At 41.9% G+C, this 122532-nt stretch overlaps 3 protein-coding genes across 4 annotated transcripts in view; all 3 read right to left on the bottom strand.

Moving 5' to 3' along the window:
* Nucleotides 1–4564, bottom strand: part of LOC134577849 (high affinity cGMP-specific 3',5'-cyclic phosphodiesterase 9A-like) — a 24641-nt gene extending 20077 nt beyond the window's left edge. The window contains exons 1-3 of the mRNA XM_063436754.1: nt 4498–4564; nt 2762–2846; nt 1635–1716 (exon numbers count right to left, since the gene is read on the bottom strand). Of these exons, the coding sequence (XP_063292824.1) occupies nt 1635–1716; nt 2762–2846; nt 4498–4534 (204 nt within the window). The 5' untranslated portion in view covers nt 4535–4564. The remainder of the gene's footprint in view (nt 1–1634; nt 1717–2761; nt 2847–4497) is intronic.
* Nucleotides 4565–26407: 21843 nt separating this feature from the next.
* Nucleotides 26408–63540, bottom strand: LOC134577904 (glucose-6-phosphate exchanger SLC37A2-like). 2 transcript variants are annotated; one of them, XM_063436834.1, is made up of 19 exons: nt 63404–63540; nt 58437–58518; nt 57651–57741; nt 56211–56289; nt 51306–51441; nt 50415–50491; nt 48643–48809; nt 48214–48251; nt 47950–48111; nt 47760–47850; nt 40502–40564; nt 39688–39773; nt 38391–38439; nt 38206–38279; nt 37490–37568; nt 37000–37097; nt 31724–31788; nt 30825–30889; nt 26408–26557 (listed from the first exon to the last, which is right to left on the bottom strand). In XM_063436834.1, exons 1-18 carry the CDS (start codon nt 63460–63462, stop codon nt 30853–30855), a joined length of 1533 nt encoding a protein of 510 aa, XP_063292904.1. In that variant the 5' UTR covers nt 63463–63540; the 3' UTR covers nt 26408–26557; nt 30825–30852. The 2 variants fall into 2 exon arrangements, with proteins under 2 accessions (XP_063292904.1, XP_063292905.1); XM_063436835.1 differs by lacking the exon at nt 30825–30889.
* Nucleotides 63541–72905: 9365 nt separating this feature from the next.
* Nucleotides 72906–102539, bottom strand: LOC134577031 (coiled-coil domain-containing protein 15-like). The gene is made up of 8 exons (XM_063435675.1): nt 102391–102539; nt 98963–99112; nt 94939–95148; nt 91637–91747; nt 91089–91235; nt 90309–90428; nt 74936–75039; nt 72906–73080 (listed from the first exon to the last, which is right to left on the bottom strand). The coding sequence occupies exons 1-8, from the start codon at nt 102511–102513 to the stop codon at nt 72906–72908; spliced, it is 1140 nt and encodes a 379-aa protein (XP_063291745.1). The 5' UTR covers nt 102514–102539.
* Nucleotides 102540–122532: the final 19993 nt, after the last annotated feature.

Consider the following 122532-nt stretch of genomic DNA (forward strand, 5'->3'; position numbering starts at 1 on the left):
GTAGCAGAACTGGAAGTGAGAGTAGAGTGTGGCTCTTTAGGAGAGAGCAGGAGACAGATTTGTAAAATAGAAGTTACTCGGGGAGGCCATGAGCTTTCCTGAACAGATGAGAGACTTAAACAAATGCAGACGAGGGTAGAGTCTGATGGGGGTAGGCAGGCTGTTCCAAAGGGAAAGGAGTCGCCCAGATGAAGTCCTGCAAGCACGTGATAGCAGTAAAGATGCGAGTAGCGGACAGGAGAAAGTCATCGGCAGAGAAGAGAGACCGAGAAGGGGGATATCTACGAATCAGTGAAGAAATGTACAGGGGTTAGAGTTGTTTACAGCTTTATAGGTAAGTTTAAGTATTCTTCATTGACTCCTATAGGATACAGGAAGTCAATGTAAGGACTGACAGAGGGGTGAGGTGTGAGAGGACCGACTAGAGAGGAAAATAAGCCTGGCGGCAGCATTCATTACAGACTGTAGCGGGGCAATACGGCTTTTGCGGAGACCAATTAGGAGAGAATTACCAGAGCATGAACAAACTCATTGGCAGCATCTTGCGTAAGAAATGAGTGGATGAGGGCAATGTTTTCAAGTTAAAATCTACAAATTTTAGTAACAGGCTGGATATGAGGTGCAAATGTGAGGCCAGGATCAAAGATAACACCAAGGCAGCGAGCTTGGACAGACTGATGCAGGTATCGTCAACTTGCAGGGGAGGTGAAAGAGGAGGATCAGAATTATGAGGAGGAAAAACAAGAAGCTCCGTTTTAGAGAGATTGAGTTTCAGAAAGGGCTTCTAGTCAGAGGTTGGAGAAAGGCAACCGGAGACACGTTGTAGGACAGCGGGGAGAGATTGGGGAGGAGAGATATATCTACGTATACAGTTTTTTATAACAGGTATTTCGTTTATTATGAGGGTGAATTGGTAGGTAGGTTTTTTTTTTATATTAAGGAGTGGGTGGACATTTATTATGGTATTTTATATTGATATATCTTCTATAGTTAATTAATTAATTAGAGCCTGTGAGTTGGGGCAGAAGGGGACACCATGTCGCCCTGGTTTAATAAGTTGAGCCCCAACCAGCTGCTCGTGGCTGGGGGGGAACAATAGCCCCCCCTGCTTATTAAATAGAGATTCCACCCATGGCCAGTTATCTGTCCTCCCCCCCATTCTTTCATTTGAATCCCCCATTTGATGCCAACTGGTGGGGACTGGGAGAATCTGTACCAAGTCCTCCCTGTATGTTACTAGCCACTGGGCAACAATAGTGGGTGATTTATTACAGCGAGCAGACATTGCCCACTTGCCGTCACTCACAACACTGCGAGTTGAGCATGCGGGAGGTATTTAACCTCCCTTGTAATAATATGGGGGTCATTTTGAAGCACACTGGGCTTTTATTAACTTGCCTTTTTATTGACTAACAGGGATAGTAATTAAACAAGACTGATAACAATGCTTCCAATGTACGTTTACGTTTATCGAATTTATTGGCTACAATTCCAGCTAGTATTAAGTCCAGCCACAATTCAATAGCACGATCTGCCAAGCACAGTGCATATTTTAGGTCGAGGATTCTCGATTTACGTTAAATTGAGGCCATGTCAGTGCTTAGAACAGATAGCTGTAAACATGGCAGATTTACCTTGGGATACGTTGGGATCTGTCTCTCCGGGGTCAGTTTGATTATTTCCTCCGAGTAGTAATAATTACATGCACAGTTCAACCTGTAGACAAGCAGCGATTTAAACGAATGTTGCTTTATTTACTAATTATTAGTAAAAATAAAAAAGATCCACCATCACTTGAGAGTTCATTTAGTACCGTAAATAAGATACAGCTATGGGCGGCTGGGCTAATGCAGTCTATATTATTTTTAGTTTACACTCATTTATAAAGATAACGTGTAGTTTATTCAGTGTATAACGTGCCCCACAACCCAGCAGAGGGGGTATAACGTGTCCCACCACCCAGCAGAGGGGGTATAACGTGTCCCACCACCCAGCAGAGGGGGTATAACGTGTCCTACCACCCAGCAGAGGGGGTATAACGTGTCCCACCACCAAGCAGAGGGGGTATAACGTGTCCCACCACCCAGCAGAGGGGGTATAACGTGCCCCACCACCCAGCAGAGGGGGTAAACGTGTCCCACCACCCAGCAGAGGGGGTAAATGTGTCCCAACACCCAGCAGAGGGGGTATAACGTTTCTCACCACCCAGCAGAGAGGGTATAACGTGTCCCACCAACCAGCAGAGGGGGTATAACGTGTCCCACCACACAGCAGAGAGGGCATAACGTGTCCCACCACCCAGTAGAGGAGGTATAACGTGTCCCACCACCCAGCAGACGGGGTATAAAGTGTCCCACCACCCAGCAGAGGGGGTATAACGTGTCCCACCACCCAGCAGACGGGGTATAAAGTGTCCCACCACCATACAGAGGGGGTATAACGGGTCTCACCACCCAGCAGAGGGGTTATAACGTGTCTCACCACCCAGCAGAGGGGGTGCAACGTGTCCCACTACCCAGCAGAGGGGGTAAACGTGTCCCACCACCAGCAGAGGGGGTGCAACGTGTCCCACTACCCAGCAGAGGGGGTAAACGTGTCCCACCACCAGCAGAGGGGGTAAACATGTCCCACCACCAGCAGAGGGGGGAAATGTGTCCCACCACCCAGCACAGGGGGTATAATGTGTGCCACTCAATGCCACACAGCGCTCGGTGATAATTTCACAGAACTATTGCTTTATGCTAATATGATTGATTCTGACCCTTTATTCTTTTTTTCCATTTCTTCTCGAAGTTTTTTTACATCATTTCTGCATTTGTCAATATCCAGGAATTTCAAACCATCACCTACAACATAAGAGGGAGATTTGACAAAAAAGTCAGTACAAATCTAATTTAATCTTTAATTTGATGAGGAATAAACAGCACTAAAACCACTTAGAAACAGTAACCCAGATAAAATGTTAAACATTATGTACTGCACGACCCCAGAATAATTAATATAACTACACCTCTTGATGAATACTACATCACATCTGTTGTGTTTTAAATTTTCAGCTCCTCGTGGGAGTGTCCGAATCCAATGAAGGAACTCCAAGGAGGGGCAGTGTCTGTATTACTCCAAATCCCTCTGTCCCTCTTTTTTCTCCATAGGAGCTCTCTGATGTTGGTGTATCTGTGTGTATAACAGAGTTCCACTGGAATAATACTCCCAGTAATGTGTCTGAGTGTATAACAGAGTTCCACTGGAATAATACTCCCAGTAATGTGTCTGAGTGTATAACAGAGCTCCACAGCAATAATACTCCCAGTAACGTGTCTGAGTGTATAACAGAGCTCCACAGCAATAATCCTCCTAGTAATGTGTCTGAGTGTATAACAGAGCTCCACAGCAATACTACTCCCAGTAATGTGTCTGAGTTTATAACACAGCTCCACAGCAATAATACTCCCAGTAATGTATACACACACACACAGACTACAGCACCACTACACACATTACGCTCCAGATACACGCTAGATCCCAAACCCTTTATACACTCTGAATCCTTTACACAGACACAATCTCCTATACACACTCTGGGTCGGTGGGTTCTTTACACACTAGATCCCCTACACACACTACATTCCAGACATACAAACTCTGGATCCCCTATGCACACACTACTTTCCTTGTAAGCAAACACATACAACATTCTCTAAACACACACTACGTCACCTAAACACACACACACACACACACACACACACACTACAGCCCCTATGCACTCTACAGCCCCTAGCCACACATATTACACCACAAACACAAATGAAATCAACCTATTTACACAATACCACACCACAATCAGCTCACTCTACACACACGCAATCCAACAAGCAGGCTCCAAACACATGCACCATATGCTTTCCTCGCCCTTTTGTACTCTGGTATCCCACTTATGGAGACACCAGAGACAAGCTAAAAGCAAACACAGCGCAAGCATGTTATTAAATTTGCTTGCGCAGCGCAGAACAAATACAGGGTCTTTTTCTAATGCCAGAGCTCTTCAGCGGGGCTCTGCGCATTGAACCAACATGCTCACTTTGAGAGGGGGCGTGCTTGTCATTAGTGATGACAAAACACACCCTCTCTGGCCCCCTTCTTAGAGGGCCACTCTGATTGAAAAATTCCCAGGCCGATTTTTTTTCCCAGTCCGGCCCTGTGCAGCGCTGTACAGATATACAATCTAGAAATTTTGACTTGGGATGCCTTGGAGAAATACTGAAATATTAAAAGCGCCTTGAACCTAAAAAGTTTGGGAACCACTGGTTTAGAGAGTTTCCCGTCCTGCAAAATATGAGATGTATTTACTAAACAGTGTTTGGTGGTGCATTGCAAAATGTAGTCGAAAATAGAAGAGATGTAAATTGTAAAACTTGTTTTTCAACTCTAATGACATCCAATAAAACAGTTGCTTTCTATAAATCTGAATGCGTTCATATAAACAATTAATCTTACTTTCTATCCTGGACTCCAGGATTGTCAGACGGTCCATCACCTCTCTCTTTAATTCACTGAACTGAAAGGCTCTAGGGGGGGGGAGAAATACACCGGTATCATAGTACGCAGAGACACAGATCAACAAAGACATGGAACCAAACACTTTGCTCTCCTCGAGTCACGTGTCTACGTTCTGCAACACAAATATTGATTGGGAAGAATTTGATGGATGTAACATTCTGAGATAGGTATAGGTAAATAAGGGTAAAGTGATTATTTTATTAATGAAATTTGCATAATTAGACTTTATCTCAAAAACAGGGATATCTCCTCAGCTAAAAGCCAGACCCAAAAAACAGAGCCCATAATGGGGGGGAGGAGAAGGGAGGGGGGATGATTAATAGTCAATAATAATCAATAAATACTAGTAGAGAAGATGCAAAAATATACTCTAAAAATCTGTAAAATACTGAGAGCGGTATTAATACCAACCTGGAAAACTCCTCCGCAATTTGTGACACAATGTTATGGAACTCAGCATCTTTCCCTGAAATATTTAGAGTCAGATAAATGTATAGCACAGAGAAGGTTTACCAACATACTAAATCGAGTGGTCAGACAGACAGAGGATAGACAGACAAAGACATATAGACAGACACAGAGACAGATAACAGACATGTTTGTGTGTGTCTATCATAGATGCAAAATATCATACACATACTATATTTTCAAATGTCCAAAAATGAATCCTGTTGTGGCGAAACCAACCTCGCCACTGGGCCCTGGAGAAGCCTGTTTGCTAGCCTCCTACCTACTGACTATGGCCCCTGGGTTATTTGGGGCATATTGTACTGTATATTGCTGCTACTGGCCCTTTTAACAGCATCTATGGACATATTGGGACTTTTGGGACTACTGTCCCTTTAAGACTGTGAAGCATATTCAAGTGTACTGCCTGTAATATTATATATGTATTTATAGATGTGTTAAGTTTATCCTGGGTGATTTGTATGCAGCATTCTGATTGTTCGGTAGAATCACTCCATTCAGTATATTGAGTGAAACTACCGAACAACCAGACCACCCAGGAATGAGTGTGCCTCCAATTACCGTTTGCAACAATGTTGCAAACAGGTAATTGGCAATCAGTGCAGTGTGGTCTTTGTCCTCTGGGTGGCCGCCATTCGGGAAACAAACACGTGGCGGCGGCCATCTTAAACTACCGAACAGCGGTGTTTTGCCGTCGAGTGTCTGGAACTAAAATCGGACACTTGACTAGGCAAACACCGCTGAGACCTCCATACTTCCAGAAATTCGTATGGAAACTACCGAATGAACCGCCGTTCGGTAGAAAGAGCCCCATAAACAAGGGAATTCATTCAAACCCTCTCCAGGCTCTATAACACAGGCAATTCGTCTGTTTTCATTCCCTTGTTTGTGACCGACCGCAGGGCCAAAATGCATGGAACTGTTTTCGGATACTTTACCCATGCGGTCGGTCAAATCTTTGGAACCCCATATCTCACGAACCATTCATCCGAATTACTTGAATTTTGGATATGTTGTCCCCCTGAATAAGGGCTATCCAGCGATGCTGGATTTAAAGGTGTACCCCCGGGTTTTGGGGTACATCCAGAACTTGGCTGGAAAAGTGTACCGGATAATTGAGTTTAATGTTATCTGAGGGGAGGGGATGTGTGGGCTGAACCATGTATGTGATTGGTTATTTTATGCCTGCCCCTGGGTGTGGCCTGTATGTGGATTAGTGTAATAAAAGCCAGGCTGGATGAGCCAGTCCAGAGTTCCTGTTTTAACCTCAAAGTGATGTGTCGTCTCATTATTGGGGGAAGGATTTATTGTATGCTGTTCCAGTTGACTGCTAGGGGTACAAGCCTATTCGTATGGTTCCTATTCAATGGTCTACAGCATTCATACGCTTGGGAGAATTTAAAGGTTTCTTGGATTCGGTGATTATGGTGTCTGCCAGAGTGCTTGGAGTCCTCAGGAAGCACTAGGAGCATCCATTAACGGAGGTACCAAGTCGGGGTGCCAGGTGATCCGTTACACCTGTATTTAACAAAGAAGACATCACCTGAATGACGGGAAACAGGCTGAGAGTGGACTTGATATGGTGATCTGAAATTAGCCAATTTAACAAAATTAATTACTTCATATTCTGTCCATCTGTCTGTCTATCTATCTAGCTAGCTGTCAGTCTGTCTGCCTTTCATCTGTCTGGCTATGCGTGTGTCTGTCTGTCTTTTATCTGTCTGGCTATGTGTGTCTGTCTGTCAGTCTGTCTGTCAGTATGTCTATTGTCTGTCAATCTGTTTGTCTGTTTGTCAGTCTGTCAGTTTGTCAGTCAGTCTGTCAGTCAGTCGGTCCTGGTCATTCTATCGCTCCCTTGTCCAGTAAATGCTGTTACCTCTTGCAGTTGGTGGGAATGCTCGTGTCGATAGCCATATAAGTACCGTGTTGATCAACGAGCATTATAGTCGTTTGCCTAACAATAGAAAATTCTGTTTAGTTTGTATCAGTAAAGGTTTAACTTCTCCAGCATTGGCCGCTTGTATATTAAAATTCTGATAACCAGCTAGTTATTTATGAGCTGTTTAACTTAATGGAGTAACAGCTGTATATTTAAAACCCTCCCACTCCCCCCTGCACCCCCCCCCCCCCCAAAAAAAAAACCACACTAAAAACATAAGGAAATTATGAACCTAGTATACACTGCTACATAGACGTCTTGCGCCATATTCATTACAATGAGCTATAGTAATTCAATATCCTATAATAATACAATATTCTGTAATAATACACTGAGCTGTAATACAATAAGCTAAAATTAATCCATTGAGCTGTATTGATATAATAAGCTGTAATGATACAATGAGCTGTAATAATACAATATCCTATAATAATACACTGACCTGTAATAATACATTGAGCTGTAATAATACAATAAGCTGTAACGATACACTGAGCTGTAACAATACAATGAGCTATAATACACTGAGCTGTAATGCAATGAGCTATAATACACTGAGCTGTAACGATACAATAAGCTGTAATAATACAGCAAGCTATAATAATACAATGAGCTATTATAATACAATGAGCTGTAACGATACAATGAGCTGTAATACTACAATAAGCTGTAATGATACACTGAGCTATAATACAATGAGCTGTAATAATACAATGAGCTGTAATTTTTGTGGACTGAGCCCTAATAATATACATCTTTTTGCTTTTAGTAAATGGTAAATTGTTGATTACAGTAGAATGAGATGTTTCTTTTTGGATCTCTAGAAGTAAATGTGTAATTCAGATTAATACACAGAGTAAAAAAAATATAAACATTTTGCTTAAAATTAATTAGGAATTATTGCACCAGTAACCATTTGATGTGTATTGTTGTTTCATTACCATGGTAACCCAGCACACGCGCAGAGAATCTCCTTGATCTCGCTGGAGCTGCTTTGGCGGCTAATAATCACCTGCAAGAAAAAGGATTAATGGAGTCAGGACCAGCCGTAGTCCAGTCATATTAATCTCCTGGACTAGCCCTGGTGCCCTTGGTCATTGCTTTTCTAGTAGACTAGCACATGTGGACAGAGCCCTTGGCCTCTGTTTATCTACCCTTGGCTGCTGTATATCTCTTGGACTAGCCCCGGTGCCCTATGTCATTGTCTATCTCCTGGAATAGCCCTGTTGCCCTTGGTCACTGCTTATTTTGTGGACTAGCCCCGTGTTCCTTGGCCTCTGTTTGTCTGCCCTAGGCTGCTGTTTATCTCCTGGACTTGTCCTGTTGCCCTTGGCTGCTGAATATCTCCTGGACTTGTCCTGTTGCGCTTGGCTGCTGTATATCTCCTGGACTAACCCTGTTGCCCTTGTATAACAAAATATCACAAAATAAGGTGCCTAGGTGAAGAAAGTGCACGAATCAGATAACACTCTCCTTAAATAAAGTGCAAAAGTATATTTATTGGGACACTCAAACTTCCCTTTAGCAATGGAGTCACCAGAAGATCTCCTCAAATCTTCAATCAAATACAAGTGCAATATATAGGGTTAATCCAGTTAGGGAAACCAAGAACAGCACAACATGGTGCAAAACTGTACAATAAAGTGACAGCGTATATTAAGTGCCAATTGGTCACTCACACTTTGGAGCCAAATAAAGGGCCTTCAGAAAATAGTTGGTATCATTCTTCTCAGTTCTTGAACTTTATTGATGTCAGTCTTGTATTGGGGCATATATGGCTGCCTCTCACACTGAGCGTTTTTAATTCAATTTATTTTCTGTGCTTTAAAATCAGGCTTTAATGATCAACCTGTCCCACAGTATGAGTGAACTAAGGGACACAGTCGGAGCTTCAGTGGATGGATCTCTCAAGCCGCGAGACCTTTGAATTGTAGGCTGATATTTTATCGTTGATGTGAAATAAAGGATTGTAGAAGCATTTATCCTGTTAAGTGATTTACTCACTCAAACACTCATACAGTGGAACAGGTTGAATGTCCCCAGCCCAGGTCATTAAAGTCTGATTTTAAAGCACAGAAAAAAAATTGAGTTAAAAACGTTCAGTGTGAGAAGCAGCCATATATGCCCCAATACAAGACTGACATCAATAAAGTTCAAGAACTGAGAAGAATGATACCAACTATTTTCTGAAGGCTCTTTATTTGGTTCCAAAGTGTGAGTGACCAATTGGCACTTAATATACACCCTAACTTTATTGTACAGTTTTGACCGTTGCCCTTGACCTCTGTTTATCTGCACTTGGCCGCTGTATGTCTCCTTTACTAGCCCAGTGTCATCCCAGTTGTTGTTAATCTCCTGGACTAGTCCTCGTTGCACCCTGACCACTGTGTATGTCCTGGACTAGCCCCCGTTGCCCTTGGCCGCTGTTTATCTCCTGGACTAGCCCCATTGCCCTTGGCCGCTGTTTATCTCCTGGACTAGCCCCCGTAGGCCCTTGGCCGCTGTTTGTCTCCTGGACTAGCCCTCGGTGCACTGCATCAAGGGACTCTCAGATTCCCTCCCACTAGGCAGAGCTCTTAACCTCACTCAGTGGGCTGAAACCAGAGAAATGTGACCTCTTATATGATTGTGAAGTCTGTTACTATCACAGTATGGAGGGGTAATAGAGGGTGATTTACTAAACTGTGAATTATCAGGGACTCACTAGGGCATTACAAACTCAAGGCTAAAATGCCTGACCTGGAAACAGCTGAGTTTAACAGCAATTTGTCCACATTGTGTAGTTCCTGGTCAATTCCAGACCATCTTCAATTTTGTGAAAAACCTTTAAACCGCGGACATTTTTTGAAAACACTTTGTAACTTTGTATTGTGTAAATGTTTCTCTTCCAGCTGATGGTAGGTTTCTTTGTCCACTTACCTTCTGAACTTTCCCGTCCACTTCCAGAAATATCTTCTTCTGGCTGCTACTCGATGCTCCGGATCCCATCGCTCTTAGCGTATTGCGATTCTCAGGATCTGTAAATTACCGGAACTCTGCCGTCTTTACAAAGATACAGAGAGCGTCTGCTGAATCTCGGTGTTACAGCTGTTTTACACCTTTTGATCCTTTGTTACGATGCTCTCTGTCAGCACTAGCTGAATGGAAAGTAAGATCAAGGCGTGATTATATTCACAGATCGAACCCCCGGACACGTTGTCATGACAGTATGCACGGCGTATTCTCCTGACAGCAGCCTCCGGGGACTTTTATGGCCAGACACATATTTACTATGAAAGCAACTAGGCCCGGGGCAGCAGAACGAAGAGGTCACAACTACACGGCCTTCACTTAAACTCGTTAAATTACTTTTTCTTGCTTTATTTTGATCCGCTCCTTCTCTAACTGCCAGCAGTATCTGAAAAACGAGATGGAACAAGGTGCTTAAATGTATACACAATTTGCACGTAATTTGACAACATTACACCCTCAGTCATCACCGTGACTTCACACCGACACACACATAGAATGATTACACACATATCTGCATGTTAAATACTGCTGTAGTGGGGTTATAGTGCCAGGAGTGTCCTGGTTCCATTTTACGTGGTCTGACAACTTACCTGTTACCCCCAGGAGCAGCATTGCATGCAGTCTGGTCCAGCAGGAGTCCTCAAATGTCACCACAGGGTAAAACCCGGCCAATGCGGACGTTCTCGGTCAGTGCATGCACTTCTGAATGGCCATGGCTTACTCTGTAGAATTAACTGGATTCTCCTAGATTCTCCAGAAGAAGATATTTCTGGAAGTGGACGGGAAAGTTCAGAAGGTAAGTGGACAAAGAAACCTACCATCAGCTGGAAGACTGGGAGCAGAGTTTGTCACCATGCGCAAAATATGGGAACCAGGTAAGTTGTCAAACTGTACGTAAAACAGACCGATTTATCTCACAATGGCATTTTTGGTCAGTAACATTGGGATTGGCTACCAAATGTAAATGTTCAATTGTTTTTCCAGTCTCCACGCTCAATGTATTGGAGTGTTGTTTAATATTCATTGCTCCCTTGTCGCTGCGCAGTACACAGATGGTGCCGTGTGCAGTACCGGGTTTCCAGTTACGTAATTGCAATCGCACAGGACAGAGACCAGGGTCTGCATCAATCATCGTTAATTTATCCATAACTGCTATCCATAACAGCTCTCATTCCGCCATTTCCTTTCTACGCACATAAAACACTAAATTCAGCACGTACGCCACAGGGCACCATAACCACTACAGCTGGCTGATCAAGGGTATATGGGGTGGGAACACTGACTTGCCAGAGCAGAGTATAGCCATAAACTGAATCAGATGACAGACTATGGCGCTGCCCAGTACAGTCAATCCTTTAGTCCCGTTCACAAACCATTTTCTCACAAATCAAGAATTTGCAGCTAAGTGGAATTATTTTCCACAACAATCAACCTGCAGCCGTGCCAGTTATGTAGATATTTGGGTCTTGTCAACTGGTGGTTGGGTGGTAAACAATTCTGTCAAATAGAAGTGGAACAGTCTCCATGGAAATGGAGTCTCACCACGTCTCTTACCATTTATACCTGTAGTTTATCGCTATAATATTCTGTATATGGAGTTTGTTATTTTCAGTGAATGGTTCCACCAATATTCCATCTACACACAGTTATTAATATTTGGGGAATTGAAAAGTTTATCAGATTCTATTGTATCCAACACGTGTGCTCTCCCCACCCTTCACCCTTCTCCATCCTGTGCCTGTAAATATCTTTATATAACTGTGTCTTATCGCCATCCCTGTTCCTTAGGTCTCACTTCACAAACCCCCGAAAAATGCAATATTGAGAATCACCATTTTTTCTAAGTATTTACCACCCAGGTTCCTGCTAAATGTATAGCATGCTCCTCCACCCGCTTGGGGATTCTTTGTAGAGATCTGGTAACAAAAATATACCTTTACATATTTTTTTATATCAATGTTCATTCTGCTCCATTGTTTGCAGATTTTGATTTTTCCCCTTTTTTATATAATGTTTAATAGTTTCGGAATGTTGGGATAAAAGTCAGAGATTTACTTAAATCTTAACACGAGCATGCAGTCCTGTCAATGTCATACAATTTATTTATTTATTATAGTTGGTGCATAAACAGGCCCGGACTGGACATCGGGCACACCGGGCAAATGCCCGGTGGGCCGCGGTGGCCGGCAGGGGAAGGTCCCAGGATCTCCCCTGCCGGTCTTTGCAGGGCCGGCACTATCTGAGCGCCGGCCCCGCTGTATTCCATGGAGGGCCGGTGGGGAGATCAAAGATCTCCCTCACCAGCCCACATTCTATCAAAGGCGGCCGCCGGCGGGGAGAGAGAGGGAGGGAGCCAGCCTGCCAGCAGAGGAACCCGGCGGAGCTCTATCTTGCAGCTCCGCCGGGTTCCTCTCGCGAGATCCGGAGCGTTGCCATGCCAACGACCGGATCTCGCGAGAGTGAACTCTAGCCCGCAGGCTAGAGTTCACTCACCGCTGGACCACCAGGGAAGGTGCACCATGCCGGTCCCCCCCTCCCACTCACCTGCATGCCGGTCCCCCCCTCCCACTCACCTGCATGCCGGTCCCCCCCTCCCAGGCTAAAAGGTAAGGAGGGGGGGACATAATGATACCGGAGAAACTGACGGAAGCCAAGCACAGAGAGATGGACACAGGTTTCTTCAGGAAGGAAGAGATTCTTTATTCGATTCACCGACCAGGGCTCAGAGGGACTTATGTCACCAAAATACAACAAGATCTGAGCCCAGAACTAACTGTGTAAATGCATGATATAGACATATAGCTCCTCCTATAGTTAACTCTACCCCCATATACTCTTTACACAATCAGCTGAACAAAGCCTAACTTCCCTTACTTATTAGACCACATGGCTCACCCAGAACAATGGAGGAGGGGGGAAGTGTTTTCAGTTTCTGCATTCCTGCATTTGCTCAATACGGTGTTGATTGTATCTTAGCTACGTGAAACTAACTAACTGATACACCATTTACACATATGCCACATGGCAATCTTGTCCTAGTAAATTTATTTTTACTGAGATTCCACCACATTCCCCCCTTTGATGCTTCTGATATTTCACAATTCCAGATGCATCACTTAACCATAGTTTGCTTACACCTCAGGTTGCCATGAATCAGAACAGACCTCGTAAGCATCTTAGCATCCTTACAAATTCCTTCAGCACTCCTCATTCTGAATATATTCTCTCTGGGCTAAGGGTTCATACTTGCAAACAGCCATTACATGCGCAGCTGGTTTCCTTTCTGTCGTGCTCTCTATGACACTCTGTATGGACCTAATTACCAATGGAACCAAACATGGTAGAAAGAGACACACTATAATCAACATGACTCCTCCTACCAATGTCTTGATCCCTCCCAGCTGCTCGTACCTACTTCCAAACCAACTACTAGAATTGTACCCGTTCCAGGCTTAAGTCGGTACATGCGTCAGTTTAGCCATGTGGCTTGTGAGATCAGCCACTGCCTGCCCTTCATCATCTATGTGCAGACAACAGTTGCTGAGATTGAACTTTCCACATACACCTCCTTCTATTTGCACTGGAAGTGAATGGAGGACTTTATCAACAGCCCAACTGGTTTACCTGGTAATAAGGCTATGTGCTTTACAGAGGAATCCATAATTGCCTAATGGTAGAATGAGGCTTGAATCCCTGTATTAGAATACAATAACACTTCATGGGCATACAGTTTGGCTGTTAACCAGTTCCCTCACATATTACATCCCTCCTATTGGCAATGAAGCGCGCTAAGGTAGCCAGTGCCACTCATTATCTTCCCAGCTACCTACATTCAAGGATGCTAGCTTCTTTTTATGATTCACATCATAAACTTTAACTCTCAAGGTCTCTGCTGTTTCAATTGGCAACAAGAAGAAGGATGGTTTGAGCATACCTAATACACATGCCCCTTCCCAGTCCTGTGGTAACTCCGAATATACTTTCTTACCACAGATCCAGTACAAATTTGCTGGGGCTCTCCAGGTAGATGTGATGGATAGGTCAAACCACACATCCTTTAAATTGGCGTATCTAGCAAACGGGTTAGATGGTTCTGAGACATTTGAAGCCGACCACCAAGTTGTATTCTTCGTATCATCATCATAAGCTTTTTGCCCTAGACAAGTTAATTCTCCTACAGAAGTATTATACATCATTCCTTTCCTCGCTATGCAAACATAACCTATGATGGAGGTCTTTAATCTCCACTCAGATTTACCTCTAACACTCATATGATAATCGGCTTGTGTAGATATTAATTGGTCAACTGCCTCAGAACCGGACATTACCTCCTTTGCTTCCCAAGGCCATTGGTCTCCCATGTTAGTACCTCCACACACATAGCAGTTGGTAACATTAAGACTACAGGCAATACTTTCGGCTAAATCTATGAACAGGTTTTTAGCATTATGGGGGATCTTATTATCTATACTCATCTCTTCATAAAAGGAATGGTATACTTGATGAGTTTGGGAGGTTACCGTATCAGTCTCTATCCCTATAAACAATACTGTCCCAGGATCTAAACCCGTCCCATATATTTGAAACCCAAATAAATTACCATATTTATCTAAGAACTTGTCGGGGTTATTTATAAGTATATGGATTGGATTGCATTCCATAGACTTACAGTATGGACTGGTAGGCAACTTAGTCACAATCATGTCCTTGTCTGCTGTCTGTCCCCAAGTTGCCCACCCCACACAAGACCAATATGGGCAAAAATTATATTCTCTATTTGGGCATCTCGGACTCATACTTATTTTTACTACTGGGACAAATATATTTATCATTAGACCCATATGTTCTCTCCCATCTAAGATCCCCACATACATTCCACGGCTTTCTACCACTTGATATTGCTTTACATGCATCAAATAGCAGAACACCCGAAGAATGTACGGTTTCTAACTCAGTTTTATTTATTAGGGTCCCCTGAGGATCTCCATTCCCGAGGGTCAACCAAATTGTACGGGGTTGATACTCTGGACTGAAGCACTTAGGTTCTCCTACTCCTAAATGGCACACACTATATTCTATATTTAAGTATCTACATCTTGATACATCTCCGTTACATTCATATTGTGAATGCCAAATTAGGGTCTGGGAAATATGGTTACCTGTTCTTGTAGTCTTAATGCATACCTCACAGCTAGGAGTGTCGGTACCTCTACCTTCCTGAATATAAAAAGACACAAAAATACATATTATCAAAAACACTTCTTTCGACGTCTTCATCCTCAGTCTTCGTCCGTGCGATGGCACCTCAGCTTCCAGGATGTAAGGGCTGCAGGGAATGGAGTTCTGCTCGTCTTCACAGGTGTCCCTTCGAGACTTTCCTGGCTTTTAATAACACGTTGGTGAGCGGACAGGCATTATTATGGCCGTCAAAAACACTCCAAAAACACTCACTTGTAGATCTTTGTTGATGTTCCCTTTTAACAATATTATCTTCGAAAAAAAAAACACTTTTAATCCAACTCGGTCACACGCTTCAACTGGATCTTGCAAGGATTCTCTGGATCTATGGTAGCTTGTCAGGAATCTGCCGCTGTTTTTTTTTTTTTTTTACCCTAGAGTGATGAATCCACGGAGTCACTTCTACAACCTTTACAACTGTTGGGGTAGATAAAAGAACAACATAGGGACCTCTCCACTTGGAACCTAATGGAACAGTGTTCCATTTTTTTATCCACACTTGATCCCCTAGATGGCAAGAATGAACAGGTGGATAAATATTCACAGGTAATCTATCTTGTACCCATTTCTGTACCTCCTCCATAGTTTTACCCAACTCTACAACCTGCTGCCGGGTAATTCCTTCTCCCAACTGACTCAAATCCCCCGTTAAGTTACCAAGTATGGAAGGTGGATGCCCATACATAATTTTTCAGCAGTACCCCAGAAACAAAAGAAAGCATCTTTGAGGTCTAGGAAGGTATAGTAGGTTGCCCCACCTGGTATTAAAGCAAGCAGATTATAGGGGATGGGTACCACTGGGTGTATATTGACTACTGCATTATTAACTGCGTTTAGATCTTGTACAGGATGATACTCATCTGATCCCGGCTTCTGAACAGGTAATAATGGAGTGTTCCAAGGGGAGGTACAGAATTTTAGGATGTCATACTTTGCACACTTATCCACATAGGTTTGTATATTTTCCTTAGCCCTCTATAATATATGGTACTAACTAAGGCTAACAGGATATGCTCCAAGCTTTGATTCAATGTGTATTGGTGGAATATTGCGAGCAAGTCCTGGAGGATTATTCTCTGTCCATATTCTTGAAATGTCAAATAAGGATTCATCACTCTTAGGGTCTGTATTTGTTATTATAGAGTAGAAGTGCCATTCTTCTTCCTTTTGCACCGATACTGATATTATGCCTGGTGATCTATTAAACTTCAGAGACGTTGATCCGTTGGGTTTAAAAGTTATCTGGGCTTGAAGCTTTAATAATAGATCTCGTCCTAGAAGCTGAACTGGACACTCCAGCATATATAGGAACTGGTGCTTAACCAAATGGCCTCCTAGAATACAAGTATGACTCCTGAGAATTGGTCTAGCAGCGCTTTTCCCAGTAGCTCCTATCATAATTATAGTCTTCCTGAAGGAGGAGCAACTAGGTTAGTTACCACAGAGTACTCAGCACCAGTGTCAATCATGAAAAAGCTCCTCTTTCCCTCTATTGATACATCGACCATAGGCTGCACTCGGCTAAAGGGGGATGGAGCCCAGTCGGTATCAATAGTCTTCCATGACAGTGTCAGCCAGACCGACAAAATCTCTATCTTCTCTATCCCTTAATCTCTGGGTAGGGGAATAGTATCTACTTCCCTGAACACCTCCTCTGTTACTACTGTCATTCCCTCCAAGACTTTCTCTATAGCCACCTCTGTAACCATCTCGTAACCTTCTCTCTTGTCTTATCTATAACTTGCTTTATATTCCCTCTGTGGGCAGTCACTTTTCCAATATCCTTCCTCTCTACAATACGCACAGTGATTCCTACTTCCTCCCTTACTCAGGCTATTCTCAACTCCTCTATTCACCTCCCTTCCCTGTCTCTCTACACTTATGATAGCTACAGCTAGCATATCTGCCTTCATCCTCATTTTACGTTCTTCCTCCTGCTTTGTTTCAATCTCCCTGTTCATATACACCTGAACTGTGATATGGACATTCCTACAAATCCCTTTAACTTTAGCAATTTTCTTTTGATATCACCTTGGGTCTGGCTGACAAATGCTGAGTTGTTCATTCGAGAGTTCTCAGGGGCCTCTGGATTAAAAGGAGTATATAATCTATATGACTCCAGCAATCTCTCATAGAAAGCATTAGGTTACTCGTCTGCTTTCGTAAAGGAATTATGGGTCTTCCAATTAAACAGATCAGTCATGGTGAACGGGACATAAACAAATACAGGGTCTGCCAACTGTAATTGACCATTAATATCAATGTGTGGTGGACCAGGGGTAAGCTACAGTGGCATTTGTAAATGTCAAAGTTGGAGGGCACCGGTCATTTGTCAGGTTAGGGTGGGACTTAGATAGGGTTGTTTAGTCATAGGTTCCGGTCGGGGAGTGGTGAGGTAGGTGGAAATGGATAAATTAATTTTACTGGTCAGTAACTTGGTTAACAAAATGTTTCGGACAGGGCTAGGAGGAGCCTGACCAGTAACCAAAAATGGTAAAAGTGTATTCCAGCGTCCTATACCATTGACCATTTCATCCAGTTGTATTTCAAAACTAATTTACTGTTACTAAAGGCACACAAGGCTCAGTAATTATAGTGTTATGTCAGTGGTTATGGTGTTTTCAGTGATTATGGTATTATCAGTGGTTATGGTGTTTTCAGTGGTTATGGTATTATCAGTGGTTATGGTATTATCAGTGGTTATGGTGTTTTCAGTAGTTATGGTGTTTTCAGTGGTTATGGTATTATCAGTGGTTATGGTATTATCAGTGGTTATGGTGTTTTCAGTGATTATGGTATTATCAGTGGTTATGGTATTATCAGTGGTTATGGTATTTTCAGTGGTTATGGTGTTTTCAGTGTTTTCAGTGGTTATGGTGTTTTCAGTGGTTATGGTATTTTCAGTGGTTATTGTGTTTTCAGTGTTTTCAGTGGTTATGGTGTTTTCAGTGGTTATGGTATTATCAGTGGTTATGGTATTATCAGTGGTTATGGTATTATCAGTGGTTATGGTGTTTTCAGTGATTATGGTGTTTTCAGTGGTTATGGTATTATCAGTGGTTATGGTATTATCAGTGGTTATGGTATTATCAGTGGTTATGGTGTTTTCAGTGATTATGGTATTATCAGTGGTTATGGTATTTTCAGTGGTTATGGTATTTTCAGTGGTTATGGTGTTTTCAGTGATTATGGTGTTTTCAGTGGTTATGGTTTTATCAGTGGTTATGGTATTATCAGTGGTTATGGTGTTTTCAGTGATTATGGTATTATCAGTGGTTATGGTATTATCAGTGGTTATGGTATTTTCAGTGGTTATGGTATTTTCAGTGGTTATGGTGTTTTCAGTGTTTTCAGTGGTTATGGTGTTTTCAGTGGTTATGGTATTATCAGTGGTTATGGTATTTTCAGTGGTTATGGTATTATCAGTGGTTATGGTATTATCAGTGGTTATGGTATTTTCAGTGGTTATGGTGTTTTGTAATTGCTGAGAATTATCTGATTTCAGTGGATTCAGTTACTGTTATTAAGAATTCTCCTCACAATTTTGACTGCTAATAATAAAACTGAATACAAAGAACCAGTTGGGGGGGTAGGTAGGCACAGAAAAAGGAGGGGACAGGCATCTGAGAGCCAGAGACAATTAGAGCACAGGGGGACATACCGGCTGCACCAGTTTTTGCTAAAGAATTTAGTTGAGGGATGGTCAGATGGGCCAGATTCCATTGGGGATGGACAGACCAGTTTTGATAACCATCTAGTAACACAAACTGTGTTAACAGTCAAAAACTGGTCATTCTCTACTACATAAGGTAGTCCCCAAAATCACACACATTATATCCCTTTTTAAAGTTATTTAGCATACATTCTAAGGGATCAACAATCTTTAAATCGGCGCTGCCATACTTAGCAATGGAGCGTCTAATTCAAAGAAACACAACAAACACACCTACAACAGTCACATTTGTTTCCCTGGCAACAGCACCATGTGGCACAGTTACTAGGTCAAACTCATACAACAAAACATACAGGGAATTCCCGTACACACACAGCTGTTACACCAGTCACTAAGTAACTAATACTGTGCCCTTTGGCGAAACTATACAGTCACCCACGCTATAATTCTCTATATATGAATTACCTGTCTATAACACACCCCAGTAACATCGTCTTTTACAAATAGCGGTTACAGTACGGTTAGCATAAGTCAAAGCACAATTTAAGGTCACAATACAATTATTAGTGGTTATGGTGTGAAACATGCATTAGACGACAATGATTAGTACTTATATACAGTGTCAGTAAATATACAGGGTTATGGTACCGTGCACTATGATACAGCAACACACTATTAACACTCTCGCTAGACGGCTGAGCTCGCGCTATCTAACAAGATATACACTTTACTAAACAATCTTTAGCACATTTACAATCCCAACTAAACTATTGGCCAGTACCTTGAATGGACTACCTAAAACTATATACATCCGTTTTGGTTAGCCACACTGCCCAAGCACCACATATAGCGAGCTAGAGGACCGAATTTACACAGACGCCTCTTAGTCGATTACTATCAAAAATCTAGTGGGTTCCAAATTTACACGCCTTCCCACTTAGCCAAGATAGGTTGAGATCTAGCGAACCGAATTTACACAGACGCCGCTTAGTCTCCCGGTCCCTCCGACCTAGCGAACGTAATATACACCCTAGAACGCTAGTCTAGACAAGACACCGGTGTCCGGCTAGGGCTATTTACACCAGAACCCCGCCTGACTAACCAAATCAAACGGTCTTACTAAAGAGCGTTCGATTGAGCGGTGCGCCTTCGCTCCTTCCCTCCGACAGAGGGGGCAGATTCCATACACAGATTTAAACCCCTTTTGGGCCTACCGCACAATCGGTATACCCCTAGTGGGTCTGCCGTCTAAAACAGCAGTTGTCTTACCTCCTCGTTCCTGAACCTGGGTTCACACTCATCGACGGGGACACCCCAGCACTTACTACGTAGAGGCCGATGATCTCCTGGACAAAAGACCAGTGGCGCCGAGACGAAGGGAGGTCCACGCAGAAGTTCAGGGGTGCAGCCATAGAGAACGTGGGCAAAGATAGACCGTCTCACGCCTCTGCTTCTCAGCTACCGTTGAACGATGAGCTTCCCGGCCAATGCACCAAATGATACCGGAGAAACTGACGGAAGCCAAGCACAGAGAGATGGACACAGGTTTCTTCAGGAAGGAAGAGATTCTTTATTCGATTCACCGACCGGGGCTCAGAGGGACTTATGTCACCAAAATACAACAAGATCTGAGCCCAGAACTAACTGTGTAAATGCATGATATAGACATATAGCTCCTCCTATAGTTAACTCTACCCCCATATACTCTTTACACAATCAGCTGAACAAAGCCTAACTTCCCTTACTTATTAGACCACATGGCTCACCCAGAACAATGGAGGAGGGGGGAAGTGTTTTCAGTTTCTGCATTCCTGCATTTGCTCAATACGGTGTTGATTGTATCTTAGCTACGTGAAACTAACTAACTGATACACCATTTACACATATGCCACATGGCAATCTTGTCCTAGTAAATTTATTTTTACTGAGATTCCACCACAATAATGCTTACTTATGTTTTTTTTTGTTTTTATTTACCCCCCACACACACACAATCCCTTCTAACATGTATACAGAGCACTCTCACACACATCACACATCACCCACAGCACTCTCACACTCAGCACTCTCACACACATCATCCACAGCACTCTCACATCTGCACTCACACACATCACCCACAGCACTCTCACACTCAGCACTCTCACACACATCATTCCCAGCACTCTCACACACATCACACATCATCCACAGCACTCTCACACACATCACACTCACTCTCACACACATCACCCTCAGCACTCACACACACACATCACACACAGAACTCTCTCACACACACGTCACACACAGCACTCTCACAGCACCCACACATCACCCTCACACAAATCAATCACACACAGCACCCAAACACACAGCACCCTCACACACATCACACCTCACACACACATACTGCACCCCTCACATACACACAGAACCCCCCCCGACACACTGCACCACACACATACACAATACTTCCAAACATATTCATATATATATATATATATATATATATACACATATACATACACACACACACACTAGATTCCTTGTAAGCAAACACATACTACACTCCTAAACACACACACTCTACAAACACTACATCACTTATACACACACACACACACACACTATAGCCTGCATGCACACTCTTGCTAGATCCCCTATACACATTCTCTACAACCCCTAGCCACATATGCATTACATTACACCACAAACACAACATGCCTAAAACCGACCTTATAACACAATACCACACCACAATCAGCTCACTCTGCACACACACACAATACCACAAGCAGGCTCCAAACACATGCACAATACTCTTTCCTGGCATTTTTGTCTCCTGGTATCCATTTATAGAGACACCAGAGACAAGTTGCAAGGAAACACAGTGCAAGCATGTTATTAAATTTGCTTGCGCTGTGCAGAACAAATGCAGGGCCTTTTTCTCATGCTAGAGCTCTTCAGCAGAGCTCTGCGCATGGTCTGCCCTGGAAGAGCATTGAACCAACATGCTCACTTTGAGAGGGGGCGTGTTTGTCATTGGTGATGACAAAACACACCCTCTCTGCCCCGCCCCCTTCTTAGTGGGCCGCTGTGGTAAAAAAATGCCCGGGCCGAATTTTTTTCCCAGTCCGGCCCTGTGCATAAACTAAAAGCAGCAGAGGAACAAATTCCCAGAGGGATCTGGAATAAGTCTAACCGAATGTGATAATTGGGGGACAGAAATAGAATCGGAAAAACACAGATTAATCCACAAGACTAATATTACTGCGCTCAACTGCCTGTTAGCATCACAGCTCAGCCATTTATCCATTTCAGAACTAAAGCAATGGAGGTTGCAGGTTACTGTTCAAGACCACCTGTTCAAGACCACTAACTTGACCCCAGATTACCAGGTAAGTGCAGGTAGAAGGCCCTGTCAATCGGGCTAAAACTACAACTGAAGCTAAATATGAGTGACAGTTTCCCCCCCCCCCCCCCCCATTTTTTCCCCTTTTTGATTTTACTCTATTTATACTATAATACGCAAAGCAGCGACTCCAAACCTCATCCACCAAAACGTCCAGAAAAAAACCCCAAAAAAACGCATTCACTAAAAACGCCCAGTCCAAAACCTCTTCCACTAACACACAGTCCAAAACCTCATCCCCTAAAACGCCCAGTCCAAAACTTTGTCCATTAAAATGCCCAGTCTAAAACCTTGTCCATTAACACACAGTCCAAAACCTCTTTTACTAAAACACCCAGTGAAAAACCTCATCCATTAAAACGCCCAGTGGGAAACCCCTGTAATGTACTAACTGCCCTCACTGGGATAAAGACCCCCCTGTAATGCCCAGTCCAATACCTCATCCATTAAAACGCCCAGTCCAATACCTCATCCATTAAAACACCCAGTTCAATACCTCATCCATTAAAACGCCCAGTTCAATACCTCATCCATTAAAACACCCAGTTCAATACCTCATCCATTAAAACGCCCAGTTCAATACCTCATCCATTAAAACGCCCAGTCCAATACCTCATCCATTAAAACGCCCAGTCCAATACCTCATCCATTAAAACGCCCAGTCCAATACCTCATCCATTAAAACGCCCAGTTCAATACCTCATCCATTAAAACGCCCAGTTCAATACCTCATCCATTAAAACGCCCAGTCCAATACCTCATCCATTTAAACGCCCAGTTCAATACCTCATCCATTAAAACGCCCAGTCCAATACCTCATCCATTAAAACACCCAGTCTAATACCTCATCCATTAAAACGCCCAGTCCAAAACCTTATCCATTAAAACACCCAGTCCAAAACCTTATCCATTAAAACACCCAGTCCAAAACCTCTTCCACTAAAACGACCAGTCCAATACCTCATCCATTAAATCGCCCAGTCCAATACCTCATCCACTAAAACACCCAGTGGAAAACCCCTGTAATGTACTAACTGCCCTCACTGGGATAAAGACCCCCCTGTAATGCCCAGTCCAATACCTCATCCATTAAAACGCCCAGTCCAATACCTCATCCACTAAAACGCCCAGTCCAATACCTCATCCACTAAAACACCCAGTCCAATACCTCATCCACTAAAACGCCCAGTCCAATACCTCATCCATTAAAACACCCAGTCCAATACCTCATCCATTAAAACACCCAGTCCAATACCTCATCCATTAAAACGCCCAGTCCAATACCTCATCCATTAAAACGCCCAGTCCAATACCTCATCCATTAAAACACCCAGTCCAATACCTCATCCATTAAAACACCCAGTCCAATACCTCATCCATTAAAACACCCAGTCCAATACCTCATCCACTAACACCCAGTCCAAAACCTCATCCATTAAAACACCCAGTCCAAAACCTTATCCATTAAAACGCCCAGTCCAATACCTCATCCATTAAAAAACCCAGTTCAATACCTCATCCATTAAAACACCCAGTCCAAAACCTCATCCATTAAAATGCCCAGTCCAATACCTCATCCATTAAAATGCCCAGTCCAATACCTCATCCATTAAAACGCCCAGTCCAAAACCTCATCCATTAAAACGCCCAGTCCAAAACCTCATCCATTAAAACGCCCAGTCCAATACCTCATCCATTAAAACGCCCAGTCCAATACCTCATCCATTAAAACACCCAGTCCAATACCTCATCCATTAAAACACCCAGTCCAATACCTCATCCATTAAAACACCCAGTCCAATACCTCATCCATTAAAACACCCAATCCAATACCTCATCCATTAAAACACCCAATCCAATACCTCATCCATTAAAACACCCAATCCAATACCTCATCCACTAAAACGCCCAGTCCAATACCTCATCCATTAAAACACCCAGTCCAATACCTCATCCATTAAAACACCCAGTCCAATATCTCATCCATTAAAACACCCAGTCCAATACCTCATCCATTAAAACACCCAGTCCAATATCTCATCCATTAAAACACCCAGTCCAATACCTCATCCATTAAAACACCCAGTCCAATACCTCATCCATTAAAACACCCAATCCAATACCTCATCCATTAAAACACCCAGTCCAATACCTCATCCATTAAAACACCCAATCCAATACCTCATCCATTAAAACACCCAGTCCAATACCTCATCCATTAAAACACCCAGTTCAATACCTCATCCATTAAAATGCCCAGTCCAAAACCTCTTCCATTAAAACGCCCAGTCCAATACCTCTTCCATTAAAACGCCCAGTCCAATACCTCATCCATTAAAACGCCCAGTCCAAAACCTCATCCATTAAAACACCCAGTCCAATACCTCATCCATTAAAACACCCAGTCCAATACCTCATCCATTAAAACACCCAATCCAATACCTCATCCATTAAAACACCCAATCCAATACCTCATCCATTAAAACACCCAGTCCAATACCTCATCCATTAAAACACCCAGTCCAATACCCCATCCATTAAAACACCCAATCCAATACCTCATCCACTAAAACGCCCAGTCCAATACCTTATCCATTAAAACACCCAGTCCAATACCTCATCCATTAAAACACCCAGTCCAATACCTCATCCATTAAAACACCCAGTCCAATACCTCATCCACTAACACACAGTCCAAAACCTCTTCCACTAAAACGCCCAGTCCAAAACCTCATCCATTAAAACACCCAGTCCAAAACCTCATCCATTAAAACACCCAGTCCAATACCTCATCCACTAACACACAGTCCAATACCTCATCCACTAACACACAGTCCAAAACCTCATCCATTAAAACACCCAGTCCAATACCTCATCCATTAAAACACCCAGTCCAATACCTCATCCATTAAAACACACAGTCCAAAACCTCTTCCACTAAAACGCCCAGTCCAAAACCTCATCCATTAAAACACCCAGTCCAAAACCTCATCCATTAAAACACCCAGTCCAAAACCTCATCCATTAAAACACCCAGTCCAAAACCTCATCCATTAAAACACCCAGTCCAATACCTCATCCACTAACACACAGTCCAAAACCTCTTCCACTAAAACGCCCAATCCAATACCTCATCCATTAAAACACCCAGTCCAATACCTCATCCATTAAAACACCCAGTCCAATACCTCATCCATTAAAACACCCAGTCCAATACCTCATCCATTAAAACACCCAATCCAATACCTCATCCATTAAAACACCCAATCCAATACCTCATCCATTAAAACACCCAGTCCAATACCTCATCCATTAAAACACCCAATCCAATACCTCATCCATTAAAACACCCAGTCCAATACCTCATCCATTAAAACACCCAGTTCAATACCTCATCCATTAAAATGCCCAGTCCAAAACCTCTTCCATTAAAACGCCCAGTCCAATACCTCATCCATTAAAACGCCCAGTCCAAAACCTCTTCCATTAAAACGCCCAGTCCAATACCGCATCCATTAAAACGCCCAGTCCAATACCTCATCCATTAAAACGCCCAGTCCAATACCTCATCCATTAAAACGCCCAGTCCAATACCTCATCCATTAAAACGCCCAGTCCAATACCTCATCCATTAAAACACCCAGTCCAAAACCTCATCCATTAAAACGCCCAGTCCAATATCTCATCCATTAAAACGCACAGTCCAAAACCTCATCCATTAAAACACCCAGTCCAATACCTCATCCATTAAAACGCCCAGTCCAAAACCTCATCCCCTAAAACGCACAGTCCAAAACCTCATCTATTAAAACGCCCAGTCCAAAACCTCGTCCCCTAAAACGCACAGTCCAAAATGTAACTGCTCAAAATGTTGTAATAATTAAAATATAGCTATAATATTATCCTTAATTTCCCAACGTAATAATTTAATTCAAAGAAAAAAAAAAAAACAGAACACACCCATTAATAACAAAATCGCAAAAAGCCAAAATGTAAAAATCAGACTTTTTTAATAAAAGAAATCACAAGAGCAAATATTGATTAAAATTAAAAAAGATAAAGTATTTTCCATTTTACAGCGGTGAAAGTATTTTTAAAAACACTCTTTGCTAAAATCTTAAAAAAAAAAAAAAAATAAGAACACAATCAGTAAAAACTTCCAGCGTTTATGTATTTTTAAATAGCAGCGTAGGAGCTGATCCTGCCAGCGGGGAACAGCGCAGTGGGTGGAGTTTCTCCCTCCAGGTAAAATGGCGGTTACATTCGCGTGAATCTGAAATAAATGAATTTAGTGTCAGTTTTTGCAGGAATGCCGTGATACAGGAAGCAGAGAGAGCGCAGCTATAAAAGGCAAACTAATAAAGAATAGGAAAACAGATACCAACACCCTGACCCGCAACAGCTTGAAAGAATAAGATGCATAAAAATGTCAGGATTATCCGGGATAAGAATAAGACAGGTGACCAGCAGAGTCAATCCTTTTAATACGAGATTGGAGGCATAACATTAAACAGAATATTTTAATATAGATCATTCTTGTAAATGCAACAATAAAATCCAATTAAATAACTACAAACATTTCCCCCCCCCCCCCCCCCCTTTTAATTAGAGCAGCGTTTTCCAATTGGTGTTCTGCAGTACCCTAGTGTTCCGCAAGAACAAAATTGGGATTTTGCTGCGATTTGCCCATCGGGTGCCCCAAACACTTAGGCCACCCGATGGATATCGCTAAACAGGGAACCGGTCAGATAAGGTGTCCGTTTAAGACCGCGACTGGGCCTTTGTAGTATACCACAGCCTGTCACTTCATCCCAGACTTAGAGCGTGCCGATTGGAGGGAGAGAGGCAGCACCGGGGAATGAGCAGCTGCCGACATGGCACACCATCCTGCAGAAAGAAGGTAAGTGAACAGGAGGGTGACTGTATGTAGCAGTTTGTTTATCTGTGTGCCTCTGTGTGTATCTGTGTGTCAAGGTGTGTGTATCTGTGTGTTTCTTTGTGCCAGTGGGTGTGTATCTGTGTTTGTATGTGCCAGTGTGTGTTTCTTTGTGCCAGTGGGTGTGTATCTGTGTTTGTATGTGCCAATGTGTGCATCTGTGTCAGTGTGTATATGACTGTATGTGTTGGTGTGTTTGTTTGTTAATGTGTATTATATCTGTGTAAGTATGTATGTGGCAGTGCATGTGCAGATATCCCAGCAATCAGACACAAATATGACATACAAAGACACCACTGAACTCGAACACTAAAATTATATACAAACACTCAGACACCAATACTACACACAAATGTACATCCACATTTACATACAAACACACCTCTGCACGCAAACATTACATACAAAACAGATCCCTGTATTAGAACGCTACAGAAACACACCTGCTCCTAAGTACTACAATCTGTTTACCATCTCTATAAATTAGTTTATTAATATAGCAAACAAAACTAAATTTGCAAAAAAAGAGAAAAATTACGCACTGCTAATTGAAAGCTTTATGTTACAGCGCCAAATTTTTTTGGGTGGGGTTCCATGATGTTGACACACTATGTCAAAGGGTTCCACGGGAAAAATTAATTTGGAACCCCTGAATTAGAGTGTTACTAAAATGATCTAAATTCCTGGGCCCTCAATTCCAATACTGGAAGGGCTGATTTAAATGAATCCCCCATTCATTCCAGCACTAGTAGGATCTTGACACTTCAGCTCTGCCTCCTGTGAAAACATCAGTTCTGGTGACTTGTGCCCAATCAGATGCTTCTCAGAGAAACACTGAAATAGTGCTACACAGAAAGTCTGGGCGGGGTTAGAAGAGGAAAAAGCTGCAGACAAGAAAAATGCAGGTTTTGCAAGAGGTTTTTATATATACTCCAATAAAAAAAAAAAAAAAAAAAAAAGACAATTAAATACATGCATGTTGTTATTTGGGGTATATTTACTGAATGGTGATTTGTATTTATTTTGTATTTGGGCAGTGTAGTGTCCCTTTAGCTGGGAATGATTTTATTAACTTCCAGACAACAAGGAGCTTTACAGTAGTAGGCTTAAAACATACATTTCCCCAACAGTAGATCAACAGATTACACATCACCAGACAGGGCTAAAATACACAAGCAAAATGTCCAAAAAGTGCCCGGATCGGATGTACCCAGCTCAAGAAATTATCAAAATAAGTTTAGGAAGGCTGTGGCCATTCTCTGACCCAGTGCGGAGTTCCAGGTGGCCGCAGGATAACAAGTGGTCTTTGGAAACGAGTCCTCCTGTATTTGGAGAAGGGAGCTCCCCCTGGCTCTCTGTGGGCATTGATGGTTCATCTTCGACCATCTCCCTTCCAATTAGTGCTCTCCTGGGGCACTGAGTAACTGAGAAAAAACTAGCATAAGTTGCACTGGGCAGCCGCCTCATACTTATTGATTTAGAGTTCTGGTGTCTTTAGCGGAGTCGTGGCTTCCCCAGTCCTGTAGAGCAGTCGCAGGGATGGCAGATTGGAGCACTCTGCTGCATTGGAGTGGATGTGACAAGGGGAAGAGCCAGGGAGAATGATTACACTTTTTTGGGGAGGGAGAGGGGTTAGACTTAGAGTCCTGCACTAGTTGAATTGTGATTGGAGCAAGCTCTGTTACAAGAAGTGTTTAATCCCGTGATGAACTACTCATCACAACAAGAAAGACAATAAATCTTCCCAGATGTCTGGCTGACAGCCAGGTGTTGTTACCCTGGGGATTTAGCCAGAAAGGATATGCTGTCAGCCCCTAACTGCCCTCACTGACTGAAAGAGAAACCTTTGCAGATATTGATGTAAAAGTTTACAGCAGTTGGTTACTGTACTGTCATGAAACTGAAAATAAATTAATCCTAGTAACCTGTTCATTCACAGGACTGTACATCTAATCCTAGTAACCTGTTCATTCACAGGACTGTACATCTAATCCTAGTAACCTGTTCATTCACAGGACTGTACATCTAATCCTAGTAACCTGTTCATTCACAGGACTGTACATCTAATCCTAGTAACCTGTTCATTCACAGGACTGTACATCTAATCCTAGTAACCTGTTCATTCACAGGACTGTACATCTAATCATAGTAACCTGTTCATTCACAGGACTGTACATCTAATCCTAGTAACCTGTTCATTCACAGGACTGTACATCTAATCCTAGTAACCTGTTCATTCACATGACTGTACATCTAATCCTAGTAACCTGTTCATTCACAGGACTGTACATCTAATCCTAGTAACCTGTTCATTCACAGGACTGTATGTCTAATCCTAGTAACCTGTATTTCTAGTAACCTGTTCATTCACAGGACTGTACATCTAATATGGCAACATCCATTGGGACTTGACAGTTTACTTACAGCAGCAGAATGTTTTTTTATTATAAGAACAATAAGGGTGTGGAATTTCCTCTTGCTTATTGTTTTAAAGTCTATTGACATCTTTACAAGACGGTGTGCAGGCGTTCCATCAAAGCTGGTTAATATTGAAATTTGTAAAAAAAAAAACATCTGCAGTTCTGGTGAGAAATCCGAATGTCAAAATGATACCACCCTTCAACCCCCTTCTTGGACGCAATCGGAAATCAATTCAACTTTTTTAAACCACAGGAACGGCTGGAACTAACAGACTGTCTACTTTCAGTCTTTGTGATCACATAGTAGCAAGTGCCAACACATTTATTATTATTTATTTCACTCATTTTAAGGGGAGGAAGGAGAGCTCTGACAGATAAATAGACATAAAGCAGTAAATTAGCAAATTTATAGCAGCCAGTAATAAGAAGTAATAAGAGAGAAAGAAACGCTAAAACATTTCTAATATTCGCAAACTTTGTCAAGGACATGTAACCAGCACAGGCGTTCATTGGTGCAAAGTGCGCTTAAAGCAAAGCACTAAGTGCGTTCAGCAGGCGGCTCTGAATCACAGAGGAGAAATCTTTATACGAAGCAAAATCATTTGAAAACCATTTGCAGATTGGAATAAATGTTCTTCTTTTAAAGGTTTCTCAGATGCAATGCTAAATCAGCTCGTCTGTGTCCTTATTTATTTATAAAATATTTTACCAGGAAAGATACATTGAGATTTATCTCGTTTTCAATTATGTCTCGTTTTACTTAACCACAACTTTTACGCTAAAAGAAAGCACTAAGAAAAATTGCAGTTTTTGCAACATATTCCGTTTTTGCTAGATTAGCCTAAAATCAGCTTCCTGTGCCTCCCAGTGTAATGAACATTTTCTTATTTATAGTTCTGCTGGGAAGCTTACAGGTTTTTCAGCTTACGGTTAGTAATGTTAATATATACATTTGGTAATAAAATAGAATATTAGTGGAAAGTTAGTGTATTACTGGAGTACAAGATTTTTTATGTTAACGATACATAGGTAATTCATTCTCATTCTACTTCCAAACCAGAGATAATCTTTAAATGTTTGGCGTCTAGAAGCTCAGTAAAAGCGTTGCATCTGAAATCCGAGGCGCAAAATCAAACCGTAAAAAGCCAGATTTTATTCTCTTGTTCAAAGCGTGTTATACTCACGAGAAATGGTTAGTTTTAACTATTTCAGTCATCCAGAAATATTGTGCTTTAAGGTCATGCTATCGCTACAAGACATTGAAGACAATTTGTTTAATGGATGGCTCCTATGGGAAATGGGAATCTCGGGGTTGGGTATGGGAGTTTAATGGTCTCTATACAATAAAAATCTAAGATATCGAAGGGCTTTCTTTGGTAAATACAGTCACTAATTAAGCAAACAATCACATTTACAGGAATTACTTTGTATCTGCTTATTCAGAAACACACAGCGGTGTATAACCTAACACAACCACTCTCCGCCCTCTGTGTTATATGGTTGGAGGGTCTGAGAGGCCTAATGGGGGAAATAAGTTAATAGGTTGGTAGGGTGAACTATGGGGTAATTTACGGGAGTGGGGAATTTGTTGATGCATGGTGTTCTTTTTATATTAAAAAAACATTTCAAGTACCATAATCACTCTAGCTCATTATAGTGGTTATGGTGCCATGCATGTCCAGGTGACGCCCTTCATTGCGAGTGTTCAAACTGTTTGAATTTGTACCTGGAGTCCGCTGGGTGCCGCTCCCCCCCCCCCTCAAAACGAAGGATGAAGAGACAGATGTACAGCTGCGGTGTAGGGCTTAGTCTAGTGGCTGAGAGTATCAACCAATCTCTAAGCCCTGCATTTGCAGGTCTCTGACGTTTGTAATGGAGGCAGAGAACGGCGCTTGACAGACTACAGGTAAGAAATCAAACCGTTCAGGGGGGCTCTAGTGGTTATGGTGCTTGGCTAGTTTCTTTAACAGGAACATACAGGATTCCTTAGAACTAAAGAATAATGATATTAAAGTCTCAACATCTGTGTGGTAATGATGATGACGAGGATGATATTTTACACAGAGAATTGACAAGATTGTACCTTGTGGATTTCCAGCAACACCTGCATATCCGCTTCCCTTCCTTGTAAACCAAACGAGACAGTACCTGGAAGGGAAAGAAACACAACGAATCAGGGAAAAACACTGGATGCACAATAAATAGATTCAAATACCAATTTATCAATCAATCACTTGGTCACGATAAACTAGACTTCTGCACAGCAAAAAATAAAAAATGGTCCATCTAAATACAATAAAAAATAATTACAATTTGGTTCATCAACATAAAATAAAATAAAAAAGTTCTTAAAAAAAAAAAATCTGTTGTAGGGCAATTTGAACCAAAACATGAAGAAAACCCAGAAATTTTCATCCGTGTGAAAAAGGCATGAAAATTGTACTGCAAAATGCAATTATTATACTTTACATGTCATGGACAGGAGTATCTTCCCACCATTTGGCTCATAGTTACATAGTTGTCTAGATTCAAAAATGACTGTAAAGTTAAACCAGGAAAAAAGTATTTGATCCCCTGCTGATTTTGAACATTTGCCCACTGACAAAGAAACGATCAGTCTATAATTTTAATGGTAGGTGTATTTTAACAGTGAGAGACAGAATAACGAAAAACAAAAAACAGAAAAACACATGTCAAAAAAGTTATAAATTGATTTGCATGTCAATGAGTGAAAAAAGTAATTGACCCCTTCGACTTAGTACTTGGTGGCAAAACCCTTGTTGGCAATCACAGAGGTCAGACGTTTCCTGTAGTTGGCCACCAGGTTTGCACTGCACACATCTCAGGAGGGATGTCAGAATCCACTTTACAGATTCTCTCCATGTCATTAAGGTTTCAAGGCTGACGTCTGGCAACCTTCCGCTCCCTCCACAGATTTTCTGTGGGATTAAGGTCTGGAGACTGGCTGGGCCACTCCAGCACCTTAATGTGCTTCTTGTTGAGCCACTCCTTTGCTGCCTTGTCTGTGTGTTTTGGTTCATTGTCATGCTGGAATACCCATCCATGACCCATTTTCAATCCCCTGGCTGAGGGAAGGAGGTTCTCACCCAAGATTTGACGGTACATGGCCCCATCCATCGTTCCTTGGCAGAAAAACACCCCCAAAGCATAATGTTTTCACCTCCATGTTTGATGGTGGGGATGGCATCATTCCTCCTCTTCCAAACAGGGAGAGTTGAGGTCAAAGAGCTCGATTTTGGTCTCATCTGACCACAACACTTTCACCCAGTTCTCCTCTGAATCATTTAGATGTTAATTGGCAAACTTCAGACGGGCCTGTATGTGGCGAAACCGACCTCGCCACGTGTCCTTGGAGGGGGCTGCTTGCCCGCCTCTTGCCTTTGGACTATGGACCAGACTTTATGTGAATGTGTTAACCCAGATAGCTATGCCATAGAACCTATTCATATAATGAAAGACTATGGGAAAGACTTTAGCTCCATGGCAATTGTACTGTGTGAATAGGATTTGCGCGCTATTCGGTAGTTTTGTGCGCTCAGATCCCAGCTATCTGGGGATATGTGAAATGTCTGTGTGTTATGTGTAAAAGGTGACTTTCTGTATTTTAAATTGTTTTATGTCTTTCTGTAACCATGTGGTTAATGGAGTCTGCTTCTAGCCCTGGATAATTGGATTACTTTCCTCTTTGTCTCCAGGACATGCGGCTAGTAAGGGACAAAAGATACTTTTAGTAACTTTTGAACCCCTGGTCTGATCCATGCCATTTTTTAATATGTTGTTCCCCTGAATGGATTGATTGTGGATATGTAATTTTGTGTGAATGTGATTTATGGTTTTAGAGTTATGAAAGTTGTGTACAAAGCATATTTTAACTGTATGAATAATGGGTTTATGTGTCACACTAAGGGGAGGGGATGTGTGGGAGGTAACATCTATGTCATTGGTTATTTTATGCCTCCCCCTGGGTGTGGCCTGTATGTGTACAGTTGTAATAAAAGCCAGGTTGGATGTGCCAGACCATGTTCCTGTTTTACCCTCAAAGTGAAGTGTCGTCTCATTATTGGGGGAAGGATTTATTGCATGCTGTTCCAGTTTGACTGCTAGGAGTGCAAACCTATTCGTATGGTTCCTATTCAACTGTCTACAGCATTCAGAGGCTTGAGAGGATTCATATGCTTCTCAGATTCAGTGATTATGGTGTCTGCCAGAGTGCTTGGAGTCCTCAGGAAACGCTAGGAGCATCCGTTGACGGAGGTACCCAGTCGGGGTGCCAGGTGATCCGTTACACTGTACATGTGCTTTCTTGAGCAGAGGGACCTTGCAGGTGCTGCAGGATTTCAGTCCTTCACGGAGTGTTTTACCAATTGTTTTCTTGGTGACTATGGTCTCAGCTGCCTTGAGATCTTTAGCAAGATCCTCCCGTGTAGTTCTGGGCTGATTCATTACTGTTTTCATGATCATTGAAACTCCACGAGGTAAGATCTTGCATGGAGCACCAGCCCGAGGGAGACTGACAGTTATTTTGTTTTTCTTCTGTTGTCACCTTCTCCCCAAGCTGCTTGGCGATGGTCTTGTAGCCCATTCCAGCCTTGTGTAGGTCTACAATCTTGTCCCTGACATCCTTGGACAGCTCTTTGGTCTTGGCCATGGCGGAGAGTTTGGAATCTGATTGATTGATTGCTTCTGTGGACAGGTATCTTTTATACAGGTAACAAGCTGAGATTAGGAGGACTTCCTTTAACCCCTTAAGGACCAAACTTCTGGAATAAAAGGGAATCATGACATGTCACACATGTCATGTGTCCTTAAGGGGTTAAGAGAGGCTCCTAATCTCAGCTTGTTACCTGTATAAAAGACACCTGGGAGCCAGAAATCTTGCTGATTGATAGGGGATCAAATACTTATTTCACTCATTAACATGAAAATCAATGTATACCTTTTTTGACATGCGTTTTTTTGGATAATATATATTTTGTTATTCAGTCTCTTACTGTTAAAATACACCTACCATTAAAATTATAGACTGATCATTTGTTTGTCAGTGGGCAAACGTTCAAAATCAGCAGGGGATCAAATACTTTTTTCCCCTCACTGTATGGTTGATCGAAAAGAAGTAAAAAAAAAGAAAGAAAACAGTTGTAGACCATTATAATTATGCCACAAAAAGGATTTCTTCTTTTGTGGATTAAGAGAGATGTAACGACTTGAATAAAACATAAATTAAAGTCTCCTAAACATCAATCATCCTGTTTTTTGTTTTTTGTTTAGATGCCACAAACAGAAAAAAAAATGGTTTGTTCATGCTCTGAGGATTTGTCCATATAGTATTTCAGAGTGAAACATTTCGGATTAGTTGCTGATTGCCCAAAATTTGGACGAATAGAAATTCATTTGAAACCGAATGTACAAAGTTTACATACTGTGACAGTCTATGGGAGGGTAGTAGAAGGGAGGGTATTAGGACCCAGAATCCTCCATAACCTGTACTCCTTCACCTGCCCTAATTAGTAACTGCAGAGGCTTTAATTAGCAGAAAGGCAGGAGATATAATCTGACCTGCTGGGAGCAGCACACTTGTAAAAATTCTAAAGGTTGGTGAAACCCATGTTTATTTTGCTGGTTTGTTAGGTTATTATCTTGGGTTAGTAAGGGACATTATTGATGTGTAGTAAGTGCTCAAGTTTGAGGTAGGATTTGGTTTGTAGATTTTTTTTTTTTTCTGTTTTGCTGCATTTCTGACCAAACTGATTGCTGCTTGGATTTTGAGTCCCTCTTTGCATAAGAGATTGTTGTCCTCTACCTGATACCCTAGAGGACAGTGTTGCTTTACCCACGAGTCATTTATTTGGTTACACGTCCACTTCAGAGTTATGGAAAATGGATAAATTGCAATTTGGCTGAATACAAATGCCAGGGCCACACTGGCCCAACGGGATACTGGGAAATTTTCCAGTCGACTGGCATACCTACAGGGCTGGTGCAACCAAAACGCAGCAAAGGCCACACCAGCCCGAGGGGGGATGAAGGGCAATCACCTGGTGACCAGCAGGAGTGGAGCATACAGCTGTCACTGCATGTAACATGGCCGAGCGGACCGCAGTAGAGCTTCCATGTTCTCTACCCAGTCTGACATGAAATGCTCACTGAGAGCAACAAACCACTTCCTGTCAGACAGGGTAGAGGATACAGAAAGCAACTCCCCTGCGCTCCTCCCGGCCACGCTACAAGAGTGAGGTCAGCAGGAACAGGTGTGGTGGGAGGGGGAGAGACCACGAAGATCTGAGGTGGAATGGGGGAGAGACACACAGTGGGGCTGGGAAAAGGGAACAAGAGACACACAGTAGGGTTGGGGAACAAGCAGAGGCGTAACTAGAAACCACGGGGCCCCAGTGCGAAAATTGCCCTGGGGCCCCCCCATACATCTACCTCCTACCCACACATGCAGACAAAAGATACACATACATACAGATGCAAACAGAGACCCATATATACAGACACACATACACTCCTATACACACACTCAGACATATACGCTCAGACACACATATTCAGACAAATACACATTCAGACACACAAACATACACATTCAGACACACAAACATACACATTCAGACACACACATACACAAATTCATATAAAATGTATATAAAAAAGAGACACACGGAGGGGCTGGGAAAGGAGAACAAGAGATACACAGAGTGGTTGGGGAAGGAGAGAAAGAGAAAAGGGGGCTAAGAGACACGCAAAGGAGATGGAGAAGGTTAAAAAGAGACACTCAAAGGGGAAGGGGAACAAGAGACACTATAAAATATTCAAAGTCAGTTCCGTTGCCAAACTTCTCTTAATACGTCAACGTGAAACACTGATTATATGCAAATGCAGTCTGCTTAAAATAAATCCGCTCTTTTGTTTATTTTGAAGCCCTGAGTGTCATTCACGTTGGAGTAGTAGTTTTTAATTTGAAGTTGTCTTTTCCATCTCTATATTTGCACACTATTCTAGCGACAGACATTATTGGGCTGGCATAGATTTTCTTTCCAGGGCTACTTTGATTATCCAATCCGGCCCTGACGAATGCACAAGTCTTATTTTTTATAAATAGTAACAAAATATTTCAATGTAATTGTTAATGTACTAATCTATTAAAAAAAAAAAAAACACGTGGCTGAACCGCATTCTGTCATATGAGCTTGTAATGTTACGCTGCACGCGGTGTTTAGCTGGTTAGAAACATAATGTTCCAAATATTACTGAACAATTTAAGAAGAAAATAAAAAAAAGACCACAGTGCTCTGCATCCTTATTGAATCCCAGATCGGAAGTGAGCGGATAACTCACCAAACACGCAAGCAAATCCGACACGATTAACATGTAAAATACACTATTCCAGCTTCTGGTGGACAGAACCGATGCAAGGGTTGGCCCCAGTGCAGCTCCTGCGGACACAGGAAATGAAAAAAAAAAAGACTTTTTAAATTCCAAATTAAATTAAGGGAAAAGCTCAAGTGAACAAGCAGGTATTTAAATATGAAAAAAAAAAAAAAACACTAACTCCAATCACTGTCCTAGTGAAATAATTAAACTGCACATGTACATTCTATCACGGACATCACATCACTTTCATCACCAAATAGGAAGGTTTTAGAACGATACATAAATATGCAGAATAAAACGTCATCAGATGAGATCAGCCTCACACTAAGCCACATTTACTAAAACGAACGTTAAATTGCAGATACCGTGAATCAGCAGGTTTTACAAACACATGGGACAGTACAATAACGGATAAATGGAAAATTAGTCCCACATCAGACAGGATTAAACAGACCTATTGATCCAGAGCCATCAATAATAGCGGTGACTGTTGAAAGAGCTTTGGCGTTTCCATGGAGAGATTTGTGGGTTCCCTAGGAGATAAACATTACTGAACATTAACCTCAAAATAAAATAAATAACAGCAAAGCACCCCAAATTCATCACGAACCAGGTCGCCCCAACAATATTCCAATATTTCAGGGTGACTGCATTGAACACCCGAGAATGGCAATGGAGTCATAAAAAAGGTTAATTTACCAATTCACAAAAACCCATACAATACAAATTCACTGGATTTCACACAATTTTGCAACAATCTACATTTTTTTAAATATTTTTTAGAATTGGGGTTACAGTTGCATTTTTAGGAATTGATGGAGAATATTTACAAAAAGCACATTTGATGAACTCTCGATCGGTCTCTCCACCTTCACACCACTTATAGCACTTTAATAAGATTTATGATTTTCTTTTTAGGAGTAAATTATTGTGCAAGAACCATTTTATTTGTCTCTTGTTTCATGGCGTCAGAAGTCAGAGAACATATTCTCACACTTTGGTTTTAATTCCAGCAATGCTAAAGATATTTCACCTGCCATTTGCACTATTTTTTTAATTTTTTTTTTACTTGCGAAGGAATAAATCTCTAGTTCTCCTGACAATAACACCATAACCACAATCTGATTCCAGGGCCAGGATTTCTATACAATAAAAGATTTATCATCTTACCAAATCGGCAGAGACAGCGGTAGAAATTAGTGAATACGGCCCATTCACCAACATCCCACAAATCAGCAACATGACTAACGGAAAGAAAACATTCAGAATAAATGGAAACTTAACATAAACATAAAGGAATAATTCAAAATTATATTTATAAAAGAAAAAAAAAAAGGCAAGGGGATCGTGCTTACCGATGGTGACTGTAACATCCGTCTTTCCAAATTCATTGTAAATAAAAAGCTGAAAAGAAAAAAAACGTTGTCTGTACTGTGAATAGAAATAATAATAATAATAATAATAATAATAATAATAATAACCACCTCCTAGGGGGGGTCCATTTAAAAAAAAAAGGAGCCAATAGCGACTGTAGGATGGGGGTTACGAAGCCAACAGGGAAATAACTGTATGATAGCCTGGGTCTCCAGTCATGGAGTCTGCTCAACGCACGGGGTGGGGGGTCTCTCCTAATCTGTAAGTTTAATCATTTAATTTTCCAAAGGATACTAGGTTAATAAGCGGGTTAGAAGAATTGGATAAAATGATATCACTGAGCTGCATCATGGGGGTATGTGGATTCGGCCCAATGTCAGACATGTCCGGGTGCGTCATTAAAACTGCTCTGTTACCAAAAGTAAGCTTTCTATAATCTGATTTTATCCACTAGCTAATTTTTTCCTGAGCGGTCTAGGTTTCATAAAACACATAACAAAATTAGGGACGAGTTTTCCTTATTTATAGCAGTCACATTGACAAATCTCGGGGCTTAAAGCAAGTTTCTTATTCAGTTGTCAAATTTACCCCAAAATCTATCAGTAAAATCAATCCGAGAAGCCAAACAGTTGGCATCATGGGCAGAGGAGATCAAAATGGTGGCACCCAGTTCAAGGAAGAAGAGATAGTATAAAGTGACAAGGGGGGAGTACAATAAGGAAAGGAATACTGAAAGAATAAAAAATAAAAAAATACACAACAAGCTTTAAGTGGTCCCCCTAAAGATCTGCAGATATGTATTATATTACAGTAACAATAAGACATATTGTTTAGGAGAACAAAGATTATTTTACAACACTGTTATATTCTACTACTGAAGACGTATATACCTAGCAAATGTTTACCATGTCTCCAGAAAGGTTTGCCGCCTTTATTTAAACTGTAATAAAACAGTACTTGGATCATATGGAAGCCTCCCTATAAGAATCCTCTTTCTCACCAAACGTTGTTACATCTAAACATTACATCTACCTTATTCCAGACAAACGTCTCTCTCTGCAAAGACCCAATATAACCCCGAGTGTAAGCCTGCTGTCACACCCTAACCAAGCCTTCGTTTATAGTAAAGAAACAGTCTCCTTACGGTCTGAATAATGAGTAGAACAATTTAACTCCCTACTCCGCCATAACATCTCTGTATCACAGTATATTTTACCCAATCTCGCTCAACATCCAGCTCCCTTGTGCCTATACAAGGACCATTTATCTTTTACTTACCATGGGCGCCGTCAGAACCAAGATAATTACACACGTCATGGCACTCGCCCCTGTGAGATCAGATATGGCTCCAGCCAAAATGCCACCTGAAAAGGTGTTTACATAGAAATTATACAAACCCCAGGGTCAAGAGGTACATTTATTAAAAGAGATTAAAAAAAATTCCTCTGATGCAATTTGAGATTTATCCCAATGGTTGAAATTTGCAAATGATTAACCGGTGGGACTGAAATAAAATGTGTAAAATTTGGGGGATTTGTGAGCCGCATTGAAGTTCGTGGTCGGTGTGAGAAGGTGTTCACTAACTACGGGTTGAGGTGCTTCTACCAACAACTTTCCTGGAGACTCGTTGCCACTTGGCCAGTCCAAGTCCTTTGTCAAGAAAAGTTATGGAGTACATTACAATTCGGCATTGGTAGTAAATCATCATGACTGTTAGCAAACAATCCTAATCTGTGGTATTCATTTTGCTCACATACCAACACAAATACTTCGGAGTATTGTTTAATTGTTAGTAAGTTTTTTCTAATCTATTTCGGGGCGAGAAGAGGAATTTTCCAAGTGTCCATTGGTCCCAATATTGTGACTTGTCTTCTGCAAGGTCAGGAAACTTCAGTGTTTAAGGTAAGGTCATTGAGGGACATTTTTCCCACTAATTTGGAAATGGTAAAAGTGATCACTATATCGTTATTGGCTAATTAGAACTACTTACAAATTGATAAATTAAATGAGATTGTGATTTACTTCTGTATCCGCAGCAGCAGCAAAAAAAAAAAGTTTTTCACAGATCATTAAAACTGAATAAATTACTAACCTACAATCCCACCAGCGTCAAATAATGTGGACATATCCCCAGCTTTTTCAGGGTCAAAGTCAGCTAGAAAGGAGAAAAAAAAAACAAAAACTAAACCCATGTGAACATACAGCTCTGTATATCTTAATCACAGGAGTATGAACCAGGAATAAAACATTGGTTATAAAGGAAATGAGGATATAAAAAAAAAAAAAAAAAAGTGAGAAAACAAACATTAAACGTGATCAATTTGGCCATATTTTGAAACTTTGTTACTGTATCAGTAGACTACAGAATAAACATGAGAATATATATATATTGTTATATACACACACACACACACACACACACTTCTGTTTGTTATTCTGCATATATATATATATATATATATATATATATATATACACACACACACACACATACATATAATTATTTATGCTGAGCTCATACAGCTTGGCTCTTTCCTCTGCAAAAGTTAATGACTTCAATACCCTCATTACCACACTCTCCCGCGAACCCAAACGACTATTTCACACATTTAACTCTCTTCTTCGCCCGGTTGTTCCTCCTCCACCTACTAACTTGACTGCCTCAGACTTTGCAACTCACTTCACTGACAAGATCTCTGCAATCAGAGATCTCTCATCTTTCTCCTCCCCCTTGCAATACTTCCCCTAACTTCACTCCCTCTGCTGTTCTATGTTCATTCGCACCCACTACATTGGAAGAGGTTTCTGCTCTGCTCCAGTCCTCCCGCCCCACCACCTGCTCCCTAGATCCAATTCCCTTGCATCTCATCCATACTCTGTCTTCTTCTCTTTCTCCACCTCTCACTAAAATTCTCAATCTCTCTCTCTCCTCTAGTATATTTCCATCGCCCTTCAAACATGCAACTGTAACCCCAATTCTAAAGAAGCCCAATCTTGACCCTAACTCCCCATCCAACTATCGTCCTATCTCGCTACTGCCTTTTGCATCCAAGATCCTTGAAAGAATTGTGTATGCGAGATTGACAGAGTTCCTCGAATCAAGCTCTCTGCTAGACCCGCTTCAGTCTGGTTTCCACGCTAAGCACTCTGTGGAAACGGCACTGACCAAAGTATCCATTGATCTACTCGCTGCAAAATCTCGTGGTCACAACTCTATCCTAATTCTCCTTGACCTGTCTGCGGCTTTTGACACGGTTGATCATCAACAGCTTCTTCTCATCCTCAGCAATATCGGTCTACAAGATATTGCTCTCTCCTGGTGCTCCTCCTACCTCTCCCAGCGCTCTTTCAGTGTTTCTTTCTCTGGCTCTGCTTCTTCTCCCCAACTCCTCTCTGTTGGTGTCCCTCAAGGTTCAGTCCTTGATCCCCTACCGTTCTCCATCTATACTGCCTCCCTTGGTAAACTCATTAGCTCCTTTGGCTTCCAATATCATTTCTATGCAGATGACACGCAAATCTACCTGTCCTCTCCTGATCTCTCCCCATCCCTCTTGACTAGTGTCTCTGACTGCCTCTCTGCTGTTTCTAACTGGATGGCTGCCCACTTCCTTAAACTAAACTTGACCAAAACTGAAATTCTGGTCTTTCCTCCCTCAAGTGTTGTTACTCCGGTGTCTCCCTCCCTCCAAGTCAATAGTGCTACCATCAGCTCCACCACGCAGGCTCGCTGCCTAGGTGTTCTCTTTGACTCCGACCTCTCCTTCAAGCCTCATGTTCACTCTATCACCAAATCCTGTCATTTCCATCTCAAAAACATTGCGCGCATCCGCCCCTACTTAACGCCATATGCGACTAAGGTGTTGGTCCATTCCACTGTCCTTTCTCGCCTTGACTACTGTAATCCGCTTCTCAGTGGTCTTAAGTGCTCCCAACTTGCGCCGTTACAGTTCATAATGAATGCGGCGGCGAGGCTCCTCTTCCTGTCCGCCCGCACCTCCCATGCCTCAACCTTCTGTCAGTCCCTACATTGGCTTCCTATAAAATATAGAGCTCAATTTAAAATTCTGGTTCTTGCTTTCAAATCTCTACATAATGCTGCTCCCACCTATCTATCCTCCCTTATACACAAGTATGTCCTGTCTAGGCCCTTACGAGCTGCTGAAGACTTACGTCTATCTTCTGTCCGTACTCCCACCTCTGATGCTCACCTTCAAGACTTCTGGAGGGCTGCACCGTTCCTGTGGAATTCGCTTCCCTCCTCCGTTAGATGCTCACCCAGTCTCCACTCCTTAAAAAAATCGTTAAAAACCCCACTTCTTCATAAAAGCGTATCAATTAAACTCTTAATAGCTCCCAACTGATTCCTCTTCTGCAACTGTCACTAGTCTAATACTATCCTTACCTTTTGTGTCATTTTACCCCATTCCCTCTAGCATGTAAGCTCATTGAGCAGGGCCCTCAACCCCTCTGTTCCTGTGTGTCCAACTTGTCTGGTTACAACTACATGTCTGTTCGTCCACCCATTGTAAAGCGCTGCGGAATTTGACGGCGCTCTATAAATGATATAATAATAATGGGGGTGGAGCCAAGCAATCAAGCAGCCCAGACGTGTACAGCACGAGCTCCCACGTCTGGGGACAAAGAACGGGGCATAACACCCAGAAATACACACCCACAAACCGCAGACCAAGACACCGGGAACCGGGAGAGGCTACTGAACCGATCGTACAAACCCACCACTGAGACACAATGCCTGCCATCCCAGAACCTTGGAGTCGGAGGGGAGACCGGAGTCACAGCGCCATGACTTATGACACCAGAACAGAGGGCCCCCACACCGCACCAGCACAGCCGCCACGGTGGCCGCAGGTGGGAATCGGGTGATCCCGGGACTGCTCCTGCACCCTGAGATTCACTCAGATAGATGCATACCCACAGGCCGGAGAGACACTCTTCATAGACTATGATTTATTTAAATATTTTGATTTGCCCGTCTTTTCGCACTGCCCACACTACCACCGGCACCAGGGTGCCCTACAAAACCTCTACGCCCATGGAGCTGCCTCCTACAATGATTAATCTATTTCGATATTCTGTCGTTCACACTCACCTTAATCCTACACAAAAGCATAACCTAGTATGTAAACTATCTATAAGTTACTTCATCGAGAGCAATACTCAGTACTGTGTTTAGCTAATGATGATCGATACACATTGACGAGCAATCCGACTACATACATAATATTTACTAACCGATTATAATCAGCTGAGAAATACAAATGGCAACATACGAATGGCTTGCTTGTGTTAACACGTAAAATGCAGCTATGTTTAAGGGTGTAAAGCCTTGGGGGTTAACTGTACTAGCCATCCAGTGGGGCCAGACTGCTCAGCTACCTACCGAATATATTTAACACGAAACTCTCATGTCTGCTATATCCTACGATTGAACCATCAGTCTGGTTTTCCATGCAGACTTATATGTCCCAGCATTCATTATACTGCAATAGTGTACAGCTAAGCAACCTTAACTCATCCACATGCTACACTGCATGGCAGTAAATATTCATCAATGTTAAGCCTGTTATACTGTTTGTATTTAAAAAAAAAAAAAAATGTGCACGCACTCATGCCACTGCTCAATCTATATGAAGATATATGTACGCTGTTGTGGCGTTTGAAATGTCATGTACCTACCTGCACAACAAAAATAAAGAATTAAAAATATATATATATAATAATAATAATAATATATCAGTGTTCAAGTAGAGATTGTAGCATATTAGTCCAGTGATGTAGATGCAAAAACAGTTACAAATTTGTATCTTGTAATACCTTTTTTATTGGGCTAACAGAATTTTTTAATGAGAAGAACTTCCCTTTCTCAAGTCTAAAGCATTTCTGAGCAAGACGACACATAGAATTCAAGGTTGAGTTAAAGGGGGTTAAAGTGACTAAGTGCAGATAAAAAAAAAAAAAAAAAAACGTTGTTTTTGTTAGCAAATAGACCCTCTGCAAAAATGGTGTCTATGTTCTATTAAACCTGTGTATTATCTGGACTCATGTCGCTTTAACCCCTGTATCACAACTCAACTTTGAACTCTGTGTCTGTCTTGCTCAGAAATGCTTTAGACTTGAGAAAGGGAGGTTTCTCGTCACCGTACTCCATTACAGACATAGCTTCTTACAGAGAGCATCGCTCACTACATTACACAGAGCCCTCGTCGCCATACTCCATTATAGACATAGCTTCTTACAGAGAGCATCGCTCACTACATTACACGGAGCCCTCGTCACCGTACTCCATTATAGACATAGCTTCTTACAGAGAGCATCGCTCACTACATTACACGGAGCCCTCGTCACCGTATTCCATTATAGACATAGCTTCTTACAGAGAGCATCGCTCACTACATTACACGGAGCCCTCGTCACCGTACTCCATTATAGACATAGCTTCTTACAGAGAGCATCGCTCACTACATTACACGGAGCCCTCGTCACCGTATTCCATTATAGACATAGCTTCTTACAGAGAGCATCGCTCACTACATTACACGGAGCCCTCGTCACCATACTCCATTATAGACATAGCTTCTTACAGAGAGCATCGCTCACTACATTACACGGAGCCCTCGTCACCGTACTCCATTATAGACATAGCTTCTTACAGAGAGCATCGCTCACTACATTACACGGAGCCCTCGTCACCGTACTCCATTATAGACATAGCTTCTTACAGAGAGCATCGCTCACTACATTACACGGAGCCCTCGTCACCGTATTCCATTATAGACATAGCTTCTTACAGAGAGCATCGCTCACTACATTACACGGAGCCCTCGTCACCGTACTCCATTATAGACATAGCTTCTTACAGAGAGCATCGCTCACTACATTACACGGAGCCCTCGTCACCGTATTCCATTATAGACATAGCTTCTTACAGAGAGCATCGCTCACTACATTACACGGAGCCCTCGTCACCGTATTCCATTATAGACATAGCTTCTTACAGAGAGCATCGCTCACTACATTACACGGAGCCCTCGTCACCGTACTCCATTATAGACATAGCTTCTTACAGAGAGCATCGCTCACTACATTACACGGAGCCCTCGTCACCATACTCCATTATAGACATAGCTTCTTACAGAGAGCATCGCTCACTACATTACACGGAGCTCTCGTCACCATACTCCATTATAGACATAGCTTCTTACAGAGAGCATCGCTCACTACATTACACGGAGCCCTCGTCACCGTATTCCATTATAGACATAGCTTCTTACAGAGAGCATCGCTCACTACATTACACGGAGCCCTCGTCACCGTACTCCATTATAGACATAGCTTCTTACAGAGAGCATCGCTCGCTACATTACACGGAGCCCTCGTCACCATACTCCATTATAGACATAGCTTCTTACAGAGAGCATTGCTCACTACATTACACGGAGCCCTCGTCACCGTACTCCATTATAGACATAGCTTCTTACAGAGAGCATCGCTCGCTACATTACACAGAGCCCTCGTCACCATACTCCATTATAGACATAGCTTATTACAGAGAGCATCGCTCGCTACATTACACGGAGCCCTCGTCACCATACTCCATTATAGACATAGCTTCTTACAGACAGCATCGCTCACTACATTACACGGAGCCCTCGTCACCATACTCCATTATAGACATAGCTTATTACAGAGAGCATCGCTCGCTACATTACACGGAGCCCTTGTCACATCTCACACTTGTGTTCTGATGAGGACAGTGTGATAATAAAATATGGATTTTTCCCACTAGTGATACCACTAAGTTTTTTTATTATCAACTTAAAAGGAAAGATGACATGTTAGTGTGATTATTCTCGATATGCTGAGATGGGAAGGTTAATTGTGGATTTTGTGATTACATTTCAGGTTAAAAGGTGATAGACAGGAAATCCAATAACCTTGCATCATGTGTGTGTGTGTGTGGGAGCTTGGAATGGTGCGCAAGAAAATAACAACCTCCCCAAAATGAAGTCATTTTAAAAGTATAACGTTGTTTGTTCTGCTCATGTGCAAAACACATTTTTTCAGTATGAGATTTATCACGGCACTGGTGGCCTCTACACAATGTGTGCCACGAACACACGGATTGAGGGCTGTAACAAGCTGAATGATATCCATAAACTGGGATTCTGTCTGACCATTAAATAAAACTGATAGATCATTTTTTTCTACAAGTAGGGTTCTCTCTCTCCCGGAAGGATTCCTTTAAAAAAAATCACCAAAAAGAATATCGCAACTCAGTTTCATTTCAAAAGATCAATTTTTATCAATAATGCCCAATATAGCAGCGATAAGACAACCTGGGCGGAGAGGGGATTGAGTTCAACGCAGTCAGTTGGACGTTTACAAATCTTATCTTTATCTTTTATGATTAAGTGGTTATTTGAACGTTTACAAATCTTATCTTTTACGATTAAATTGTTATTTAGTGAGCAATTTGTAAACGCATTCACACCAAGTACCATTCAAACAACCAGCCAAAAAATGCAGAAATAGCTCATTATCTTATCGGAGGTCTGAGACCTTTACAAACAATTCATGAAAAACAAACAAAACAAAAAAAACACACCTCCACCTGTATACCTGAGACCCGTAAAATCACGGGATGCACAGAATATCAAGTACACGTACTTAAGGACGAAGGTCCCAAATATACGGTAAAATAGGCAAGTGAATTCAAATTATATATATATAAGATTTTTTTTTTATTGGTCTAAATATAAAGTAACCATGATTTAAGCAATAAAATTCAGAGACACTAAAGTTTATTGATTCTATAATAAGAGGAGGCAGCTCTTTATCAAGGGAAAATATCTGCCTTTGGTCTCATTTTACTTCTCGATTCGCGTTTTTTTCCTTTCCCTAAAGTAGCAGCTCGTACTAGTATGAGTACCACCACCACTGTAAGTCTATCCCACAACTCGCAGTACCACCACCACCACCACCGTAAGTCTATCCCACGGCCCGTAGTACCACCACCGTAAGTCTATCCCACGGCCCGTAGTACCACCACCGTAAGTCTATCCCACGGCCCGTAGTACCACCACCGTAAGTCTATCCCACGGCTCGTAGTACCACCACCACTGAAAGTTTATCCCACGGCTCATAGTACCACCACTGAAAGTATACAATTATCAAAAAGGAAAATAAAGAATTTACACATTATGGAAATAAAATTCCACACTGCTGACGAACGATCACACAAGGCAAAGTACAAAATAAGTAGAAATCGAGGCTCCTGGAATTCCCCAAATAGCTGTAACTAATGTTTCCTCTAACAGAGAGCGCCTTACCAACGTTGGCAATGTAGAGAGGCAGCCAATACAGGAAGGTGTAACTGACCAACTTGGCAAACAGCAGACAGAGCGAAAACTCGACCACACCCTGAAAGAAGCAGATCGTGCCCGTTATGGAAAGCGAAACAGAATGATAATTCAATGCAGCTTTACAAAGAATATTTCATTTATAACCAGTCTCACGCACAGGGATTCGCAGAGCCCCCAGAAAGCTGATGGCTTGTGGGTGTTCCCCAATGGGGTGATTCTCAGGATCATCAACATTGTCTAAAGGCTCGTTCTTAAAAATAGCCTCCGTGCTGGTACTAGTCACTTGGATATCGCCCACGTCATCCGTGCTGCTCTCCTCCTACAATTAAGAGATAGATTTTTAAGATTAAATATTGTTCTTTGTTTTCCTGCTGGGAGGCACATTTCTCTGTGAAGGTAAATGAAGGTCTCGAATACTGACACTGCTCTCCGGAGGGGTACAGCCAACGTCTTCTGGGTCTGGAAAGAAGATAGTGATGGGTTTAATCACCGTAATTACAGGATTTTATAGTTAAGGAATGGGGGTGGGTTTCACATTTTACACAGAAGATGTTTAAACCAAAGCCACTTGGAAGGCCATCTCTCTGTCTCCTATAAGAAAGGATAGCGGTGAACGGAAGTGATGTGCAATACCATTCAGGAACCATTCTCCAATGGATAACATGTCTCAGAGCCGGGTGTCAGGTGGCACAAGAAACATGGAGGCACAGTGCCGGGGGCGTCAGGAGGCACAGAAACATATACCAGTTTGATAATGTCAATGGTTCCCATTTGCAAATCTCTAAATCACAAGTTTCATTTTATTATATAAAAAAGAAAAATAAAAATAAATAATCGACGTTACACTCACATTCTATGAGGAAGAAGAAACAGATGACACCCATGGCACCAATTATTATTCCTGGCACGATGAAGGACAAACCCCAGGACGTAGAGACAAAAGCTCCAGCAATCAGTGATCCCAAAATATTCCCGAGAGCAGTGTGTGAATTCCAGATTCCCATAATAAATCCTCTCCTGTAACCACGGAAATAAAAAACAAACAAAAAAAATGCTAAATGGTAAACATTCCAAAACCGTTCTAAACCCAAAGTATATTGCAATACCACGTGCTCTACAACTGTATTCTGTTTACAACGCTCAGAGATAAATTATTTTATTTTTTTCCTGTATCACTAGAGTTTCCATAAACCTGCATATGCAGAGTGATTACAGTGATATCTATATTTTTTTTATACAAGATGGGAATGTGACGAAAGTAATCTCGTCACGGGTTCTTGGAGGGGCCTGCTGGCCAGCCTCTTGCCTCGGGACTATGGGCCTTGCAATATACCTTGCCCAATGCACTTGAAAAGGCTCTGTTCATGAGAGTTATGTACTTTTGTACTCCAGACAGAGAGACCGACCATTAGCCCCGATTCCCTGGAACTGTTTAGGGCATAAGACCATGTGCACGGTCAGTCAAAAATAAGACTTCCCCTGAAATGATCTGGATGATTTTTGGTCACCCAGATCAGGGCTATCCAGGGATGTAACATTTGTGGTGTTTTATGTATTTTGGGGTGTTTTAAAAAAGTATGTTTTTCCTGTGCTTGGAGATAATTGGATTAGAATTAGTACAGTTACTGGTCCAATTATCTCCCATGCCTAGGGGAGGGATTGTGTGCCGTGTGTGGGAGTGTCGTTCCTTGTAACCTTATTGTTATTGGTCTCTGAAGTTGCAAATCTGCCTACCATCAGGTCCATGTGGGCGTACCCCTTGCATGGGGATTGTCATATAGGCCAAGTGTGACTTCCATTAAACTGAGATTCGTTTACCCCTTCATGAAGTCTTGGCTCATGTTTGGAGAACTACATTCACTCTGGGGTTTGCTATATCACAATACTCCCCCTGAGTATAATCACTAGCTCTTATAAGAGCTGTTCCTGCTATGCTCTCTTGACTAGGAGAGGTCTACCCACTGGATCCTGGTCTTGGGTTCAGGGTGGGTGGATGACAGGAGAACCCAACCAAGCTGCGGCAGTTCATGGGGTCTACGGTGGTTATGGTGTTCCAGTACAGTGCTTATGGTGCTTGCAAGTACTAGGAAGCAGCGACTGACGGAGGTACCCGGTCGGCTTCCGTCACAGGGAAAATGCAGGTTTTCTCATGAAAGACTTTCCAGCTGAGGGGCTACATGGAATGATGGCTTCAGTTACTCTTGGACTTATTGGAGAACAACAAACAGGGCTGGCGTGCGCTTAGAACGGCTCCTAGGTGGCACGGTGATGAGACATTTTAGGGACTCTTAACGGGGTAGGATTTAAGAGTGAAAATGCCCCATTTTGGAACCCATGAATTGGGTAGTTAGGAGATTATTACATATTACTGATATCTTGTAGTTTTTAAAAAATACTACACATTAATTATACCCAAATAATGTCCCAAAAAAAATTATATAACAAAAACAAAGGCTCCTATATCTGTATATTGAAACATCTATGAAACATAGACAACGGGATAAATCATGTCAAATCACAAACAAACTCACAGGTTAATGAATGACATCACTTTGTATCTTTTCCTGTCGGGGCCTGCAGGGGCCCCTAAAGATCTCATTGAGAACCGGTGTGTTCACTTACTTTCCTTTGCCAAACCAGTTTCCCATGCAAGCCACCACAGTCGGCCATCCAGTAGTCTGGACCAAACCACTCAATATCTGTAGGGGAGCACACGGCAGACAGTTAGTCAAGACTAAAACAAGATTCATTGGTTAACAGCTGCAAAAAATGTGCAACATTCACACATCTATGTGTCAGGATCAAATACGTGAAATGATCTCATATTACTTATTTTCACAATAATGAGACCAGCATATGCAAACATATGAAACAATTATTTAAAAAAATTACATTGATTTATTTGACAAAATATATTCCATCTTTTGCACATCAAGCAGTGCATCACAACTGGGGAGAGTGAGAGGGAGAGGAAATTATACATAGATATACGATGGCAACCGCAGGAATCAAAATGTGTAGTGGACAGAAAGTGTTTCTTTGTTTGTTTATTTTTTTTCCCAATGAATTCTCAATAAAATGGATTTAGATGAGAATATAAATATGGCATTTTAATGGTAATTTGGTTTCAGTTGAAGTTCCTGTGATAAACCTATTGTGCTGTAAATTAGTCTCATTGAGAAAAAAGGTTGACGGATGCACAGGGACGTCCCATGGTGGATCATATCACATAACCATAATGGCAGGTCCTGTCAGGGCACGGTATTCCACGTTTACTACTTTAATTTACACTATCCCAGGTTTGGGCATCTTGGTCATTTCAGGACTCTGAGACGGAACACTGAAAGTCTGTGAAGAGAATTAAACAGTGTGAAGCTACCGTAACTACCGTGATGTAGTATTCTCCAAATAATCACCAAGTAGCCAAAAAAGTGACCGGGCCGCTCATCGCAGAATGATGTCAGACTGAACATAACACACCAACCCAAAAATACACAGAGAGATGGAGATTACCTGAAATAGTATAAAATACCAGAGAGCGTGGATATTCCAGTAATAGCCCAGGCCGAGCAAAGACGAGAAGATTCCGCAGAGAACCATTCCTCCGGAGAGATAATATCGCAGGGGCAGGCGCTCCCCAATCATACCGCTAGAAATAAAACAAATATACGCGTTAATAAGACAGAGTAGCGGTTATTTAACATTGTGATGGAGATATGCTTGTAAACATTATTAAATGAGTAAAATGATATCTCTGAGCCCTATTCCATGTCTGATGGCGTCATTATGTCAAGAGTTTACTTACTATATTGTGTAAACGTATTAGGCAGCAAAGGATTCAATTTGAATTCCTCTAGAACTGCAGTAATTAACATTCTGACCGTCTTGTGTCCCCAGAGAATATCAAAATACTCTTAAACTATGATTATTGTATTATTTATATAGCGCCATCATATTCCATAGCACTGTACAATGAGATACCAAAACGTCAAAATGCACAAAGTTTACGATATTGTGATAATCAATCATGTATTTGGCCTGGGCACATCATGCCAGAGTGGTCTGACTATGCTTCACTACCTCAACCTGGTAACAAACACATCTAAAAAAAGAATTCCACATCCTTATTGTTCTTACTTTAAAAAAACAAAAAACCTACAATCTGAAAAATATAATTAGAAGAAATAATAATCTAGAATTTCCTCAATTAAACAAGCCAAGTGGAGAAACTCTGCCGTTCTAGGTGAGGTGAGGTAAATACGGAATTCGCCAGCAGTTTGAAGGCAGCTCGTACTAGCGTATAGTTCTCATGCTCCCAGAGGTGCCTATTGTTCATATAATTAGGGTCCCTATTCTATAAACATTAATGCCATTAAGCAGACTCAACTTTGCTGGATTAAAAAAAAAAAAAAAAAAGTTAATTACCGCTTCAAAATAAGCAAAATAATTATAGTGTGAATACAAAATGCCTAAATATCATCAGTGAAAACTGACTGCTTGACATTTGGGAGTCAGAAAGAAAGTCTTATTTATTAATACCCAGGAAGAACATGCAATCCATTTGATATTAAAAACAATATAGATTTTTAATCTTTCAAGATTCTTTTCTTTCAGGAGGATTGGAGGAAGGCAGATGTGGTTCCTATATTCAAAAAGGGTTCAAAATCCTTGCCTGGAAATTATAGACCTGTGAGCTTAACTTCTGTGGCTGGAAAAGTATTTGAAAGGTTGAGGAATAATATTCAAGAATTCCTTGAGAAGAACAGGGTTATCAGCAAATAATCAGCACGGTTTTATGAAGCACAGGTCATGTCAAACTAACTTGATTGCATTCTACGAAGAAGTAAGTAGAAATATAGATCAGGGTGTTGCAGTGAATGTGAGCTACTTGTATTTTGCCAAGGCGTTTGATACAGTTCCACACAATAGATTAGTGTTCAAACTCAAGGAAATCGGTCTAGATGAAAAGGCTTGTTCTAGAACATTGGCTTACAAATAGAGTCCAAAGAGTTGTCATTAATGGTAAATTTTCAAGCTGGACAGAGGTGGCAAGTGGTGTCCCTCAGGGGTCTGTTCTGGGACCTCTTCTATTCAACATGTTTATAAATGATCTTGAAAAAAGCATTGAAAGTCGCATTTCAGGGGGGCGGGGCCGGACCGCCATGCCGAGCGGACGCACAGAGGAATAGCTCCCGACAAGCTACCCAGTTTTAGCCCTTAAAAACCGGCAAAATTCTTACCCAGCAACTGGCAGCTGTGCCACAGCACAAGAGGCGACCCTGGTACCGGGGAGAGGCTTGCCGTGAGGTTTTAGTCCCTCGGTGGGGCGATCCCTGTCAGTCAAGATGGAGACCGCTCGGGCAGTGAGCGGGGTGGACGGCCGCTGCCCAGCTATCCTGCCCACCAGAGGTACGGCAGAACTGAGAAGATAGGTGGGTCCGGCCCTATTCCCCACCCCCCTCCTCCTCCTCTGGGCCGGCGGGGGTGATCCCGGTCCCCACCCTGTGACCCACCGGAGTGCCATGAACTTGTCGGGGGTCCACTTCCAAAATGGCAGAGACCGCGTGGCAGGCGACTCTGCCGGACGCATCCCCCTCTCCTGATACTACACAGGCGGACAGCAGACCCTGAACGAGCAGGAACCGGCGAATAAGTACCAAGGTACCACAAGCCAGGGAGGTGCAGCACTACTACCCACAACATCAGAGGGTACTGATCGCATCATGGGACAATGCTTTAAGGTCCTGAATTACCCTACTGAGCCGCTTATCTCACCGCAGAGGGGCAGAAACAAACTGCCTGACAACCTAAAGTCACCATACTGGGACTCTCCCCCTGTACAAGGCAGGCATCAGGCTGGACAGCAAATGCCCCTGGGTGGAAAATTGTTTCCCTGCACGGACACCTAATGGGACTGCATTTACCACCAAAGTCGTCAATCCGCTCATCCCACTATGGCAGACCGCACTGCAAACAGACGGATCGCCCGGCCTCCCGACAAGGACGCTTGACTAGCTGCACTGGCCCAACATGGGGTGGACACTCTAATATTATATTACTTTAAACACTTGATTGAGTTAAGCTTGTTACCTTATTATTGTATCATATGTCAGTAAGCCAATCTGTATATACACCTGCATTTGTAATCTTCCCTGACACATCAGACTAAAGCTTAAGCGACACCCTTGAGAATAGCATTCAGTACTGTGCATTGTTTAGACAGACTGATATTGTATGGAATGCATATCTTTCACTCAAGCCAAGCTACACATAACCATAACAATGTCTGGCACTAAAGCGTTGACATGCAATAGAAACGTTAACCCTAAACTACTGTTACCAAACGAAGATGTAACTCATTATAACTAATGCGAATAACCAACGTGTACCTAGCCTGCCTTATTAACATAAAAAAATGTGTACGATCCATCTAAATGCTATATAACAGTTAACAAATCTGTATGTTCAAAATGTTGGAGAATGCTGTTGTGGCATTGCTGACAAGTGGATGTTATTCATGCACAGCAAAAATAAAGAATAAAAAAAAAAGTCACGTTTCAGCGTTTACAGATGACACAAAACTCTATAAAGTAATACGATGTGAGCAAGATATGACTTTGCTGCAGAGGCATTTAGATAGACTGGGTACTCAAATTTAATGTTGAAAAATGCAACGTTATGCACTTCGGCGAAAAGAATACACAAGCAACTTATACCCTTAATGGAAGTGAATCAAGGAGAACACCACACAAGAAGGATTTGGGAATTGTTATAGACAACAAAACTATGCAACAATGTGCAATGTCAATCAGCAGTGGCTGAGGCCAGTAGGGTATTGTCATGCATTAAAAAGGGCATTCATTCTCGGGACGAGAATATCATTTTGCCTCTTTATAAATCACTGGTAAGACCACATATTGAATATTCTGTGCAATTTTGGGCACCTGTTCTAAAGAAGGATATTATGGCACTAGAAAAAGTGCAGAGGCGGGCTACAAAATTAATAAAAGGAATGGAACATATCAGCTATGAAGAAAGGTTAACAAAGTTAAACCTATTTAGTTTAGAAAAACGTCGCCTGAGAGGGAATATGATAACATTATACAAATATATTCGGTGCCAATACCAACCATTGTTTGGAATTCTATTCACAAACCGGACTTTACATAGGACACGAGGTCATGCGAAGATTTCGTCTAAGGCAAAGAAAAGGTTTGTTTTTTTCTGTAAGAACAATAAGGATGTGGAATTCTCTGCCTGAAGAAGTAGTTTTATCAGAGTCCATACAGATGTTCAAACAGCTACTAGATGCATACTTGCAAAAAACAGAATATTCAAAGGATATAATTGTTCTATGTAGGGTAATAACTGCTTGGTCCAAGGATAAATCTGACTGCCATTCTGGGGTCAAGAAGGATTTTTTCCCCTAGTTCGTTACAAAATTGGAAGTGTTTCAAACTGTTTTTTTATTTTATTTTTTTGCCTTCTTTTGGATCAATAGCAAAAAACAAATGTGGGCTAAACTTGATGGACGCAAGTCTATTTTCAGCTATGTAATGGATTTGATTTTGTCCCTAAATCCAATGCTTTTCTAAGAGTTGGAAAATCACTTTTTACATTGTCTATTTTGGCCTTAGAATTTTAAATCCACTTTGAATTCTCACGTTAGTGAATAACCTTTGAAGTCAAGACTCTTTGCAGGTTGATGCTAAATGTCACAAATTCCTGGTAGCGGTGGGTAATAGAAAAATGTGAATCCTGCCCATGGATTGGGTGCATCGGCACCATCAGCATCTCAAATTCACTTTAATAAATGAAATAATAATGAGATTTCACTGTCCCTGTAACACGAGCATCTGTTGGTCTCTGGACGTGGCATGTGAACTCCACGACAGAGCTAATATCATAATATGTTAATATTTCGATTGGAAGCTCAGTAGCAGATGGAGAGCTACGACAGACAGCAATTGTGAGAAGTTTATAAAACACACTAAAAACACCCACAGCACACAAATTGTGTCATGTATATAGTGTTGTTTTTTTCCTGTTTAGGGAAAGGGGTCTGCCAATTCTCCTTATAATGTGTAAAAAGGGGACGAGGCCATATGGGAGAGTCTGGCAAAGGCTTGTAGAGTTTGAAATCAAGAAAGATATTTGGCAGCCAATGAAAAGAATGAATACTGAGGAGTATAGTTTCATATCCATAGCTCATATTCACTCATTAGAAGAGGTGATCGAATACCAGACCCATAGACGTCCCCTCCCCAAACACATACAGCTTTACCAAGAGCTGCGCAGTGCGGGGAGATAGGACGCCCCTGGAAATGCCAGGGGGTTATTGATTTATCATCTCATCCAGCCCACCTGAGACCTGTCATAATATCTGCAGAGTTCAACAGACCAAATAAAGTCACCTACCTGAAAAACATGCCGATGGCATAGGCGACAAGGAAGGAGGTGTCCAGGGATCCGAGAAGCTCCTTATAATTTGACTTTTCTAAAAACAATAAAAGCAGTTATTAAACCAGTAAAAACAAACGAGATTTTAAATTTAACAGAATTTGCAATAAAGGAAGAATAAACATTAGGTGACTCTTTACAGGAAGTGTTTAGGAAGGCTGTGCAAGTCACATGCAGGGAGGTGTGACTAGGGTTCATAAACAAAGGGATTTAACTCCTAAATGGCAGAGAATTGAGAAGTGAGACTACAGGGACATATTCCTTACAGCAAAACTGATTCATTAAGCTAAAGTTATGTTGGTGACTATAGAGTCCCTTTAAGTCTCCGAAACACATATCTTACTGCTGTGGATTAAACACAGCATTGAGAGGTTAAACCCTGTTCTGGTGCCTTTGGTTTGATTATACTTAACAATGTATCCAGACAACCCCCATGGCTGGATCTTCTTGGAGGCCATTCCCACCCCTTGCCATATTCTCTCTTGATGCCCTCTTTATTCTCCCCTATTTTCTTTCATTCTTTCCTTCTTTTCTCCCGGGTTTCCTTGTGTTCTGGGTCACTGGGGGTAGAATTCTCTCATTATCTATAATAATGGAGAACTTCCTTTTGTAAACTTTGCTTATTGTCACACCCAATTCCGAAGTTTATTGTTATTCCGTTATGACAGACAACTTTATATAATCTTTGCAGACATCTCTATAGATTAACCTGTGTAGCCTCTCTGATGAGCATGTGCCTTAATCATTGCAGACAGTAGCTGGCATACATTATATGATGAGCACGTGTTATTCAGTAGAATATTTTATTAATCAAAATAAAAATTACAAAAAACAATATGAATTTATTGCCAAAATAAAATTAGGTTTTCTAAAACAATCTTTTAAAAAAAACGATCAAAATCATTAGTTACAGATCATAAATTCTTGTTTTTACTTATCGCCCACTGCAGAGGAATTTTTGTTACTAAAATGTGAAAAACACTCATTTAGAACAAATTTGCCAGTAGAACAGTATGTTGCATTTGTTTTTCCATAATTTTAGAAGCCAACGCAATATACACAGTGAGAATCACGTACATGGCAGAAAACAGAACTTTGTGATCAGTGAAAGTGTTTTGTAAAGTGACTCACAGATATGTTTAATAAGTGATAGTAATTAATGAAAGTTGCAATCGGCTACAATCACCCAACTGCACTGATATTGTTTCATTAGTAGTGCAATAAAAAAGTAATTAGTCACACCCTGCCAATTCGCATCAAACACTGCACAATATGCAGCATTCTTCTGGTACTGACAGGGTTAATGTTTGCACTCCTGTGTAAGGACACTCTTCAAATGGGGGAGGTGGGAGGAAAGAATAAACCACAACCTTTATACTCCCAGAGTGCATCACTCACCAAACGGCGCCCAGTCACACCACGTCGTGTCATTTTCCGAAATATTGGCAGGAGGGTTGGGGAGGGCAGAGCAGTTTTGGTGCAGCTGGCTCTACAGAGTATTTAAAAAATAATAATTATATACACACACACATACACACAATTTAGAAATAATTAAAAATACAATTCTCTCTGCCCGGTTAGAGAGGAATCTGTAATTATCCATTTGTGATGACTGCCGCTTGGACATTTGGAAAAGATTAATAAATAAAAAACACACAAATTCAAAACAATTCCAGCCCCCAGTTGGCCAGCTCTCTGTTAACCGATGGCCGTGGCCCTCTCTATCAGGACAGAGCCACGCAGCTATGAAATTAAGGGACGTGGCTGTGTTTAGCCAGAGGACTGTTTGTGCAAATTGCTCCAAATAGAACACTTTACACTAAGAGTTCTCTAAAACTGGACGACAAACAGAAGATCATCCGTTATATTTATTATTGCATTATCGAGCTTTAATTTAGGGTGACAGAATAATACTACACAGCGTTGTTTAATTAGATGCAATATCATACAGTGTTTATTATATAATAATAATGGTGATATACTGACAGAGAGATTTAATAAGTGATGGCGGAGTGTTTAATAACCGATTTCATAAAACATACATGTGGGTGCAGTAACAATAATATTAGTAAACATGCAGTCATGCTATATGTGACGTTATTACAATAATAATAAGCACACAGATTTCATGGTTTATTATGGGAGTTCATATAATAAAAATACTGAATATTAACCCTTGCATACCTTCACTACGCTGATGGGCTTCCTGGAGAGGTGATAACTGGTATAAATCAGGAAGGTCAGTACGAAGATAAAACCACGATAACTGTAAATAAAAACAGAAATTCATTTACAATGACAAATTTCAGATTAGCGGACAGACGTCTGTTTCATTACCAATGGCGTGGCCTCTATGGATACTGGAGAATAATTTAATGAAGGGCTGGATTGCCCAGGACATAAAACTCTGGCCCAAAACAATGCATGGATTAAACTATTGGAGACATTGTAATACAGACTAAGGACGTGTTCAGAATTTATTCAGAGTCACCAAATTGGAAATTAACTCAAAAGGCACTAATTGTCACTGGATTTGCCTAAAATGGGCCCATTTAGCTCAGAAATAACATCAGCACAGAATCAACCAGCACACCGAGAGTTATTGGATCCCCCCCCCCCCCCCCTTTCCCTTCCCTTTCAATAAAGATGTCTCCCACAGCTGGGGGAGGGTGTCTTTTTTTATTAATCCTCACTATTCTGCATTTGGTGTAAGTGAGAAGGGCCCCATTCCACTGGTCTATAGTGTATAGGGGGTCTCACATTATGTATATATCTGTTTAACCCGTCCGTGACCAACTGGTACATTTTGCATTTTCAGTCATTAGTTTGCAAAAATCACATGAAATGTCTGAAAGAAACTCTGAAGATATTTAGAAATAATTTAACAATTTTTAGTACATAACCACATTGCCTTAATATTCCCAGCTAGATGGACATTTGGAGTTTAGGTAACCCCATCTGTTGTTTGTAGTTCATTCTGGATAAAGACTCCACGCTGGTACATACGGATTAAACAAAATCCCAGTGTCAAAATAGACAAAATGCCATTTCCTTCATTATTTAGTGTGTTGGTTTATTACAAATTTCCACAACAAAAACACAGAAAGATTGAACACATGACAGCGAAACGGAAGAACTAAGATTGTGGTGACTCAATAGCCGAGTAGAAACCTCCATATGAAATATAACCACAGGCTGAGTATTGTGCAAACTATTCCAGATTACTCACAATTAGATAAATGGGGCTTATTCATTCCAACACAGAATTCTCTTTCACTGAACAGCCAGTTTTTATCAACCACTTTGTCATGATCAAAATCTGGGTTTTTATTAAACATCACGAAAACACTTTAACAAAAATCAGGAGAACTTACACCTAAAAAGCACCTTTGCACCATAACCACTATGCTGAGCTATGAAGTTTACAAGGTTGGCGTGCTCCTTTAATGCCAAGGATGTTATAGAGCCTTGATCTGAGAAGATACTGAGATGAAGGCTGCCCCATGTAGACTCAGGACACTTTGCTTACACAAGCACTTTAGTCTGGGTGCAGTGAAAAAGGGGAAATGGATCTGCTTTCATGCAGTTTCTTGGTGTCGTAATAGGGATTGCTGACAGCGGCCGCTCAGTGTCGCGTGACCAGCAGCCGCTCAGTGTCTTAGAGACTGCGTTCTGACTCTCAGGTGTCCATCACAATTCTAAACATTGCAGCAAAGATCACAAGCCACGTTCATATTTATCTTATAGGGTTATTTACTAAAGTGAGAATTCATAGTGAATTTTAAGGTCAAAATAGCCGAATTGGAAAATGCCTGCTGTGCTTCCAGTGGGGTTAATTTGGCTAAGATGTGTCATTCACTTTGAAATCTCACCGTAGTGAACAGCCGGTTAGTAGATGGTCAGATTGTGCTCACAGAGTAGAAGATACCATCCTGAAGATCACGTCCCCCACAGCACGATCAGACATCCTGCCTTTAAAACGAGGTCACTATTCGGGGTGCACCCTAAGATTTGTGGGGATTTTGAGGTGAGGCCTGTATACTGCACGTCTGGGGACACATCATCCAAGCAGGATCAGGAAGCCCCTTTCAAATGAATCTCTTTAGAAAGGCTTATCATCATGTTAACTACTTCCACTTGTCATGTTGGGAGAAACAGGACAGACAAGTGGCTCCTCAGCTGATTGCACCCTTTCACCTTTCTCATGTGTTAATTAAACTAGACACAGAGCATTCCATTACAACATTGTTCTTCATAGTTCCAATACCCCACCCCCTCTAGATTGCAAGCTCATGTGACCAAAGTCAGCTAAACCTTTTGTTTCTGATAACATTTATAGTTTATCTCTTCTTTGCAGTTAACATCCCCCCCCCCCCCCATAATGCTATACAGCGCTGTGGAATATGGTGGTGCTATATAAATGAATAGATAATATTAAAGCCCAAACAGACAGTAGTTCTGTATTAACCATTTCATGCAATAAGAGTAACTGGTGAGATCCTTCACTGCACAATACAAAGCAGAGGCACCAATCACCGGTCAGCCACAACATTAAAAACCCATGTCTAATATAGCGTAGGACCCCCTCCTGCTGTCAAAACAGCTCTAATGCGCCAAGGCATGGACTCAAACGTGTCCTGTGGTTTTTGACACCAAGACATTAGCAGCAGATCCTTTACGTCCTGCAAGTTGCCAGGTCTGGCCTCCATAGAGCGGATTTGTTATTCCAGCACATCCCACAGATGCTCAATTGGATTGAGATCTGGGGAGCTTGGAGGCCAAGGCAACACCTTGAATGCTTTGTCGTGTTTCTCAAACGAATCCTGAACAATGTTTGCAGTGTGGCGGGGAACGTTCTCACGCTGTAAGAGGCCACTGCCACCAGAGAACACCGTTACCATGAAGTGGTGTACGTGGTCTGCAACAATCAAAAGCATTATGTTTTTCAGCAGTTTGTTTTCAGTAGCTCTGCTGTGTGTTTGGACAAGACGGGCTCGACTTCGCTCCCCACGTGCATCATTAAGCCTTGGGCACCCATGACCCTGATGCCAGTTTACCACTTGTCCTACATTGCACCACTAGGTAGGTACTAACCACTACATACCAGGGACACCCCACAAGACCGGTCGTTTTGGAGATGCTCTGACCGAGTCGTCTAGCGATCACTATTTGGCCCATGTCAGTCACTCAGATCTTTTCGCTTGGCCATTTTTCCTGCTTCCTGCACATAAAGTTCAAGAACTGACTGTTCGCTTGCTGCCTAATATATCCTACCCATTGGCAGACAGGTGCCATCCTCTAGAATGTACGCTCATTGAGCAGGGCCCTCCACCTCTCTATTCCTGTACGTCCAGTGGTCTGGATACAATTACATGTCTGTTAGTCCACCCATTGTACAGCGCTACGGAATCTGATGGCGCTATATAAATAATAATAATTGTAATGATATTCACTTCACCTGTTAGTGGTTAAAATGTTGTTGCTGATCAATATACTTTCACTACACAGGGACAAATCACTGAACAGCACAGTGCACTCAGTATTCGTGGTAGATGGATTTTTATAAGGGGGCAGGAAGGGATGCCATTGTTTTAGTGTTTAGAATTTTTTACTAGAGATAAATTACAGAATCCCTGAAGAATTAACATTCCACACAAAGTGAGTTTTGCTATATGTTCATACTGCTTGATTTAAAGGGACACTATAGTCACCAATACAACTTTAGCTTAAAGGACCACTATAGGCAGCCAGACCACTTCAGCTCAATGAAGTGGTCTGGGTGCCAGGTCCATCTAGGATTAACCCTTTCTGCTGTAAACATAGCAGTTTCAGAGAATTAAGCAGCCTTGCACAGAGAGTCACCACCCCATTACCCGGCCTGGCACAGTGACGCCCCTCCCCCACCCCCATTACCAAAACTGGCAATGGGACCCCCCCCCCATTACCAAAACTGGCAATGGGACCCCCCCCCATTACCAAAACTGGCAATGGGACCCCCCCCCATTACCAAAACTGGCAATGGGACCCCCCCCCCCCATTACCAAAACTGGCAATGGGACCCCCCCCCCCCATTACCAAAACTGGCAATGGGACCCCCCCCATTACCAAAACTGGCAATGGGACCCCCCCCCATTACCAAAACTGGCAATGGGACCCCCCCCCCATTACCAAAACTGGCAATGGGACCCCCCCCCCCATTACCAAAACTGGCAATGGGACCCCCCCCCCATTACCAAAACTGGCAATGGGACCCCCCCCCCATTACCAAAACTGGCAATGGGACCCCCCCCCCATTACCAAAACTGGCAATGGGACCCCCCCCCCATTACCAAAACTGGCAATGGGACCCCCCCCCCATTACCAAAACTGGCAATGGGACCCCCCCCCCATTACCAAAACTGGCAATGGGACCCCCCCCCCATTACCAAAACTGGCAATGGGACCCCCCCCCCATTACCAAAACTGGCAATGGGACCCCCCCCCCCCATTACCAAAACTGGCAATGGGACCCCCCCCCCCATTACCAAAACTGGCAATGGGACCCCCCCCCCATTACCAAAACTGGCAATGGGACCCCCCCCCCATTACCAAAACTGGCAATGGGACCCCCCCCCCCATTACCAAAACTGGCAATGGGACCCCCCCCATTACCAAAACTGGCAATGGGACCCCCCCCCATTACCAAAACTGGCAATGGGACCCCCCCATTACCATACCTGGCAAAGTGACACCCCCTCTCCCCCCCCCCCCCATTACCATACTTGGCAAAGTGACCCTCCATTACCATACCTGGCAAAGTTACCACCACCCCCCCCATTACCTGGCCTGGGAAAAGGACCTCCCCCTATTGCCCAGCCTGACAAAAGGACTCCTGCCATTACCCAGCCTAGCAAGGTGACAACCCCCCTCAATTACCCAGCCTGCCATAGTGCGCACCCCCCATTACTCAGCCTGGCACAGTGACCCCCCCATTACAGAGTCTGACACTGTGCCTCCCATTACCCAGCCTGGCACAGTGACCCCCCCATCATTACCCAGCCTGGCACAGTGACTCCCCCCACCCTATTACCCAGCAACACCCCCCCCCCCCCCCTTGATAAATAGTCAGTCTATGTAGAAGCAGTCAGGGGCCACTCGGGGGCCAGACTCACCGGGCATCTCTGGGCACAGATCGGAGCAGGCGGATAGCTGGGGCCACAGAGGAGGTCATGGTGCCGGTAGGTGGGTGGGTGTGGGGAAGGTCCCGGTCGGTCCCGATGTTTCAGCTCATTCTCCGGCTCCGGGGATTTAACTGCTGATAATGAATGGGAATCAAACACGTGACCAGCGGGGGCGGAGCCAGGACGGTAACCCCGCCCACCCCACTGATACATTGTATCTACTAGTGGACCCCAGTGTAGCAACACAGACACAATGTAACAACACAGACACAATGTAACAACACAGACACAATGTAACAACATAGAGACACAATGTAACAATGCAGACACACTATAACAACGCAGACACAATGTAACAACACTGAGACAGGCATTGCAACACACTGAGATACACACAATGTAACAACACAGACACACAGTGCAACAGCACTGTAACAAAATACAGCAAATACAATGTAACACAGAGTAATATATTTTGCATTCCCAACAGTTCTCATGTTAATAAACAGCCATGAGAGGCTCACACAAAGTAACATACAGAGACACACAATGTAACATGCAAACTAACAATGAGACACACAATGTAACATGCAAACTAACACTGATAATAAAATGTAACAAACTTCAATAATATAAAAGTAATTGCGATTATTCTTAGAATTATTTTTTTAAATCTATTATTTTTTTTTATATAAAGAATTTGTTCCATAAAAAAATCAATTTAAGGGTTTAAATGATTACATCAGGACAATCTCCTCTTTCAGCTCAGATCTTTACAGTCAGTTTATTAAAGGGTTAAATCAGGCCCATTCTTTACAGTCAGTTTATTAAAGGGTTAAATAAAGGTCCCATCTTTACAGTCAGTTTATTAAAGGGTTAAATAAAGGTCCAATCTTTACAGTCAGTTTATTAAAGGGTTAAATAAAGGTCCTCCCCTCCCCAATCTTTAACAGCTGAGCCATTTTCCAGCTTTTGGCAAGTCTCCTGCCCCTCACCCCCATTCAGATCCTCTCCTTAATCCTGTATCTACACTCCCAACAAACACAGTCCCAGGGTTATTCACTAAACTCGGATTAAATCTCAATGGAATAACGAAGGCAAAAATACTGAACTGAGACTATGGCACATTGGAGACTTTCCAGATATTTCTGCCTCAGGTTTTCCATTTGGATTTAATTTGTGAAAATTCAGTAAATAATCTCCAGATTCCCCTTGTGATACTGAATATTTCTAATTCTTTATTATTCCAAATTGTAAAGCGCCAGGACTAAGACAAACATAAAATGTGACAAACGCAGGCACACAGTAAGAGGTTACGTTTAAAGCATTGTTCTTTTCAATGTCATCAGCCTGTTTATGTATTTAGCAGCCTGTGACATTGCACTTATTTGACATTCTGTGACATCATGTCTTTTTAGTAACTTGTGACACAGTGTCCATAATACAGGGCAGATTCCTTACACCAGGTAAATCCTGACACCATAACATCTACAGCAAGTTCAACCATCATACAGATGTAAAACGTACAGTGTAACGTCACCCATGATACAGACATAAAATGTATAGTGTTACTGGACAAACGATACAACCATCAAACGTACAGTGTAATGCCACGAATGCTACAAACGTACGGTGTAACATCATGCATGATACAGACATTAAACGTACAGTGTAACGCCACCAACGATACAGACATAAAACGTACAGTGTAACGCCACCAACGATACAGACATAAAACGTACAGTGTAACTCCACGAATGATACAGACATCAAACGTACAGTGTAACTCCACGAATGATACAGACATCAAACGTACAGTGTAACTCCACGAATGATACAGACATCAAACGTACAGTGTAACTCCACGAATGATACAGACATCAAACGTACAGTGTAACTCCACGAATGATACAGACATCAAACGTACAGTGTAACTCCACGAATGATACAGACATCAAACGTACAGTGTAACTCCACGAATGATACAGACATCAAACGTACAGTGTAACTCCACGAATGATACAGACATCAAACGTACAGTGTAACTCCACGAATGATACAGACATCAAACGTACAGTGTAACTCCACGAATGATACAGACATCAAACGTACAGTGTAACTCCACGAATGATACAGACATCAAACGTACAATGTAACTCCACGAATGATACAGACATCAAACGTACAGTGTAACTCAACGAATGATACAGACATCAAACGTACAGTGTAACCCCCACGAATGATACAGACATCAAACGTACAGTGTAACTCCACGAATGATACAGACATCAAACGTACAGTGTAACTCCACGAATGATACAGACATCAAACGTACAGTGTAACTCCACGAATGATACAGACATCAAAGGTACAGTGTAATGCCACAAAATATAGACATTAAACGTACAGTGTAATGCCTCGAATGATACAGACATTAAACATACAATGTAATGCCACGCACGATACAGACAGTGTAGTGATGTGTGTAACGTAGACAGACATAAAACAAAGTGTAATGTCATACACAATACAGATGTAATACACCAACAGGGTTATTTACAAAAATTAAATAAAATCACATTTATGGATATAGTAGCTGAACTGAAACAGGAATGTTTCTGGTTCTGCAATTTAAAAAATCACTTTATATCCCCACGTTAGTGAGTAACTGATAGTGAAACGCTGAGCACAATACAGACAAACTATAAACTGGGTTATTCAGGTGAGAATTGTTGGGAATTCGCAGTGAATATCAAATTTAGCACCAAAACGAAATCAATGCGGAGTTAGAGAATGTTTCCAGTTTGGCTAATTTGGCCTCAAATTTTATATTCACCTCCAATTCCCAACAATTCTCAGTTTAGTCAATAAGCGTGCTGGCGTAGCGCCATATTTCACCGTTACAGTATATTTTTTACACTGAGAAGCAGAATTAGAGCCATTATTCAATCAAAGAGTTAAACAACTTGTGTTTAATTACCTCCGTTTCCACTTTATTTCTTGTAGTTTGAAGTGTTAACAATATTCATTGACAATATTACACCCATCGCATGCACTCTCAAAGTATGGAGAATTTTATCACCATGATTAGCTGGCACAGAGGAATTATTTTATTATTTCATCCGCTTTTCTACAATTATTGGTATTCTGTGCCATAAAAAAATATGGCGGCTTAAATTCAATTCACATGAATAATAATATAAACTCAAAACCATATATATATATATTAATCCACACAGGTTTAAGAACTGTTAAAGAAGATTGGACGCAGGCGCGATTTCAGTATCAGCGGGCTGCGTGGAGCTGTGTGAGTCACTGCTTTCTGTTTACCGACATTAAATCCAAGTCTTCTGATTTTTTTTTTGAGATGATTTAACTTTTCAAATGAATTCTATTTAATGATATACACAGTGCTCAGACTCAGCAGTAAATGTGTTAAGCTTTTATCATTTTAATACATTGTTATGAGTACAGGACAGTTTCATTAGTACATTGGTTTAATAATAAAGAGTTTATTCTTCAATTAGAAATTATTGAAAGTGATAAACAAAAGATAAATAAAGCTATCTGCTGACAGCCACGGGAAACACCACCAGCCCTGAAGGCCATAACACTTGTTTTAGTAACTCCACCTGATCCAGGACATTAAGACATTTCTTAAAGTTAAATGAACACTAAATTCACACATTTAAAAAATATATTTTCTGTTCATTTCACTTCTCAGCTAATGTCTAATGTAGCGGAGAGCTGATTTCTCACAGCTTAACTCCACCAGTATATCCAGAGGATGCAGGAACAAGTAATAAATCCAACAGGGTAACCAGCACAATCAGCAATATAATCCAAGTATATCCCATCACCTGTCCCAATAACTGGACGACACACAGTATCAGGCGTAGAACTGAGCTTTACTTGCAACATTCCTGCTTTTATGAGATTCTCCCATGCAAGGGAGGGATTCACATTAATTATACATTGCACCAATCATGTCATCGTTACCTCCCACACATCTCCTCCCCTTAGCTTAATAGATGATATAATTATCCTGTACATATTTTTCCCCACTTTCTGGATGTACCCCAAATATGTGTGCTATACCTTTAAATATGGTACCCCCTGGTAGCCCTGATCTGGGTGAGAAACATATCCAAATATCACCCAGATCAGACCAGGGGTTCGGGAGTTATGGGAAGGTAAAGTTTTGACCGACCGTATGGGCAAAGATGCCGAAAATAGTTCCATGAAATCTGGCCCTGCGGTCGGTCTCCGTTCGTGCCCTAAAACTCCCAAATTGCTATGTTAAACCTAATGGGTTCGGTAACCGGATGAATCCCCTAATTCGTGGGATTCATCCTACCGAACGACGGGCCATTCGTGTGTTTCTTTCGGTACTTTCTGCCGTCCTGGAGGTCTCAGCGGTGTTCGGTTAGTTGAGTGTCCGTTTTGAGTTCCAAACACTCGACGACCAAACACCGCTGAAGTTCGTGCGTAAGATGGCCGCCGCCGCCACGTGTTCGGCTACCGAAATGGCGGCCACCCGTAGATTATAACAGCCAGTTCGTATGAATACAGGGAATGAGAGAGCAATCAGGGAGATGAATTAGATGATTAATATACTTCATAGTGGTCCGGGTGTTCGGTACTTTATTCGTATACCGAACACAGTACGTCCATATACGGTGCAATGTCAATTCGTATATCCCAGGCATGGAAAGTCTCTGCAGTGCCAATACACAAAACCATAAGTAAAACAATATAAGGGGACAGCCAAAAAGGGGTTCCGCTACATCTAACATTACTTCCATTTCCTTATGTTTTCCAAGAATTACATAAAGTATTATTTTAGCCATTCTGTCTATAACCTGCTGAACTACCTACAGGAAAAGCTGTGAACAAAGTGCTATCGTCAATCCGTCCATCCATTGATCTCACAGCTTCCATCCCCACCAGACTCAGCCTTCTATTTTCAATAAACATAGAAAGTAAATCCTTACAATATATATACATCCTGACTGCAGAATACCAGATTGTTAAAAATGTTGGCTGTATTAAACTAGTCTGTATACAAATCCTGACTGTATATAAATACACCATAAAAAACCTTTATGAAATGTCAGTGCTGTAACGTGAAAGGATAGTTAACAGCCCCACTGTGACTCTAGGATGTGGGGCTTGGAAGACAAGTGCAGTTCACAGCGAATCATTGTTTTCAATGCTGGGAATGTTATATGTAATTTAACCCCTTAAGGACCAAACTTCTGGAATAAAGGGGAATCATGACATGTCACACATGTCATGTGTCCTTAAGGGGTTAAAGGGGTGCTACAGGCCCCCAGTGGACAGGATTGCTATCACTGGAACAAAGAAAATCCCTCACTATTTTATTTATTAGTTACAGTCATCGGCTATGATGAACCAATTATTTGTAGTTGTAATTAATAGAATAACAGATTTAAAAGCAATTACTGATTCATTAATAGGTTATTAATCCCGCATTATATTTCAGATCTCCGTAACCCGCCCTACACAAACAGACCTTTACTTTATCTCATTTACCTTTCTTAATTACCAGGAGTGAAAGCATTTTATAATGTACACACACACACATTGTATATTATATAGATAGAAGGTGTTGAATGAAATGGATAAAGAGAACATGTTACCTTTTGTATCCAGGGTGGAATGTATGTGAAATATACAGATATAGAATGTGTGTATACAACTAAAGGGTATGTAATATTAATATTAATTTAGATAGAGAATTGTGGTATTTAATGTAACGATATAGAATCTTGTAATTTTTACATAGAGTGTAGAGCCTTATAATGGATAAACAGAACGTGGAATTCATAATGCAATACGAGGAGTTTTATAATGCTTTAGATTGTAAGCTCACGGGCAGGGACCTCTACCTGTTGTATCGGTCTTTTCTTATTGTGTTGTCTTTCCCAATTGTACAGCGCTGCAGAATATGTTTAGCTCTTTATAAATACCAGTAACAAATAAATGAATAATGTACAAACAGAATGCAGACGTAAACATATATTATTATTAAGTATATACAAAGTGTAGAGTTTTAAACAATGTTTAACCTGAATTTACCAACCTCATCTTTAATGGGAACAGGTAGGTAGCCAGCAGCTCTCATATGCCCAAATGACTTTAATCAGGGTCCCAAAATTCCTGGGATGTGCAATACCATATGGGATACCATGCATGCGGTCTCTCATGGATTTTATATTTGTAATGGTTGTAATTTGTAATGATTGTTCCAAAATATCAAGGAAGAACCGTTGCAAGATGGGACTGTATCTTCAAGATCATATGTCTCCATGAGCTCCCGAGCTTTGGGGACATGGCCCATCATGGCTGCCCACAAGATAAAATACAGCCGCATAAAGTGTGTGGTAGCCAATAATCACTTCCGGTATTCATGATTTATAAAATGTAAGTATATTACTTCTCCTGGACTCAGACTGTCCACTTACAAAAAATAAATCTATGGAATTAAAACAATCTCAGAAGCTTAGTTTTACGGTTGTGTAATAAAGTTTCCAGTAAGTTTAGCTCAGATAGCCATCTCTGTATTGTCAGATCCTCTGTCACGATTAAAAACTAAACAAAAGCTAAAGAGCATGAGATTCCGCAGGAGCCAATCAGAATCGGTCTGGTGGTGCAGCTCTCAGAAATCCACTCTAAGGGAAAAAATACGCTGTGACAATGCAGAGTGCCCTCAGTGGCCCGGCAGAAACAAAGCTTGGCTACAAACAGCTTTTATTGGAGCAAAGAGACCCTCCAATGACAGAGCCACTTCAACAAAGAGAAGGCCGGCCCTCGTAGGTTCTCCCTGGGGAGGCAGGAACATTTGACTATTTAAATAGTTTATTCCTTCAAGAGTGCAACTGGACGCCCTTCCTAACCCCACGGGCTAATAAAACCAAGACATTTTTTTCACATAGAGTTTAATTATCGGCCACAAACAAAGCTTTGAAGGATTCACAAGAAGTCAAGTAATTAGTCTGATCCAACTGTCCTCTAGCAGAGATGATGAGAAACAATATTCACTATTTGGATAAACCAACTAAGCCGCATGTTCACACTAATGACTGGTTTGGAGGAACACAGCCAATGTTTAGTTACACTTTAAATATTTACATATCAATCACAATGAGGTCACAAACTGTACCAGGCCATCGATATACCCCGTTATTAGGGAAAACTTCAGGGGTTTCTTGTGCTCTAGGGATTAAACGAACACAAGAAAGGGGGGGAGGGGGGAGAGAGAGAGAAACGCAAATATCTCCAGTGATTATCACACTGCACTTTATTTCAAAGAAAGAAATTCTGCAAATCACCCCAGCATTCATGGGCTCCTGTTTTTTGAAATAACTCATATCTGACTTAGAAAACATAGAACAAAGCAACAAACATCGCAGGCACAGCAATGCACAATTCACATGTCACAAAACGTTTAAGGAAATCCATGTGTGCGATGTAATCTGGAGGGATAACACATCTCCTTTCCATGCCGCTGGAGTCTGCTTTAATATTGGACAGAATTTCTTAAATAGTTAGTATTACGGTAATTTCACAAGATAGATTAACGCACAGTGTCAACGATGATTTACAAAGTTATTTGTACCGATACAGGCTAGTATCATCAAAATATATCTGACCAGGGATTATTTTTGATTATTGTGTGTGCAACAAAATCCTTAGTCATTCACAACAACAAAACTCATTGATAAAAAGTGTGCAAATTCATTTGTGACAGAGTCATCTTCCGTCTGATTGTTAGAAACAATATTTCGGTTCAAGGTTAAGTGCTGAGGTTACAGGCCGAAAATCTGGCGCTTATTCCTCCGTCCCACATGTCCCTCGAAGAAAGGACAGACTGCAGTGCACGGGTATAGGCTAAAAAAAAAAGCAAATAAACATTATATATATATAGTTAATTAACCAACAAGAAATTATATACACAGGAGCTTGCAATCCACATGTGGAAATAAGTATAACAATCAGAAGCATAGGGCAGCCACCAGCAGGGAATTAAAAAAAAAAAAAAAAGGAGCTTGTTAGTCAGAGAATTGCAGGGAATTCCTGTGGATTTAGACTATGCTCTTTTCATATCCCAGATTATCTGCCTTTTCGTATAGAGAGGCAGACTACAAGCGGTAAACATGGTGAATTCCAGCTACAGCCAATGCCGTCTCAAAATGCAATTAAGGGGTGCTCCATGACAGAGCTGGCCGCTTTTCAGAGCAATTTGGAGGTCAGTGTAAATAAAATACCATTTATAATATTAAAAATAAATGAATACATATATGGAAAAAGGAATAAAAGGGTATAAATTTGCTCAGGAAGTGGCGAAGGGTTTCCACAAGCGATCAGAATTAAGGTATGGAGTAGTGTGATTGGCAGGGGCGCCTGCGTCACATTCCTTTCACAGAGGGGTAAATCATTCCCAACATTAAACATGTAAACTATTGGAGACAAAAAAAAAACCAAAAAACCTGTATGTGGGAGAATAACAAAAAAGAAAAACTGAAAGAAATAAAATTAGATAATAAACATCATGAATATAATGTGGCAATGTTACAGGACTGTACACGCAGAACTCCCATATAAAAGAGTATATAAATTTGCAATGCACCTTTTGGGTTTTTGTAAAAGATACAGTTATTTGCGCAGGTGTCAGGATGTGAACCCCAGAAATCCGAGCCACAGCAGCACAATGGAGGCAGATCAATATTATACAACTTCATCTTCTCCTTCATCTGTGCTTGCAGAGCCTCTATATACCTGCAAGGAATGGTGAGCGTCAGTTCATGGAATCACAGGAAATATACATGTTTTAATGATATCGAATTCACTAAATGCAGAGTGATAGGAGTCAACCCGTGGCACACCACTGGAGATATAGATTCCCCTGTATTCAGTGAATTTATCTATCTCAGCTGCACCCATTGCTAGGTGGTTTACAAAACCCAGTACACCCATGCAATATCCATAGATTGACATGAGCAGCAGCACAGACTACAGACCTGATTGACGTGAAATATGGTACCACCATAAGATACTACACCTCATCCAATTTATGGCTTGTTACAACTGCCCTAGTCATGGTTAAGGGCTGTTATTTTAAAATTGTTGTAGCCACAAAAGCTCAGACGACCGCAAAGTGAATACTTCCTGCCTGACTGCAAGGTGCCAACTGAAATGTTTGGTGGAATATTGATCGGAGGCTATTTTTTAAGTGGCCCAATGTCACTAGTACTATTTTGGCTGAAATAAATCAAAACATTGCATTAAGGGCAGAAGTTTTAAACAAACACACTGAAAGGTTAATGCTTTCTGACTTGTCCTCCAAATCAAACAACTTTGGCTTGGAGTCACGACATACGCATAACAGACTCTTGACAGCCAAGTTACGAGGTAAATTGAGTTATAGAAAAAATAGAACTCAACGTGTCTAGAAGGGGTCAATAACCATTTACCGAACATATTCTTTGGTTTTCTGTGTTTTCTCCAAATTTTCTTTTTCAATTTCCCGCTCGAGAGCAAGTCTTTCACATTCTCTTTGAAAGGAATGGAGTTCTTCCTGATCTGCTTCGTCCCTCAATCTCTGCTCTTCTAATTGTCGCTGTACTTCTTTGCCGTGCTTAATTCTTTAATAAAACATAAATAAATCCCAAAATGTCTTGATTATTCAATTTTAAAATAATGTACTACACAAAATATTGCATTACACACAAGTGCAGTGCATTCGGTGTCCTGCAAACCCGCAAGTTAAAAGTGGCAATTCAAACAATTTCAAGGTGACATGAGTTCAGAGCCACAGGGTAACCAGTATTTAAATACTAAAGGTTTTAATGAGGAGATTCACCAGTCTCAATGAGCAGAGGGTCTCAATTGGGAGATTCACAAGGCAGCGGGTCTTAATGGGGAGATTCACCGGGTAGAGTGTTTCAATGGGGGGGTTCATCGGGCAGAGATTCTCAATGGGGGGGTTCACCGGGCAGAGATTCTCAATGGAGGGGTTCACCGGGCAGAGATTCTCAATGGAGGGGTTCACCGGGCAGAGATTCTCAATGGGGAGATTCACCGGGCAGAGATTCTCAATGGGGAGATTCACCGGGCAGAGATTCTCAATGGGGAGATTCACCGGGCAGAGATTCTCAATGGGGAGATTCACCGGGCAGAGATTCTCAATGGGGAGATTCACCGGGCAGAGATTCTCAATGGGGAGATTCACCGGGCAGAGATTCTCAATGGGGAGATTCACCGGGCAGAGATTCTCAATGGGGAGATTCACCGGGCAGAGATTCTCAATGGGGAGATTCACCGGGCAGAGATTCTCAATGGGGAGATTCACCGGGCAGAGATTCTCAATGGGGAGATTCACCGGGCAGAGATTCTCAATGGGGAGATTCACCGGGCAGAGATTCTCAATGGGGAGATTCACAGGGTACAGTGTCTCAATGGGAGGAGCGCCTCAATGGGCAGAGGGCCTCAATGGGGAGATTCACTGGGCAGAGGGTCTCAATGGGGAGATTCACAGGGTACAGTGTATCAATGGGAGGAGCGCCTCAATGGGCAGAGGGCCTCAATGGGGAGATTCACTGGGCAGAGGGTCTCAATGGGGAGATTCACCGGGCAGATATTCTCAATGGGGAGATTCACAGGGTACAGTGTCTCAATCGGAGGAGCGCCTCAATGGGCAGAGGGCCTCAATGGGGGGGATTCATCGGGCAGAGATTCTCAATGGGGAGATTCACCGGGCAGAGATTCTCAATGGGGAGATTCACCGGGCAGAGATTCTCAATGGGGAGATTCACAGGGTGCAGTGTCTCAATGGGGAGATTCACTGGGCAGAGGGTCTCAACGGGGAGATTCACATGGGACATTAGGTCTATTGAAGGAGACTAGTAAACTATCGAAACAAAGTAGCACTTTTCTTTTTTTTGTAAATCTTTTAAAGTAGCACTTTTCATAGTTACTTCAGTTACCAAATTAACAACTTCGTCCTATCCAGGATGACATAAATACAGTAGATCTTGAGAAAGCCTGCCACAACGTAACTGCCAAGAATGGGGTACATTGACGTTGTGGCAGGCTTATGCAATATATGATCATATAATGTAACTAAACCCCCATTATTTTCTGCCTAGGTGAGGTGTTTTTAAATAAAACTATTACAATCTATGAGATTTGAAATCATTGTTTAGTTAATAAGCGAGTATATATTGGCCCCAGCAGCTCCCTATAATGTATGCATGTTCAGGTGAGTGCAGCCCTAGCCATCTTTGGTTTTATACACACATACACATACACACACACACACACTGAATTATGGGACTGGAATTATTTTTTCCAGGGCTGCTTTGTATTCCCAGTCTGGCCCTGCATGCCACATGGTGGACAGTACAATAAAATACATTTGTTTAAAATTATTATTATTTTTTTTGTTTAAAGAAAACAAAACAATTTCATTAAAATCAGAGGGTATCAAATGATACTTACTTCAACATTTTTTTATAGTGTTCTTTTTGTCTCTTCATTTCTTTGACTTGCTCTCGTTCAATGTCCATGAATAGACGGCGGTACATGATGTATTGGTTCTGTCGCTAAACAGAGTAAAATGATATAAGTACAATGCAACAGCTGGGACTCTGAAAACTAAACCGCTGTATAAGAAACACAGTGTACAGCCCAGTCTAATACTTTGTTTTTATTGCCCAAGCTCCTTATTAAAGTCCCTTCCCCTGATTGTGGTTCTCGTCCTTCCGGTCATCCATATCCTCACCTTGTCTCCTCATACTAAACTCATCTAACTCTCTCGTATTTTATCCACCCTTCACTTTTGTTCCCCTGTATATTAGAGCTGCTCAATCATTTTACAATTCAGACCACATGTGATCCTCACAATGACAGAATGATGGGAAATGGCAAGATGTTACTCTGCAGGTTGTCAATAATGGTCTTCTCTGTAAAACAAACTAGTGGTTGCCCAATGAAATGCCAATGGCTTTATCATTAGAGGGATAGCCTTAATGAAGACTGAGAAACGGTCACTTGAAGCTTTGAACCAAAATAGATTCAGTTATTTAATAAGAATAAGAATTTGACATCTGATGTCAACATGTAGATTATCCTGATATTGGACACTGTGTGAATCCAACACTAGACTAGAAGATCACAATGTGAGTGTTGCACATGCAGCATCAGACTGGTTAAAATTGAGGGTTGATGACAGCACTAGGAGAGATTGGGACCGTGAGCATTCTGTCTTGGTGCTGGAATAAAGGAAAGTTGCCTTTTTAATGCTTTTCTTTTTCTATACACAATTTAGAACACATCCAATATAAATAAATAAATGCAGCGTTCCCCGCTTGAGACGGTGGCGCACAGCGAGGCAAGTAGTCAACCAGCAAGCTTCAAAATTGCCTGCACTGACATGCACGTTTAGCTAGATTATTTTTACTTTCATGTCTGGAAAGTTTATGCAAGCTCATATTTTAATCTTGATCTAGACGTGTGTCTTTAGGCTGGCCTTTAGTAAGTCGTATAATTTATAAAATTGTGCATGATTTTCTGAATGCTTCACACATGTCACCTATGTATCGTGAACGGTTTGTCGTCTGCTTTTGGGGCAAGACAAGCAAGTATGCACTTCTACGCACAGCAAAAAAGGAAGAATTCTAAAATAACAGGAAATCTGGCAAAAGACACCAAATACCACTTCAGTGGGTCTTTTTATTTGTCTGCTTGCTACAAATCTCTTTCCAAAATTAACTCTTGAGATACATACTGGATCTTCTGGCCACATCCTTTCTGTAGCAGATAAACTCCAACAATTCTTCGGATACAACTGGATACATCTTACTGCAATGGAAATTGCTAATCATCACCTGGATATACTCTGCTTCAATAGTAATTGCTAAACATCCAATACCTCTACACTAGGAAGGAAATCCAACAACTATGATTAATTCCTGGGAAATAAATCTATATCTGCTTTCATTATCTTGAATCTACTCATTTATTCAGTAAAACAAACTGATTTTCTAAAGAGCTCTTCTGACAAACACACTGATGTGGACTGGGTCTAGGAAATCTACAACTCAAAGAACCCTCTCACCTCAGTCACACCTAACTCTGAACCTCAAAGCAAAATGAACTCTTTCACACGTGCCCCAAGCAAACCAAAAGCTTTTCTGGCTCGCACACCATCCCAAATATCTATTTTAAAAGATCTCGGCATTCTTAAGAAAACACAACAAAGAAGAAACTAAGCAAATGTCCCACACCTCAGACTGCAAGACCCACTATGGGAAAAATAAAAGACACTGATATGATTCCAAATACAAAAGCGAACATATTAACCTTAATTCCAACCCCCATCAACAACCCAGCACTAATTACAAAGAACAAACCTGCTCGCCCCCTGTACTCTGTAATACAAGATCTAGAAAAATACAACTGCATTTATCTATGACCTTATTAAATCAGCAGATATAGGGTGTATTACAGAACCCTGGCTTGATGGAAATGCAGGCCCAATTCTAGAAGCAGCAATACCTCCAAATTATTCAACATTCCACTGTCCAATTAAACATAGAAAAGAAAGAGGTGTATCAATCTGTTTTAAAACAAGTTTAAACATACGGCCTTTTCAGTGGGAAATACAGCAACAACATTTGAATGTGTGGCTGCCAGAAATGCAGCAGGTATGGGTTATAAAATTCTCCTGATCTCGAATCGCCCACGTGTAAATGGAAATCAAGTCCTGCATGAATTCATATAGCTGGTATCCGGATTCATTTTAGGCCACCATAGTTTATACAAGGGGATTTCAATGCATGGGTGGATGAGAAGTCTTTACAGTTTGAACATGACCTACTTCTACCAAGCTATTTCTTCTGCTATCCATAAGAGTGGCCACATTGTAGATCTTGCATTTACTACTGAAACTTAATAATAAACCCCCAGCCATGTGCTCGGAGCATTACTCCATTACATTTTCTCTTAGTAGCCCCTCACATAACCCTGCTCTTGTAAAGATGACTAGTTTTTGACCACTAAAGAACATATCCCCTCAGATACTCTGGTCTTATCTTGAGTTTACCCATATATTAAAGAGCTGTGATGATGTAAGCTCTCTGGTACAATACTACAATATGAATGTGAAAACTGCTCTATTGCCCCAATAAGCACTTTACACCATACCACTCATCATAGGATTCCATAGTTTGACTGTACCATCAGAGAGATGAAAAAGAATGGATGCTCTCTTGAATGGAGATGGAAGAAATCTCAGACAGCAGAGAATGGCAGAAGAATATGCTTACCAAAAAGCAATCACAGTAAAAAAAAATAAATAAATAAAAAAAAAAAAAAGGTTGCATAGGACACCATTGGACATTCTTCCCTTGCTTTAGTATGGTTCGCCCATGAGGTGGTACTTGTTGGGATCCATGCATCCAGTTGGGAGCCACTTTGAAAAAGAAATTTAATAAAACCCAAAAGGACCAAACACAACAGCTTACAGATTTGGAAGCCAAACATAAGGCTAATCCCACACGACCAGTGGAAACACAACTTAAACAACTTAGAGATGCGCTGAATAAACATTACAATTGATAGAAAGCTACATGTTAAAACTCAACCAACGTTTATATGCACAAGGTAGTAAAGCAGGTAAAATATTAGCCATGAAACTGTAACAAAAATATGCGCTAACTAAAATTCCATTTTTAAAATTAAAATTCCACCTCCTGTTCCACATGTCCCCCATAGAAAACCTACAATACTACATGTCAGATCTCCCACTTCAGCACTGGAAGGCAGCTGGAATAACAGATCACACACCTGTTCGATGTTATGGCACTGCACACATTTCCAACTCTACAAAATAAGTATAATATTCCTACCTTTTCCACTATTTAAGAGGGAAACACATAACACACAAGTTTAACATAACCCCCATTTAAACAGACAAGATAAACAACTTTGGTTGCCTATTTTGGGGTAAAGCGAGTAAATTAAAATCGCTATCAGAATGTTATAATGAGTTACAAGATAACGCAACATCCACAAAGTTTTTATACATGACCAAATGGGAGGATGACCTCCATACACACCATACCATGGATCAATGGCGTAAGGCAACAAAAAAGCAACACACTGCCTTGACCATTTAGAAACATCATATAAAATGTGGATGAGGTGGTCTCTTACTCCAAGTAAACTAGCCCGCAAATATAGAGAAACCTCTCCTATCTGTTGGACACAAAAAGTCACTATGACCCTACAAGCTGACACATCTACTGCACATTTTACCAACCTCATTGACGAGTGCGGAAAGGGATATCATAATACACATTCTCTCGGCTGCCAAATGTGCCATAGCTCCACACTGGATGAACAAAAGCCCTCCCCCGCTCACATTAGTTAAAGAAAGGGTACAGAAAACCAAAATGTCTCTCACACCGACTGCCCCTGTATTGTCTCCATTACTCATAGAAGAAAGCTGCATTCCTCGCAAAAGGGCATATTGAAGTTGATGGAACAATATCCGGTTACCTTTCTTTCTTTTTGGTTCTACTTCGTTCTGTGTTTTTCTTTCATACTAATGTATCTCCTCTGCTATCCAGTATGTTAAATAATATGACATGGCGGACAGATGCAATGTCTTCAATGACCTTATGGCAATATGCAACCAAGCATCCTTATGCAACGATTATTAGCTAAATCTGTAAAAAATTGTATTGTTTATTGCTTCCCTCTGGAAACTGAAATTATTTATCTAGGTTCTTATTGTATGTTAAAGTGCTATTGACTAATGTAATTATACCTATAAGAAGAAAACGCTAAGGTCCTTCCTTTATTTGTCTTTGTATTGTACACAATATATCTTCCTATGCAACAAGTACAAAAAAAAAAAGATTCACTAAAAAAATTTTTTTGTTTAAATTCATTTTAAAAAATGACAAAAGCAAAAAATAGACAAGCCAAGCTATTCTAGCACAGTTGAAAAATGATGCAATCCAGTTTACCTAAATAGCATCTCAACTTTAACCCAGTGAAAATGTGAGGAGTTTGCTCATAGACATATAATACCTAGACGCCGCACTGACCTCTGGTGGTCGAGAAATGCGGGCGCCATTTTGGGCCGGTCGTACTTCCATGGACATATATATATGTCTATGGTACTTCTAGTTGTCCTGTAGTATTTTGCTGTAAATGCAGAATGTTAATGATTTCACCTTTTTCAAGTTAAATACAATACTTTATTAAAAAATATATATTTTACAATAAGCAAATATTTTCAATTGTTAAGAAGAGAATGCTGATGTTAATGTGGTAATTCGATATTTTCTCTTCCTATTCAAACTTCTCATATAAAAATAAACCACTTGCTTTTATTTGTCTATATACAATTACTTTTTGACAACAGCTTTGTGGCAAACGGTTTATCAAGTAGAGGAAATATTTCTAATCCAAGTGCTATGAGACTATTTCTTGTATCTTCATACTAAGGCAGATTTTAAATACGGTTTATTTTATAAAACAGGGCTAAAAAAAGCTGCAGCCATTGGACTGTCATTCCCATCATACAGCAACCAACCACACAGCTAGAGATAATGGGAAATCTAGTCTGACAAGGCTAGAAGAGATATAGCTTGCCCTATTCAGTTCAAAAACGGTACGTGATGTTCTTAATGTAACCCTTTGGATTCTCGAGGAGAGCACACCTTCTAATACCCTGGTGGTCCTGAAAGGGTTAAATACAGTAGACAAGATTGCATACTGTCTAAATGAATCATGGCATACAAGGCTGTATATGCTGGGACTGGCACTATTCGAAACACAGTCTAAAGCACCCACTTTTGAGAAAAATTTATTGCATAAACATCTTTGCACATCACTGTTCCATATTTTAAAACATGGGAATAAAATTAGGATTTACAAGGCAATGTGAAGCATTAAAGCTTGGAAAACGTCCAAAACTGTTCTCTTTACAGTTTCATTAGCATCTCAGCTACATTTATCCTCTAAGCACGTATCAATAGAAAGTACTCGGGTATGGCACGCCACACTGCACACTGTTGGTAAGGTCATGTACAGCACTGGTGATTAATATTCTTCTTCCTTGAGAAGAATATGGTTATCAGCAAAAATCAGCATGGTTTTATGAAGCACAGGTCATGTCAAACTAACTTGATTGCGTTCTACGAAGAAGTAAGTAGAAGTATAGATCAGGGTGTTGCAGTGGATGTGATCTATTTGGATTTTGCCAAGGCATTTGATACAGTTCCACACAAAAGATTAGTGTTCAAACTCAAGGAAATCGGTCTTGATGAAAATGCTTGTTCTTGGGTAGAACATTGGCTTAAAAACAGAATACAAAGAGTTGTCGTTAATGGTAAATTTTCAAGCTGGACAGAGGTGGCAAGTGGTGTCCCTCAGGGGTCTGTTCTGGGACCCCTTCTATTTAACATTTTTATAAATGATCTCGAAGACAGCATTGAAAGTCATGTTTCAGTGTTTGCAGATGACACAAAACTTTGTAAATAATACAATGTGAGCAAGATATTACTTTGCTGCAGAAGGATTTAGATAGACTGGAGGACTGGGCACTCAAATGGCAGATGAAATTTAATGTTGAAAAATGCAAAGTTATGCACTTCGGCGTAAAGAATACACAAGCAACGTATACCCTTAATGGAAGTGAATTAGGGATAACAACACACGAAAAGGACTTGGGAATGGTTATAGACAACAAACTATGCAACAATGTGCAATGTCAATCAGCAGTGGCCAAGGCCAGTAAGGTATTGTCATGCATGAAAAAGGGCATTCATTCTCGGGACGAGAATATCATTTTGCCTCTCTATAAATCACTGGTAAGACCACATATTGAATATGCTGTGCAATTTTGGTCACCTGTTCTAAAGAAGGACATCATGGCACTAGAAAAAGTGCAGAGGCGGGCTACAAAATTAATAAAAGGAATGGAACATATCAGCTATGAAGAAAGGTTAACAAATTTAAACCTATTTAGTTTAGAAAAACGTCGCCTGAGAGGGGATATGATAACATTATACAAATATATTCGGGGCCAATACAAACCATTGTGTGGAAATCTATTCACAAACCGGACTTTACATAGGACACGAGGCCATGCGTTTAGACTGGAAGAAAGAAGATTTCGTCTAAGGCAAAGGAAAGGTTTTTTTACTGTAAGAACAATCAGGATGTGGAATTCTCTGCCTGAAGAAGTGGTTTTATCAGAGTCCATACAGATGTTCAAACAGCTACTAGATGCATACTTGCAAAGACAGAATATTCAAGGATATAATCTTTCAATGTAGGGCAATAACTGCTTGATTCAAGGATAAATCTGACTGCCATTCTGGGGTCAAGAAGGAATTTTTTTGTCCTAGCTTGTTGCAAAATTGTGCTTCAAACTGGGTTTTTTTTTTTTTTTTTTTTGCCTTTTGGATCAACAGCAAAAAACAGGTGTGAGGAAGGCTGAACTTGATGGACGCAAGTCTCTTTTCAGCTATCTAACTATGTAACTATGTAACTATGTAACTAAGTAAAACCTTGGACTACTGTTACTTACACAGCTCCTTCCTTGTGTCCTGTATTCAAGCGGGTGACCGGTCCAAGATGGCGGCCCATTAGCGCCAATAGGAAGTAGCGGTCGATGCAGCATCTAGGTATTAAATGTCTGAGTTTGCCTCCTTTACCAACAAAGTGTCAACTATTCGCTGTGACATATCATCATCAAAGAACACGCTCAAAACAACTTCCCATCTCACTGAACAAGCTTTGATTATGCTGAGGGAAATAACCTCATTCAAACTAACAAAATGTGTGTGTGTGTGTGTGTGCGCCACAATTTGTAATCTGGATCCAGGAATAACATGCCTTTTAATTGGATGCATGAACCTTATGGCAGTAGTTTTCACCAAAACTTGTCAGTGTTCTCTATAGACAAGGTCCTTCCCAACATCATTAAAAAGAAAACTGTTCTCTGTCCTATTTTAAATAATGCACTGAAAATTATAGGCCAAGAACTAGAAACATGGCTGACAAGAAACAATATTTATAAATCATTCCAGTTGGGTTTTAGGGCAAGGAATAGAATTGAAACTGCCCTTTTACGTGTACTAAATGATCTACTGAGGGCAAAAGACAGAAGGGGGTGCTCAATATTAATTCTCCTTGAACTCTCTGCTGTATTCCACACTGCGGACCATGACATTTTATTACACCACCGCATAACATCTGTGGGCTGTGTGGAGCAGTTCTAAGATGGCTCAAATAATTTTAATCTAATAGAACCCAGAGAATACACACCTCTACGCCCTGGTATGTGGAGTCCCACAGGGTTTAATCTTATCCCCCATGTTATTTACAGTGTGAATGCTTTCAATGGGGATATCAGAAGGCAACATGATCACAACTACCGCTGCTATGCTGTGGATACAAACATACACATCCCCTTCAGATCAAACTGAAAGGTTCCAGCAGAAACCATCAATAAGTATCTTGCTCATCTCCACTAATGGATGAATAGTAATTGGCTGAAGCCAGACAGAACAAATTAACTTGTGATGTGTAAAGATCAAATCTCAAATCTAGCAAAAAAATAAAAAAAACGGGCACCGCGGGGCCTACAGAGGGAGGTGGCGGAGAAAGGCGTCCACTTTCCCGCCAGACGCACACGGTGTAACGGACCGTTTCAGCATACAAGGGGAAAAATGCGTTTAGGCGATAATCCCCTTTTCCATAGACAGGCACAGCTACTGCAGAACATCAGAACTCACGAGCTGGATACGAAATAACACTCCGAACTGGAACCACACGAACACTGGAACAGCTGAACAAGAAAAGCAGACATCGGCTTACACTCTTGGCAGTCAGCATACAATCCCATTCCCCCAAAGACCGAGACGACACATCGCTTTGAGGGTTAAGCAAGAACTCAAGACTGGGACACCCAGTCTGGCTTTTATTACCAACAAGTACATACAGGACACTCCCAGGGGGAGGATGAAATTAACCAATCACATGGATGTACCTCCCACACATTTCCTCCCCTTAGATTAGCACTTAACATAATTAACAGGGACACATTTTTACCCAAGTTTTGGATGTACCCTAAATACTTGGGGTACATCCACAAATCCAATATCTCCAGATAGCCCTAGTCTGGAGGGACAACATATGTTAAAATCAGCCCATTCGGATAAACGGTTTGGGAGTTATGGGACTTTAAAGTATTGACCGACCGCATGGGTAAAGTATCCGAAAACAGTTCCATGCATTTTGGCCCTGCGGTCGGTCACAAACAAGGGAACGCAAACAGACGAATTACTTGGGTTATAGAGACTAAGAGGGATTCGCATGAATCCCCTAGTTCGTATGTTTCTTTCTACCGAACGACGGGTCATTCGGTAGTTTCTATACGAAATCCTGGAAGTCTGGAGGTCTCAGCGGTGTTTGCCTAGTCGAGTGTCCGATTTCAGTTCCAGACGCTCGACGGCAAAACACCGCTGTTCGGCAGTTAAAGATGGCCGCCGCCACGTGGTTGTTTCACGAATGGCGGCCACCCAGAGGACACATAATACATTACATGGATTGCCAATTACCTGTTTGCAACATTGTTGCAAACGGTAATTGGAGGCACACTTAGTCCTGGGTGGTCTGGTTGTTCGGTAGTTTCCTCCATACAATGAATGGAGTGATTCTACCGAACAATCAGATGAATGCTGTACACATATATAACCCAGGTTAACTGCATACAAAAATACATACAAGACATGAAAGTATTAAAGGCAGGATTACTGTACTACGCTCCACAGTCTTAAAGGTACAGTAGTCCCAAAAGTTCCAATATGTCCATCGCTGCTTTTAAAGGGCCAGCAGCAGCAATACAAATTGTTACATGCCCAAATATAGTCTTTAAAGCGCAATATGTCCAGGGGCCATAGTCAGCGGGCAGGAGGCTAGCAGCCAGGCTTCTCCAGCCCACAGTGGCGAAGTTGGTTTCGCCACAATTCTCCCCTTTACCAATTAGACTAACAGGGTATCTGACCTCCTGCCGGTCAGTGCCCTGGTTAGTCCAGCAACCCACCCACAGAACAGAAGTAGTAGAGCAGCCCACCCATAATAAACAGTTACCACACCTGGGGGAGGGAGAATTTTGTCCAAGTTCAGGTGCCTCCCCACGGCTGGGTGAGAGACTGATAGGCTGCCTTGGTGGGTTGCTGAGGGGGCAGAGACCAGCGGTACTCTGTCCTGTTGCCAGCACTACCACGGGAGTAGTCTGGTGGGAGCCTGGCTGCTGGAGACCGACTGTCTCCCCTTTAGATATATCGCTCTGTGGCTGGGGGACAGGACCGACCGTCCCTACCCCTGGGGCTGTAAGTGCAGAGACTACGGTCCCATCTGCACAGATGTGGGGCTTAACATCTCCCCTTGGTGGGTTAGGCTGCCGCTGGAGAGAGGGTGTAACAAGCTCCTCTCTCTGGACGGTAAACTGCCGCTGGGGAGGGGGTTTAGCAGGCTCCTCTCCCTGCCACTCTCTCTGCTGGTGGAAAGGGGGACCAGCTGTCTCCCCTTTCATTCTCTTGTCCGGCTGCTGGGGTGCGAGACTGACTGTCTCTGCTCCCTGCAGGACACACTGCCGCTGGGGAGGATGGACGACACCATCAGCTCCCTGGGGCACACACTGCCGCTGGGGAGGGAGGATGCTGCTCTCCTCTCCCTTCGCTTCACACTGCCGTCTTGGCATCTCACTTTGCTGCTGGGGGGCAGGAACAACAACCTCTGCCCCCTGTAACTCAGCCTGCCGCTGGGGAGGAAGGACTGCACCTTCGGCTCCCTTGGACACACACGGCTGCTGGGGAGGATGGACGACACCATCAGCTCCCTGGGGCACACATTGCCGCTGGGGAGGGAGGACGCTGCTCTCCTCTCCCTTCCCTTCACACTGCCTTCTTGGCATATCACTTTGCTGCTGGGGGGCAGGAACAACAACCTCTGCCCCCTGTAACTCAGCCTGCCGCTGGGGAGGAAGGACTGCACCTTCGGCTCCTTTGGACACACACGGCTGCTGGGGAGGATGGACGACACCATCAGCTCCCTGGGGCACACATTGCCGCTGGGGAGGGAGGACGCTGCTCTCCTCTCCCTTCACTTTACACTGCCTTCTTGGCATATCACGTTGCTGCTGGGGGGCAGGAACAACAACCTCTGCCCCCTGTAACTCAGCCTGCCGCTGGGGAGGAAGGACTGCACCTTCGGCTCCCTTGGACACACACGGCTGCTGGGGAGGATGGACGACACCATCAGCTCCCTGGGGCACACATTGCCGCTGGGGAGGGAGGACGCTGCTCTCCTCTCCCTTCACTTCACACTGCCTTCTTGGCATCTCACTTTGCTGCTGGGGGGCAGGAACAACAACCTCTGCCCCCTGTAACTCAGCCTGCCGCTGGGGAGGAAGGACTGCACCTTCGGCTCCCTTGGACACACACGGCTGCTGGGGAGGATGGACGACACCATCAGCTCCCTGGGCCACACATTGCCGCTGGGGAGGGAGGTCTGCAAACCCCCTGGCCCACTCTGATTCCCGCGGCAAGTACTCTCGCACTGCTTTCTTCACCTGCTGTATTAGCTCCTCTGAGAGGTTGGGTCCGCATATAGCCAGCACCGCGGTTACCTCTCTGTCATACGCCTCTTGAGTGTAGCTGGGTGCCATGCTTGCTCTGCTGCAGTTGGTTCCTTGTAGATAGGGGCGCTGTACGGGTACTGGCGTTGCCCTCACTTTGTAATCCAGGAATGGTGTTGTCTGTAGCTGTCCCTCTGGTTGTAGGAACGATCCCGCCGCTTGCCACCAATTGTAACGGACCGTTTCAGCATAAAAGGGGAAAAATGCGTTTAGGCGATAATCCCCTTTTCCATAGACAGGCACAGCTACTGCAGAACATCAGAACTCACGAGCTGGATACGAAATAACACTCCGAACTGGAACCACACGAACACTGGAACAGCTGAACAAGAAAAGCAGACATCGGCTTACACTCTTGGCAGTCAGCATACAATCCCATTCCCCCAAAGACCGAGACGACACATCGCTTTGAGGGTTAAGCAAGAACTCAAGACTGGGACACCCAGTCTGGCTTTTATTACCAACAAGTACATACAGGACACTCCCAGGGGGAGGATGAAATTAACCAATCACATGGATGTACCTCCCACACATTTCCTCCCCTTAGATTAGCACTTAACATAATTAACAGGGACACATTTTTACCCAAGTTTTGGATGTACCCTAAATACTTGGGGTACATCCACAAATCCAATATCTCCAGATAGCCCTAGTCTGGAGGGACAACATATGTTAAAATCAGCCCATTCGGATAAACGGTTTGGGAGTTATGGGACTTTAAAGTATTGACCGACCGCATGGGTAAAGTATCCGAAAACAGTTCCATGCATTTTGGCCCTGCGGTCGGTCACAAACAAGGGAACGCAAACAGACGAATTACTTGGGTTATAGAGACTAAGAGGGATTCGCATGAATCCCCTAGTTCGTATGTTTCTTTCTACCGAACGACGGGTCATTCGGTAGTTTCTATACGAAATCCTGGAAGTCTGGAGGTCTCAGCGGTGTTTGCCTAGTCGAGTGTCCGATTTCAGTTCCAGACGCTCGACGGCAAAACACCGCTGTTCGGCAGTTAAAGATGGCCGCCGCCACGTGGTTGTTTCACGAATGGCGGCCACCCAGAGGACACATAATACATTACATGGATTGCCAATTACCTGTTTGCAACATTGTTGCAAACGGTAATTGGAGGCACACTTAGTCCTGGGTGGTCTGGTTGTTCGGTAGTTTCCTCCATACAATGAATGGAGTGATTCTACCGAACAATCAGATGAATGCTGTACACATATATAACCCAGGTTAACTGCATACAAAAATACATACAAGACATGAAAGTATTAAAGGCAGGATTACTGTACTACGCTCCACAGTCTTAAAGGTACAGTAGTCCCAAAAGTTCCAATATGTCCATCGCTGCTTTTAAAGGGCCAGCAGCAGCAATACAAATTGTTACATGCCCAAATATAGTCTTTAAAGCGCAATATGTCCAGGGGCCATAGTCAGCGGGCAGGAGGCTAGCAGCCAGGCTTCTCCAGCCCACAGTGGCGAAGTTGGTTTCGCCACACACGGCTAACAGTAAGCTTGTAGCACAACCCCCCGCTCCCCCCCCCATGGACCGGTGGGGGTCATCCCAGTCCCCCCTGGATAACGGGGACAACTCAGCACAGACTCACAGGAATAAGTCTGTAAAGCAAAGGAGAAGCTCGGCGGAAAAAGCTCCTAAAATGGCGGAGGTAGCGTGCTCCTTCAGCATCCTAAACGAGAAGCCAGAGGGGGAGAGCCGAATAGAGAGGGCCTTCCAAATGTTCTGTGATAAACTGGAAGCTCTACTGTCCCCAGTGATGGTGCCCAACACCCGAAAACACACTCAATTAAGCAGAACGACACGGAAGATGGCACAGTCACCACAGGCACCGAATCGCCCAGCGGGACAGAGGCTGCGAGAAACTAACAGACAAAAGGTAACTGGAGACCCGAAAAGCGACAAAAAAAAGCAAGGCGGCAGTCTTCTGGAGCTGGCAAGTAAAGATGCAAAAGCATACTGGTCGGACAGCCCACATACCTGATGGTGGTGATCCGACACCGGGAGGAACCCACAGAAGAAATACAAGCACCGCACCAGACCCGACAGGCAGTAAACAAGGCAGCACGGCCTTACCCGCTACAGTCCACGCTGCACCTCGAGTAGCTGAGAGACTGCACACATTGTGGGTCACAACTGGAGCGGACCCCCGACGAGGAGGCATCTTTGTAAAGCCCTACCACAGCTTTCCGACCCTGGGCATAGGCTGACTGTTTATTTGCATGGCAGCGCAGAACCACCATGTGCACCACGGACTTACCGGCCTGCGGCTGCGGACGCCCGGTCCTATGTGGATTACGTCACTAATGAGCATTTTGTTCTGCCGCATATGTCTAAGTTTATTTTGCTTTTGTTTTTCCTCCCCTTTTGTCTTTTCGTATATACCTGGGCTGGTAACTCACTTACTAGCTGTCATGCGCAACCGAGCGCCGTCGCACTCACCCATCTAGCGACCCAGCGACTTTCGCTCCCATAGCTCAGCACCGCTATGTCCACCAGACATCTTTTCAAAGTCCCACATTGCTTTGGACTGTAACAATGTTACCCCATATTATAGGCAAGATATAGCGTTGTTGACGGATTTCTACTGCATCATAGCCTATATGAGAATAGCGCAACCGGTCTTCACATCACATGCGAACCAACCATTGTTTTAACCACTGTTAACTGTAACCCATGCTTTGAGCTAAACGTGAATGTCCTTACCTAAGCGGAGATCAGATACCTAAATTAATGGCAGAAAGCATAGCTAAAAAGTCATCCTCACCAGTCTAGCTATTACCTATAATAGAAAGATGCAATGATAACCAGTAATAATCTATAGAATCGCAGCAACTTATGGTGAATGTTTCACTAGTTAATACTCAATTTGTTTCTTGTATAGGTTCAGTGTATATTTCTTCCACCTCCCAGCCTCTGTACCCAGCGGTACATTTAAGCATCTCAGCATGTCATTTAAAACCGCTAACAGCTCGCTAATTGCCTTCTCTGACCGTTCAATCGCTAAATCAGGAGTTGGTCTCATTGGCGAAGTTTAAGCCCTATATGCAAATCAGTATGCCTAACACAAATGCCGATGTATTCAACGACAAGCATTAATTATTTTGTTTTACTTTACGCTAATCATTTTTTGACAACGTAACCGCTTCGTTAAGCAAGATATACATTACACAATATAAAAAATGTTTATGCCACTGCATAACTACTGTAACCTTGAAATACACTGTTGTGGCGTTCGTTAAAAATCTGTAACCACCTGCACAACCAAAATAAAGAATCTAAAAAAAAAAAAGATAGGCCTGCTATCCTATAAAGCTCTACATGAGCAAGGAGATATCTAAAATAATTATTGGTGCTCTATGTCCCAACTCACACACTTAATTTAGCGCATGCACGGAAACTAACTGTGCCAAAGAATCAACAAAAATGTGGTTTACAATCTTTTCAGCAATGCCACCCCATCTCTACGGAACACTCTCCTTAGCACAGTGAAAGAAGTTACCTCCCTGGACATATTTAAACAAAGACACAACATCTTCCTGTTTATACAGCTTTTCAGGAATAGAATCTGTAACTTCTAAATATGTGATTGTATCTTGTCTAAAGCTATTTGAGCCCAATGCAGAGAAAAGCGCTATATAAGTTGCTGTTACTAGTAATTGTATCTGTTTAACCAAAAACAGCCTCCCTTAGTCTTTCAATGCTAATTCCCCTTTGTTCAAATTCGTCAACTAAAATTATTTTAGAAATCTATTTTGCATAAAGCTTAAACCTTCATTGGTTTCCAAGAATTATGTCCATAAGTTAAGCATTAAGCGGCTAGTACCTTTAAGACATGGGTACTGATGAAGGACTTGAAATGTTAATCCATGTTTATTCTTAGCACAATATACAGACAGGGCTGCATTCAACTAGCTGTCTGAACTCTAGAAGTGCCGTTCTTAAACAGAGGATGTTCTAGAATCCCATCTCTGGGTTGTAAGCTCATTCATAAAAGGGCCCTCACCTCTCGTTTCTATGACATTTGGAATTGTTTGTTTCTGTTTTGCAGTTTTATCACATTTGGAAAATGAAAAAACATTACAGAAGAAGTTAGCGCTATATAAATAATACATAAAACATTCACACACTTGTTTTCGGTCTTCTTCTTCATCAACGCCTGGTCGAAGTACGAGAGTAGCACGGAAATCTGTGCTAAATGCTGGAGCAGAGCCAGCAGGGTAAGGTTCCTTCGTCAACCGACTACACGCCTGGAAATGATTGGGAAAAAAAAAAATTCAAATGTTATCCAATATCGGTAACAAGTAACAAACAGTGATCTCTGCAACCTGCCGCTTGAAAATCCACTTTCTAAAATTTTTGTCTGCAAATGTACAAATTAAATATTGTTTTATTACCACAATAGGTGGAAAAAAAGGCAAAGTTTCAACCTAAAGCAGACAATGTTCATTTACCCCCACGTTGTGCCCGAGGTAATATGTTTCCATGGCCTGGACAGAATTGGGGTGCAAGACGGGGGTTTGGGAGACTGCACTATGCAGTAATGCAGTCTCAGACCTCTGATGTCCTCTCATGCTGCAGCACAGACAAAGATAGAGGTGCCAATGGTGTTTATTGCTAGATGCACAAGAGGATGCAGTTATATCCATAGTCGACCAGGAGGCTACCCATCTAGCTATGCTCGTTCTGTCTTTTCCAGACATACAAAGCCCACACCTTGGGAAAAGGACGATATTTCACAGAAATCCCTAGCGACATGTAGGACGCTTTTAATGATAATTGTGTCAGTAAATGCTCTCTGTAACATGTGTTTGCCATTAGCTAATATCACAGGAAAACAGAATTACAAGAATGTAAACTCAGGGAAAGTAAAATAAAAACCAAATAAAGGCAGAATGATTTACACAAACCGTATTTAACGGCTGCTTTCCAGGGAAAGGGTCAACTGAACTTTGTGGCAACATCTCCACTGGCAAATCATGGAATCCGTTCAGGAACAATTCCTCACCGTCATCTTCAAGAGCGCACGGTACGGGAGATCTCCGAGACACAGGATTCTGAGGAAATATATCACACCGGTAAATAAGAGGACATTGGTAGCTTGGAGAATATTCCCCAGCTTGTGGCGCATTCCCCATAACCCCTTCTTCAAACCATATTGCGTGTTTAAGACTTGTGAAAATGTATTTCCAATAAATATTATAGCAATGATCTTATTCTTGCTTAATTTGCAGAAATGCTCTGCAACCCACATTCTGACCCCTCATCAGCCCAAACCAATAAAGGAATAAACATTTATTACTGTGTTATTACTCTATAATGTTGGGTGTTACCATTAAGCAGAGTAACGTCTGGCACGGTCACAAAGCTGGGTTGGTACTGGATTCTTTGCCCTTTGGATCCTGTGCTCTGTATAACTGTCACTGAATAATAAATGGCTCTGTTTCGCCATACTTACATCCCGCGTGGGGGAGACCTTCCAAACACCTCCTGGAAGCATTAACTCTTCCCTCTGCACGGTCTGCAGGGCTGCCAATCGGTGACGTACTTGCTTCATGGTTTTGCTAAGCTAACCAGAAATTTGAGATAGAAATGACAACTATATTATTTAGAATACGATTCCAGAGATATTTACAGACAATAGAGTCTCATTTTTATTTTTTGGTCACGAGAAAAACATGCCTCTTGAAAGTAAAACTCATTCCCAACCATTCCCATACATTCCAGGGTCTAATGCTTAGAACACATGATGTCCCAGCATGCACTGCCCGTGCTTTCTCTGAATGAATCCTACTCATTCAGATTTTAAAATGATTTAACTAAAATTATCCTCAAAACAGCCAAGCCATAAACACCATGAGTTTACCCATAAAACACTTTATAAAATTGTGGGACAATCTGATAACAGAAGATGATGCTACTATGTGCTTAGCGGTTACAATGTGTCCTCCATGTAGATACAGTTATATGTAGCCTTAAAAAAAACTTTTATTTATTATTCCCTGATTGTTTTAGTCCAGATATTTGTATTGTTCTAATGTTTCTTTGTTTGCTTCCAATCTGATCTAAAGGGACATTGTTTTCTCACTTGCTGAAAATGTCATGACATTTCAATGAAATGTCACTACAGAAAGAAAAACATAAATAAATAAGTTTTTCTTTTGGGTGGCTGCCCTTAAATGTACACTATAGGCACTATTACAGCTTCATCTTATTGAAGTGGTTATAGTGTCTGGAGGTCCATGGCGCTGTCCTTCCATTTGGTGCTAAACGGTTTAAAATTCTTATTGATAGTTAAGCAGGAATTGTAAATACATGTTCAATCTGCAAAACAGGACAGTGATGTGCCCAAGAATTTTTAAAGAAAATATATACAGTATAAGGCACAACAAGAATTTAACCAGCGCACAGAGCAAAAAGAGGCACAAGAAAATAAAACTAAAAATCAAAAGTGGGGACCTTCTGCAAGATATAACAGAGGATATCCAATTCCTAGGCTTCCAGAATGCCCACACCTTAGTGAATGACTCGAGTGTGTTGAGTAACATGGCTGTAAATGTATCCATGGATTGTTCTCTATCTTGACCTGAAACTCCTGACCAGAAAGGGTACAACATGGAATCTTTCTGCAGCCAGGGCTCTGCCTGCAGCTAAAGTGATTTTATCGACTAATTTCAGAGAATGCGTGGGGAGAACGAGAACATCAATAGATCTACATAAAGGGGAACCACAGGGGTCTGAGGATTAAAATATTTTCATGTACTGCTTGGACTAATGAAGAAGCATTAGTCTGAGCAGCAATGGGCAGCTGTGATTGGCTGAGCGCTTTTAGCCCATCATTGCCCATTCAGGTATGAATCGGTATTGCTACATGGAATGTCTTAGCCACACCCCTACTAGGGGCTTGGCTATAGGAAACCATGGACCATCATTCAGTGTTAAACGACTCAAAATTGTTTAACACTGAATGGAGGAACAGCACAATTGGATTCCGGGCACTATAACCACTTCAATGATTTAACACTGAATGGATGGAAAGCGCCAGGAGATCAATTACATGAAATGGTTTTAATGCCTATAGTGTCCCTTTAACTATGGACCTGTAATTTCCAAAGTAATCCCCAACCCAGTCTTCATATACTTCCTTCAGACTTTTCATAACTATTCCAAATGAGGAAATGCTAATAATAATAATAATAATAATAGTCAATAAATTCACGTATGGAAAGATAGATCCAGAGGAACTTTAAGGACAGGCCAGTGACGCTGTGTTACCGTTAATCTCAGCCAAGTGACTTTTTCTTGTAATTGTCCTATTTATAATTAAATCCCCACTCTCATAATATTGTAAAGCACTACAGAATCTGTTGGCGCTATATAAATGGCAATAATAATAATAATAAGGGGAACGGAAGACGAAGACTAGAACCATGTGATCATAAAACACTGGGCTTTAAAACAAATTCCACAATAAAAGGTCAGCTTGCTTTGGACTTTGATTTCCTAAATGCAGATCCAAGGTATCTTCTCTCACACTTCGCAGAGTGATAAAAGAGAGACTGGATACCACCCCAAGGGAGAGAGAAGGAAGCCAGTGGAACTTAGAAGATGCACCAAGCATACCCACCTAGATAGGCAACTAGAGGGAGAACAAAAGGTGTTATAAAGAAAGGGGCTTGGATGTTGACTATCAAGACTGTAATTTTGTATAAACTGCATTATTGATTACAATATCTCTCGTCACCTCCTCCTTCTTTCCGTATCGCAAAAATCTAAAAAATTGTCAAACCAGAAAGAGAGAGAGAAAGACTGGAGATAAGTCAGATCCACTTTGGACCCCATCTTGCAGGAAGAACTGATCTCCATGTAAGTATCTTGTTTGCAATTGAGCAGACACTTTAAAGGACCACTCTAGGCACCCAGACCACTTCAGCTTAATGAAGTGGTCTGGGTGCCAGGTCCTTCTAGGGTTAACTAATTTTTTTATAAACATAGCAGTTTCAGAGAAACTGCTATGTTTATCAATTAGTTAAGCCTTCCCCTATTTCCTCTAGTGGCTGTCTCACTGACAGCCGCTAGAGGCGCTTGCGTGATTCTCACTGTGAAAATCACAGTGAGAGCACGCAAGCGTCCATAGGAAAGCATTATGAATGCTTTCCTATGTGACCGGCTGAATGCGCGCGCAGCTCTTGCCGCGCGTGCGCATTCAGCCGACGGGGAGGAACGGAGGCGGAGAGGAGGAGAGCTCCCCGCCCAGCGCTGGAAAAAGGTAAGTTTTTACCCCTTTCCCCTTTCCAGAGCCGGGCGGGAGGGGGTCCCTGAGGGTGGGGGCACCCTCAGGGCACTCTAGTGCCAGGAAAACGAGTATGTTTTCCTGGCACTAGAGTGGTCCTTTAATAAGCAATCTTGTAATGGATATTACCAAATGTGCAACTCTCATGGACTATCATAACTGGTCTGAAAGTCGCAGAATAGATTGCCTAGACTGTGCCAAGAAGAGGAGCTGTGATTGAATTCAAACAGAAAAAATGTCTGAGTGACAAAATAGCTTCAGTTTTTTCACAATTTTATACATATTATATATTACAAACATCACTTTCCATTGGGAGTAATTTTACACCACATTAATGATAGTGATATTTATATATATTTTTACTGTTTGGTTTTCTTCATATCAAATCAACTCTGTAAAAACATCCTCTTATCAGACACCCACCAGCCAGGTTTGAAGATGGTGTCAGTCCTGGAACACATACTTACAGTTTTTGCATGTTGTTTAAATAACCTATTATTTTCACCCCCTTCATTCTCCTCATTGAGGTTTTCACAGATTTTCTTTGCTGAAACCCATCGGGAACGAGGGCTACAAATGGCAACTGGTGTATTTCGGTAAACACAAGTGTTTCTCTTTGGGGTAAGGTGCTTAGCGGCATCCAGAGACTGCTTGAATACACACCCCTCTCGTGCCACCTAAAAAAACAAAAAAAAACATTATTGAATGCACTGTAAATATCTGCATTATGAGGAAGGATTCAGCAGAACAGACTTCATTTCATTTGCCAGAAAGCTGTAAACCATGCTGGCAGGCACTGTACTTGTTCACCTGTTCTAGATTGTGAGCTCTGCTCTTTTACATTTTCCGTTTTTTTTTTATTTATTACTTTGTATTCCCACTGTACATTAACAGAGAATCTGTTATCAAAAAAATAAAAATGACACATGGTTCTGCATGCAACACACATGGATGAACAACTGTTAATCTACATAGCACACTATATAAATGTCGAATTAGCTGAGGATGCTCATGTATATGAACGTAGGCCTCATAACCTGTCTACCAAGCACCATAGCATATAACCTTTTCTTACACGACTATCACAGACGACATGTAACGCTTACCAATTATGTTTATCCACTGTTTATATTTCTTTTCAAAAACAAAATTGTGCTATATACCTACATGCCACAATATGTAGAAATATGCCTGTTATCATACTGCTTGCGACTGCTATTGGGGCTGAGCAGGCCTATTGTTATTGTTATACTATGCACAACAGAAAATGCAAAAATAAAGAATTTAAAAAAATAAAAAAAGACAATAACATGGAAAGTTTCATGTCTTACTCCAGTTGTTTTCAGCAAGACAGGTTTTTTTTTATGTTGTTGCTGAGATTTTACTTGTTCATAACCTCTTTGTAGTAGGACAGTCCTTCAAAGTCATGTGGCCAGTCGTGAAGGGTTTAAATTATTTCTACATTTTTGATTTAGAATGAGTGTGGATCTATTTTACAACTGTAATAAAGATGCATTCGTTTTAGGGACTAAAGAGTTTCATTTTGGAACAAACATTTGTGGGAGAAGAATAAATAGAAACATAGAATGTGACGGCAGATAAGAACCATTCGGCCCATCTAGTCTGCCCAGTTTTCTAAATACTTTCATTAGTCCCTGGCCTTATCTTATAGTTAGGATAGCCTTATGCCTATCCCACGCATGCTTAAACTCCTTTACTGTGTTAACCTCTACCACTTCAGCTGGAAGGCTATTCCATGCATCCACTACCCTCTCAGTAAAGTAATACTTCCTGATATTATTTTTAAACCTTTGTCCCTCTAATTTAAGACTATGTCCTCTTGTTGTGGTAGTTTTTCTTCTTTTAAATATAGTCTCCTCCTTTACTGTGTTGATTCCCTTTATGTATTTAAATGTTTCTATCATATCCCCCCTGTCTCGTCTTTCCTCCAAGCTATACATGTTAAGATCCTTTAACCTTTCCTGGTAAGTTTTATCCTGCAATCCATGAACCAGTTTAGTAGCCCTTCTTTGAACTCTCTCTAAGGTATCAATATCCTTCTGAAGATAGGGTCTCCAGTACTGTGTACAGTACTCCAAGTGAGGTCTCACCAGTGTTCTGTACAATGGCATGAGCACTTCCCTCTTTCTACTGCTAATACCTCTCCCTATACAACCAAGCATTCTGCTAGCATTTCCTGCTGCTCTATTACATTGTCTGCCTACCTTTAAGTCCTCAGAAATAATCACCCCTAAATCTCTTTCCTCAGATGTTGGTTAGGACTCTATCAAATATTCTGTACTCTGCCCTTGGGTTTTTACGTCCAAGATGCATTATCTTGCACTTATCCACATTAAATGTCAGTTGCCACAACTCTGGCCATTTTTCTAGTTTACCTAAATCATTAGCCATTTGGCTTATCCCTCCTGGAACATCAACCCTGTTACATATCTTAGTATCATCCGCAAAAAGACACACCTTACCATCAAGACCTTCTGCAATATCACTAATAAAAATATTAAAGAGAATGGGTCCAAGTACAGATCCCTGAGGTACCCCAATGGTGACAAGCCCAAGCTTCGAATATACTCCATTGACTACAACCCTCTGTTGCCTGTCACTCAGCCACTGCCTTACCCATTCAACAATATTGGAATCCAAACTCAAAGAGTGTTGTTTATTGATAAGCCTTCTATGTGCAACAGTGTCAAAAGCCTTACTGAAATCTAGGTAAGCAATGTCTACTGCACCACCCTGATCTATTATTTTAGTTACCCAATCAAAAAAATCAATAAGATTAGTTTGGCATGATCTCCCTGAAGTAAACCCATGTTGTCTCTGATCTTGAAATCCATGTGTTTTTAGATGTTCAACAATCCTATCCTTTAACATGGTTTCCATCACTTTCCCCACTACTGAAGTAAGGCTTACTGGCCTATAGTTGCCCGACTCCTCCCTATTACCTTTCTTGTGGAAAAATATGCTAAGGGTAAATATATGGAAAAATATAGCAAGTTATGATCTAATAGTTTTCTGATAAAAACCTTTCAAGATGGAATTAAAGGGACACTGCAGACCCCTAAATCAATTTACATTGCTAGAAAGCTGTATGTGTGAAGACCATGTCCTATTTATTTCATTTTGCAAAATCTACAGATTTCAATAAAAATTTACACTTTTAAAAACTCTGGTTGTCAAACATAATACCCGTCATGTTACTTCCTGGTTTGGTTAGCTCATTGGAGCAAAACTCAAGAGGCAGCAATTGCCCAGAGCACCTACCTTACAAAGATTTCCCATTGAGCTGCATTGGGAAGTCTGTGATTGGACAGCTACAGAAAGTTTGGGCCGGGTTAGAAGAGGAGGGCTTGCAAAGACAGCAAACAACAGAACTGACAGTATTACAAGCTATTTTTAGATATACTCTCAATGAAAAAAATACATAATTAAATGCATGCATGTTTTCATTTGGGGTATATCTACTAAGCAGTGGTTTGTATTTATTTAGTGTTTGGGCAGTGAAGTGTCCCTTTAATTTTAAAAGACCAACAAAATGTTTAATGAGATTGCAATGAGTTTCCATGAAAACTAGATTATTGGTAGATTAGAGTGATAAACTACTTGCAGGAAACACCGTATTAAACTGCATGCAGGGATATCAAATTTCTAGGTGTCTGGGGAATTAGAAGAGGCGTAAAAAAATTGTGAATTAGTTACTTGATTTTTTTTTGTATATATGTAAAATAATACATTCTGAAACTACACACACATATATAACATTTCAAAATGTATTTTTTTTCTATAAGGTGTATTTGTAAATACAGTGTAAATCACCCATCTAATAAAAAATGTAATATAATAACAATAATAAAAAAATAAAAAAGACAATAATTAACGGTCTACCGGTCTAAACGCATGTGTTTCTGATTAAAGTAAAGATGCTGTGGGGATCATTAGAATATCATATTCAGGATGAATGTGTGACCGTGATCCCTAAAAGCTGCCATGGTCTGCATAATATCTGAGTGGATTAAAACAACCTCACTGCACAGCGTGAATGTTAAAATAAATATTAATAAAAACAAACTTTTGTGGGGAGATTGCTTATAACGAATGTGAGTTGCCTTGTACTCTCTCTACACCCACTATTACCTTGTTAGAATTTACGTAGCCCTGTGGCCATGGACGTACACTCCAGACTAAATATTTGGTATTCGAATACAAGATGGAGCCCAGAACGTGAAGCATTTTAACTAATCACAAGAGATTAGAAATCACATCTAGACCCCTCTGTGAAGATTGTGACTAATGACATTAGAGTGATAAATATGTGTCAATGTAAGAACAAGAATGCCATACTATCAGGAGCACATTACCGCCATCTACAGGTATGATCACAGTGTTACACATTGTAATTTCATTGATAAACAGAAACAGATATTCACTGAATTGGAAACACAGAGTGTTGGAAAATGTCTGAAACAAGCTTACAGCATCACAAGACTTCTGGATCTGATGCTTTTTGCGCAGCTTGGCGTGCTGATTCACTCGCTGTATCACTGCTCCTCGAAAGTGCCGAAGTTTTTCTTGCTTTTCTCTCTGAAACTGGATCAACTCTTCTTCAAACCGGGCAGCAGATTCCTTGAGTGGAAAGAATGAACAGGACAGTAATTTCTCAGATGGACGGGAAACATTATATACCAAATAGCGCATCATCAATGACATCACAGCATAACAGACACTTCGGTGACAGCGAATTTATTTACAGCGCTGAGATGTACGGCAGCTTCTCTAATATTCTGATAATTATTATTATTATTGGTATTTATATAGCGCCAGCATATTCTGTGGCGCTTTACAATATTCTTCTTAGAGTGTTGTAATTCTAAATACACTGAAGAAAGATAATCAGTACATACTGTTCAAAAATTGGGCATAACGGAACGTGTGACGTCATCACGCATGATATTTATCAGATTTAAAAACCAATTCCTAAAAAAAAAAAAAAATGTCATAATACTAAAAGAAAAAGAAATCATGCAAGGGAAATCCATTTAAATAACTCTTACAAAAACGTTATTATAGGCATTTGTTGAAGGTTGATTTTAATGGCTTCATTAGGCATTGTTGACGGTGTACACGGAAAGTACTGATAATATGTAACAAGGCCCCATTCACAATACTAAAATTGATGACAGAGGGGCTGGCAGGGACAATTTGTTTAATTCATATGTAGGCAGCTTTATTGGCCTGAAATCTCTTAAGATGCTTTATGTTTGAAGAGTGTGTCCTCTTTAATCAGGGTGCAAAGTGATTTTGACTCTTTTAAGGAGGAATAACCCTGGAGTCCTGCGTCAGTTATCATAATGACCTGAGCATTCCACCACACAACCTATATATACACACACAAAATAGTGTCCATTTAATTATAATATGTCTGTTTCATCGCTGCAGCTGAAAACTTCCTGAGAGTTCAATCCCCCTTGAGACATGTAGAGGCTGGTAGGTCAGAGGGCGGACAGGGCATTTTAACTGTTGTCTGAGCACTGAATAACAGAGCCAGCACTATATCAACATCTTTTGTTTTCTGTTGAAGATGCAGACTGTATGTGACAGCCAAGTGACATGCACCCACTTCCCAATCATAAATATTCAGACATCTAACAATGACGAAACCAGAAACATCACACACACTGTACCCCCCCCCCCCCACACACACACACTGTACCCTTCTCACACACTGTATCCCTCACACACACACACTGTATCCCTCTCACACACACACACACACACTGTACCCCTCACACACACACACACACTGTATCCCTCACACACACACACACACTGTATCCCTCACACACACACACACACACACACACACACACTGTATCCCTCACACACACACAGTATCCCTCACACACACACACAGTATCCCTCACACACACACACAGTATCCCTCACACACACACAGTATCCCTCACACACACACACAGTATCCCTCACACACACACACAGTATCCCTCACACACACACACAGTATCACACACACACACACACAGTATCCCTCACACACACAGTATCCCACACACACAGTATCCCCCCCACACACACACACAGTATCCCCCCCACACACACACACAGTATCCCCCACACACACACACACAGTATCCCACACACACACTGCATCCCCCACACACACACTGCATCCCCCACACACACACTGCATCCCCCACACACACACACTGCATCCCACACACACACACTGCACCCCTCACACACACACTGCACCCCTCACACACACACTGCACCCCTCACACACACTATATCCCTCACACACACACTATATCCCTCACACACACACAGTATCCCTCACACACACACAGTATCCCTCACACACACACAGTATCCCTCACACACACACAGTATCCCTCACACACACACTGCACCCCCCCACACACACACAGTATCCCTCACACACACACTGCACCCCCCCCACACACACATACACACACACACTGCACCCCTCACACACACACGCACCCCTAACACACTGTATCCCTCACACACACACACACACACACACACTGCACCCCTCACACAGTATCCCTCACACACACTATACCTCTCACACACACACACTGTATCCCTCACACACACACCCACTGCACCCCTCACACACATACACACTGCACCCCTCACACACACACACACACACACACACACACACAGTATCCCTCACACACACTGCACCCCTCACACACACACACTGCACCTCTCTCTCACACACACACACACACTGCACCCCCCCCACACACACACACTGTACCCCTCACACGCACCCCTAACACACACACACTGCACCTCTCTCACACACACACACACTGCACCTCTCACACACACACACACTGTACCTCTCTCACACACACACACACTGCACCCCCCCCCCACACACACACACTGTACCTCTCACACACACACACACTGCACCCCTCCCCCCCACACACACACACACACTGTACCTCTCTCACACACACACTGCACCCCCCCCCCCACACACACACACACACTGCACCCCCCCCCCCCACACACACACTGTACCTCTCTCACACACACACTGCACCCCCCCCACACACACACACACTGTACCTCTCACACACACACACACTGTACCTCTCTCACACACACACACACTGCACCCCCCCCCCACACACACACTGTACCTCTCATACACACACACACACACTGCACCCCTCCCCCCCACACACACTGTACCTCTCTCACACACACACTGCACCCCCCCCCCCACTGTACCTCTCTCACACACACACTGCACCCCCCCCCACACACACACACTGCACCCCCCCCCCCACACACACACACTGCACCCCCCCCCCACACACACACACACACTGCACCCCCCCCCCCCACACACACACACTGCACCCCCCCCCCACACACACACACACTGCACCCCCCCCCCCCCACACACACTGCACCCCCCCCCCCCACACTGCACCCCCCCCCCCCACACACACACTGCACCCCCCCCCCCCACACACACACACACTGCACCCCCCCCCCACACTGCACCCCCCCCCCACACACACACTGCACCCCCCCCCCCACACACACACACACACTGCACCCCCCCCCCCCACACACACACACACACACTGCACCCCCCCCACACACACACACGCTGTACCTCTCTCACACACACACTGCACCCCCCCCCCCCACACCGCCCCCCCCCACCCCCCACACCGCCCCCCCCCACACCCACACCGCCCCCCCCCCACACACACTGCACCCCCCCCCCCACACACACACACACTGTACCTCTCTCACACACACACTGCACCCCCCCCCCCCCCACACACACACACACACACACACACTGTCCCCCGGTTCTCACTCACCCTAGCCTGGCCCTCACTCTCCCGCTCACACTGCACCCAGGCCGCCACCGGTGCGATCCTCCCCGGGTTCCTCTCCGCCAGCACCGCCTGATTTACCACCAGCCTGGACCCGGGCGGCGCCATCTTCCTCCTCCAACCGCCGCTTTGAGAATCACCATGGCAACCTAGCCACACAGGGGCCGCGGTGATTGGCTGGATATCAAAGGAACTGCGGCCAAGTGATTGGCTCATTGCAAATGCAGCTAATGCTGATTGGTCGAGAGCTCGGACTCAGAGCAAGCTGCAAACGTTAATTGGCTGAGCTCACGGCCTCACGGGAAAATCCTGAATGCTGATTGGCTGAAAGCCAAGTGTCTGGGAGGAGTAAGATGGCCGCCTGGGTTCAGATAATTCCACAATCCTCTGACAGAAAGAATGGGGCCAGGATGGGGTCACTGCTCTGAGGGGAGGGGGGACCCAAATAAATAATAATCCATAATAAATATAACATGAAATTGTCTGATCAATAAACATATTGTGTGAAAATGTCATCAATCCTTCAATGCACTGTCTGATCAATAAATCAACTTACTGTCTGATCAATAAATCAATCAATATACTGTCTGATCAATACATCAATCAATATACTGTCTGATCAATATACTGTCTGATCAATTAATACATTTACTGTCTGATCAATATACTGTCTGATCAATTAATACATTTACTGTCTGACCAATAAATCAATGTACTGTCTAATCTAATCAATTTAGCGTCTGATCAATAAATATATTTATTTTCAGATCAATTAACCAATTTACGGTCTGTTCAATTAAATCAATTTACAGTATGATCAATTAATCAATATACTCTATAATCAATACATTATCTGCTGTCTGATTAATTAATACACTGTCTGATCAATTAACCCATTTACAGTGCACAGTTGTGGGAATGTGATGTAATTCCAGTAAAATACAAGTTTAGCAGGCTAAGATTGCCACAAGGCATATGTATGTATATGTGTTTGTAGTATCAGTTGGTTAATTACACGTAGCTAAGATACTGTCATCACTGTACTGACCAGGTGCAGGAATGTAAGAACTGGAATTACGCGTCCCTCTCCTTTGTATCAGATGAGCCACGTGGTTAGACCGGATGGATGAGTTTAGACTCTATTCATTAAATAGGTTAAGGGTATGTGTGGGTGTAGTTAATTGTGGGAGGAGCTACAGTGCTATATAAGGAATGTACTCTATGTATTCAGTACTCAGACTTTGCTGTATTTTGGTGACGCTAGTCCCTCTGAGTCCCGATCGGTGATCCAATAAAGAATCTCTTCCTTCCTGAAGAAACCTGTGTCCATCTCTCTGTGCTTGGCTTCCGTCAGTTTCTCCGGTATCATTTGGTGCATTGGCCGGGAAGCTCATCGTTCAACGGTAGCTGAGAGGCAGAGGCGTGAGACGGTCTATCTTTGCCCACGTTCTCTACGGCTGCACCCCTGAACTTCTGCGTGGACCTCCCTTCGTCTCGGCGCCACTGGTCTGTTGTCCAGGAGATCATCGGCCTCTACGTGAGAAGTGCTGGGGTGTCCCCGTCGATGAGTGTGAACTCAGGTTCAGGAACGAGGAGGTAAGATAACTGCTGTTTTAGACGGCAGGACCCGCTAGGGGTATACCGATTGTGCGGTAGGCCCAAAGGGGTTTTTGAATCTGTATCTGCCCCCTCTGTCGGAGGGAAGGAGCGAAGGCGCACCGCTCGATCGAACGCTCTTTAGTCAGACCGTTTGATTTGGTTAGTCAGGCGGGGTCCTGGTGTAAGATAGCCCTAGCCGGACACCGGTGTCTTGTCTAGACTAGCGTTCTAGGGTGTATATTACGTTCGCTAGGTCGGAGGGACCGGGAGACTAAGCGGCGCCTGTGTAAATTCGGTTCGCTAGTTCTCATCCTATCTGGGCTAAGTGGGAAGGCGTGTAAATTTGGAACCCACTAGACTTTTGATAGTACGACTAAGAGGCGCCTGTGTAAATTCGGATCTCTAGCTCGTTGTATAGTGCGACTAAGAGGCGCCTGTGTAAATTCGGATCTCTAGCTCGCTATGTATATGTGGTGATTGGGCAGTGTGGCTAACCAAAACGGGTGTATATAGTTTTAGGTAGTCCATTCAAGGTACTGGCCAATAGTTTAGTTGGGAATTGTAAATGTGTTAACGATTGTTTTAGTAAAGTGTATATCTTGTTAGATAGCGCGAGCTCAGCCGTCTAGCGAGAGTGTTAATAGTGTGTTGCTGTATTATAGTGCACGGTACCATAACCCTGTATATTTACTGACATTGTATAATAAGTACTAATCATTGTCGTCCATTGCATGTTTAACACCATAACCACTAATAATTGTATTGTGACCTTAACTTGTGCTTTGACCTATGCTAACCGTACTGTAACCGCTATTTGTAAAAGACGATGTTACTGGGGTGTGTTATAGACGGGTAATTCGTATATAGAGAATTATAGCGTGGGTGACTGTGTAGTTACGCCAAAGGGCATAATATTGATTATATAGTGACTGGTGTAGCAGCTGTGTGTGTATGGGAATTCCCTGAGTGTTTATTGTTATTGTGTACGTTTCACTTGGTAACCGTACCACGTGGTGCTGTTGCCAGAGGAAACGGGTGTGACTGTTGAATAGTACGCGTGTATAGTAATCGTTGTCGACAACGTTCCACTGTTAAATATGGGTGCGTCGCAGTCAACGATTCCGGATCCCTTAGGATGTATGGTTAAGAATTTTAAAAAGGGATTCAAAGTTTGTGATTTTGGGGTAAAGATGTCTCCTGTACGTTTGGTCACTTTGTGCACTAGGGAGTGGCCTACTTTGGTTGCGGCATGGCCGCCACGTGGCAGTTTGGATCCAACTCTGGTACAGCGCTTACACGTGGCTGTATCAGGTAGGCCTGAACTTTACGGCCAGTTTCCTTATATTGATTGTTGGAGACAGGCCGTAAATGACTCGCCAAAATGGCTCCGGACATGCCACGAGGAGCAGTGTCGCCTCATGGTAGCTAGGACTTGTTCGTCCACTAGGACTGGTGTTAGGCCCATTTTGGACACGCCCCCTGAGTCCGAGATCCCTTTGCCGCCCCCTTACTTTCCGTTAAGAAGAAGTGACGCAAACGCAGGAAGTCCTGTAACCCTTCCCTCACTACCCCCATCCACTTCCGCTTCCTCCTCCAGTGCAGGATCCACCCCCCCTCGTACTAAATCCCCCCTTCCGGAACCAGATAGACCAACCTCCATTAAAAATTAATATCCTGATTTGGCGCCACTTCAGACTTCCGGTCAAGCTTCATCTAGCTCGGCCCGAAGTGTTCTATTCACTACCTTTTCCCAAAACCAACCTCCCACATCCCCATACCCTATATCTCCCCGACCGGAACCCATGACTGACGCTTCCCTACGTAGCCCCATCCAAACCCGACAGTTGACTGGTGCCCAACAATTAAAGCACTATCAGATGCCTCTTCGCTTAAATCCCGGGTCAGCTTATATCGATGCCGCAGGTCAAATGGCACACGCTGACCCTGTCTTCGTATATGTCCCTTTCACCACTACCGACCTTTTAAACTGGAAGACCCATAATTCCTCGTATACTGAGAAACCACAAGCCATGACTGATCTGTTCACCTCAATAGTACAGACGCATAATCCGACATGGGCTGATTGCCAGCAGTTACTAATGACTTTATTTAACAATGAGGAAAGGACAAGAATAAATCAAGCAGCCATTAAAGCATTAGAAGATAGAGCCCGTGCTTTGAACCAAGCTAATCCAGCAGCATGGGCCGCAACACATTATCCCAACACTGATCCCGATTGGAACGTAAATGGTGCTGATATGGTTCAACTCAGAGCCTATAGAGACGCTATAATTGCTGGCATGAAAGCCGGAGGAAAGAAGGCTATTAATATGTCAAAGACAGTTGAGGTGATTCAGAAAAGCGATGAAGCGCCCAGTGTCTTTTATGACCGATTATTGGAGGCGTACCGCTTGTACACCCCCTTTAATCCGGAAGACGCAGACAATTCCCGAATGGTGAACTCCGCCTTTGTCAGCCAAGCTTACGGAGATATTAAGCGCAAGCTACAAAAGCTAGAAGGGTTTGCAGGTATGTCAATCACCCAACTAATGGAGGTAGCTAATAAGGTGTATATGAATAGGGAAACAGAAAGCAAGAAAGAGGAGGAGCGCAAGATGCGTAAAAAGGCTGATATGCTAGCGGTAGCGATCGCAGGCGTAAATAAACGGGGCCCAGATAGAGGCAATAATAGATGGAGTAGGGAGCCTTTGAGTAGGGATCAGTGTGCGTATTGCAAGGAAGAAGGGCATTGGAGGAACGAATGTCCGCAAAGAGAGCAGTACGAGAGAGACCAACCCAGGGCAGGCTACGGAAACTTTAGAGGCAGAGCGAGAGGTAGAGGAGGTCCCGGAGGGAGTAATGGTTATAGAGGGAGTAATGGGAACAGAGGAAGTGTTAGGGAAGACAGATATATTCCAGCAGCGCAAAGGTCCCGCGATAGAGAAGGTAGGGACTTTGTAGGATTGGCTGACACGGTCATGGAGGACTATTGATACCGACCGGGCTCCATCCCCCTTGGTCGAGCGGAGCCTATGGTCGATGTATCAATAGGGGGGAAAAGGAGTGCGTTCATGATCGACACTGGTGCTGAACATTCAGTGGTGACTAATCTAGTTGCTCCTCCATCTGGAAGGACTATTACTGTGATAGGAGCAACTGGAAGAAGTGCTGAAAGACCGGTTCTTAAAAGTCGACTCTGTACATTGGGAGGCCACGTAGTAAAACACCAATTCCTTTATATGCCTGAATGTCCAGTCCAATTGCTGGGACGTGATATGCTATCCAAATTACAAGCGCAGATTACGTTCCTACCAGATGGAACAACATCTTTAAAGTTTAATGGACCTTCAGGTATTATGACTTTATCCGTACCAAAGGAAGAAGAGTGGCGACTTTATACAGTGTTGACTAGCCAAAACCCTAGGAGTGATGAGACATTATTTAACATACCAGGAGTTTGGGCAGAGAACAACCCACCAGGACTGGCCCGCAATATTCCACCTATAAAAATTGAACTAAAACTTGGGGTTTATCCAGTGAGCCTAAGACAATACCACATCCCACAGAAGGCTAAGAAGAACATACAATCCTACCTGGATAAGTTCATACGGTATGGTATCCTAAAATTCTGTACTTCCCCCTGGAACACCCCATTGCTGCCTGTTCAAAAGCCCGGCACAGATGAGTATCGACCTGTGCAGGACTTAAGAGCAGTCAATGATGCGGTTGTTAGTATACATCCAGTTGTACCCAATCCATATAACCTGCTTGCTTTAATTCCGGGCGGGGCTACTTACTTCACAGTTTTAGACCTCAAAGATGCCTTCTTTTGCCTCCGAATTGCCGCAGAAAGTCAATGTATTTTCGCTTTCCAATGGGAGAACGCTGTAACGGGCTCAAAACGCCAAATGACTTGGACAAGACTGCCCCAAGGGTTTAAAAATTCACCTACCCTATTTGGTTCAGCCCTAAGTCAAGATCTATTGGATTTCGAGTCCATCCCAGGAGAGTGTGTATTGTTACAATATGTAGATGACTTGTTGATAGCAGCAGTTACAAAAGAAATCTGTCAGCAAGCAACGCACGATCTACTACACATTCTCTGGAAGGCAGGATACAAGGTGTCTAGAAAGAAGGCTCAGTTGTGTTTGCCAACTGTCAAGTATCTAGGATTCCATATCTCTGAAGGTCAAAGAATTATGGGGCCAGAGAGAAAAGAAGCTGTCTGCCAAATACCAATACCCAAGAATAGAAGACAAGTGCGAGAATTCTTGGGGGCAGCAGGCTTCTGTAGGATATGGATTCCCAGTTATGCGATACTAGCAAAACCTCTGTACGCAGCTATCAAAGGTACAGAGCACGACCCCTTCTTATGGACCCAAGAACAGCAAACGGCATTTGAAGATGTGAAGAAGGCTTTGATGAGTGCCCCAGCATTAGGTCTACCTGATCACACACGACCATTCTACCTGTATGTACACGAGCAAAGAAGAATGGCTGTGGGAGTATTGACACAGTACTTGGGATCATGGCAAAGACCTGTTGCCTACATGTCTAAACAATTGGATGCAGTGGCCAGCGGACTTCCACCTTGTCTAAGAGCCGTAGCTGCAGCCGCCCTGCTAGTAGCTGAAGCCGATAAACTCACTCTGGGTCAAGAACTTTATGTACGAGTCCCACATGCAGTACAGACGTTGTTGGATTACAAAGGAAATCATTGGTTTAGTAACAGCCGTATGACCAAGTATCAAGCAATGTTGTGTGAAAACCCAAGAGTGCATTTAGAGACTGTAAACACCTTAAATCCAGCTACCCTTTTGCCACAACCTACTGAAAGTCAACATGATTGTCTGGAAGTAATGGATGAAGTATTCTCAAGTAGACCAGATCTTCGTGATTTTTCCATCCAGAACCCCGATGTTCAATATTATACAGACGGCAGTAGTTATGTGAAAGAAGGGATCCGCTATGCAGGATATGCAGTAACAACCATAGACAAGGTGATAGAAGCTCGGCCACTGGCGAAAGGAACATCAGCACAAAAGGCAGAATTAATAGCACTAACACGAGCGTTACAATTGGCTGAAGGTTTAAGAGTAAATATCTATACGGACTCTAAGTATGCGTTTTTAACCACTCATGCCCACGGAGCTTTGTATAAAGAAAGAGGACTACTGAATTCAGAAGGCAAAGAAATCAAGTACGCAGCTGAAATCCTACAACTATTGGAAGCAGTGTGGGAGCCGAAAGAAGTCGGTATCATACATTGTCGAGCGCATCTGAGAGGAGATGGTGATGTAACCAAGGGAAATCGGATGGCAGATAGTGCAGCTAAGCGTGCTGCTGAATCAGGAAGACAGGAGTATGTAGGGCATATAGCTGCTCTTATACCAACTCCACTGTCCCAATGGACTCCAGTTTATACAGCTCAAGAAGAGGAGTGGTTAAAGACTGAACCGGGAAAGTATCTGGAGAACAAGTGGTATCAGCTAGAAGATGGAAGAATAGTTATACCAGCATCGCTAGCGGTAGAAATTGTCCAAAATTATCACAACGGGACACATTCTGGGAGAGACAGTACTGAAGAATCTCTTAGAAAACATTTCTACATACCAAGATTGTCCAACTTGACTCAGGCCATTGTACGCAGATGTGTAACGTGTGCTAAGAATAATGCAAGACAAGGACCAGTAAAGCCACCAGGAGTTCAGTTTATGGGGGGACTCCCCATGTCCGATCTACAAATAGACTTTACAGTGATGCCTAAATCGGGTGGACATCGTTACCTGCTGGTAATTGTGTGCACCTATTCAGGCTGGGTAGAAGCATGTCCTACTCGTACAGAGAAAGCAGGAGAAGTTGTGAGATTCCTGCTACGAGAAATAATACCCCGATATGGACTACCCTGTTCTATAGGATCGGACAATGGTCCAGCTTTTGTTCACCAGTGCCTACAACAACTGACTCATATGCTTGGTATAAAGTGGAGGCTTCATACTGCATATAGACCCCAGAGTTCTGGTAAGGTAGAGAGAATGAATAGAACTATAAAGAACCAGTTGGCTAAAATGTGTCAGGAAACCCAACTTAAGTGGAACGTTCTCTTACCCATAGCTTTATTGCGAATCCGCAGTACCCCTACCAGAAGGATGGGCCTCTCTCCTTTTGAAATCATGTATGGGCGACCACCTCCCGTACTTGGTAACTTAAGGGGGGACTTGAGTCAGTTGGGAGAAGGAATTACCCGGCAGCAGGTTGTAGAGTTGGGTAAGACTATGGAGGAGGTACAGAAATGGGTACAAGATAGATTACCTGTGAATATTTATCCCCCTGTTCATAGTTATCATCCAGGAGATCAAGTGTGGATTAAAGAGTGGAATACTGTACCGTTAGGGCCCAAGTGGAGAGGTCCTTATGTTGTTCTTTTGTCTACCCCTACAGCAATAAAAGTAGCAGAAGTGACTCCGTGGATACATCACTCCAGGGTTAAACCAGCAGCAGTCGATTCTTGGCAAGTTACAGCAGATCCAGAGAATCCCTGCAAGATCCGGTTAAAACGTACTACTCAGTCGGAGTAACGAGGAATTATTGTGGATTACAAATTTTATTGTTACAGGTGTGAGTGAGAAGGCCATAATAAAGCCTGTCCGCTTACCATCACATAGTGTATAAGCCAGGAAAGTCTCGAAGGGACACCTGTGAAGACGAGCAGAACTCCATTCCCTGCAGCCCTCACATCCTGGAAGCTGAGGTTCCATCGCACGGACGAAGACTGAGGATGACGGCGAAAGATGTGCTTTTGATTGTGTTTATTTACATGTGTTTTTATATTCAGGAAGGTAGAGGTACCGACACTCCTAGCTGTGAGGTATGCATTAAGACTACGAGAACAGGTAACCATATTTCCCAAACCCTAATTTGGCATTCACAATACGAGTGTAAAGGAGATGTATCGAGATGTAGATACTTAAATATAGATTATAGTGTGTGCCATTTAGGAGTAGGAGAACCTAAGTGCTTCAGTCCGGAGTATCAGCCTCGTACAATTTGGTTGACTCTCAGGAATGGAGATCCTCAGGGGACCCTAATTAATAAAACGGTGTTAGAATCCGTACATTCTTCGGGTGTTCTGCTATTTGATGCGTGTAAAGCGATATCGAGTGGTAGAAAGCCGTGGAATGTATGTGGGGATCTTAGATGGGAGAGGACGTATGGGTCTAACGATAAATATATTTGTCCCAGTAGCAAAAATAAATATGTAAGTCCTAGATGCCCAAATAGAGATTATAACTTTTGCCCATATTGGTCTTGTGTGGGGTGGGCGACTTGGGGACAGACAGTAGACAAAGACATGATAGTGACTAAGTTGCCGACTAGCCCTTATTGTGAGTCTATGGAATGCAATCCAGTCCATATTCTTATAAATAACCCCGACAAGTTCTTAGATAAGTATGGAAATTTATTTGGATTTCAAATATACGGGACGGGTTTAGATCCTGGGACATTATTGTTTATAGGAATAGAGACTGATACGGTATCCTCCCAGACTCATCAAGTATACCATTCCTTTTACGAAGAGATGAGTATAGATAATAAGATCCCCCATAATGCTAAAAACCTGTTCATTGATCTAGCTGAAAGTATTGCCGGTAGTCTTAATGTTACCAACTGCTATGTGTGTGGAGGTACTAACATGGGAGACCAATGGCCTTAGGAAGCAAAGGAGGTAATGTCCGGTTCTGAGGCAGTTCAACAATTAATATCTTCACAAGCCGATTATCAGATGAGTGTTAGAGGTAAATCTGAGTGGAGATTAAAGACCTCCATCATAGGTTATGTTTGCATAGCAAGGAAAGGAATGATGTATAATACTTCTGTAGGAGAATTAACTTGTCTAGGGCAAAAAGCTTATGATGATGATACAAAGAATACAACTTGGTGGTCGGCTTCAAATGTCTCAGAACCATCTAACCCGTTTGCTAGATATGCCAATTTAAAGGATGTGTGGTTTGATCTATCCATCACATCTACCTGGAGAGCCCCAGCAAATTTGTACTGGATCTGTGGTAAGAAAGCCTATTCGGAGCTGCCACAGGACTGGGAAGGGGCATGTGTGTTGGGTATGCTCAAACCATCCTTCTTCTTGTTACCGATTGAAACAGGTGAGACTTTAGGTGTTAAAGTGTATGATGTGAATCATAGGAAGAAAAGGGGACCCATAGAGATAGGCGCCTGGGAAGATGATGAATGGCCTCCCCAGCGTATTATAGATTACTATGGGCCAGCCACGTGGGCTGAGGATGGTACCTTTGGTTACAGGACCCCTATTTATATGCTCAACCGTATTATAAGGTTACAGGCGGTGGTTGAGATTATCACTAATGAAACATCACAGGCGCTCAATCTTCTAGCGAAGCATAACACCAGGATGAGGACAGCAGTATACCAAAATAGATTAGCCTTGGATTACCTTTTGGCAGTAGAGGGAGGTGTATGTGGGAAGTTTAACCTAAGTAATTGCTGTCTTCAAATAGATGACGAAGGGCAAGCAATAGCTGAGCTTACTAGCCATATGGTTAAACTAGCGCATGTGCCTACTCAGGTATGGAAAGGGTATAATCCAAGTAGTTGGTTTGGTAGCTGGTATGAGTGGTTTGGAGGGCTTAAGGCAGTGGTAGGTGGAGTCCTACTAATTTTAATGTTGTGTCTACTCCTGCCGTGTCTTATACCCTTAGTAGTTAGGTCTGTGCAAAGCCTGATAGGAAGTATAGCAGAGAGGAAGGCTGCTGCACAGATAATGGCGATATATAAGTATAAGGCTCTAGATCAGGGAGAACCAATGCAAGAAGATGAATGTTGAAGATTCACATCATAAGATAAGTCTGGTCTGGTTCATGGTAACCTGAGGTATATGCAAACCAAGGTTAAGTGATGCCTCAAGTAATTGTGAAATATCAGAGGCATCAAAGGGGGGAATGTGATGTAATTCCAGTAAAATACAAGTTTAGCAGGCTAAGATTGCCACAAGGCATATGTATGTATATGTGTTTGTAGTATCAGTTGGTTAATTACACGTAGCTAAGATACTGTCATCACTGTACTGACCAGGTGCAGGAATGTAAGAACTGGAATTACGCGTCCCTCTCCTTTGTATCAGATGAGCCACGTGGTTAGACCGGATGGATGAGTTTAGACTCTATTCATTAAATAGGTTAAGGGTATGTGTGGGTGTAGTTAATTGTGGGAGGAGCTACAGTGCTATATAAGGAATGTACTCTATGTATTCAGTACTCAGACTTTGCTGTATTTTGGTGACGCTAGTCCCTCTGAGTCCCGATCGGTGATCCAATAAAGAATCTCTTCCTTCCTGAAGAAACCTGTGTCCATCTCTCTGTGCTTGGCTTCCGTCAGTTTCTCCGGTATCAGGAATAGGGAGATAATACACAGGTGTGAGAATAGGGAGATAATGCTGAGCTGTGAGAATAGGGAGATAATGCTCAGGTGTGGGAATAGGGAGATAATTCACAGGTATGTGAATAGGGAGATAATACACAGGTATGGGAAAAGGGAGATAATTCACAGGTATGGGAATAGGGGAACAATGCACAGGTGTGGGAATAGGGGAACAATGCACAGGTGTGGGAATGGGGGGACAATGCACAGGTGTGGGAATTTGGGAACAATGCACAGGTATGGGAATAGGGAGATAATAGACAGGTGTGGGAGTAGGGAGATAATGCTCAGGTGTGAGAATAGGGAGATAATACACAGGTGTGAGAATAGGGAGATAATGTTCAGGTGTGGGAATAGGGGAGATAATACACAGGTGTGGGAATAGGGAGATGATACACTGATTTGGTAATAGAGAGTAGGGAAACAATGCACAGGTGTGGGAATAGTAATAGGGAGATAATACACAGGTGTGAGAATAAGGAGATAATGCTCAGATGTGAGAATAGGGAGATAATACACAGGTGTGGGGATAGGGAGATAATACACAGGTGTGAGAATAGGGAGATAATGCTGAGGTGTGAGAATAGGGAGATAATGCTGAGGTGTGAGAATAGGGAGATAATGCTCAGGTGTGGGAATAGGGAGATAATTCACAGGTATGTGAATAGGGAGATAATACACAGGTATGGGAAAAGGGAGATAATTCACAGGTATGGGAATAGGGGAACAATGCACAGGTGTGGGAATAGGGGGACAATGCACAGGTGTGGGAATTTGGGAACAATGCACAGGTATGGGAATAGGGAGATAATAGACAGGTGTGGGAATAGGGAGATAATACACGGGTGTGAGAATAGGGAGATAATGCTCAGGTGTGAGAATAGAGAGATAATACACAGGTGTGAGAATAGGGAGATAATGTTCAGGTGTGCGAATAGGGGAGATAATACACAGGTGTGGGAATAGGGAGATGATACACTGATTTGGTAATAGTGAGTAGGGAAACAATGCACAGGTGTGGGAATAGTAATAGGGAGATAATACACAGGTGTGAGAATAAGGAGATAATGCTCAGGTGTGAGAATAGGGAGATAATACACAGGTGTGAGAATAGGGAGATAATGTTCAGGTGTGAGAATAGGGAGATAATACACAGGTGTGGGGATAGGGAGATAATACACAGGTGTGAGAATAGGGAGATAATACACAGGTGTGGGGATAGGGAGATAATGCTCAGGTGTGAGAATAGGGAGATAATACACAGGTGTGGGGATAGGGAGATAATGCTCAGGTGTGAGAATAGGGAGATAATACACAGGTGTGGGGATAGGGAGATAATACACAGGTGTGGGAATAGGGAGATAATACACAGGTGTGTGAATAGGGAGATATTGCTCAGGTGTGTGCATAGGGGATATGGAATAACTTTCGAGCAGAGGTGGTAGATATCCATACAGTGAAATCATGAATTAGTCTTCCAGCAGAGATGGCAAAGACTGATACAGTAAAACAGATTTAGAAGGCTTGGGATCGAGTAATTGCTGTCCTGATAAGGAAATTAATTCAGGAATAAAACCTCAGCTTTTCTTATAATAAAATATGTTCACATGTACAAAGTGACGCTGATATCTAACAAGTCAAAATATTAAACAGTGAAATCCTCACCAATCTTTATTTGCACAAGTAACATGATTGTTTTTGCTTTAACTAAAAACGATTCTTCCTGATAAAAAAAAAAGCGTAGTTTGCTGAACAATGGGCAGCACTGTGTCTATTCACTGAGAGCTGGCAAGGCCGACTCGTGGCAGACACTCCAAGCAGTGACCTGGGACGTGTCCGCAGTGTAGAAAACATGCTAATTGCTTGCGGGGGAACCTGAACTTAAAATTGAAGCAAGAACGAGAAATCCACAGAACAGGCATCAGCGCCTCGACCCTTCTTCTCATTGTGTGTCTCCAGTATCTGCGTTACCTGTATTATTTACCTGTATTATACACAGTATCCACGTTATGCAAATGTAATATGGACTGACAGTGAGAAATAAATATACCCAATGGGATGAAATAACAGTAGGGCTGCGTCACATACAAGGGAGCGACTTATTAAATGAAACCTCTTATATACCTCACCACACCGCCGACGGATTTGAACTTCCCAGCCGATTCGTCCTTTACGACCCGCCATTGATTTTCGGCAAGCGACCTGGCGAGAACGGCCTTTTTCCTGCAGCCCTCACGGTTTGGAGTTTATGTGCTCCCAGTTTCTCACCCGATGGTCGGACGGATAGGGTAAGTTGCTGAAGTGATATCCCCATAGTTTTCCATATCTGGATGTGATTTTTTACCTTTGGGGCCATCCCTATCGCTTCCCTCTTAGTCTTGACCAGGGTGTTTGGCTGGTGTTTGAGCTCCCTCTCCGTAAGACGGCTTGGTCGTCTGGGCACTATCCGTTTATCCACTTATATATTTTTTCACGGACTGGACTGGAGCCTACTGCTTGAACTTTTTTGAGTTCACATATAGTTTTTAAGCTAATGTGCACATCTCGGATTTTTTACATCAGTCCTTTGTCGACAAGAATATGAATAAGGGGCCCCTTACTATTCATCACGATTACATCTGATACTGGACGTTTTGAGATGTTGTTTCATTTTTTATGATTGGTTTATTATACAATAAATGATATTTTGTTATACTCTTATATATATGTGTAGAGTATTCTGATTCAGATAAGACTCACCCAGTACATTCAATTGTGGTTTATGGGGGTCATTGTGGTGATCTCGGCGAGATTGGTCATTTTTAAGTTTATTGATATTTTCATCTTGATTGTTATGTAGATCTGCATAATTAATTGGAGCGCTCACATACCAGTTATATCTTTACAGTATCCACGTTACCTGTATTATTTACCTGTATTATACACAGTATCCACGTTACCTGTATTATTGACCTGTATTATACACAGTATCCACGTTACCTGTATTATTTACCTGTATTATACACAGTATCCGCGTTACCTGTATTATACACAGTATCAGTGTTACCTGTATTATACACAGTATCCGTGTTACCTGTATTATACACAGTATTCGCGTTACCCGTATTATTTACCTGTATTATACACAGTATCCACGTTACCTGTATTATTTACCTGTATTATACACAGTATCCACGTTACCTGTATTATTTACTTGTATTATACACAGTATTCGTGTTACCCGTATTATTTACCTGTATTATACACAGTATTCGCGTTACCCGTATTATTTACCTGTATTATACACAGTATTCGCGTTACCCGTATTATTTACCTGTATTACACACAGTATCCACGTTACCTGTATTATACACAGTATCCACGTTACCTGTATTATTTACCTGTATTATATACAGTATCCGCGTTACCTGTATTATACACAGTATCCACGTTACCTGTATTATACACAGTATCCGTGTTACCTGTATTATTTACCTGTATTATACACAGTATTCGCGTTACCCGTATTATTTACCTGTATTATACACAGTATTCGCGTTACCCGTATTATTTACCTGTATTACACACAGTATCCACGTTACCTGTATTATGCACAGTATCCACGTTACCTGTATTATACACAGTATTCGCGTTACCCGTATTATTTACCTGTATTATACACAGTATTCGCGTTACCCGTATTATTTACCTGTATTATACACAGTATCCACGTTACCTGTATTATTTACCTGCATTATACACAGTATCCACGTTACCTGTATTATACACAGTATCCACGTTACCTGTATTATTTACCTGTATTATACACAGTATTCGCGTTACCCGTATTATTTACCTGTATTATACACAGTATTCGCGTTACCCGTATTATTTACCTGTATTACACACAGTATCAACGTTACCTGTATTATACACAGTATCCACGTTACCTGTATTATTTCTCTGTATTATACACAGTATTCGCGTTACCCGTATTATTTACCTGTATTATATACAGTATCCGCGTTACCTGTATTATACACAGTATCAGTGTTACCTGTATTATACACAGTATCCGTGTTACCTGTATTATTTACCTGTATTATACACAGTATTCGCGTTACCCGTATTATTTACCTGTATTATACACAGTATTCGCGCTACCCGTATTATTTACCTGTATTACACACAGTATCCACGTTACCTGTATTATACACAGTATCAGTGTTACCTGTATTATACACAGTATCCGTGTTACCTGTATTATTTACCTGTATTATACACAGTATTCGCGTTACCCGTATTATTTACCTGTATTATACACAGTATTCGCGTTACCCGTATTATTTACCTGTATTATATACAGTATCCGCGTTACCTGTATTATACACAGTATCAGTGCTACCTGTATTATACACAGTATCCGTGTTACCTGTATTATTTACCTGTATTATACACAGTATTCGCGTTACCCGTATTATTTACCTGTATTATACACAGTATCCACGTTACTTGTATTATACACAGTATCCACGTTACCTGTATTATTTACCTGTATTATACACAGTATTCGCGTTACCCGTATTATTTACCTGTATTATACACAGTATTCGCGTTACCCGTATTATTTACCTGTATTACACACAGTATCCACGTTACCTGTATTATGCACAGTATCCACGTTACCTGTATTATACACAGTATTCGCGTTACCCGTATTATTTACCTGTATTATACACAGTATTCGCGTTACCCGTATTATTTACCTGTATTATACACAGTATCCACGTTACCTGTATTATTTACCTGCATTATACACAGTATCCACGTTACCTGTATTGTACACAGTATCCACGTTACCTGTATTATTTACCTGTATTATACACAGTATTCGCGTTACCCGTATTATTTACCTGTATTATACACAGTATTCGCGTTACCCGTATTATTTACCTGTATTACACACAGTATCCACGTTACCTGTATTATACACAGTATCCACGTTACCTGTATTATTTATCTGTATTATACACAGTATTCGCGTTACCCGTATTATTTACCTGTATTATATACAGTATCCGCGTTACCTGTATTATACACAGTATCAGTGTTACCTGTATTATACACAGTATTCGCGTTACCCGTATTATTTACCTGTATTACACACAGTATCCACGTTACCTGTATTATACACAGTATCAGTGTTACCTGTATTATACACAGTATCCGTGTTACCTGTATTATACACAGTATCCGTGTTACCTGTATTATTTACCTGTATTATACACAGTATTCGCGTTACCCGTATTATTTACCTGTATTATACACAGTATTCGCGTTACCCGTATTATTTACCTGTATTATATACAGTATCCGCGTTACCTGTATTATACACAGTATCAGTGTTACCTGTATTATACACAGTATCTGTGTTACCTGTATTATTTACCTGTATTATACACAGTATTCGCGTTACCCGTATTATTTACCTGTATTATACACAGTATCCACGTTACCTGTATTATACACAGTATCCACGTTACCTGTATTATTTACCTGTATTATACACAGTATTCGTGTTACCCGTATTATTTACCTGTATTATACACAGTATTCGCGTTACCCAGAATTATTTACCTGTATTACACACAGTATCCACGTTACCTGTATTATGCACAGTATCCACGTTACCTGTATTATACACAGTATTCGCGTTACCCGTATTATTTACCTGTATTATACACAGTATTCGCGTTACCCGTATTATTTACCTGTATTATACACAGTATCCACGTTACCTGTATTATTTACCTGCATTATACACAGTATCCACGTTACCTGTATTATACACAGTATCCACGTTACCTGTATTATTTACCTGTATTATACACAGTATTCGCGTTACCCGTATTATTTACCTGTATTATACACAGTATTCGCGTTACCCGTATTATTTACCTGTATTACACACAGTATCCACGTTACCTGTATTATACACAGTATCCACGTTACCTGTATTATTTATCTGTATTATACACAGTATTCGCGTTACCCGTATTATTTACCTGTATTATATACAGTATCCGCGTTACCTGTATTATACACAGTATCCACGTTACCTGTATTATACACAGTATCAGTGTTACCTGTATTATACACAGTATCCGTGTTACCTGTATTATTTACCTGTATTATACACAGTATTCGCGTTACCCGTATTATTTACCTGTATTACACACAGCATCCACGTTACCTGTATTATACACAGTATCAGTGTTACCTGTATTATACACAGTATCCGTGTTACCTGTATTATTTACCTGTATTATACACAGTATTCGCGTTACCCGTATTATACACAGTATTCGCGTTACCCGTATTATTTACCTGTATTATATACAGTATCCGCATTACCTGTATTATACACAGTATCAGTGTTACCTGTATTATACACAGTATCCGTGTTACCTGTATTATTTACCTGTATTATACACAGTATTCGCGTTACCCGTATTATTTACCTGTATTATACACAGTATCCACGTTACCTGTATTATACACAGTATCCACGTTACCTGTATTATTTACCTGTATTATACACAGTATTCGCGTTACCCGTATTATTTACCTGTATTTTACACAGTATTCGCGTTACCCGTATTATGTATCTGTATTACACACAGTATTCGCGTTACCCGTATTATTTACCTGTAATATATACAGTATCCGCGTTACCTGTATTATATACAGTATCCGCGTTACCTGTATTATATACAGTATCCGCGTTACCTGTATTATACACAGTATCAGTGTTACCTGTATTATACACAGTATCCGTGTTACCTGTATTATTTACCTGTATTATACACAGTATTCGCGTTACCCGTATTATTTACCTGTATTATACACAGTATCCACGTTACCTGTATTATTTACCTGCATTATACACAGTATCCACGTTACCTGTATTATACACAGTATCCACGTTACCTGTATTATACACAGTATTCGCGTTACCCGTATTATTTACCTGCATTATACACAGTATTCGCGTTACCCGTATTATTTACCTGTATTACACACAGTATCCACATTACCTGTATTATACACAGTATCCACGTTACCTGTATTATTTACCTGTATTATACACAGTATTCGCGTTACCCGTATTATTTACCTGTATTATATACAGCATCCGCGTTACCTGTATTATACACAGTATCAGTGTTACCTGTATTATACACAGTATCCGTGTTACCTGTATTATTTACCTGTATTATACACAGTATTCGCGTTACCCGTATTATTTACCTGTATTATACACAGTATCCACGTTACCTGTATTATTTACCTGTATTATACACAGTATCCGTGTTACCTGAATTATTTACCTGTATTATACACAGTATCCGCGTTACCTGTATTATTTACCTGTATTATACACAGTATCCACGTTACCTGTATTATTTACCTGTATTATACACAGTATTCGCGTTACCCGTATTATTTACCTGTATTATACACAGTATTCGCGTTACCTGTATTATTTACCTGTATTATATACAGTATCCGCGTTACCTGTATTATACACAGTATCCGCGTTACCTGTATTATTTACCTGTATTATACACAGTATTCGCGTTACCCGTATTATTTACCTGTATTATACACAGTATCCGCGTTACCTGTATTATACACAGTATCCACGTTACCTGTATTATTTACCTGTATTATACACAGAGTATCCACGTTACCCGTATTATTTACCTGTATTTTACACAGTATTCGTGTTACCCGTATTATTTATCTGTATTATACACAGTATTCGCGTTACCCGTATTATATACAGTATCCGCGTTACCTGTATTATACACAGTATCAGTGTTACCTGTATTATATACAGTATCCACGTTACCTGTATTATACACAGTATCAGTGTTACCTGTATTATATACAGTATCTGTGTTACCTGTATTATACACAGTATTCGCGTTACCCGTATTATTTACCTGTATTATACACAGTATCCACGTTACCTGTATTATTTACCTCTGGTTAAAATTTGTTTTCAATTTTGAGCACCTCTATATATTAGGATAGGTTTTATTTCTACATATATTTTAAAATCATCATCTTGTTGTAAGATGGTTTAGTATTTATTAAACTCCTTTTTCATATGGCTGGCATCTGTACTAAAATCTAAAATCACAGGAATTTGTTCATTATTTGTAGGCTCTGATTTAGTTTTAGAATTTAATAAAGTTGTCCAGTCATACTTCCAAAATTTTGTTATGTCCACGTTAAAACCTCTTTAGCATATCCTTTTTTAATAAAATGGTAATTTAAAACTTCCACTTGTTTATCGTATTCGTTTTTGCTGAGGAATTTCTACAAAGTCTCAAAAATTGGCCCTTTGGAATGTTAGCCAGCCATGGTTTAAAGTGACAACTGCTTCTGTGAATATAACTATTCACAATCGACCGGTTTGGAAAAAAAAAAAAAGTGTGAGGTTTTTATTTGTTATTCTAAAATAAAATATTCAAATCTAAAAAAACTGAATCTGAACTTTATTAAATTCATGTGTTAATTTGATGTTCCAAGTGTTCGAATTTAAAAATTCTATAAAACTACCAGCAGAGGCACAGTCTCATTTCCAAACAATAAAAATAGTGTCCATGTATATTTTGTACAGGACCAGGTTCTCTTTCAAGCTATGATCTGAATATATGAAAGATTGTTCCCAGTATTCCATAAATAAATTGGCATAACTGGGAGTGAACCTGGTCCCCATTGCTGTGCCTCTAAATTGCAGGTAGCAATCATCTTTGAACCAAAAAAAAATTAAAAAGTATCAATCTGATAGTGTGAACAATCTCTCATATATTCAGATCATAGCTGGAAAGAGAACCTGGTCGTGAACAAAAGATATATAGACAATATTTTTATTGTCCGGAAAGGAGGCTATTTATTACACTAATTATTACATTAATCAATTTCAGTGGATTTTATTTATTCTATTGTTTGTGCTATATTATGCGGAGCAGCGTCTCCAAAGGGCAATTGCTGACACCTCATCCAATAAAACATCCAGTGCAA

This window comes from Pelobates fuscus, chromosome 11 (genome assembly GCF_036172605.1).
Source record: "Pelobates fuscus isolate aPelFus1 chromosome 11, aPelFus1.pri, whole genome shotgun sequence".
Lineage (NCBI taxonomy): Eukaryota > Metazoa > Chordata > Amphibia > Anura > Pelobatidae > Pelobates > Pelobates fuscus.

Excerpts from the sequence above, each read along its gene's own strand:
- LOC134577904 (XM_063436834.1), bottom strand. The coding sequence starts at position 63,462 with ATGACCTCCTCTGTGGCCCCAGCTATCCGCCTGCTCCGATCTGTGCCC. Across the intron at positions 50,492-51,305 it reads GGTATTTTATACTATTTCAG|ATATTGAGTGGTTTGGTCCA; the intron begins GTAATCTCCATC and ends GCTCCCCTACAG. Across the intron at positions 30,890-31,723 it reads TGTTGCTGGAAATCCACAAG|CGATAGCATGACCTTAAAGC; the intron begins GTACAATCTTGT and ends AATGTCTTGTAG.
- LOC134577031 (XM_063435675.1), bottom strand. The coding sequence starts at position 102,513 with ATGGCGCCGCCCGGGTCCAGGCTGGTGGTAAATCAGGCGGTGCTGGCG. Across the intron at positions 90,429-91,088 it reads GAAAGCAGCCGTTAAATACG|GCGTGTAGTCGGTTGACGAA; the intron begins GTTTGTGTAAAT and ends AATCATTTCCAG. Across the intron at positions 73,081-74,935 it reads CACTATAAAAAAATGTTGAA|AATTAAGCACGGCAAAGAAG; the intron begins GTAAGTATCATT and ends GTTTTATTAAAG.